This window comes from Carex rostrata, chromosome 17, assembly GCF_964058835.1.
Source record: "Carex rostrata chromosome 17, lpCarRost1.2, whole genome shotgun sequence".
Lineage (NCBI taxonomy): Eukaryota > Viridiplantae > Streptophyta > Magnoliopsida > Poales > Cyperaceae > Carex > Carex rostrata.
This window is the reverse complement of record NC_135934.1, coordinates 10,109,728-10,252,448: the sequence shown is the minus strand read 5'-3', so window position 1 is coordinate 10,252,448 and position 142,721 is coordinate 10,109,728. Positions and strand designations below refer to the sequence as shown.

Here is a 142,721-nt window from a genome sequence, read left to right as displayed (position 1 = left end):
CGATCTTGTTGGGCCGTGTTTGTTCCAAAATGGGTCATGAATGATATGACCCATTTTTGTTCTAAGCATGCCTTTTTCATTTTTAACTAGTATCGTACCCGTGCGTTGCGACGGGGACATATTATAAAATTGAATAAAATATGAAAAAGTTTTCTTATTGATATTCATATAGAATTAAGAAAAAAAAATAAGGCAAATAATAAATAACAGTAAAACAAACAATGAAACAACAATAAATGAAAAAAAGGGTCAAATATAACATGAAAAACTTCTTAAAGCATTATTGTCATTGATCCTCTTTGATGTAGTCCAACATTTCCGAAAATGAACAAATAAAATATGAAAAATAGATTATAATTGTTCAAATTGAAAAACTATATTTTTTGCTGCTAGAAATGTAATTGTTTAAATCTTAGAAATGTCAAATTGTTCAAATGTAATTGTTTAAATCTTAGAAATGTTCAATCTTAGAAATGTCAAATTGTTCAAATATAATTGTTTAAATCTTAGAAATGTTAAATTAATATGGTTCATATCTTATTCCTCGCTCAAGACCTGATAAACTATATTTTTTGCTGCTTGATAGGTATAATTATGTATGCTTAGCCTACAAAATAGTATCTTAATCCTAATTATTGAAAGCATACAAAAGACTTCAATTTTAAAATGCCACAGTAAAAGCATGATTCAAAAGATTTACTGCACCAATGTAGTGCGGTGCCTGCTGGTACTGAGAGTTTGATCTTGCTGCTGATCATGTGGTGCATTATACCTGTATGCAGGCCTGCCATGAACTGGATTCGGGTTCCATACCCAAACTGGTTATAACCACCACTGAATCCATAATCAGCACCTGGAAACCCGTTAACTTGAAAACTCAACATAGGAAACAACCCGAATGTCCCAAACCCAAAACTGTAACCCCCTCCCCAATTCACATTGTGGAACGGATTTAGGTTTGGGTTCTGGTTCGGTTCAAGTTGTGCTACAGTTGGCAGTCTCTGACCAGTTGACCTATGTGGGATCTCGACTCCAGGTATGGGTTTCGACCATGGATCAGTAGGGTTCTTACCACGCCCATATAGAGGAACAAGTTTTTCTTCTTCCACCAAAGCCTTGCAAACTGGGCATTCAGGCTATTGGGTATGGACTTGTAACCACTTGATTTATTAAAAAGACTAATCTCAAAATTTATCAGTTCTCTAATCTCAAAATTTGAAGAAGAATTATCCTTTCTATCCCACCTATATTACCTACCTTGATTTGCCAAACTATGCACAGTTTGAAGAGTGACATCTAATCTTGGACAAGTCTGAGTTGAACTGAATACCAATTTGAATGCAATTTGCATGAGCTCAAAGGTTTGCAGAGACAAAGAAACCTTGGCTTTATCAACTACAATTCCACAATTAGGACATAGATAATCTAGGATAATCTGATGTAACTCAATAAAAATCTAACCATCAATTGATACTAACATTTTCTGACCCAAGATACATATCCAACTGGATTGACTTGAACTTCAAAAGACTTAAAACAACCTAAAAACACACAGACACACAAGAGCACACCAAGAGAGAAGGACCTGAGCAGCAGCCTCTTCATAGCCGGTGGTCCCGTTGATCTGGCCAGAGAAGAACAAGCCCTCAATTTTCTTGGTCATGAGAGATCTGGAGGACTGGTATGCTAGTAAATAATCATATTCCACGGCATATGCCGGTCGCAACATCCACCAGAAATAATGCAGGGTGATTGTAATCATCTGAAATTTAATAAATCAACATAATTACTAAATTGATCGGAATACACCCAGCAGGCCAAGTGCCCGGTACCACAATAGCAGTTGCAATTTCATTTTAAATTAATTTTAATTAGTAATTATGTTGATTTATTTTAATTTTATTTTAAAAGAAAGGGTAAAATTGCCATGTTGTGCATGATCCGCTTGTGAAACTTGGTTTTTGCTTGCATGAAGAACTAAGGATATTTCGAGGTCAAATGCAATATATTGGAAAATGGATGCATAATCACACAACCAAGTATTCATTTAGGCAAAATTGGGTTAATTGAAGCCTACATGCATTTGCAGCAGTGGGATTAATTGCAAAAGGACAATGTTTTAGCAGCAAAATTACACCAAAAAACTACTCTATTAACTCCAAATATCTCCCTTAGGTACAACTTTTTTATAGTTTCTTTAAATATGGTCATTAGCAGTCCTTGTAGCAAACTAAATCATGTGGAACTCTACCACACTAATGAAAAACCAGCGGCGATTGTACTCCCATGGCAGTACAACTGAAATCCCCCGACATATATGGCCCCGGTAAAAGGTGAGAATAGTAAAGAGAGAGATAGAGAGAGAGGGTACCTTCTTTGCGGCTTCAATCACAGCATCCTTATTCATCAAGCGCTGAGCCTTCAAACCAGTGTCATCCTTATTCGCTACATCCACCTGTTTTTATCGAAAGAAGTGTACATTGTTGTACTTCCCTGAAATTCTGAGCAGCCCTGTGCACTTGTGCCTGAGACAACTCATTTATACCGATCTCAAACTTGACATTGAAATTAAGGCTAATCATTTTGGTCCCTGAACTTGACAATTATAGCATTTTTCATCCTAAATTTAACAAATTATTATTCCATCCTTGTGTCAACTTTTCTTAAGAAAGAGCTTGTAAAACTGGTGTATTAGCTTTGTGTAATCCACTGCTTGGAGCAAAGACGCTTCAACACAAGTGACTTCCTTTTTTCTAATTATAGATCAAATTGAAGAGACTTTCCTAGTAAATTACTCTAGAAAATGGATATTTATTACACAAATGCAACTAAATTACTTCAAGGTACAGTGAATAAAGATAAAGTAGCTCGATACTTCAAGGATCAGTGGTGAACTACATCAGTCGATCATCACTGAAGAGAGTAAAAGGAGAGATTTTTCAAAAAAAAAAAAATGCAAATTGATAGCTAGTAAATATACCCCGTGGAAAAGGAGATCTAAAACAGGGGAGTCGTAGAACGCCGAAACCGCTCCTCATTGATCGTCCGCTCCGCCTCCACGGCTGCGGCAGAGGTCGAGAACGCCGAAACCGCTGCTCCAGCGCCAGCGGACGACGACCGTAGCCGAGAGCGGAGCGACCTTACGAGAATCATTTTCTTCTCTGTTGCGAGACGAAAGCTAGGGTTGGGAGAGAGAGATATAGTTGGGCGGCGCGGGTCTGAGGCGATGAGGGCTTTTTTCTTTTCTTTGAGAAGAAGGGATCGGGGAGGAAGACGAGCAACAAAAATAATTCGCTAGGAGAAGCGCCTCCAGCGAAATTTTTTTTGCATCTTAGATTCAATTTGCACGATTTTTGATTCAGATCCAACGGTGCATAACAAAAATATTTGTGACAAGATGTGTGGCTGTACATGTAGCGGGTCCAATTTGAACTAAATTTGGACTTCTACGCAGAGAAAGGGTGTATTTAATCAAAAGAAGGCAGATTATTTGTTTAGATGGCTCAGATTCAATCCAAATTTAGATCAATAAATCCCAACCACACAACTTTCTGTCATTCAATTCAAGTTAAGGTGCATAATATAGAGGAGAGATATGTGAATTATCAAACAGATGCAAATATAGATATAATTCAAATTGACAAATTAAATATGGTTGAGTATGCATATCCGCAATTTGATAAAAGTACGGATATTCAATTAGGAGTAGAACTACGGTGTTCTTAAGTTCACCAAATCTCTTGGTGAACTCAAGTCTAAAATTTGTTAAATTAGTTTCAAATTTTGAATTCGAAACATTGAAATCCGTGTAACTTACAAGTGATGCATTCGAATTAAATTAGTATAAAGTTAAACGGTCAAAATTAAAAGGTTAATAAATTAATTTTAATGCATTTATTTTTTGAATGTTTTTTGACTGCTTGACTTTATATTAAATTAATTCGAACGTTTAAAATTTTCATATGTAGTAGACACATCATTCGTAAGATAAGCGGGTTTCAATAGTTCAAATTTACCATTTGAAACACATTTGATGAATTTTAGACTTGATAAAATTTTGTGTTGTTCAATGGCATACAAGATAAAAAATATGTAATTTAATATAATTATTATTTTTACTATTATTTATCGATATTTGTATTGGAAGTTAGTTTTCATATCGTAATATTTGTATTTCTCACCAATTCATTTCTGTATTCGCCGATTTTTCTGTCAATGTTCTAAAAAATAACAAATATGTCCTCAGTTTTTTCAAAAGTTCAAACTATGTCCTGCCCACTCACTATGGTGCAGTTGGCTATATATATATATATTTTTAAGATGTTTAATGTGTATAGAATGAAAGTCTTGTATATAGACATTAACAACAATTTGATTTCACTGCTTTTATGATTTTTTTCTTTTCTTTTATTTTTTTATTCTTTGATATTGTAAAGACACTAAATATCTTTTATGATTCTTTGATATTCTAAAATAGTAAAAGTTGGTATTTTCAAGATTAATTATATAACAAATTTATTGAATTACTTAGATCGAAGTTTGAAGTTTATACAATAGGTTTTGACTTATTGTTATTTTTCAAAAACTTCAATTGCAGTTTTGAGGCTCTAAACGGTGTTTTTTCTTAATTCTGAGTGCGCGGGACATTCAGTTTTACCTCCAAAATTCATATCTCCTCCTCCCAATCTTTCCAAAAAGTGGTTGAATGCACAAAACAAAGTTTCCTGCTAAAGTTATGGTCGGTCAAAGTTCGGTGAAAGCTAGTCTCTCTCAGTTTGAGCTATTTTAGACGAAAACATTCGGATTTCCAATTGAATATACGTGATAAATTTAGCTTTGAAATAACTCAAATAATATTTATCTTTTTACTTTTTCTTAATGGATTTTGGATTCAAATTGTATCAGATTTATTTGTTATTTTTTAGAACATTAATAAAAAAAAATCTACTGTATTTGTATTTGAAATTATCAAAACAAACATACGGTTTGACCAAATTGGCTCTTTGTTGTTGCAATACTTGCTACTACATCGGTGTCAATTGGTACGATAAGAGTCAGGTGAAAGTATTTTTGTATCCATACTTTTTATAAATTGTCCTTATTCTTACTTTATTTTTATCTGCTACGAATTATCTTACCCATACACTACTTTTATCCGTTATGATTGTCAGATAACTACACAGTAACAGATAAATAACAAGTAATGCTAATATAATAATCATATTTATTATTTACTAAATAATAAATTAAAACATGTATATTGAATTTCACACATATATATGTGTTTCAAAGTTCTAAATTTTATTGAGTCTGTTGAAATTTATTTATGTATTTGAATGATAATTAAGTGTAATATAACTACTAAGAGTAGTTGTAGAATGAATATTATTACTAATTAAAATATATAATTTTTTTTATAATTACTCGAATGGGTAACGAGTACAAAATAAAATTTACCTCTTTAGATAACAAAGAAAACTCTTTATTCATACCCGATAAGTTTACGAAAAAAAAAATCTATCCATCTCGTCGAATACATTACGGATCGAGTAAATGAATAAAAGAGTGTCATTGACACCCCTAGGCAGGGGTCCAGATCTCCTAAAGTAATTCAATTTTTGAGTTTAGATCCGAACTGTCCGATTCGGATTCGGGTCAATCCAGCCTCATGAGGTGGAGCGCACATGGCTCATTTAATGTGACGGACCGATTCGAATCTGACGGTCCAAATCTAAACTAAAAATTGAATTACTTTAGGACATCCGAACTCAATCGTGATTCGTGAGTCAGTTTTTATTTTTATTTTTTGATAAGTGTATTTGATTAAACGAAAAGTCCCAATCACATCCAATCCTAAATTGCGGAAATAAGAAAAATTTCTACATCCTAGCCCAACTGTTACATAAAAGTGAAATTTGAAACTCCATTCACCTTTAATTTTTAGTAGTCCAACTGCTGATTCTGATTTATACGCACGGCACGAGAGAGCCGGAGTTACTAAGTGGAGAACTGCTACTGAAGAAGCAAAGGGGAAGGGCAGTTCGGGCAATATTCTCGGGCAAATGATTAAAATAAGTTAGTGGTTTGCTTTTACCCGAACGGGTATGACCCGTTTTACCCGACCCGTACCCGTTACCCGAGGTACCCGTACCCGTGCCCGGGTATAGGCGGGTAAACGGGTACACGGGTACGGGTTTGAGACGGACCGGACTCAATGATTCGGGAAAAAACCCGCCCAACCCGTACCCGTTTTACCCGTACCCGAAACCCGTCTACCCGCACCCGTTTTACCCGTACCCGCACCCGTTTACCCGACCTACTTTACCCTTTTACCCGTGTACTTTTACCCGTTTACCCATTACCCGTTTACCCGTTTTTTTTAAATTCAAAATTCAAAATTATTTTGCCGCCGAAAAAAATAATATTAAAAACAGAAAAAAAAACTAAAAAACAGTATTAAAAAAAAAAAAAAAATACCCGTACCCTACCCGCCCTACCCGACTACCCGTACCCGAGGTACCCGTTACCCGGGACGGGCACGGGTTTGAAACGGATAGGGTACACTTTTTTAAAACCCTACCCGACCTACCCGTACCCGCCTACCCGACTACCCGCCCTACCCGTACCCGCCCTACCCGACTACCCGCCCTACCCGTACCCGAGGTACCCGTACCCTACCCGAATTCAATCCACTAAAATAAGTACATACTTTGGTTGAGTCCGTGTCCCCCGCCCCCGGTATCTGGGGTACAATTTAAAGAAAAATAGACGGCCCAGATTAATTCCAGCTGGGTCAAATTTAATCTGGAACCACTTGGGAGTTGGGACTGTAGGGGGTCAGCTTTAAACATAAGAAGAGGAACCACTACTAAGTGGTCCCCATTGTGCAGAACTGGCCAAATGCCGATTTAATCAGGGCCAGGGGCCGATTTAAATGTGGTGTAGGACTGTAGGGATCATTAATATACTCTCATAATTTTATTTTATTTTATCATGTGTATAGAAACTTAACTCAAATTTCGTATTTTCCTTTTAATTTTTATATAGTTCAGTCTCATAAAATTTTAAAGGTGAACTTATAGTCTAGAAATTAGAGTTTTCCTTTGTGATTGCGGACTTGACTTAAAATTTAAAGAACATATTATGTAATTATTATATATTTATAAGTTATAGTTCTAATATATTTTTATTTTTCTTTCGCCCTTGAATTTAACTAGAGGGCAAATAGCATATGTATACGCAGTGTTTTAAAAATCAGTCTATTCGGCTCAATATTCGTATTCTGTTGGAATCCGAATAGGAAATAAGTATTCGATCCAATATACGGTTTCGAATATTCGGCCGCATATATTTTTTTGCATATTATCTATTCGGCCGATTTTTTCGACACAGCCGAATAAGAATCCGCATATAAGTTATAATTTAATATTTCAATTACCCAATCCGCATATTATCTATTGCCGATTTATTTATGTTTATTATAGTTAATGTCTATGTATTAAACTGATGATGAATTAATAGATTAAATTTGCTCTTTAATTATTATTTTGCTGGCCTCTTGAATTGAGATCAATATATAAATATTTAAACATTTCATTTAGTATGAGATGAGAATCAATATTTTAACATTTAATCACCAGTTTAACATGTACCGTCAATTACAAATACTTTCTTTGTATACAAATTAATATGAATTTTCATTTTAAAATCAGCATATATAAATACGAATAAAAATCTGTATATGCGGCCGCATACCGTATATGCAATATGCGGTGGCTTTCCGAATAAGAACCGATTTTTAAAACACTTTGTATACGTATGCCTTTATGAATTAGTCATGATCTGATTGAGCACAAATTAAGCTCGTTGAGCTGTGTGCTAATTAAGTTCTCCGCATCCCGTTAATTAGCTAATTATACTCGATACATTTAATCAGAATCACTTGTTGCAATTAGATCGCCGGTATGTAGGCTAGAGTTGTATCAAAAGGATTTTATAATAAATTAGTATTTTTTTTTTTGTGATTTTATCATTTTGCTTCCATACTGTCGCTATATCTTCTCTTCTAAATTCTCCCAATTCTTTCGATTAATTCTCAAATTGTTAATTACCCAACGGTCATTCAAGTCTGTAACACAATAATTGACCTGAATTTTAGAGTGTGCTCCACACGAGAGTACATCAGGAGAGGGGAGGGTGAAGGATTTCATGATGAGTTTGTAACACCAATAATTTTCTACTTATTCATCAATTATAAATCTATTTATTAAATACGATTTGGTTATATCTGTACAAATTTTTTGTTTTTTTTTTTTTGAGTAAAGGTTGAAGGTCAAGTCACCCAACTATTTAATATTATTGTTATTATAACAAATGATTTCTCCCATCCGGATTTCGAACCCATGATCTCTCACATAGAGACCATGTGCCTTTACCACTAGACCAAAGGCTGATTATTATATATGTACAAAATGTCAATTTAGCAAGTAGAGAGAAGTCATATTCTCTTCTAGATTTCTTGAATATCTTCGTTTGTCCAAACGGTATTCTAAAACACCTTTGCAACAAGTTGAGACTTCAAAGTAGAAGTCCTTTATTGTATTCATCAAGAAATTAATTAGAGTAGTAATTCAATCGCTCTTTAATTCCTACCTCCAAAAATTTAGATCTTAATTTTAGAGTTTTTAGATTCTCAATACATGAAAGATCAAATAGAAGAGATATGAAAATTCAACTCTCCAAACAATAATGGTGAAAATAAATAACCCTAGATATTAGGAACCTCTTTAAATAGCCTTGGTACTGTTTACAAGCAATCCATACATACGTTCTAGAAGTTATTCACCCATAATCAATTATTTCTGAAAACTGTAAATTATGGAAATTGTGGGAATAATTAAGGAACTGCTTCCTAGAAGTTTACAAGCAACTGCTCCCTCTAATTTTAAAATGCTCTGGAGAATTTAAGGGTCTGGAGTCTGGACCAATTTTGCCCCTTAAAATTTTATTTTGTCCCCTCTGCAAAGTCCTAAAACTGTTTACTAAAACTGAGATATTAAAAAATTAACGGACCTGCTTTATTTCTATGGCTCTCACTCTCTTCGAATATGTTTACAAAAATTATAACCGGCGACTCTTGAGAATCTCTCTCTCTCTCTCTCTTTGACTCTCCGCTCTCAAAACAAAGCTGAACTCTTTGATCGCCTAAACAAACAAAAAAAAAAAAAATCGCTCTCGTGCTCTCTAAATGGATAAAATTCTTTATGCTTCGCTCCTGGTTCTGAAAGGTTAAAGTTTTTTATGCTCCGCTCTCTAACTATATAATTTCAAATATAATTTATTTGAATTCCGCTCCTGGTTCGAGGTAGTATTAAGAAAGAAGCTTTTGAATAGCGAGATCAATTAATAACTTTGCTAAGTACCCCACGACAAATGCTCCAACTTTGCAATTGTATGAATTAGGTAATTTATTCATCAGATTTTTATTTATGTTGGTATTTAATTGGTACCAATTTATGGTGTATTCAATTTAGAAATCTAATTTACTTGAATTCTTTGAATTAGGATAAATTTAGGGAAGTAAATTATAATATCTCTCCTCCTTATTAAGGAGCTTAATGTCTAGATCCTGCAAGGGTTCTGATTTACTTTTTTTTTTTCGGAATTATGCTCAGACGTTGAATTTCCAGATCGCACATAGATGAATTTTCCAAATTATGAGCTTCAACACTTAAGTATGCATTGGTCGCGCCGCATATGATCCCAGTGTTGCGTCGCATATGATCTCAGTGCCCGTAGACCGCGCGCCGCACCCGTGGACCGTGCTTCTGAACCACGCACGGCACCTGCGGACCGAGCCTGTGCACCGCGCACCCTTTTTCTTTTCTTTTTTCTGCTGAAGGCGGGATTCGAACCCAGTTGGGTTCTGTTGGTGCCAAAATTCTTACCACTACACTAGAGTTCACATGTGTTATCTTATAGATAAATATAGTATTTAACTATTTTTCTTTACAAATTTGATTTAAATTATCTCTCCTCCTTATTAAGGAGCTTAATGTTTTCTACTACATAATTTGCTCCCGTTGCTGTGCACGAACACGATTACTAGTATTTTTTTAAGTACCCAATTAGTAATGGATTTGAACCCGATAAGCTATTTGAACCCGATTCTTGTCCCTTCGGACATAAATCCTGCATCTACCATGTATACAAACTCCCAATGGAAGCGCTCGTACTCTTAGCTCAGTCGTACAAACAAACCGGGGGGTTTTCATCTATACTATCTAACATGTATGAAATGCGAATGATTGCTCCAAATATATCATCAACCAAGGCCCTGTTCGGTTGCACCAGTGGGAATAGGAATGGATACGGGAATGAAAAATTTTGAACTGAAAATTACTGTTCACGTGGGAAAAAAAAATTCAGTCTGAGTGAATTTTCATTTTCCCACGTGAACAGTGATTTTCACAATGCAGCCGAACAGGCCCCAAATGTGTTTGCATTTTAATCACTGCATTATGTAATAATTGGAAGCTAGGAAGTAATTCTTATGAATTTGAGACAAGACATCTCACATTAAGGTCCTTAGTACTTTTATTATTCATAGAATCCTTGAGTTCTTGTTATAAATTAATGGAGAAGAATAAAAAAGACAATATATATACAAACTAGACATAATATATAAAGAAGAGATATGAATACTTTTTTCCATATTTTTTTTTTTGGATCTTATATTCTCATATATGTGCTTAGCAAATCTCTATTTGTAGGCTAAAATAAGGAACGACTAATGTTGTGTTATTTAATGAAGATCTTGATAGGAACTGATGAACTTATATAAAAGTTGTAAATGGATAACATTCATCAATTGTTCCTACTAGTAATTGAAGACAGAGAGCTAGCACGGCAAGGATCAAATTAATAATGAAGAACTGATTATCAAAATTGAAAACCCAATTAATAAGGACAAACAAAAACACTTGCAATATTTAAAAAGTAGAAATAATATGTCATATAGAAGAATAGATTTGCATGTTATGTGAGCTCCAAAGAAGGAAACGAGTTCCTAGCTATTTCCCAGTGCATAACAACTTTTCTGTAGATAATGATAATAAATAGTTGTTAACCTGGTACACATCAAAAGCTGAAATCACAGCGCTAGCTAGCACATGTACTTCATTACACAGGTTATGTTTGCACGGTACACAAATCTACTATACTTGCTGTCTATACCGTAGATTCTATAGGCCATGGCCATGTTAATGTCCATATAGTACTAAGTACTAACTATTATAACCCTAGTTAGCCTTTCCTTCCTAGGTTTTCCTACTGTCATGCACTATCAAATTCAATATATGAACCAAAACCAACTCATGAAATCAAAGCACGCCCACTCTCCTTTCCTCATTGGTTCAAAAGTGAAAGAAAATTTGCCTTTATAAGCAAGCACCCCCCCACCAATCCTGGCCAGTCCTTCCTATTCCTATCCTCCAAAGGGCAATGATGCTTTCATTTGTTGCATCTAAAGGGAAAGGAAATGGGATGCCTTCTCTTCCTGTTTCATTATACTATATATCAATATAGTTTCTAGAGTTTAGTTGTAGCAAAAGAAAGAAGCTAGAGAATTCAATCCATGTTTGCGTAAATATAGTAATTCATCATTCATCATCTTAGGTCTTGCATGTGGAAGTGAGGTTAGTTTTATTGTGCAGCCAAGGATGACTTGCCGGTGCATGCATGCATATTTGTTTACTTAAATTGTATGTTGTGTTTTGAATCGGCAAGGCATTTTTTGGCTACATGATTGCCTCCTTTTCTCATGCAAAAGCTCAGATGATATAACAAAGGAGGAGAATAATTAGTAGCTTCCTTTTTATGGTGATACTATACTATATTATAAGGGAAAGGTAATTGCATATATATATATATATATATATATCCAGGCTTCTTAGAGTACATACAAGTCGGGCTCCATTTTGTGTACCATGCACAAGGACCAAGTTCTACGATACAATTATTCTAGTAATACCAAAATATAGCCTTCATATATTTCTTTTCATTTTTTCCATGAACAATTACAGCACTTGATATATCTGTAAATAAGATTTTAACATCACAAAATTTGAAGAACAGAGGGTGGAGCATACCAAGCATTTGCTATATATGTCACGATGAGGAAGAGACGGTGAAGCATCTCTTTAACGAGTGCTTACAGACGAGAACGTTATATATTTGAAGTGATATTCCAACGGTTTTTCTCTCATATGGAGAGATGATCGATATTTCCAAGATGCTTATCACTTATTTCTACGGGGAGCTTTTGCAACAAAATTAATGAAGGAGATTCTTCTCATCTCACAGTTTGTCATTTGAAGAGAACGACGATGTGCACGAATCTTTCAAGAAAAATCCAAAGATGCATGTCTTGGTAGAAGAAGTTAATTTACACCCAAGCCAATGGAAGAACATCAATTAAAAAGACTACATTGATTATTTTTATTTTTCTTTCTGTCCTTTTGCACTCTTTATTGGCTCAATTCTTTTGAGTCGCTTTCTTATCTTCTTTGTTTTATTTTTGTTTTAATGGATATTTTCTTTTCATTTGTTTAGTCAATTATTTAGTTTCTTCTTATTTGCCCTTCTATATGTTGGGGAATCATAAATACTAAACAATTACGTTTTATCTAGAAATCAAATACTTACATCTCATCTAAGAGTCAAACACTTACATTCCACGAAAGAAAAAAATAATTCTTACCTTAACCAAAGAACCGTCATATGCCAAAGACACTCAAAACATAATCTTAAGTGCGAAATACAATACTTGATTCCATGCCGTTTGTCGAATATCCAAAGCCTTTGTTAGAGCAGCAACTGTCTCTGTGAGCACGAGACTATACTCTATAAGGCAAGAAGTCATTCTCGCATTTTGTCGTTGGGTCGTCAAATAGGTCTTCCAAGACAACAAGATACGGCCCTTGAGAAATTCTCTCATAATTTCCTAATGTATTTCTCTTCTCAGTTCTTTAATGGTGGAAGAAGGGAGAAGACACTCAGATTCCGTCTAAAATAACTTTTGTTAAGAAATCTAAGTTATGTGTATTATCTTATGCCTTGGGGACCCATCATTATATAGAGTGACACATCTGACACTGAACGTGCGGCCGCACAAACGTCGAGACGCGTCTAATAACCGCCTTTCTTTCAACCTATATTCCCAACTCTAAAAACTACATGCAGAAATTTTGTGCGGCCAGGCATGGCCGCACGGTTGGCCACGCGTAATTTATGTAAGGCTAAACATAAAAAACTCTGGGATTTTGTGCGGCCATGCCTGGTTACACGGAATTTCGTAGCACTTATGGCCGCACGGGGTCTCTGTTTCCAGTCCAACTCAATGTGTATCTCTGCACATTTACTCTGGTTTTGTGTGGCCTCATAGGGCCGCACGGGCTCTCTGCATAGGCAATTTTCTGAATTGCAAATCTCAGAATTAGTCCATCAATGATTTGATCTTTGCCTAAATTGTTGTACACATTTATGGACAACACCCTATTGAATACATAGATTGTCTAATATCTTAATTTCATATTATATCATTTTAATTGTGACAGCCATATATGACAGTATAAATTCATAATTATATTACATATATGCTCAACGTTGGATTATGATCCAACACTATAAATTAAGAAATTTAATTAATTAATCAATTTTTTTTTTGTGAAAAAGTGGATTCCCACTGATTTCATTAGAAATCAAAAATTAGTTTAGCTTCCAACTCCAAACAACCGGAGTAAGAAACATATTAAAAATAACTGGAATATACCAGTAACATGCCAATATCAACTAAACAGAAACAAAAAGCCATCAAGGTTGATTACGCGTGGGTTAAACTACCTAGAAATGCATAAACACAAAAACTCCATCAAAACTACTCATCAATCTATTCATCAAGGAATTCTAACCCAAGAATATGGGTTAAACCTTCTTGAGCCAGATCCCCTTCCTCTAACCCATCCACTTGTTCTTCCACTTGAGTACCTATTTGAATTATAACCTGACAAAGCATACTATTAGTGTTCAATGGTAAAATTAAAGACAAATTAAGTAATGAACCGTTATTGAGAGTTTTACACCAAAATGAGGATATACAACAAGAATGAGACACTTTTCGCGAGGATAAAAATATGACTTTTTGCAACGAACTACTTTCATTGTTCAGTTTTTTCTTTTTGCGACGGACGACCGTCTTAAATGCACTTTTTCTCTCGCAAAAGGTGTCTACTTTGTTGTAGTATATATAAAGAAATAATTCTTAAGTCCACAACCCGCAAAGAAGGAATATTAGATTGTTGAAAACACATTTTGTTCCTCTTAAGTCATATACACCATAGGACAGTACCACGAACAAGTTCAACAAGAGGTTTATCCTTAAGGGGTATTTGAGCATTGAAAAATCAAATATCATCCATAGAGTGGCCTTGAAATACAAAGTTATTATGGTTGAATTAATTAATCAATTAATAAGATCTTCTCAAGCTTGGCATGCATGCACCTCTCATGCACAGTTATGGTTGGTTGGTTGCACTTGATTAATTAATTTGCCTTGGACATATATAATTCAGTATAAACTGTCTATTATTGTTGGTTACTTTGATTCGAATACTTAATTATTTATTAAGATATTAATCGTTGATCATGCGTGTACGTACGTGCAATTTATGCTGTGCACCTTTTGCGAGTTTATATCCATCTACTTAATTATACTGATAGTTTGATACTGATGATATTCTCTGTAACACTAACTAATTCATCCCATCATCACGGGCCTCCCGCTGATACCACAAGATCTATCCCAATTACAATTCATTCGACAACCTCAAATCAATGATCACTTCAAATTTATACTCTTAAAATTTTATTTTCTTATTAAAAACACTACTTCCACACTATAAATGATATTTTTTTAATCTTTTTTAGTATCTTACCAATTCAACTAATTAATTATAAAATACCGTTTGCCGTGTCATCAACAAGCGCCGTGATGGTTTTAGTTCAGAAAGTTCGGTATAATTTATAAAACCTTGTTGCATTTCTAAAATAGAAATATATCCTACCACAAAAATAACATTGCAATTTATAAGCTAATTGCATCTGAGGTATTAACCGTTTGTAATAATATATGAGATTGTTATGAAATTTCTTGAGAATAAACGGTACGTTCCTTATCTATTATATATTCTTAAAATTTTAGATATTGCCTTATATTGGGACCGTTCGGCACCATAATTTGGATTACATTTTAGTTATTTTAATTCATAGGTAAATGCTAAAGAGGATTGATTTATGAGTAGGCATATGTCTTAATTAAGGTTTTGGAGAATCAAAAAAGGGATAAAACTAGGGTGTTCTTAAGCTCGCCAAGGTGTTTGGTGAGCTTAACTTAATTCAAAATATATTATACCGGTTTCAAACGACAAATTCAAGCCGTTGAAATTCATCTACTTCACAAGTGATGAATCTATATGCAAAGATTTTAAGTTTTCAAATTATTTTAATATAAAGTCTAGCAGTCAAAATTAGAAGGTTTATAAATTAATTTTAGTGCATTCATTTTTTGACAAGTTGACTTCATACAAAACTAATTCATAATTCTTAAAACTTTACATGTAAATTCATCACTCATGAAGTAAATCGGTTTCAACGGCTTGGATTTATTGTTTGAAGCCAATTTAATAGATTTTGGAGTTAAGCTCACTAAACACCTTAGTGTGCTTAAAAACTCCATATATAGTTCTACCCTTAAAAATATATTTAGACAAAAAAATTAGCCAGTTTTAAACGGCTAATAAAACTAAAAAAAAAAAACAATTATTGTGTTCAATTATCGTCTTGGCCAAATCAACACATATAGATGTACGTGAATAATGATTCTAACACATATAGATGATATTTATGAATTTTTTAACTAATTTACAATATTAAAATTTCTTATGCTCAATTAGAGTTAGTAAAATCCAACCTTAAAAATTGAAAACTCGTATACTTTTTTTGTTTTTGTTTTTGTTTTGAAAATCCTTGGGCTCTACGCACTCCATTAATTCCTGCACATGCATGATTCGAATTCCCTATCCTCCCATTCCCATAAGAGGAGTAATGCCTATACCAATTACCAGCTATGCAATGCAGCATTAATTGCAGCGGTGGCAGAAGGAACCAAATCTCTTGCCCTCCGGTCCTGTTGGCAGGAAAATCCAATCCTAACCACAGGTCCATCCATGATCCATCCATTCATTTCATACTTGTTTTAATTAATCTGAACGGTAATAATTATTAATTACAACATGATAAAAAATATTCTCAAAAAAATTCTATCTATCTACTTGGATCATAATTTTAAGTCTGATATCCTGTAATTGTAATTCTATCTAGCTACTTGGATGTTAATTTTACGTCTAATCAAGTCGACAGTGCAGAGCTGTCAAAACGATTGATGTCATATATATCCTGGAATAGATCGGAATAGATCGGTGGAAGTATTAGTAACTAGTACGAGCCTCGTACACTGTTACATTGCATAATGATACATTGTATGGTCCTGTTCATGTGGGATCCATTATACAGCGCAATTTCTTTTAAATATAAATTAATAAAAAGGAAGAGAGAGAAACATAAAAGAGTATATCAGGTTTTTTATCGGTAGAAAAATTAGTAAATTTTTTTAACCAATTCTAAAAGTAAAAAGTTTGAATCGGTTGAAACTTTTTTTTTTAGAAATTAATAAAAAGAAAGAGAGAGAAATATAAAGAATACATTAGATTTTTTATTGGTAGAAATTTCAGTGGAATTTCTACTTATCATAATTAAAAAAAAAAAAAATTCAAAAAAAAATGGAATATTTCTATTATATCTAAATTTTAAGATACTCCATCTATTTTTGTAAAATCTTTTCATATTTTACTAGAGAAAATTAAAAGGAAAAACAAAAAACTGATCCAAACTTTTTAATTTTTAGGATAGTTAGAAATCCTACCGATCTTTCTATCAATTAAAAATCTAAATTTTAGAATTGTTAGAAATTCTATCGATCTTTCTGTTTCTCTCTCTTCCTTATTAATTTTTTTTAAAAAAAAAGTTCTTTTATACAGCTCATAATTCTCTTTCTCTGTTTTTTTTTTATTTGAGAATTTTTACAAAGACTGCAAAAACATGAAGAAAAATCGAACTCTGGATCTGTGTAAAGAACAGTCCTAAGACTTTTTTTTTTTTTTTTTAGCCAACTTCCCCTTTCCCCCCTCTCTCTCTCTCTCTCTCTCTCTCGCCATGTGATCTTTCTCAGTCCCACACATGGTGTACAGTACCAGTAGTCGATCTCAACAGTACTACATGAATAGACATAGTCACATAGACATTACAACTACTAATTAACAATTTCTTTTCCCAGTTCCAGTCCTTTTTAGGGGCCTTTTGATTCTTCTAGGCACAGAGTTACAATACATGACTCATCAGACATCTTCCCAGTACCGTAAATAACAAAACAGTAAATATTTCACAGTTTCAGAGCTATTTTATCCAATTTGGTATTAAATCAAGTAAACAAATACTTCATGCATCCAAGCGCTCTACATTTTAAATGCATGCAGTTAGTGTATAAATAATGATGATTTTCACTTGACAAGTTGTTCTTCCTTGCCGATGGCTTCCTCGATTTCTCTCAATGCACCGACCTTTTGCTCGATTTCTTCAATCAACTCCTCCCTATAGAGCTCGGCTCTATTAGCTTGTTCTATATCTTCTTGCTATATATATACAACATTCAAAAGCAATTCAACGGTTAATTACCTCTGGATTAATGTGCAATTTACTAACACAAACGAAGAATGAATATATATAGAATGTAAACAGGTGCAAGTCTATCGATCAACACCTTCAATGATATGATTTTACAATTATTAAAAGTTCATTATTGTTGCTATTTTTCAATCACGGGCATTCACGGCTGGTGATTCTTGACTCAACCCAACTTCAATTGAAGGATAAACAGTATTTTTCTTGTAAGAAACAAGAAAATGAAAATCTAAGTTTCTTCCAACAGGGATTCAAACCTAGTACAAAACTATTTAATATTTGTCTAGCAATGTCATCAGTAGACCACTTGTTCAGTGAAAAACTGAAAATAAAGGCATTGGTTAGGATTGGAAACTTTTGACCCAAAACAAATCTGATAAATGTTAAAATTATAACAACGTCCTAAGTCCTAATGAATGTTGCATTATTCTTCATTTTCCAAATATAATTCAATTGAAGGATAAATAGTTCACTCCAAGCCTATGCTTCTTAATTAATTACCTCAATTTGTCAATAAATAAGAAAAAACAAAGGAAAATACCTTGTCATACCACCAGTGTGCAGTTCCATCTCCGCCTTGTGAACGGTAATCGTCCCTATCATACGGATCCTACTCAACATTTTTCACATACAAGTTTCAGTTCAGCAATACACAACAAACAAGTAAATTAAATAAAAAAAATTATGCTGACAATTTGCAATTATGCCCAATATTTATCAATTAAATAATTAGAAGGGACGGTTTCTGGATTATTACATTCATTGATGCAAAGAAGCAGCAACCCCAAACCGTGAACATGAAGTAAAAGATGTCTGTAAAAAGAGCCAGACAAGTGCAGTGAGCATAGTAATCCCAATTATATCTAAGAGTTAAAAAGAAAACCATAATAATAAGTAATAATTATATCTTTTAAGTAAAATATTCTACTCACAAACATTTTTGATGGAAGCATCACTGAGATGCCAGATGGATTTGTGGACAATCCAGTCACGCGTACCCTCGACGTGCTGTACCATAACCGCCATCAGAGGAAAATCAGGCAATGCATTCAAATGCCGTGCCAAACTTCCTCTCACTCTTTTCTCTAGATCCTAACATCAGTGTAATTAAAACAAGAAAAATCTCTTTCAGTTTTTCTGAATAACAATTTATTGTTTTATAATTACCAGAGAATGACAGATTTTTTAACAGCAAATTAAATTACCAGAGAATGACTGCTCCATCTGCACTGACCAAGATGTCCAAGCTGCCAGGTCAATATAATTAAATTATTCAGAATTAATACCTGGAATAATTATGAAATTAATCAATATATAATGAAAACTAACTGCTCTAGGAAGCGGGTTATGATTGATCTTAGAATTAGACGGCTGGAAAGCTGAACACAGAGCATGTGGCTTCATAACTGGAAGCGCCATTGCTGATACCTCCAGTGTGGGCCAGGATAGCAGTTGTACGAGATGAGTCTTATTTATGTACAATTTAATATTTTAATTAATAAAGATAGAGGTGTAGGGTGCTGCTGAGTAGATAAGAAACCTTTCTGTCCAATCCTTTTTCTTTCTTTTTTTCTTTTTTTCTTTTCTTTTATGAAATTATTTCTTTCTTTTGGAAAGGGCTGGCCCATATCATAGCCCAGTATACGTATAAATTAAGAGGTAGCGTCTTTTAGAAAGGCCTGGCCCATATCCCATTCTTTGTAGCGTCTTTTTTGAATAAAAATATATTTTCTTGATGTCTTTTAGATGTTGAGGACATTATTAATAGTTATTGTTAATTTCAGTCAAGACTTAACCATATTTTATTGAATATTAACTAATTTTAACCTGATAAAACTAACAGCTTTACAAATATGAGATACTTTTGAACTTTTCAGGAGAAAATGATCGCATTTCAAAATTCTAATAGGCAAAAAAAGAATCTAACTGGTAGTCTGACTTTAAGTAGTATTGAATTTATGTTCTTCATCACTAAAAAAAAAAAATCTGATGGCCAAGTTTTCAAAATAAAAAATAATGATGGGCACACACATAATCGGCTATTAAATTAAGTGAAGAAATGATGGTCAAATAGGGTTACGAAAGATATCAAGCAGTGTAATCTGATAAACTAGGTCTAATTGCTACCATATATAAAATTGGAAAGCAAAATTTAATTAGTACATATATGACAGCACCTCATTTGACCATGGCGTGTCATGTGCAAAGAAGTTGCGTTTTATATTATTTGCACTAAATAAATTAAAGAGGGAAAGAATAAATGAGCATGATTATATGGCCCAACACTTTAATTTTCTCAATTTGTTATTGGAGTTGGAAGGGAGCTTTAGCCTTTAGGTCACAAAATATTAGTTGAGATATATTACTCTCAATTAAATGATTGGTTGATGGTTATTTGAGTAAGTAGGAGCAGGTGTACATATATAATCAGACCGTGTAGATTTCTTTCATTAACACATTGATGACTCTGTTTTTTCTGTGGTTTCAACTAGTGCTGCGATTGATGTGGCTGGCTATACAATCAATTAAGGGACCGCTAGTGCTCAATTGTACAGCCTTTGTTAATATATAGTTGATTGGGTATATATTAGAATAATTTTTTCAGGTTTGTACAAAGAAAATTTCAATCCATTTCTTACCGATCGAGTCGTGAGGTGGTCGGGATTAATTAATTGATATGAATTTTAACTTTAGCTAGAGGATTAACTTGTGAATTTATCTTTACAACTCGTAGGATTCACGTACTACGTACTAATCGGCTTCTTCACCCTTGTCTAACTGAAGAACTTAATTAATCCAATATGCCCGTATCCAACATTTAATCTTACATTTTTAAAATTAAATACTTATAACTTCAATTAGTAGATATGATGTAGAGAGTTACTTATATAATTCGATCAAGTGAGACTTATTTTTTTTTCTCAAGTGTTATGCCAATTGTTCTCTATATTTCTAAACATTTTTTTTTTTTCTGTTTTAGCCAAGTAAAATTAAATGCTTTATGACTTGTAGTATATATTTATTGATGAATTGTAATCTTTTATTTATGATTATTTGTTAATATTTAATTATCTGTATGCCATTTATTTGCAATTATCTTATTATGTTGTAAATATGTTAAAAGAAAGTTGTAAATATGTTAAATATAAAGCTAAAATAATAAAAAAAATGTATATCCTAGAGAATTCAATTAAAATTACAATAACTCAAGATCGATGTATCTATAAGAGAGAGCACAAATCTGGCCATATATAGTATTGCCACTGAAGAACGGCAGCGGAACCTTAATTATATATCCATAAGCACACAAATGATTCACAATAGTCAATAGTTTCCTAATTAAGTTAAAGGAACAGATCTATAAATAGGCTTGTCGAATGCATCTTAGATAACAACATCCACAATTCAAATAATACATACTTTTGGATCTCCTAAGCACTGCACTAGCTGTAATTAATTAACAGCATACCTGAATTCAAAAATGAAGGAGGAAGTTGTAGTGACTGGAGAGACCTCTAAAGCTGCCATGCAAGGAGGAGCGATCAACAAAGGATACTCAATAATGGATCTCATATTTCGCGTTGTCGCTATAATCGGCACACTCGGTAGCGCCATTTCCATGGGAACCACCAACGAAACGCTCCCATTCTTTACCCAGTTCATTCGTTTCAAGGCGCAGTATGATGATCTTCCTACTTTCACGTAAGCAATAGATCGATATAGCATGCTATTATGCTAATTTTATGTTAATATGTTGTCCTAGGTACAATGATCTTCCTACTTGAAATGCTTGGCAGGTTTTTCGTGGTGGCTAACTCGGTTGTGTGTGCTTACCTCGTGTTGTCTATACCAGTGTCGATTGTGCATATCATCAACAGCAGGGCGAGATATTCCCGGCTAATCCTTATATTTTTTGATGCGGTTTGGCATGATTTTTTATTTTCTCAAGATACACATATATATCATTTGAAATGATATTACTAATATTTGGTTTTCTAAAATCTAAATAACTACTCTGCTGTTTGTGAAGGCAATGATGGCTCTTCTGACGGCGGGGGCCTCAGCAGCAGCGGCGATTGTGTACCTAGCACACAAAGGGAATGCAAGAGCAAACTGGTTCGCCATATGTCAACAGTTCAACTCCTTTTGCGAGCGCACGTCGGGCTCCCTTATTGGATCCTTTGCTTCTATGGTTGTGTTTATCTTGCTAATCCTCTTATCTGCCTCGGCTCTTGCAAGGCGCTAAATGCTTCTGTTGCTATATGGTTTGCGTATGGTTTTGTTCAGCTTGTTAATTTAAATGTGCATGTTTTTGTGTTATGATTGCATGTATGTATGTATTTTATGTTTACAGTTTCAATTGTGGGATTGTCATGTTTTAAATGCTTTTCTTGATCGAAATCGAAATACAGGGGCATTCAAAGAAAAAATGTTTTATAACTAATTTCCCGAGACGCGCTTGTTGGTGATTTTTTTTTTTTTTTAATTTAGAGAAAAGTAAAATATAAATTAAATAATTCTTATAATTAATGGGGGAAATGAATAAATGAAAATACTGTAGTTTGAGCCAGGCTCTTATTTCCGGCTCGGATTTAAAAAGTCCGACCCATACCATAATTAATTCGAGCAGAACTAGAAAGTTGAGATTGAGGGACTGAATAAAAGTATTATTTGATTTTATTTCATGAGGGTGGCAGGTGGCTGATTGTGTATAATTTATTGTAATTTTTTTTTTTAAAGAATAAAATTTTCAATTTTCAATTTATAGATAGGGTGTAGTTAGCACCCCTCTCCTTCCATCTACTTAAACTTCTGCCTCTGCTCCTGACAATAAGACCAATACTGCAATACAGACATCAAGATGTGATATGTCACGTGGTGTATTGTGAAGGATAAACAACGCGGTTAAGGCAAGATGCATGTCATGGAAAACATGCTAGTATGGGTTTATCGTGTCGCATCAGACATGTAACTATTTATTATTTTTTAAATTACCTTTTCAAAATGTAGGGAAATATAGGACAGGAAAAAAAAAATGTCAAAAGGGCTTGGGAATTCGTTGAAGAACAGTTGTCAGAGAAAGACTTTTAAAGAAATCGGAAAAAATGTTCGGCCCGGCCCGGCCCGGAAGAATATTAACCCAAAGGAAAAGGCAACAAAAGTTTACATTCTAACGCTATCCAGTCTTCCCTCAGAACCTCACCATCCAGTCCGATTTGTTACAAACCCTATCCATTAAAGCGAGCGCGAGACACACAGAGAGTGAGAGAGGGAGAGATGGGAGTGGTATCAATTGCGAGCCATGGGCTCTCGGTCGCAGTCGGACCGGGGTTGCTTCAAAGAAAACGCAGCAATTCAATGGTAGGAGTAGGTATTATTGCTCCTAGTATGCTTCAAATGGGGAGTAGCAGAAGCAGAAAAGGTGGAATGAGAGGTATAGAGGTGGTTGCGATGGCGTCGTTCGAGGCAGGGATTGGTGTCATGGGCACCAAGCTGGGCATGATGACCTACATCGAGCCTGAAGGGAAGGTTGTCCCTGTCACTGTCGTCGGCTTTCGCGAGGGAAATATCGTCACTCAGGTCAAAACATCTGCCACTGACGGGTACTCTTAACCCCTATATAACTCTGCATTACTATTTTCAATCTGTTATGTTCAAATTCTCTACATATATTATTTGATTATGTTGATTCTTTGGTAAATGTAATTGTTTTAGGAACTTAGAACTGCAATTGCAATACATAACTCAGCTTTGTGTTATTACCAAGCATTACCAGTAAGCCTTGGTGTTTTAAAGAGTGTGTTCACTGAAGCTCAGCGTCTTTCCATGTTTGGACTGCATGTAGTTTGTTTTTCTGCGGTATATTTTGTTTCCATTGGCGTTTGACTTTTGGGGGCCAGCCTATGCTGAGCTGCAAGTTGCTCTACCTTTTTTTACCAGCTTTATGAAAATTTTGAGGTGTCTTGTTTGTATAGGATTAGAGAACTTTTAGACTCCCATTTCATATGCCAGTCTTTGGAATGGTGCAGAGATTGTTTGGTCCGTATTGAGAGGAAAAGAACTATTTTTTTTGGGTTATAATCAGACTTCGTAATTGCGAAAATTATTCAAATTGAAGCTAAGAAACCGAGTTGACAGTAAATCTATGATCTCCTGCCTTTTTCATTGCTTTTGCTTTTTTTTTTCTTCTGTAGATACTAGATAGAGTTCATTTTTTAAGTTGGGGAAATATGGGAATTGCGGTTGATATAAATTTGAATGGCAGGTACGATGCGGTGCAGGTGGGGTACAGAAGAGTGCGGGACACGAAGCTGACAAAGCCGGAGCTGGGACACCTGCAAAAGACGGGATCCATCCCCATGCGTCATTTGCAGGAGTTTCGGCTCCAGTCCGTTGACGGCTTTGAACCCGGCCAGAGGCTCGCAATTGAGGAGATTTTTAAGGAGGGCGACCTTGTCGACGTCTGTGGAAACTCCATCGGCAAAGGCTTCCAAGGTGCTTTATTAATTTACTTTAGTATGATTGCTGTAGATGAGTTAATTTTCCTTTTTCACAGTACAAATGCCCCCTAACGATTGTACTACCACCCAATGAAAGATTGAGAGAATTGAATTATCATGTGCATTGATACTAAATTAACTTTGCATGGAAATGGGGCTTGAATTCTTATTTTTATATTGCCTTAATACTGTTAACTTATTGTTTTTTAGATTCTAAAACCCACTGACAGCCTATATTTGTTGCTGTTATCGTCATAACTCAATTAGGGAAACTTCGTGACATTGGATTGGAGATCCTATTAAATTAAATAGGTTCTGACAAGTATCATCATGACACTGCCATTATCCAATAATAGCTGTTTATGTGAGCATATAGTATGAAAATTGCATTTAAGACATGATTATTATTCATTTTTTTCTGACATAATTTTCACAGGTGGAATCAAGAGGCACAATTTTGCACGAGGGCCGATGTCGCACGGGTCAAAGAGTCACCGACAGTTGGGTTCGATCGGTGCAGGTACCACTCCAGGTCGTGTGTATAAAGGAAAAAAAATGCCCGGGAGAATGGGGGGAGTGAAAACCAAGATCAGAAAGCTCCCAGTAGTCAAGATCGACACTGATCTCCGGGCAATACTGATTAAGGGGGCGTTACCAGGAAAGCCTGGCAACCTTCTTCGAATTACACCGGCTAAAATTGTTGGAAAAAACATTCCCAAAAATTAGTTTTTCTCTCTGTTTTTTTTTTTGTTCGCATTTTCCTCTTTTTGTTTGTGTAGAGAGACTGGGGAATATATATTAAAGCAGATTTTGATGCTTGTTCGTTCGATACCATGCCTTACAGCCCTTAGCCCGCCAAGTTATAAATTTTAAAGCATTATTCGTAATCTGCCAATTTTTAAACCAGGCCGGACATGTGAAATTATTTTATTAGAATTTACAAAGTAACAACACGTATCACGAAAGCGCCTTGTCGGTTGTTCATGTAATTATTGGAAGATATATTAAACATGTCGGATTTATTAATTGGTACGCCTAGGAGAAATTCGAATTCAAAATCTGACCCGTTCTAAAGAAATGCTGACCCGTTATGAAAAGGTGCAGATCCTTTCTGAAGAGGTGCAGACCTTTTATGAATAGGTGCATTGGTTTTTTATAAACCATCCATATTTCTCTCTCGATCCATCAGACGAAAAACATGAATAGTGACAGCCAAATAAAGAGAGAAAAAATAGAGAGCACCAAGAAACACTCTGTTAATACTTGAAGGTCTTAGGTCGTGGAAAATGCAAGGCTTCCAGCTTCGGCTTGTGATTCCTTGCAGAACCAGTAATACTGTTACGCTCGCAAGATCCGCTTCTACACAAAGATTAACAGAGTAATTTGTAAGTTATATCTGTTAATTAACATTGGTATCAGAGCCAAATTTTTTTAATGAATTTTTTTTTGGAAGTTAATAGTGATTTTTTTAAATTAATAAAATATATTTTTTTAGTTCGGTTTAGATAACTGATGTTATATATGAAATTAGCGCCACTGGAATTTTTTTTTGTACGGGTTTTTTTTTTTTGAAAATCTGTTTTACAATTTTTTTTTTGTTAAAATTATATATTAAATGTATAATTTTAGTGGGAGTTTTGTAAAGTGAAATAATTAATGGTAATAAAATTTATAGAATTAAAAGATGATTGTAAAATTTAATGATCCTTTAATTTTAATCTATAAATATTATTATTATTAAATTATTTCACAGTTGTTGTAAAACTAAAAGTGTTATGCTAGGTATTAAATAATTTATATTAAGCTATCAGAATTGTGATATGTCCTAACTTAGTTTAATTGTAATTTTTTAGTGAAATGACATCTGCATCTAGGAATATTGTGGCAGAACTCAATAAGGGTGAAAAACTGAATGACGATAATTATGAAATTTGGGCCATGAAAATTCAATATGTCCTGGAAGAACAAGAGGTTCTTTCGGTCTTGAATCATATTCTAACCGAACCAGAAAAATGTACAACTGACAAGCACATTGCTGATAGTGCTGCATGTGAGTCCTGGAAAAAAGAAGAACTCCATTGCTCGCATTACATTGCTGAGCAGTATGGACAATGATGTGATGCATGAGTTTAGGCAATATGAGATTACAAAAGAGATGTGGCTTACTTTGAAGCAAAAGTTCGGTGAAACTTCTGTTACAAAATTGAGACAACTCACCATCAAGTTTGACACTTACAAGAAGCGTCCTAATCATAGCATGCGGCAACATCTCAGGGAGATGTCAAATATGATTAGTGAGTTGAAGGACGTTAGCCATGTTTTGACTGATGAGTAACAACTTCAAGCGGTGATTCGTTCACTTCCTCATACATGGGAACACATGAAGGTGAATCTGACCCACAACGAGAGTATTACAACTCTCAACGGTTTTATTTTTTATGAGCACATAGAGAAAATAACATAGATCACATCTAAACGGTTTTATTTTGACTTTTGAATTATTAAAGTTTAAAAAAATAGAGGTATGATGGAGGCACAAAAAATGAAGGCATTTGAACCCTCCTCATTCTTGGTCGGCAATTTCAGCTTTCATTACAGGATAAGAATTAGGTTAATGGATCTTATTTATAAAATTAAATCTCAGCCTCTGAAAATTTTGAGAGGATATTGAAATTAGGACTTCTAAAACAGAGCACATTGTGGGATATGGGGGTCAACAAATTTTGGTTGTCGAACTCTCGTATAAGAACAAAACCATTTAGCAATGTTTTGGATTAAATTTGTTGCTTGGTGGTGAGACATGGCTTGAATTTGATAGAGATGAATCGAGAGAAGATGATGTAATTAATGGGAACGTGGAGTGTCAATTGTCACTTTGCAAACATTTGGAGGAATCAATCCATTTTTCACTACTGCCATCTGGGGTTCCTTTCTGATTTGGTTCCCATATAGTTACAACGGAGCCCTCTAAGGGTCCCTTGAATGTGGCTTCTTATTTTTAGTACAAGGAAACAATGTTTTTGCCATTTTTGAGACAATTTTACAATGCTTATAACATTTTACTTTAAACTATATAGAAAATTATGTATAAGCACAAAAAATTAAAAATAAATGAGTATCAATTGACCACCATTCGATATACATGGATCCACCCTTAAATATGGTACTAGAGCTATGTATTTTTTATTTATTTAATGTGAGGCACGGTTAATGGAGCAAATATAATATTGCTTCTGATGACCTACCGTTATGGTAAATATAGCAAATTTGTTGGTATAAGCTTTGTTACAACTTACAAATGATGCTTCATTTGTTTCAGTTTCTTTTTTAAGTTATATTTATAATTCTTAATTTCGAATTTATTGTGATGGTGCTCTTATAATATTCGTGCCAGAGCAAATCAAACAGTCCGGAACTCCGGATCCAAACTCAAAATTTCGTTACTTGAGGGTATTTGAATTAAAAGAAAGGGACTCCCTCGATAGTCGATACCAAACCGCAACACCAATTTCATGTGATGGCCCACGCTTTTATTCCTATACCAGCAACAATTACAGCAAAAACTCAGCAGAACACATTAAATAGTTCTGGATCAGTCTGCATCTTTACATAACAACCCTCCATTTTCAAATAAAAATTTAACAACCTCGTGTTTTTATCCTTAATAAAAAGTATGATTAAAATTTGGTACAAAAAGCCATCTTTTTTAAACAAATTAAAGTTGTACAAGTAGCCTGCCCCAGCCTTGGGCCGCTGGCTTTGTGATTGTGAGAGAGGCAGTATTTCCTCAATTGATCAATTTACATTTCAGATCATTCTCCTCATAACACGATGGTATATTTACGGGTGCTGATATTAACGCCAAAGCTTTTGTTACCGACACAACATCTCTGATTTTTCAAGTATTTCGGACAGATTTGCGTGTTTTTTCTCGGAGTGGCAAAAAAGCTCGTAGCTCGTGGACCGTTCGTGACTCGCATCCAACTCGCTCGCTAACAACTCGTTCATTAGTGGACCGAGCTATTAACGAGACAGCTCATTACTAACTCAATTCAAAATTAACAAGTTTGAGCTGGGGCCTAGCTCGCTCGCGAGCTGGCGAGCCAACTCGGTCCAAATATGAATTTGTCAACAGATATGAATTTATGTGAATTTAGTATGCATAAATTTATTTTGTGAATTATATTTGTATAAATTTGAAGATTTAGTATTTTAGTATGTATGAATTTAATTACAAACGTAGTTTATGGTAGTTCACTTTATATTACATTATCTAATACATTTGGACTTTTGGCCCACGAGCTTTGACGAGCTGACTCGGCTCGCTTGTTTTTAAAACAAGCGAGCCATGAGCTTGGTCTAGCTCAAACCGAGCTCACTCATTGCCAGCCTTACTCACAATATTGCTTTTTAATATTTTTTTCTGATATAGTAAGAATGTTTCTCAATTTTTTTTAACAGCAAATTGTATCGGAGATTATTTTACAGTATAATGTTTCTCAATTTTCTTATAGTGAAAGTATATTTACTATTCTTAGTTTGAAAAGCAAATGGTATAATATAGATAACTCTTCCTTTTTTACTCCAAATTTATATAACTAGTTCTGAAAGGAACAAAGGCTCTTGTAAGAATGATCCTATGAATATGAATATGTATTTGTTTGAGTCTAAATTATGATTTGCTTCTACAAGACTACACTGCAATCAGGGCGGATCTATTGTACAACAAGGGGGGGGGGGGGGGGGCAGTCGTCCTTTCCTGGATTTTAAGTTTTAGTGGTGATCTATTGGTACCGATTGACTTTGCTTTTTTCTGAAAAAAATTTTGTTCCTCCTCTAGATGTTTGATTTGTAATTCTGATTAAATTAGTGTTAAAATCAAAATAAATTTTTTAAATTATAATTGATAATACTAATTATAAGTTATAGGATCATAAATTATATGTCAGGATATTGAAAACTATAAGTCAAAACATTTTTTTTTATCGAATACTCAATTAGTTAATGAGTTTAAATCCAATAAGCTATTTAAACCTGATTTGATATTTTTTTACCCCAAGACAAAAATACTGGGTCCGCTACTAACTGCAATTAATATTGCATCGACAGCTAATAACAATCACTCTTTTTGTTGTGCACTTTAAGAAAGCAAAGCGTCCCAACAAATCAAACCCGGTATGCAATCGTTATTCCAACAAAAGTAATCACTTTGTTGTAACAGAATATCGACTCATAATAGGAACGATAGCAAGGGTTTTAAAGTAGTCAACGTCATTTTTTTCCCCACTTTTTGCAAAGAAATTAGTACCTTATTTCAGATCTGAAATATTGATTGGCTACGGTCCTCCTGATTATATTTCTCTCATTAGGTAGCGATGCTTTTTAGTTGTTATTTTGTCTTGCCTCCTTTTAATGGCGAATCCAGCGTAGCCAATCTTGTTTGGAATCAGATTAATTCTATCCTCGACCCAACTTGAGAGCCATCTCATTTCGGCTTCCAGAAAAGATTTCAGTAAGCTTACCGGAACGGTAGTAAGGTCTAACACCTTGTTTGGATGGAGAGTAGAGGAAGGGAAAACGGAAAGAAAAGAAATTTTTTCGTTGAATTGTATTTGGTTGACAAAATTATATTTGAGATAAAGGATACATGATGTGAAATATTTAACCTTGTATTATTGTAATCAATAGAATCAGTTTTTCTTTCAATTTGAAGTATAACGAAAGAAAATTTGTTGCAAATATTTTTAGAAAAAATAACACAAATGTTCAATCATATATCTTACCTATATAATTATTATATAAGTTTTTATTACAATCTTACAATAGCCATTAAATTTTTCATTAACCTTCTAAATTTTATCAATCAAACAAGAAATAAGACGGGAAGAACAATTAAATTTATTTTCCCTCATTAATCATCCAGACATAAAGAGATAAAATACGTTTATCTTCCTTTCTATTCCATTCTATTCTTCACCTCCTCTTCTTTTCTGTACTCTCCATCGAAACAGACAGGATGTAAGCGTCTAAGATATACTTTTTGGCTGAAATCTTTTTATCTAACACCCCAATAAATAAGAACTAAATCATTATCACTTCTTTATTCGGATATAAGATTCTACTACGAATGCATACTCAGTATGCAGACGGATCCCCATCAAAACGCATACCCAGTACACAAACAGATCGGTGCGCGCACGGACTGGATATGTGTACCGAAATTGATTTTTTTAATATTTTTTTTGAATTTTTTATTAATCCGTCCACATACCCAGTTCGAGCACGGATTTTTTTTTTTATTTCTGTTATGAATTGTTTGAAATTTTTTGACTAATTTTTTTTTTTTTCTGTTATGCGTATATAATTTGTAGTATAAAACATTTATCAAATTGTGCATGTAATTTGTAGTGATTTGTGCACCAACTTAGTACAAAATGCTGTTAAGTTTGTGTGTATAATTTGTTCTAGTAATTTTTAGTTCGAATTTAGTCAAAAAAATTATTTGTTAAATAAGTGCGTTTTATTTTCTATAATTTTACCATCAAATTTTATGTGTACATATAATTCTAAATACCATAGAACGAAATAATAGAACAAAAAATAATTTTGGTCAAAAAATTTCAAACAATTCATAACAGAACTAAAAAAAAAATCGTGCTCAGACTGGGTATGCGGACGGATTAATAAAAAAAATCAATTTTGGTACGCATACTCAGTCCACGCACCGATCCGCCCGCGTACTGGGTATGCGTTTTGATTGGGATCCGTTCGTGTACTGAGTATGCGTTCCGATTGGGATCCGTCTGTATGCGTTTGTGATGGAATCTTAAATCCGATTAATCGGATGGTAATGATTTAATTTTAATTTATTAGAGTGGTAAGAAAAAAAATTTGGACTTTTTGATTGAAACACCGCACGGCACGGCATGGCACCTCAGAAATGTCAAAATTCAAAAATAGGAGAAAACAAAGAAAGATTAAAAAATAAAAATAAAAAGTAAATAGCAAACGCGAAAAAAGACGACCAACAAGGCAACAACCCACTGGTCCAAATAAATATTAAGTTCGTTCCCATTTCTTTCAAAATCACGCCTTCCAAATCGTGCCAATTCGTTGATCGTTCTCTTCCGATCAGACGGTCAATTATTCTATTTCTGTTTCTCGCTTACGCTAGAAAAGCTCCTTTCCGATCAGACCCTTACTCAACTCAAAACTTGCCTCTTTTGACTACCTCCGCCATGGCGAAAGGCCTATTCGATCTAGAAAACCACTTCGCTTTCTACGGCGCCTACCACAGAAACCCGATAAACATCCTGATTCACACCATCTTCGTGTGGCCGATTCTCTACACCGCGCTTGTTCTCTTTCAATTTACGCCCACCCTTTTCAGCTTCGCTTTGGCGGATGATAAAGTCGTCGCCTTGAATTTTTCTTTTGTGTTTGCGCTTATTTATGCGGTATTCTATGTGTTGATGGATCGCAAGGCGGGTTCTTTGGCTGCGATTTTGTGTTTCCTTTGCTGGATTGGGAGCGAATATCTGGCCACCCGTCTTGGATTCTCTCTTGGCTGGAAGGTGTGCCTACTAATCCTTCTTTACTAAACTATTCCCTAATTGGCTAATTTCTGTTTTTGCTCTTCTCAATTGTGCTGCTTTGTTGTACCTAATTGTCTTCCAATTAAATCTATTGATTTTACTATATACATATTGCTCATTATCCACGTTATTGGAACTAATCAAGATTTTGCTGTCCCCACCTGATAACTCCCTCAAACCTTTATTTGCATCGATCTGGATAATAAGTGAATTCTATCTTTGGTGTTACTGAACTGAATTGGATGATCCAGTGTTCTTTGCTGGCAATTTCAGCTTTATTTACAAAATTGAATCTCAGCAGCTGAAAAAATTGAGAGGATGTTGAAATCAAAAACTTCAAAACAGAGCATATTGTGGGGTATGGCCGTATGGGGGTCAACAAATTTATGCTTGTCGGATTATGGTATAAGCACATAACCATTTAGTAATGATTTGGATAACATTTGCTGCCAAGTGGGAAGCCATGGCTTGAATTTGATAGATGAATTAAATTGAGTGAGAAAGATGATGCAATTATTGGGAAGGTGGAGTGTCAGTTGTCACAGTGCAAAATTTTGGAGGAATCAAGCCATTTTTCACTACTGACATGTGGGTTTGCTTTCTGATTTGGTTTGCATATAGTTACTAACTTACTATGGAGCCCTCTAAGGGTCCCTTGAATGTGACTTTTTATTTTTAGTACAAGGAAGAAGACCATGCTTTTGCATTTTTTTAGAAACATTCATAACTGTTGGCCCAGAATAAACAGGCCGGCTCCATGCCCCCTTTTCTTGAACCCTTCCTAATATGGTGCCAGTATGCTTTTGCATTAATTTAGGTTTTTTTATTTTTATGGACAAATTTTCATAAATTTTAGATAATAGCTCGTACCTTTTCCTTTACGGAAAATATTTTATTTAAGGTTGACTATGGACAGGGCAGGGTGGAGCTGCACTTTCAAGTTATGGGGGTCAATTATATAAAATTTTCATGTTGTGTATGGATGTCAATTTTACAGGACTCATAGCATTTTACTCTTAAATTATATAGAAAATCATGTACAAGCATAGAAATTTTTGAAAATGAATGGGGATTAATTGACCCCCATTCGATATATATGGATCCGCTCCTGACTATGGTACTAGAGCTTTGTATTATTTTTATTTAAGGTTATGCATGGTTAATGGATCAAATATATTGATTCTTTGACTTACCGTTATGCAATATAGCAACTTCAGTGATAAAAGCATTGTTAATTATGATGCTTTATTTGTTCCAGTTTCTTTTTTTAATTACATTTATAATTCTTTTCGAATTTACTGTGACGGTGCTCTTATATCTATTCCAGGTAGTTTTGGCATCTCAGTTGTTCTGCTGGATTGGACAATTCCTTGGCCATGGGCTGTTTGAGGTAAATTAATGCTATTTTTAAATAAAATATTTTATATTTCAAAGCTGCTAAAATAATTTCATTTTTTATTTGACCTTAACAGAAGAGAGCTCCAGCTCTGCTTGACAACCTCGTGCAAGCTTTTCTGATGGCCCCATTATTTGTGCTTATGGAGGTAATCTTATTTTCTAATTATGGTTTTGTGGGATAATACCTGAAATTTCTATTGTGAATCTTTATTTGGCTGTTATAAAATCTGTTGGCACAACTGCACAAGTGCACGACTAGCATGCAATTAATAAAATTAAAAAAATTTCAATTTGTCCTGATCAGGTTCTGCAAGTGTTGATTGGATATGAACCTTATCCTGGATTCCATGCGCGTGTCAGTAAGAAAATAGAGGCTGACCGTAAGGAATGGCAAGAGAAAAAACAGAAGAAACATACCTGAGCTAATACTGAAGAATGCAGTGAATTCTTCTGACTAAAGCAATACATGCATTATGCTAAATAAAAATACATCGTAGATACAGTACTTAATTTACTCAAATTTTCATAGTGTTGTTTCTACATAACAAAAAACTTTGTAATTGGCATAAATTTATAGACCTTTGAGCCTTATTGTCAGTGTTCTGTTTTGACATATAGAGGCTGTTCCAGCTACAGATTGTTGCTTTGCAGCTGTTTGTTTTGGACGCAGTGTCACTGTGTACAAGCAAATGCCTGATATACAAGAGCTGCGGTATTATCAAGTGCATGTCAAACTGTAATATTGTTATTTTAATTTCATTTCATCAAGTTATCGGTGTAAACAACCAAGGTGGTTTGAGCCTCTAATTGGTTGTACCAGTTTACAATTTGGGTACAAACTACAGATGTATAGTTTCAATTATTATTGGTTGTACTCGATTACAATTACTTTTGTTGAAAAAATGGTGGTACATTATACTGTTCATTAAAAAAGGAAAAGAAAGTAGCAACCTGTATCTCGATTGGTACAAATGCAGGACCCTATGAATAAATAACAAATAATACTAATCAGCACAAAACAAACAAAAAAATTGCCCGGTACACATCCAGGCCCGCAAGGAAAACACCCTCCGTTGCTGGAACACCTATTTCATGTCCCACACTTGTATTATTCCTATACTGGTAACAATTACAGCAAAAACTTAGCAGAACACTTTAGCAAGTTCTGGATCAGTCTACATCTTTACAATAACAACTAGTTGTACAGTTGTAATGGAACAGTTAGTTTGGAGAGTACATTAATTACATATTGAGCGAACCAAGCCCAGTCTAATATTATGGTGAAGGATTGGTTTACTAGGCCACACATATAAGTTATAACCCAAAAAAAGTAAAAGAAATTGCCGCACTAGCTATATAGGTTAAAAGAATCTATGACCAAATCGAGGCCTCAGGGCTCAGGACCCATTAATTTTCTTGCTAGGTCTAGTGCATGGACATAAGTCAGAGAAAGGGTAAATAGGCCGATCGAGATTTACTGATGTTGAAATGTTAACTGAGTCTCCTAAAACAAAACTAGAAATGAATTGGATGAATAAAATCGAACTTTGCAGTTCTTTTATTTTTAGAAAGAAATAAATATTTTTAATGAACTGAAAAATAAGACAACTTTTACTATGCTAAAAATTATATCATTTTGTATGGAATTTTTTATATTATCTTATAATATATTTTCATTAACGCACGGCCACAATATACTAGTATATTACAAATTTACAATAGCGGATGTTTATTCGTATTCGAAAGTTGGATATAATTAATGGATAGATAGCTGGTTTGGAAGCTTGTAGTGGTCCCCAAGGACATGGTTTCGATCCTCCCTGTCGATTGGCGTATCTAACACTAACATGCATGATTGGTTACGTGGGATCAATTTGTCAGTGCTACACTACTACCCTGCACCTGGGACTGGTTTAATTGTATACCGATCGATATTGCTCAACTTGATCGCTCACAGGATATATACAATAGTAACAGTCTAACAGAAGAGATCCGTTGAGTTGTCCGACTACAAGTAGGCAGTCAAAATTAGTCTTGACTCTTGACCAATGAATTATTATCACACGTAGCAATCTAGTATCTAGGGTAGGTATACAGAACTTACCTAGCTTGGTCAATGTCAAATTAAAAGCATCTAATGGATGTCTCTTTTAGCTTTTCCTTTTATTTTTCTTATTTTTCTTATTTTTTACACATATTATATTAATATAATAAAATAGGTTTAATTCTCAGAAAATGCAACAATGAAATAGCTCAAGTGGGACTAGTGTTTGGTAAATGCCCCCGGGGGCTCAATCCGAACTGGTCCGCCCGTGCCCGGACCGGACCGTGCCCGTGTCACGGGTATTAAATGGGCCGGACCCGATTTTTTGAAAAAAAAAAAACCCGTGAGTACCCGGACCCCCATACCCTTGAACCCATATCCGTGAGTCCGTGCCCGTGAACCCGTGCGCCTGTGCCCGTGCCCGTGTACCCGTACTCGTTTTTTTTCAAATTTCAAATTTTTTGAAAATTCCCTCCAAACCAATACATTTTCACATAAAAAATAATATTTTAAACTAATTATATTAGACATGCATAAATTTATTTTATATAAAGTGACTAAAATATATAATTTAAATGACAATTTCATTTGCAATTTAATAGATATATGATAATTTCATATATTTTAATGAAATTACTTTCAAAACGTCATATTGACAAGAATATCAATTTTTATTTGATCCATCTCATAAATTAATTTCATATATATTTTTATTTTTATTTTTAAACACTAAAAGCAATAAAAAAAATTAAACGTCATATTGGTTTTCAAAGAAAAAAAACAGAAAAAAATAGAAAAAAAATAGGAAAAAAAAATAGGAAAAAAAAAACGGACCGGATCGGACCGCCCGGCCCCCCATACTCGGACCGGCATGCCCTCGAACCCGTGACGGGCACGGGTATTAAACGGACAGGGCAGGATTTTTGAAAAAGAAACCCGTGATGCCCGGTCCGTTGTACCTGTGTGTCCGTGACGCCCGTGACCGTGGCTACCCGTGCCCGTGCCCGGGTTTTGCCCAGACCGCCCGGCCCGGCCTGTTTACCAAACACTAAGTGGGACTGGGGGAACATAAAGAAAAAGAACGAGGACATATGATAATTGTTTCTACACTTTTATTCTTTTGTTTATCTCTACACTTAACTTTCATAACTATTTTGGAACAACAAAAGCTCTAACACTGTTTTTTTCTTCTAAAGTATTAATCTCTATGCACAAAAATATTTATATCTAAAAATTGAAGTATTTATACCTATAAATTGAATAATTTTTACATAAATAATTATTTTTCCAATCAAATCACAAATTACATTGGGGTGGCATACACGTTTTTAGAGGTAGATTTGTTTTTTTCATTCAATCTCGTCCACATTTCTGACGATCTATTATGAATTTTGCAAATCTAAAACTACGAATGTCTTCTACACAAATTTATCTTTCAAATGAGATTCATGAAGACATACTTTCGGGCTCGTCGTCACACAAATATTTATATCTCGTCGTGCAAGTATTTATACCTACACTTGCAAATATTTTTTATATATGGCACTGGCTAACATATGAAAGTATTAATATCAAGTATTTATATATATGCACTGGAGTATTTATACCTATATGGTCAACTATTATTGTTAGATAAATGTTAACGTATTGACGATTGTGGAAGATTGATGCGGGGATGCGGAGTCTCCACTACTTTATTTGATGAAGGTTGATGCGGGGACCATTGAGCACTGAAAAATGGGTGGTCATATCAAGTTACACTTACAAGTATTAATATCTTATTTTGCAAGTATTAATTTCGTATACTTATGAATTTTAACAAGAATGAGTGTGGCAACTGAAAAAAGAAACCATATAAATAGTGAGGATTATATTACAATTTCTCTTTAATAAAAGTGCAGGGATAAATGAAAAGATAGATGTGTGGGGATAATTATAATTATTCCTTTTTTATATCTAACATCAATGAATTTGCGTCAAAGTGCATTGAACACAAACATTATCATTTTGGGGGTCAATTTAGATTAATCGTGTATTGAATTTGATAAAATCGTTTAAACAATTGTCATCTGTCTCCATTATAAAATTTTTAAGATGTTCAATTGTCTTCATTTTGATGACCACTTTATACAAACCATAAAACATACATGTAACTTTTACATATTTTTATTTTTGACAAGTTGTGCGATAATTGTCATTGTTATCAAATAAGTTATTTATCGATATAATACAAATTACGCCGTATATCCAATTATTGTTGTATTTCTAATTGATATCTTATAATACTATTAAAAATAAAAATATTAAATATAGACGTGTTCTTCATTTTATAATAACGTGTGTTTCATATTGTGTCAATTTAAAATTAATTTCGTCTTACTTCAAATAATATGAAAATTTTAATGGCTGAGCTTTAATTGATTTTTTATAATTGTCAATTATCAAAACTTTACATTTATTTAAAATTTAATACACGTTATGTTTAAAAAAATAATAATAATTTAAAAAATTATAAAGATGTGTCATAAAAATTGAAGAGTGAGGCTATGTTACTACGCATAGTGTGAATTGGTTCGTTTTATAAATTAATATTTTTATTTTCAAAATTGAAATAAAAAATTCGAACCGGTCAATATAATTAATCTTCAACAAAAAAAAATGTAACTGTAGATGAAATTTTACATTGATTTTCTACTAATCTAAAAAGCAAAATAGGGAACCCGGAGGCGGAGGCACAAGATGTGTCGTTCTTATCCTAAAGACCTAAAGGCTGTAGCTACTAGCTAAGCGTGATGGAGATATTTGATTTGGTTTGGGTCGGTGCAGTCCCCACGGCTCTAACCGTGACTCAGACTCAGACTCAGTCAATCATAAATTCATAATTCATACACCGCGCGTCCGTTTACTACTTACTAGTTTTGGTTTTATTTTATTTTATTTTATCTTTTCACGTTTATTATTGGTCAACGGTCAATCCTACTCTTAGGATTCAAGTATTCAACGAGTATCCCTAATTTAGGCATGGAAGGTATTCTACGACGTGTCTCTAAGAAACCATATATTGATATATGATCAGAAGTCTCAAATATAGAGTTCAAAATATTTAATATCTGAATATTTGTGTGGATAAAGATATTGATATAAAATTTTACGTTTTAATTATATGTATTCAAATAGTAGATATATACCATATATTTTAATAATTTCATTATACTTCTTATTTAAAAAATTAAAATATTTATGTTTCTAAAAATTAAAATAAAACGGTTCTCTTTTGACCAAAGGAGATATTTCAATGAAGTGGTGAGCTAATGCAACAAACAACTATCTAAAAGGGAAACGAATTGCACTTTAAGGGTCAAAAGCATGATTGCTTCATATAATTAATACGTGTCTACATAAGGTATAAAGAGTAGATTTGTGAGAAGAAAAAAAAACAAACTTATCAGTAATCACTAGTGTAGGTAGTTACTCACTAATGGCAATTCGGCGATTATTATTTTTGGATAAATACAATGTACCTAAAAAGTAATTCATGATGTTTTGTTCGATTCTAAAAAACATAAAATAAACAAATACAAAGAATATCAAATTGTACAATTCATTGTGGAACATACCGTACATTCATTTAAACTAGTATCATACCCGTCCGTTGCAACGGGAATATATTATAAGAAAAAAAATATCAATGAAAATAATAATTATCTACAATTAAGACACATGTTAATATAAAATTTATATGATTATGTATTTTTAATAAATCGTAAACTCTGATAACAATTTGATGATGTGATGATTCTTTATTTTTAAGTACCAATGATATCAAATAATAGCTCGATTCAAATCTAATATCAAATATCATACAACAATTCAATATCGACATATAATGATATAAAAAAAACATAAATAAAAAATATTATCGTGTGTATGTATAGGATATATATATACACACACATGTTATAAGAGAAATATATATTCACACACACGTTCCAATTTATATTCTTCTTCTTCTTTGTTTCTAATTTAGAATATACACATACACACACACATTGATATATTATATATTGGAAATATATTCTAAATTGCCCACAGCAATATGTATAGAAACAAAGAAAGAGAAAGAAGAAAAAAAAAATAGTTTTCATTGTGATACATATAGAAACGAATAAGAAGTAAGGAAACAAAGAAATAAAAAAAAATGGAAGGTAGAGTCTTCTTAATTGAAGATGAGGAATATGAAAACAAATAAATAAGGAAACATATAAATATATCGCTAAATTTCAGATTTGTTCAATTTTAATTGTAACGTATTGTGTGGCAGCACATGTGGTGAGTATGTTTTTAACTAAATTTAGACTTTTATACATAAATCAGATGTATTTAATCAAAATAAGATAAATTATGTAATTGGAGGGCTGAGATCAAATCCGAAGTTTCATCTTTCAATCGTAGCCATTGGTGGATCGGACACCCAACGTGCTTAATAATAGAATGGAGATATATTATGTTGTTGAATATCAAATTGTACAATATCGCTGTTTTTTATGGTCCAGATTTGTCTGAAAAACAACGATTTTCAATAAATCTAAAAAAATAGTAAAAAATTTCCAAAAAATGTAAAATTTGGTCTCCAAATACATATTAATATGAAGAACAAGATGAACAGTTCGGACCGACCGTTAGGATTTTAAAAACTCGAATATTGAGCCGTAGCACGGGAGGCCTTTATGCAACCCATAGCACCGTAGCCCAGTCCTGTTGGTAGGATTTGGCTAATATGCTATGGGTTGCATAGAGGCCTCCCGTGCTACGGCTCAATATTCGAGTTTTCAAAATCCTAATGGTCGATCCGAACCATTCATCTTGTTCTCCATATTAATATGTATTTGGAGACCAAATTTTACATTTTTTTGAGGGTTTATAACAGTGTTGGATTCTTGGAGGGTTTATAACAGTGTTGGAATAGACTAATTTCTAACTATTGAGTTGAAAGAAATTATAGTTGTGAAAAAAATACAGAATAATATCATAATTAGCCATCGTTGTCATAATAATAATAATATCATAAGAGTGAGTACGAAGCTATATATGGTCCTATGCATAATTGCATTGTACACTACATATTAATATTTTTTTTTTGAAGTTTATATAATCGATCCGAATCATTCAATATGATTTTTATATAAAAATTTATTTGCAAATTAAACTTTATATTATTTTTTTTTAACTCTTTTTTACTAACTTTAGATAGGTAAAAGTTTTCTCAATCTGGAGAATTTTGAACCATTAAAAAAAAAGTGATTTTCTATCTATTTAAAAATAAAAATAAATTCGATTTTTTTTTTGTAAATTTGGTATCTAAGTACATTTTTGTATGGATATCGTGTGTAGCAGTTTAGGTTAATTGTTTGGACTTTAAAAACAGTGATATAGATCCATAATACGGACTGATCTGCGTTTTACAAAGTAACGTAGCCTCACTCATATTATTATTATATCATATCATATCATATCATAACAATAATTATTATTTTACTAGTCATGTTGTGTGTATTATATCATCATCACTGTTGTGATCAACGTCGTCTTTATTGTCATCAGCGCCATCATTTATTCATTGATGTCATCATCATTATCTTTAATGTTATTGTTGGTTGTTACTTAGGGGTGTAAATAGAGCGGATTCGGAGCGTATAATGCTAATACCATATCTGTATCCGTCTTTTAATGAGTGGATATGAATACAAACAGTAAACATATATCAAAATTTGAAACCAAATTCACCTTAAACAGATACATATACGAAGCGAATAATCTACGAATATGAATTTGAATATAGATACGAAACGAATAATTATCGGATAATTGAGTTATACACTTTAAGATATTTGAAACAATGACTAAAATCAATTTAACAAAGACTAAAAGTATATTACGTACATTTACGGACTAAAGTATTGGATGGAAAAAAAAAATGAAGAAATGGAGGTAAAAAAGAAAGAAAATAACGCTATTGTAGTACCATCACCAGTAAAAAGAGATTAAATTGAAAACCATATCATATTATCATTTATCCAACAACCAAGACTGAAATGAATATGAGATAATTATATAATAACTTCTATCCGGATTAGTAAAGTCGGAGCCGGTTGTAAGCAATTTTGGATCCGGATAATTGCAGATACAGATATTCACCTTCATAAAATTATCCGTATCCATCACTATTTCACCATATGCAGAAATTATATGTATCTGTATCCGTTTAATCTGAATTCGAATAATCTCAGAATACGGAGTGAATTATCCGTATCCGTTTACACCCATGTTACTGCATTCCCTTTCACTATTACATCTAATAATTTGTTAAATAATATTTTCACTCTTACAAACAAAACAGTTGTATGTACGTGTTAATTTTTTAATTCTTTTTTAATCCACGTAGCAACTTCAATTAATTTGTGCAATTTTATTATTTAAATATCATTAGTCAATCCTATGAGAGACCGTTGTCACAAAATCAAACGGCAGTTATGATGAGATGCAAATAGTTGCTTCACAATTAATTATGAGCTGTAATTTATTCGACACGACGTGTACCAGTGTTTAAAAAACAGTTTTAATGACTGTTTAATCAGCCATTTAATCGTTATGAATACACTTAATAGATGTCTGTTTATGAATGAAAACGATTAATTGGCCATTTTTCGATTAATTGACTGTTTTACCGTTTAATCGTCCGTTTATTCCAATTTATTCCAGCGAATATTTATTTTTACATTGATTTTTTTCTATAATAGTATGTGATAATAAGTTCTATAAATCATGTATTGTAGTTTTATTTGTATTTATACATACATCCAATATTGTTTATATATGTTTTTTCTTCTTATTTTGAAATTGATTAATTCTTCTGTTATTTATATACCATATATTTTTCTTACTTACTAATGTAATTTTTTTAATTAGTACGACATGTTCATTTATGAAACTAAGTTGTCATCATAAATTAAATTTAGTGATATTATGTTGGAATGTTTGATTTCTTTGAAATAACATGTTATTAGTATTTGAAAAAACTTAATTCTTAAATTTATTTTTTCATTAAATAAATGTAGTGTCATGTTATAATAATAAAACTAAGTTCAATTAAATTTATTTAATAAATTTAATAAGTTAAATAAATTATAATATATATAAAAATTTAATAAAAATATTAAATTATTTATATAATTTCAATTAATCAACTGTATACTAATTAATTGCTTATCTGTCGTCGACCACATACATACTGTTATTTTCAACTCAACACTGATGTGTACGGAGAGAGATGAGACAGAGCAATAAAGCAACCCTCGTAGCGTTGCAACGCACTGTAGCAGCGATGCTTACCGAGTTACTTTCAAACCACGTCTCTTTACATTTGCAAAGATTAAACTATTATTATTATTATTATTATATAAAGCGCCTGCTCTTTCTCTCCCCAATTCTTTATTCTACTATCCAAACATAGTACTTCTTCTTTTAAACCCCTCTCTTCATTACAATCAGGTGGTGATCAATGGATATTGGTGAAACCATAGATTTGCCTCCTGGATTTCGTTTCCATCCAACCGATGAAGAACTCATAACGCATTATCTCACCAACAAGGTCTTGGATCATAGCTTCAACGCAATTGCCATTGGAGAGGCTGATTTGAACAAGTGCGAGCCTTGGGACTTGCCATGTAACTAACTAAACCCTCCTCCTCTTTCTTTTCTAATGATCATATTTCTCTTTCTTAGTAATTAATTTGAATTGGTGTTTTTAAAAATAATACAGGCAAGGCTAAGATGGGAGAGAAATCATGGTACTTCTTTTGTGTGAAGGATCGAAAGTACCCAACTGGATCAAGGACGAACAGAGCAACTATATCTGGTTATTGGAAGGCGACAGGGAAAGATAAAGATATTCACAGAGGTAAAACCCTAGTTGGCATGAAGAAAACCCTGGTTTTTTACACGGGAAGAGCACCTAAAGGAGAGAAAACAAATTGGGTTATGCATGAGTACCGAATGGAAGGGAAGCTTTCGCCGTACAACCTTCCAAAAGCACCAAAGGTACCATCTTTTTTTCTCTTTATTCCTTCGCTGTTTGCTGAAACTTTTACAAATTTTGGGTAAAAATTTCTCTCCTTTTGTATGTGTAGAACGAATGGGTGATTTGTAGAGTGCTTAAGAAAACATCCGAGTTGAAGAAACAAATGGAGATAGAAAACAGCAACTCGTCTATGATCCCTCCATTAATGGAGGTTTCCTCTGCTTCTAGCGGAAACAGAGCACTTGCTACAGAGTCACAGTTAGCGCACGTAACCTGCTTCTCCACTGCAACAAAAACAGAGCACTTGCATGAGGAGCTCTTCGCAACAGACTACTACTTGCCCAATTCGACCTTTCTCCCTCAATTGAATCAACAAATTGATCCGAGTTTTGCCGATTTGCTCTGTCCTGGCGCTAGTTTTGCGCAATTGCTTGGTAACAGCAATAATGGGTTAAACTTAAAACAAAGGATTGAAACAGAGAGGGATGCAATTGCAGTTGCAAGCGCTGTCAACCCAGAGACTTCTTCAATTCTTAGCTGGGCATGTTCACATTGATTAGGTCCTTGATTGTGGGATTATTATATTTTTGTCATGTGATATAGGTGTAATTAATTAAATAGAGAGTTGGAATTTGGAAGGGATGTGAAATGATAATATTATTATTGCCCCCCCACTACTCCCGATTATTTATTATTGGGTCCCTCTTTTGGTTTGTTTTGAGTGAATAGTCATGAGAAAATGATTTCTTTTTTGTTTTATTCTTATGCAAGAAAAATAATACTAGTATCATGTGAAAACGGACTGCATCCTATTGGTTGTTATATTTATGATTTTTTTTTACTATTCAAATAATATAAAAAAAATTATTTTTATTGGATATGTCCTACTTTTCAAAATACCCATTGATACTTTGTTAGCGACATATATACAGTAAATAAAGATTGATTGGTATCTTTTTCGTTTTCTGTATCGCATCATACCTACATAACATGAGAATTTTATAAGACTATGGGTCTGTGAATAATAATCTACATAAATCATAAAAGAGATCAAATGAAAAGTACACTGGTATTAGATAGAAAAATTTCCTAATCCATCATGCATACACATGAATATTATTGTGATCATCCCATTTTTCAGAAATATCATCACATGTTTGTTGCCAACTCAAACAAGGGAAAAAAAAGTTGAACAGTCAACTTTTTGTTTTCATTCAGACGACTTTTTCTTTCTTTCTTTTTTTCGATTCAGACGAGTTTTAGTTTCGGAGTGGTTTAAATAATTTTGAAGTTTAAAAAATAATCAATATTTATTTTAATGACAAGTGTGTATTGTTTAGACGAGTGTACAGTTTAACAAAGGGTCTAAGAATACATCTATTAATCAATGGCAAAATGTATTTTGACAGTTGTCAACAATTATTTTAAATTGAATAACTTAACTAATGTTTATTTTTTTCAGATGGATGTGCATTTTATAATATATCAAGAACACTTAGAGCCTGTTCGGCAGCTCTATTTTTTTTTTCTCAAAATATACATTTTAACAATTGTCAACAATTCTCTGATTTTTTATAATATCCTAAAAAAATAAAAAAAAATAATGAAAATACTCCGAGATTTTAAATATTTTAAAATCTATCCTGATTGCCTCACAGTGGGGTGGTCAGCTTCAAAACCTTATTGTCCCACAGTGGGGAGGTCTGCTCTGGAAATTGGTCACCCCACAGTGGGACGATCATCTATAAATGCCCTATAAAATATAATTTTCTCTCTCCTGCTGACTCACAATTCATTCTAGTAGCTGGGGAGAGAGAAAAAAGGGCAATTTTTAGGCAATTTTAGGTTATTTTTTAATTAGTAGATTACTGATAAAAGTTTATTGGCAAATATAGTTTGTTAAAGAAAAATGCTAATTGCACTATCTGCGGGCGAAAAAATTACAAAAGGTATGGAAGGAGTCACAATACACAAAGGATTCAAGTTATGCCTTGTAGGTTAATGAAAATACCATATTTGAGGAACTTAAGAGAATGATATACGAAAAACTGGTGTAAACTCCAACTAGTATGACTTGACTTGTGCACCCGAATTGACACACAAAGGGAAGCTAATAGACGTTACTTCGTCAGGTATCCAATACCAGATGAGGGCATATGGAGAGGGTTTACAATATATTTGACTCCGGAAATATCCCAGTATTTTACATATATTCAAGGAGAGTTTCGGTTCAACTCGAGGTCTGAAATTCTAGTGAAAATATAGGTTATGACAGCTCGGGGTATGACAACTCGAGTTATGTACAACTTTATATACCACCGGTTTATGACAATTATGTAGCAAACAATATTATACCTCTAATTATACCTTTGATTTTACGCCCGAGCTACCACCACTTATTACCGATGTAATTGAGAGTAGCATTAAGGAGGATCCATCAATAAGCATCCAGGAGGTCGCTAGGAGTGCCAAACAAATTTAAAAACATGCAACCCTAAATACAATAGGTTATGGAGAGGTCGTGAGCTTGCGATTTTAATAAGGCTAAATTTATATAGCGAAAATCACTACTTTTTAGTATGAAAAATGATGAAAAAACGTATGCAAAGTATTCATTTTTCTTAATTATTCACCGCAAATATTTTTTTAGGTAATTTTGGCAGGTTTTGGAGAAAATTATGAATTTAGACCGAAAACAGAGCAAAAATGTCATATTTAGACAAATTCTGAAGGAAGCGTCAAAATAAGACATCACATTAAGTATGAAAACACCTCACACAAAGTGCACAACATGTAACATGGTGAAATCACTCAAATTCGACTAAGTCACAGTGCCTTGCAGTATTGGGTATACCGTATGCGAGTGTTAGCCTAGGCCGCAAGGGCACACAGATCTAATCCGTGGACTGTCTAGTTTGGATTAAATCTCAGCTATTGAGCAGCAACCTTCTAGAAGGACAAACCTACAGATGTGGCAGGCCTTGTTATGATTGGAAATCTATAATTAGAGCTCCAAATATGGCATGAGCTCCAAAACCGATCCTAAAAAGAATCAGGATCGGTTATTTCGAAATAACAGATCCTAATAGTATTAGTATCAGTTAAATAAACAACCGATCCTAATACTATCAGGATCGGTTAATATAAATAACCGATCCTAATGGTGCATACATTAGGATCAGTTCACCAAAAATGCCAATCTGAATAGTTTTTAGGATCAGTTTTTTCAAAAAAACTGATCCATATAGGTATTAGTATCGGTGGTTTAATATAATCGATCCAGATCGGCCAATCCTAATACCAATTTTTCCACTAGTGGAAGAAGGGTCTGCAATCTTCAAGGGTTGTGGTTATGTCTTTCTTATTTTGTTCCTTTTATTTTGTCATGGCTTTGAGTAGCTAATTTTCTCTTCTCTAGGGTTTGGATGTATTTAATTCTATATTATCTATTTATATATTTATTTTTCTTTTATGTCTATTTGAGATTTCGTTACTCTTTGGATGCTATTGAAATATATCCTTGCATACATAATTCTGTCTACTATATGCCAATGTCCTCCACATACCAATAGGTGTAAAACCATTGTATATGATAACAGACGTATACGAGTAAGTATTGAGCACTTCAGCTAACGAGGCTTAGCAGCGGTTCAAAGACTAGGGTTGGAACCCAGTGGGCTCCCTTGGCAGGATATAGATTAGATCTCATCTCAAATTATAATTAGGAATTTATTTATTACTTGTAATAAGTAGGGTTTAGGGTTATTACTTAGCGAGTAATAGGGAAATGTGATTAATTAGATTAGTGTGAGTGATTTAATTACATTACATCCTGTAACAATCTGAATTGTTCTCCACAAGCCGGCCTTAAAGTTGAAGAACCTTTCAAATACGCATAAGACTGAACAAAGGAATCCGTAGATAATAATTGTACCGGTGTGCGGCTCTGTCTGCGGGGTGGTCTATATCGTATGAGGGTCAGTGACAGTACCACATACAAGTAGACATGAGTGCCATAAATATATTTTGAGATAATTACAAGGATTTCATTTAAAACCCTAGAGGCTCCCTATTCTTTGGCTTACAGCAATTAGCATCTCCACTTATAAATTAGACAGAGTAAATTGTAAAATCACCCTAAACTTATTTTATTATTATAATTATTAAAAGTTACACACACGCAAACAAACCGAAGAACCTAGACTAGTATCACGCTGTTAAATATTCATAGATATAGATCGACACTCGGCACTACTACACGGTAGGATTATGCGCTTGTAATCTGACGGAGTAGAATTAGTGTAACTAAGTATATATTTATATACAAAAAGTTAGTAGTCTCATTTTTTAGTCCATCATATTTGTTGAATGTTCGTTAGTTGGGAGGGTTCATACTCATTGCTTGCACCATTGCTCTAGGTCATAGCCAGTACAAATCCCGACACAAGGTATGAACAGTGAAATATAGACGTAGTGGTCACATGAGCTAAACATTTCAAGGTTATAGCATGGGCTTTTGGTCCATGTATTCAAGTTGTGTCATACATTATACCACTGATCAGTGTCGATGCATGCTTCATGTCTGGCCATTACGAGGGAAGACTGTTGATAGCATGTTCATATGATGCTGAAAATCAGTTGCTGAGAAAAAACCTAATTAACCCAAAATGCATCCTACAAGATGCCTTCCGGCTTCGGGGGCTCATGATAGGGCCATGTGCCCAAGGCCCTTATAAAACCAATGTTGGGTCATAAAAAATGACTTGAGTTGAAAGCTACTTTGATGAAATCAACCCAAGGGCAAATAAAAGGCCCAGGATGGAATATATAAGCGGCCCAATCATATGGCCCGACCCGAGGTGAGAACACTTTGATCCGAGGCCCGGTCCAGAATCGGCTTAAGATCACCTCAAGTAACCGTCTGTACAGGGCGGGTGCGACTTAATCATCGTTTTTTATGCGGAAGTTACCACCCATTATGCGACCCCCGCATTATGTGTATGCAGATGTCGCCGCGTTCCACGTAAGCTTGGTCGCCCCGGTGCGATCCCCTCTGACAGTTCTGACAACACGGGATGTCAGGACTGAAAAATGCTATTTAAGGTGAACAGTTCCATTGAATAGGGGCTGACACTTTTACTACTCGAGACACGACATAGGATAGAGTTATAGTCTCACAACTTTCCTCGGGTTCTCGATCCCGACATTATATCTCGGACCGTCTTCATGAAACGGGACGCCACACACACGTACACATCCAGTCATAAAATCTATTATGGACCTCGAGTTTTGTCTAGACTTAGGCGGTATCAACATTGATAATACGAGATGTGAAAAGAAAAGAAAAAATGTAGAGTAAAAAGATAAAAAGTGACCCTTCTTGTTTACTTATCAATTATGATGTTAAGTTTGTATTCGACATTGTAAGTGACTTGCAATTATTTCTACATGTAGGTTTTGTAAATTATCTTCTTCTTTTTTTAATACAATTGTTGTTGGTCTTTGTCGCCAACTTTAAAAACAAACAAAACACTTTACAATTATACTCAGGTCAAAAAAGCCTTCTATTATTTATTATTGTTGTTGTTTTTTCTTTTTTTTAGAGAAAGATGGAAGCTTAGTTTTCTAAATTTTAATATTAAAGTTGTAATTGTTGTGACATTAAATTCCACAAGACATTAACATTTGATCAAAGACTGAATTTTATTAACTATACTAATAACAAAAACATTAGTATAGTTGTTATTACTGTTGTTTTATTTTACTGATGTCTATTTGCATTAGCAGATTATGATGCCAACGTGGCACATGTTGGCATGGCCACGATATAATAGCTAGTGTTGTAAATAACGGTATGCGGTCGTTGGACTGATAGGGTATCGCCAAGTGATTAATCAGGAATAATCAGAAATAATCAGCTATAATCAAGAATAATCGGTCGATTAGTTGAAAAAATCTATGACGGCTTGATCACTGTCAATAACTAATCGGAAGATTAATCAGTCTAAACGAATATTTTTTACAACACTGATAATAGTCTACATGGACCACTTATAAAATAGTATACACACCACAATAAAACTCTAGAGATCTCGAAACAATTGATACCAATTGTTTTGTTGTTATGATTTCTGCAACAGACTGTTCATTATTCTTTGGCTGAAGAGGCATGATCAAACATGGGACCTTACCTCACAATCAACAAAAAAAACTCCAAAGAGCATCGTTATATTCAAACTTTTGTCCTTTCTGGCGCGTGTGGCTGCTCAGGATGCATATATAGTTGATTTGTAACTCGTATTATATCATTAATAAGAGAGTGACTAATTTGCATTCGAATGTATATGAGCTGAAATATATACACTTTAAAATTAATTTTTTAAAATTTAAACGGTCGATCCGAACCGTTCATCTTGTTGTCCATATTAATATGTGCTTGGAGACCAAATTTTACATTTTTCTGAATTTTTTTTTACTATTTATTAAGTATTTTACAAAATTGTTTATTCAACAGTGACTTAAAAAATAGTAAAATCAGCAGCCACCGTTAGATCAACAATTTTGTAAAATACTTAATAAATAGTAAAAAAATTCAGAAAAATGTAAAATTTAGTCTCCAAGATCATATTAATATGGAGAATAAGATAAACGGCTCGGATCGACCGTTTAGATTTTGAAAAGTCAAATTTAAACCGTATGTATTTCGACATATACATTCGAATGCACATTAGTCACTCTCCATTAATAAATATATGATGGTATCTACATCTTTATCTTCTTCTATGACATAATAGATTACCTTCCAAAATAATACAAAAATAATCTAATATAAATGAATTCAAAGGTAGATTGCTAGAGTCTTCACCTAATTAAATAGATACATATGTTTGTCATAATTAGTTAGTTCACCTACTTATATACACTTTTGTTGACGGATCCAATTAAAGCTAAAAGTGCTCAAAATATGTTTTTTGTTTGGGTTCTTCTCTCCTCTTGATGCGTGCGTGTGTGTGAACTGTGTATCAATAAACATGTCACACCAGATCAGTGGCGAAGTTTGAGCAATTAAAATATTCTATGATCAATCATTGTACATAGGCAAGTAAGATCTCTTAATGGCATGCAACTCCTTTAATTTTTTTTTCTTTGAATGAAATTTAGAGGTAATGTGTCTTTTATTGAGTGTAATAAAAAAAATATAAGTCAACATATATGTTTTTTTTTTTCTGTTGTGACAAGCCATAGGCACACAAAAAAAAATTAGCATCTAATTTGCACTATAGTTTGTCTCTTTTAAAATGCAATAGTACTATTTTTTTTTTTTTTTTTTTAGAGTGAATTGGCAACTGCCATATATCTCACATTTTCCATTGATAAAAAAAAAGTATTTACAAAATATAGTACTAAATTAGATCCTAATAAATAATAATAACAATCTTTTTGTAACATCTGGAGTAAATTAGTAAGGCATGAAACAGTCTCTCAATGGACTAATAGAGCTGATTTTTTTTCTAATAAACTAGTTAGGGCCCTATTATAATAGTTAGTTCAAAGGAATTAATTAACAAAACTATATAATTAAGCTCATGCATGAAGCATGATGCGGTTATGCAATGTGTAAAGTGGGATTAAATATCCACGTCAGGTGATTAGTTGACATTTCATACTAATTAAGGTCACATCATTAGGCGAGCAAAAACAGCAAATGAAGGAAACTTGCACGACATGACCATCCCCTCATCCACAGACACCTATCACATAATAGCATCCTAGGTCTGGAAAACCCCCCCCCCACGCGTATCCTCCGTATTAACTCAAAAAGGAATCTTTTGAGTTAATGAATGTTTGATTTGAAACGGAGCTAATCCGACCACTAATGATATAGAGAGTCCTTTAATATTAGTGTAGATCTAATCTGCACGAATCATAAAACAGATCTGATAGTTAAGATTCACTAACTCAATATTCTCTTTTGAGTTAATGCAGAGGATACGAATCCCCCCTCCCACCCACCAATTTTAATTCCAATTTCATTCCTGCTATTTTTTTTAAAAGTAAAATGGGATTCTGACCAGTGTTGTAAAAAATGTTTGTTTAATTAGTTGATTAGTCGTTGACAGTGATCAAACAGTTATGGATTTTTTCGACTAATTCAACAATTATTTCCGACTATGGCCAGTTATTCTTGATTATTTCCAATTAATCACTTGGCAGTACCTTATCCGTCTGACAACTGCATACCGTTATTTACAACACTGGATCTGACAAACTGAAAGTCCATTTGATATCCGATATAAGTTATTTGATTTGTATTGAGATTCATACAAACAGTTTTAGATTTACATAATGATTGATATTAATGCATATTTAAATATATTTGCACAAGGAGGGCTACAATTAATGCTGTACGTAAGAGCTGCATGTGAGAAGGAATTAATCTTGGTATTGAAATAGTTTGATACCATTTCCATTGAAGAGGGAAAAAAGAATGAAGAGCTCTTTTCCAAAGGCGACAAGGGAGGCGATTTCAGGCGACGTCCAGGCAGAAGGCGAGTGGCAAGAAGTGAGAAGAAGACGTCCCTTCCCTGCAAACTGGCGAATCATCGGTGGTCCTCCTCCTGCAACCGTTCAGCACTACACCCCCTACTCCAAACCCACCTACACTCAAGTTGTGCGCAACCCTACTCCACATCATTCCAGAACCTCACCACCCATGTCCACTGCCACCAACTCCCAACCACCATCTCCGGCCTCCAACACTTCCTCCAACTTCTACATCTCCCCTCATAGCCCCTCCCGCCTCCGCTTTCCCCCATCTCACACCTTCCCTGAATGGAAAGGGCGCTGCTTCAGGTGTTGTCGCACAGGGCACTCGGCGGCCAAATGCAGGAACCCTAAGCGTTGTGGGCGCTGCTGGGCCTACGGCCACATCGGGTCCAAATGCACTCAAGAAATTGTCCTCCCTCCCCTGCCTCACCCGATAAAAACAAAGGTCCCACCAACCAGAAGATGTGAGCCGGCTTTTGAGGAATTACTCACCGGCTCTTATCCTTACCGTGCACCAGAGATGCCTTCAGAAAGGCCCATCAGTCTCCATTGTTTCTTGGAGAAGGATCCGGAGTATTATGCAGAGGTTGAGAAACTCCAACAAGCAGTGCTGCTGCATGCTAAGGGGTTTGAATGGGACCTGAGTGTTGAAAACGTCGCTCAGATGGCCTGTCGCACCATGCTAGTGCAAAGAGAAGAGATACAAATCTCAGAACTCAGTGGCTCAAGATTTCTGATTGTCTTGCCAGAAGGTCTGCATCCAGAAACCTTCATCAACGCGACACCTCAAGATTTGTGGGATGAAGGCTTTTCATTTCAACAATGGAGTCCCTTAGAAGGTGCATCAATTAGCATTCCATCCTACAAGGTGCTATTGAGATTGGTAGGCCTACCACCACACCTTCATAGAGAAAAACATGTCCGCACTGCAGTGGCCATATTTGGGGTGTTTCTGGGATCAGTTGAACCAGAAAACCCGGCCTCACTTGCATCCTGGCTTGTGGCGGTTGGAGTCGATGACCTGACATTAGTCCCTCCTCAGCTGGTACTACACATTGGCGGAGCGATGCACTATGTCCAGGTCTACGCCGAAGCTTGGCACCGAGCTCCGATCTACTCGGCGGAGGACATGCCAAAACACCCAACGATTTACAAACGCCCACAACCACCACCATCATCTTCTTCTTCATCTGAGGCGGACACCATGAAGGAAGACTCAGAACTGATCCCTATGAGTGCTCAGGTACTCCGGGAGATGTGCCGTGGACGCACAGTGGACTCCTTGCCGCCGGAGCTCCGACAGTTCGCCAGTTTGGAGGAAATCGACATGCAAGATCCATACAATGCTACATCGTTGGGGGCCGCATTGGATCCGATAGAGGACAATCAGGCCGCTCTGATCACTATGAAGAATCAACCGCAGTCTTTACAGAGGCCAGTAGATCCAATAATATCACCACCTCGTGTAAACAGCCGTGTGGCGCCTATTTCCATGCCAACACACACAACTACTGAAAGTAGTCGCCACATCAAATCCACTGAGGAAGCTGCCATCACTGCGATTCCCCAGAGAACAGCTGGAGGGCCACAATTAATCCAGCAGAATGGTGTAACGAATGAGGGAAGACGCACAACGGTCCTCACACAGCAGACACAAAAAAGAATCAAGCCGTTGTGGATCCTACAACGAGGGGAGTCATCAGCGCCTCCAGCTAATCAAATCGGCATGGCGCAGAATTCCAGGCAGATTCTTCCATGTCAGACAAATAATGCCAAAGACGACGGTATGACAAATCAGGGTACGTCCTTGATTGAGACTCCAATTAATTTGGACCATACCCTATCTCAACACGTGGAGATTGCGCACAACCCAAGGAAGATACAACAGGTCAGGAACAGGAGCCTCGGTCTAGGCCCAACAAAAGGCCTGTTATCCTCTAAATATGTGTGGAGGAAGCCCAATGCTAAGAGAAATCCAGCAATCTAGACTCAAAGAAAGGGGAAAGAAACAGCCCAGCCAAAGAGGAAAGGCTACTTACATATTGCGGCAGGCCCAGCAAAACGCCCACCGGAAAAGGAAAAGAAAAAGAGCAAGCCCAGGTCTCTTTTAATCCTGAAGGCTTCTACGAAGTCAAGGTCAGTTATGAGCATGTCTCCAGATTAGCAGAAGGATGTGGTTTCAAAGCAAGTGAGGTAGAAGCGGCCATTCAGTTAGACAATGAGCAGAGGCGCAGCAGCTCCAAAGAACACACCAACAACCAGACTCTCAACACAGAAGAGGAACCAGAATTGGACATGGGAAGGTTTTGTTGGGGTTTACGGGGTGCTATAACCGGAAACCCGTTTAGGCTTAAGTTGCGGAATGACCGTAGAACAAAAATTTCTACAGCCAACTTAAGCTCAGGATTAAACGGGGTATGTCAGGAAACTTTCCAAGGCGGTCCACCTTCAGTATTCCTTTGGCATCAAAACCCAATTTAATCCTTTTACAGATCTACTCCATAATTGATTTCTAAAACTTTAATTTACTTACCAATTAAATAGATTAATATAACATATTTATACCTTGTTTCCAAATCACAGTTGGAATGCAGATCGAGCGAGTAGAGCCTCACCAGGGAAGGAATCGACTCGGAGTATCACACGTGTGATACCTCTATCGGTTATCCACCAGGACTAACCAGAGAGCGGTTTGTTTCTTCTGCCAGAAATACCGTAAACCGCGGAATTATGCAAAAACACTATTCACGGGGAAAAGACGAAAACCCGTAAACACGAATTTTCGGTTGCTCAGTTTCATCAATATGCAAAACTGACATACCGCTAAATTCGATAAAACACTATTCATCGATCCCATAAATATACTCCACAACAACCCGCAAGATTATACGTCAACTACGTATAACCTTCTTTTCTCAACCGAAACACTATTTGGGAGAGAAACCGAGAAAGAGAGAAAATACCGATCCGTTTCGACACGAAACCGGTACGAATGAATTAGTTATTTTTCTCTCTACATGCACCCCTCTATTTATAGGCTTTTGAGGAGGTTCGCAAAAGACTGAAATACCCCTCAACTTATGCCTATTTACAAGATATGCCATTGAATGGATAAAGATGACATGTCATGTGGATAAGATCGATGACGTGTCATCTGGATAGAATCGATGACATGTCATGCGGATAAGCACGAATCTGAAAAGACCCGAATGCCCTCGGCCCGAACACAAATAATGTTTGTATAATTATTCTGAACAATTATATATATTTTTCTGCGGTTGTTTGTTTCGGTATCGATGACGTGTCATCTGGATAGGATCGATGACATGTCATGTGGATAAGACGAATCTGAAAAGACCCGAATGCCCTCGGTCCGAATACAAATAATATTCGTATAATTATTCTGAACAATTATATATATTTTTCTTACGGTTGTTGTTTCGGTAATTTATACAACGTGTCCTGCACATTTATAAATTAACCGGTTAACTTTTATACAACGTGTCACACACGTTTATAAATTAACCAATGTTTTTGCTTGTTATTTTTACATAACATTTATAATTTAATTATAACACGTATAATTAATTATAACCATCTTACTATTGATCATAACCAATTTATAATCAATCACAATAAGATTCTCCGATTAACTCTTATATGGTGTGACCCAATAGGATCTGTGTTATGTTGGTAAATAGAGTTAAAACTATTTTAACTTCTATAATCATGGGTGGCATCTGGCAACACATCATGACCATCCAATTACACAGATGATGCTGTACAGTACAATATCACGATCCAGTAAACAATTTACTTGTGTCTGTTCTTCTGTCTCATAGCTATCAGATCAGTTTCAATGTAGATGTGTGTCATCCTTGCTAACTGAATCTTTTCTTGATCTTGAGCAGATTATCAAATATAATTACTCTTGTAATTATACCGCTAGCAGATAATCTTACTCTATCAAGGGGCCCAGTGATGCTATAGCTCGTATAGAGATACGAGGGACAAATAGTATTCTTGGTAAACTATCACTTCCTCAGCTAAGCTATACATATGGAAAAGCTACCGTTATGACTGCTTTTTACGGACAGCGGTAGATAACAATCACACATACATATTTCTCAGTGGGAACGATAAATACCTCATACTGTAGAACCTGACACTGAATGAAAACATAAATGACACGAACACAATTCTATTTAATGTTTCATTCGGGGTCTGTCAAATACCATGTTCCTAGAACATGTATCTATGTGATTAAAATGACATCTCGTGTCAGGTGGTTTGTAAAACTTAACCATCTTTTAATCCACATACTAACCTTATCGCGGTAATTAGTGTTCCTGCTAATTACCTTGGTCAGTGACCTTTTAAGAGTATATATCATCTATATTATGGAGTTTCACAATTTCAGTCATGAACTCGAAATGATCCATAAATTCAATAATACTCAAGGCAACAAAATGATATATAAATAAACATTCAATTCATGAACAAAGCTTTATGATAATTTATCGTATTATTGACTTCTAGATTATTACAAACTAACAGGTTTGACCCTGACTCCAATGATGAGTTGACCTCCGAGGAGGAAGCCTAAAGGCAGTCTGATGCCTAATTTGTGGGAGGTTTTTTGTTTTTCAAATGTTACAAAAGCTTAAGAAATTTAAGGTAGTTTCGTGGAATTGTAGAGGATTGGGCAATCTAAATAAATGTGATGTAGTGCGGAGTGTTCTAAGGCAGGCCCGTTGTGATGTATGCTTGTTGCAAGAGACCAAATTAAATGAAATTACGTTAAATTATTACTCGAGGCTTTCTTCCTTCTTTCTTTGACAAAAATGCTGTTGTACTTCATGCAAAAAACACTGCTGGGGGTCTAATTATTGCATGGAAAAAGTCTTACCTTTTACTCAACTCTTGGGCGACAAAGCATTCTTGCTCTGCTTTGCTAAGATAGGTGTGCACAGGAGCAACTCTTCTTGTAACTAATGTGTACGGCCCATCAACAGATGTGCACAAGCCCAATTTCATAAAAGAACTCTATACCATTGCATCTATGGTTAACAGTCCGTGGGTTATTGGAGGTGATTTTAATCTCGTTAGATGGATGATTGACAGATCTGGCCAAAATGTCAATTTTACGCTCATGTCCCTATTCAATGATTTAATTAGGGATGCAGCATTGATAGATGTGCATTTGGAGAACAGACGTTTTACTTGGTCAAATGGCAGGCCTCAACCTTCTCATTCGAAAATTGATAGAGTTCTCGTTAACCCTTCTCTTTCGCTGCAATTCCCAATTATTACTCTTAAAGCATTACCAAGTTCGGTATCGGATCATGCCCCGCTCCTGTTAACATGTACAAATGACCCCTCCCCTAGAAGAAACCTTAAAATGGAGCTTTTCTGGTTATCACATCCAGAGGCAACCAAAATCATACAGGAAACCTTCCTCTCAAATCAGACGTCACTGATAGGTATAAGGAATTTCCAGTTATGCTGCAATCAAGTACACATCAAGCTGCGGGCATGGCATTGTCAGAATTTCAGTGAAATTGAAAAGCAACTACAATTCTGCAACAACACAATCCTATTTTTTGACCGGATTGAAGAGAGAAGGGTCCTATACATATATGAGCGACAATTCAGGATCATCGTCAGAGAGAGGGCCTACCTACTGGCATGCATTGTTGAATCTCGATGGCATCACAGATCGAGATGTAAATGGCTGCAAGCGGGGGACAAAAATACCCGCTACTTTCACGCCATTGCTTCGGCACGACACAGACGAAACATGATTACTTCAATTGAGCATCAACAGCAGTTAATAACAGATGCAACTCAAATAAGAGATGTTTTCAAAGAACAGATGGTCAAATTGTTAGGTGAAGATAACACGGTTACTGAGTTCGACCCTACTGTTCTATACCCTCAAAACACAAACCTGATTACCCTTCAGGAGCCATTCACAGAAATTGAAATTGAAGTAGCAGTTCGACAACTGGCCAAGCAAAAAGCATCGGGCCCTGATGGGGTTCCAAATGAATTCATTCAATTACATTGGCAACTCATCAAAGGTGACATAATTGCAACCATTCAGGGTTTCTACAATCATGAGGTAGACCTATCTGCCATTAATCAAGCGAACATCACCATGATCCCCAAGAAGGAGGAACCAAAGCAAGTTTCAGATTTCCAGCCAATTAGCGTGATGAATGCTGTACCAAAATTACTGGCGAAGATACTGGCAAATAGGCTGAGGGGCTTTCTGCCTGAATTGATAGCCCACACTCAAACGACCTTCATCAAGGGCCGGCAAATATATGAAAACTTCAATTCAACCCGAGAACTGTTGCACCATATCTCCAATTCGGGCAAGCCGGCATGCTTTATTAAATTGGATTTTGCTAAGGCTTTTGATTCGGTCAATTGGTCGTATCTCAAGCTAATTATGCAATCAAGGGGTTTTCCAGATCGTTGGATAAGATGGATTGATGATCTTCTACACACAGCCTCCTCGAGAGTCATCATGAATGGGGGCCACACTGATTTCTTCATTCATAAAAAAGGATTGCGCCAAGGCGATCCTTTATCTCCAATGATGTTTGATCTGGTGGTGGATGTGCTTCAAAGAATGGTGCAGGTTCTCAACACTCTGATTAATGCCCGATTAACTTCCAAACTGAGAGATGCTATCCTCATACACCAATATGCAGATGATACAGTTTTGATTGCAAATACTGGGATCACATCCATAGCTTCCCTCAAGGTCCTTCTATGCCTTTTCACCTCTGTTTTTGGACTGCACATCAATTTTGAGAAGAGTTCTTGGGTGCCTATTAATGTGGCTGACGAACAGATACCAATTATCTCAACAATCCTTGGCTGCACCTTAACTAATTTTCCAATCACCTACTTGGGTCTTCCACTAACAATTAAGAGGCCAAACAACTCGGTTTATATGCCTCTCATTGAAAAACTAGAGTCAACTCTGGCGGGTTGGAAGTTCAAATTGATCTCAAGGGGAGGCAGGCTCTTGCTGATGAACTCTGTACTTAGTGCCATACCGATCTACTTCATGAGCTCTTTCTTGTTACCTAAATGGGTCTTAAAGAGAATAGACAGAGTAAGAAGGGGTTTTCTGTGGGGACAAGTGATGGGTAAAAGAGCAATTTCATTGATCAATTGGCAAACAGTGTGTACTCCAAAGATACATGGTGGTATGGGAGGGGCAGATTTGGAAAAAAGGAATTGAACCCTCCTCTTGAGGTGGTGGTGGAAGTTGTATAGGCAGCACGAGTCCTTGTGGGCTCGAACAATCATCCCAATAAGATCTATCACAGACTATAATCATGCACATCGGGTCTGGATGGTACATGGCTCCTTCTTTTGGAACCAATTACTGCAGCTCAAACACTTATTCGACTGGAGCACTAACTGGACAGTCAATAATAGAGCCCTCATCTCGTACTGGTTTGATAATTGGATAAATCCATTAATGTCTTCGCTGATGGCACCACTGGCTGCAAATCGCACTTGGTCATTACAACAAGCAATCCAGAACGACCTCTCTCATTTTCAAGTTACACGGGGTTTACCAGAAGAGAGATTATGGTGGAATTGGACCTCAAACAAAGCATACTCTGCTAACTCATTCTACACAGTAATTACATCAGGTGGACGCACCAAATGGGCATTCAACTTCACTTGGGGTTTGAAAATCCCTCCAACGGTGAAATTTTTTGCATATTTATGCCTAAAAGGCAGACTCTTAACCCATGAGGAAATGGCCAGACGCGGAATTCATGGGGACATGGCCTGCGTCCTATGCCAAACGGGAGTGGTTGAAACAGATACACATCTGTTTTTTGAATGTGAGTATGCCAAGAAGTTTTGGAGAGTTTTTGCTCTACACCTCGGTATTGTTATAATGATTAATGGTACCTCGGTTCATGATACAATAACCAAATCATACAAATCATGCGTTTCAAGGTTAGCCAGAAGGAAGTGGGGGGTGTATTTTTTTTGCTGCCTGTTGGACTATCTGGAAGGAGAGAAACTGCAAGATTTTCCAAAGCAAATGCGTAGATGCAGTGGTGGCAGCAAGGAAAGCACTGAAGGAAGCTTTATTGTGGTTTAAACATTGTTGAATACTGAAGTTGTTGTTTTTTCTATTTTGTTTGTTTTAACGTGCCTCTAATGGCATAGTGTATCACCTGATAGCTTCTATCCGGTTCTCAAAAAAAAAAAATATTTGCACAAATATTGACTTGAATCAGACGGATTTCGGCCTGATGTTCATTAAAAATTCTTGCTCTCTTTTAAAATAATTTCATTTATCATCCGTTTTCATTTCTTTCCAAAAACCAATAAAAAGAAGATATCTTAATTTTTTAATCTAATAATAAAAACAATGCTCTTCATATGAAAGACCACAAATACAAAATTTAAATGAGATAATTTTTTGTAAATATTAAATACTTTAATAACTTAATTTCCCACATTTATTATTCTCTCATTTCTTCTCCCAACTAGCTAACTTTTTTTTTCTAACTATAATTACTAATTCTAACTGCCTTTATTTCTTTTATCTTTTTTCCATTCCCTCCCACCTCACCTCCCCTCTACCTCCATCTCCCACCTCCGCCTCCACCTTCATTTTTCCATTGATAAGCTCACTCTCTCTTCCACCTCTCACCCTCTCTCACTTTGAAATGGTAAATATGATAAACTCCCTCTCTCTCCCACCTCCGCCTCCACCTCTTCTTTTCCATCCATGCCTTCTACTCCCGCTCTAACGGACGTTCTGTCGGAGATCATCTGCCACTCCATCCCATTCAAGCACGCATCCGCCAAGTATGAATACTTCAACGTGTATGAATGAATACTTGTACAACGAACAACTCGAAAGTATGTCATCATGGATCTCATTTGAAAAATAAAATTGTGTACAAGATGTTCATGGTTTTAGATTTGCAAAATTCTTCACATATCATCAGAAACATTGGTTAGATTGAACAGAGAAAAAAAACACATCTAAAAACCTGTAAAAGATAAGTGATGTGTGTGTTTTTTTTTTAAATACTTGATGTGTTATGCTTCCTCACTTAAAAGAACCAATCAAAAGATTACAATAACTTTACTGGTAAAAAAGAGATAAAAGTCTCTCTTTTTTCTCTTCTAATTAATCGAAGTTTGAGCAAAATAAAATTAAGAAAATACTAAATTCAGAATTTTTTTTTCTTTGAAAAACATGGTAGTAACTGCCAAACTTCTCTTAAATAAAGAGAAATGTTCTGGTACTCCGAACTATCATATCCGAGCGTGTTCCCCAAGTAGTTTAACAGACAAAACTTTCAATGTTGTCTAACTTCCATTTCCAGCGCTAATATCAAAACATTTAAAGCTATGTTTATAATATTTTATAATGCTACTCGCAAGCATGTAAACTTTTGTCTGAAAGCATTAAAATTCTAAATCTGCATAATTTTAACTCCTAACTACTTTTGACTTCAATCCAAAAACAGAAAGATTCATTTCACTCACTTTTTTTTAATTTTTCTCTGATTATTATAATTTATTTTTTCGATGACCTGTGATGAATTTTACGAATCTAAAAATACGAACGTTTTCTATTCGATTTTATCTTCTAAATAAGATCCATGAAAAAAATACTTTTGAGTAATTTTAAAGTCATTTATTTTTTTTAAAGTAAAACTCATGAGCACTTTAAATTTTTAAGTTTTTAAATCTCAGTCTGCAACCATTAAAATTTTCAAGGCTTTGTACATGAGGTATATATGCTTTGTAAATGGTGTTATTGTTGAGATTTATATGCTTTGAAATGTTATTGTTGAGGTTTTAATTCTTTGTACATGAGGTTTATATGCTTTGTAAATGAGCTTTGTAAATGCAGTGTTATTGTTGTGGTTTATGTGCTTTGAAATGTTATTGTTGAGGTTTTAATTCTTTATACATAAGGTTTATATGCTTTGTAAATGCAGTGTTATTGTTGAGGTTTATATGCTTTGAAATGTTATTGTTAAGGTTTTAATTCTTTGTACATGAGGTTTATATGTTTTATTTTAGAGATTTAAAGTGTTATTAATGAGGTTTATGTGCTTGTACATGAGGTTTATATGCTTGTAAACAGAGGTTAAAATTATTTTGAAGCAAAATAAAAAAAAACTGAAAGTCACAAAGATTTAAAGTGGTAAAAAAAATTACGACACAAATATAACTCGAAAGTTATTCTTTATGGTACTCATTTGAAAGAGAAAATTGGATAAAAAACGTTCATATTTTTAGATTCGCAAAATTCATCACGGATCATCGAGAAAATTGATGAGAATGATCAGAGAAAAAATTAAAAAAAGTGGTTGAAAGGAATCATTTCATTTTTGGCTTGAAAACAAAAGTAGTTAGGAGTTAAAACTATACAAATTTAGAATTTTAATGCTTGCAGACAGAGGTTTAAATGCTTGTGAGTAGCATTGTAAAATGTTATAAACAGAGCTTTAAATGTTTGGATATTAGCGCTGAAAATGGAAGTTATATAACATTAGAAGTTTTTTTCTATTAAACTACTTGGAGGACACGCTTGGAAATTTAATTTGTTTGGAGTACAATTATCAGGCTCCATTAAATAAATTTATTCACAACCACGCAACACTAAAGTTTACACATAATGCCTTATTTTTTTTATTTTTTTTTATTTTTTAAAACCTGGCAGAAGTTGCCATGTGTAATCGTACCGTATAAATTTAGGGAATTACAACATACAAAGCTGGAGAATCAAGCTTATAGAATTTAGGAAATAAATCTGCTGTGATTCTAAAGGGATCGCAGACCCTGTTATTCTAAATCCATCCATTTATTTGTCTAATGATTTGTGTATAAAAAATAAGTGTTGTTGAGATTTGTGCATTCCAAAAAGTGAAATGTTAGATTTGGAATCACAGGGTTCTGCGATCCCTTTAGAATCACAGCAGATTTATTTCCTACAAGGAAATTAATCTGCTGTGATTCTAAAGGGATCGCAGGACTCTGTTATTCTAAATCCATCCATTTATCTGTCTAATTATTCGTGTATAAAAAATAAGTGTTGTTGAGATTTGTGCATTCCAAAAAGTGAAAGGTTAGATTTGGAATCACGGAAATAAATCTGCTGTAATTCTAAAGGGATCGTAGGACCTGTGATTCCAAATCTAACGGCATACGTAATGTATTTAATTCACGGAATATTATATGTGCATATTTTTCAATTCTGATCATTATGTTAACATTTTATTATGATTCCTTGTACATATTGAACTAATATAATGTTATGTTGGCAATTGTTATATAGGTGTGCGGAATTTAATGCTAATCAGATTTAAAAAAGTTTAATGAATATAAACATCTTTCGAATTTGAATTTGGTACACACGTTTAACAAACATGTCTGAAATTCACTATACACAACTCCTAAAACGCAAGTCTTTTAGTGGTGGATGCAAAAGAGACGATTAATTGGTTAATAAAAAGGGAAACACAATCAACAATCAGCCATTGCTGTCATAAAATCTTCAGAGAGACTTTACAGGCAAAAAAAAAATGCATATATATCTGTCAAATTGGTTCCAGAGATATTTAGAACTTGGACATGCTCATTGGGTGCATGCATGGTAAAATATGTCACGGGATGATATATTTTAAGTGTTATGCAAATCAGGGATTCTCTTGCAAATCTCTCTTCTGTCCCGTTATAAACAACTTGGAGTCTAATCAAACGGTTCCATGACAATAATAGCTTTTAATTTTAAATTATCCCAAAAAAGGAGTTTTGCATTCAATCTCCGATAAAAACAAAAATAAAATTGACGACACAAACTTACAAATGAAAATGTTGAATTACAAAACATATATCTAGTACCTTGACCATGTTATGTTGCGTACAAGTTTATTTATTTATTTAATTTTTGGATAATTATGACACAAATATTGAGCACTTATCAGACGCAGTAATAATTGATTAATTTAGGTATGAATACATTACCTTGATCATTAGACCCAGGTGTCCAATTACAATGAGACTTTCTTTTTATATAATATATAATTTAATCACAGCTGGCATGAATGTTCTAATAGACGTGGCAGGATCAAGTCTTTTTCAGTTGTTGTCTTCATCAGCATTCCATTTTTATACCTTATCTTTGAACCTGTCAAGTTTGAGTTGATGCTGTCAAGGTTGAAATTTAGGTAATGTATTTGCATTAGCATGAGCCTTGTCAGTAAATATTTCTTCGCCTAACTTTGGGGTAAAGATATTGACAGAGCAGCTTTTACTTCATACAATTAGGAATTTAACACTGTATGCGACTCCTACGCTGCATAAAGAAAAAACTGCTATGTCAATTTCTTTATCCTTAATTTGTAGCATGTTGATGTGCCTGGGCTGTTCATCGGTTCGGTTCGAGTGAAACCAAATCGAACTAGGCAAACCAAAGTTATAATTCAGTTTCATAAATAAAACCAAACCGAACCGATTTAGCATTGCAACCGAACCGAACTAAAGTTTTATTTCGGTTTGTTCAGTTCAAACTAAAATATATTAATTTTTTTTGTTTAAAGCAATTGATTTATAATAAACCGAAGTATTTAAAGCAATTGATTAAGAAATAAACTGAGGCAATCCGCACCAAATTCATAATATATAAAAGTTCAATCGATTCGGTTCTTTCAGTTTTGAAAATTTTCAAACCGAACCAAACCATTAAACCGAAAAAACTGAACCGTTTGATTTAAACTAATTCAGTTCGATTCAAAACTGACTAAACCAGACCAACGAACACACCTAGACCCTAGATGTGTCTAGCACCACTGAAAACACTACTGGGCCTGAAATTATTAAACATTTTCAGAGCTCCATTAGCGGCCCAAAATTAATTATCAGAGTTCATTATGGAATATTTTAGAGGTGTAAATCAACTTGACTGATCCGATCTGAAAAGTTGCTAATTTGAAATCTTACATATAGTAATATACGGATCATATTTATTGAAAATAAAAGGTATGATTTGAGAAAGGGGAGGTAGCATAATTAGCTAGGAAAAAGTCTTCAATGAACACCCCTCAGTCTGTGCAATGAAAACGTGATTTTGGGCTGGGTCTGAATCCAGGCAAAATAAGTCCGAAAATAAAGCCCAATAAGAGGATGACAGTAAATTAAAGATCGTGGCATCTGAAAAATGTACACAACAACTGACATCTCAATGTTCAGAATGTATTTTTTTTATCATAAAGAAATTTTGTTAAATTTAACGAGAACTTATCTTAATGATAAAAACACATTAATGATATCAAATTATGGACCACAAGTCCAGAACCTTAAAAAATCATAAAGAACCATTTACATTGTCGTACAATTTCATACCTTTTATTTTCTTTTTGAAAACCTTTGTAGAAGGTGCAAAGTCGTGAGGGGAAATCGAACTCTCGACCTTTGGGTATTACAACATTTCCTGAAATGAGTCATTCTCATGTTTGGTTCGTGCATAACTATTTCAATGACTATAGACATAACTTCACTATTTATTAATTATTATCTAAATAATGTTACGTTACCAAATTTTTTATACATTGTTTAAAGATAAATTATAAATTAGATAAAATATATTTGAGATGTCATGCCTGTCACATTAACTATGTCTATGTCTTTTCAGACTACCTATTGTATGTTTTATATTTCTACAGCATTATAATGGTTTGACAATTATTTAACAAACTTTTCTAGCACCTCTCTTTTCAAGTTTACATGAGCCTGTTATATTGGTACTTTTTCTGACAAGCTGTGAGATCAATATCTGACAAAACCTGAATTTTTTTTTTTTTTGCGTTTCCCGACTGAATAAGAAGTGAACTAAGATATTCATATACAAGGAACAATATAAAATCCTCTAGTACGGCCGTACCAGTAACAAAGATGATGGTGGTCCGTTGATATGTATAAAAAATGAAAAACTGCATGTTATTAGTTACAAAAATAATTATGACTTTTTGAAGTCCCTCAAATGAAGCAATGAACTATGAACAAGACAACAATATTAACACACATAAAGAATAGCCTGTACCAGTATCAGGCTGTCAGAGAAAATACAGAAAACTCATGTACTCCATCCATTGCATAATTCATAGCATGGCAAACAACTTCTGCTTCTGCATGGAATGCGTCCCCAGCCTCCACCTTACCATAGTGAGTGTACACCAAGTCCCCTCTTTTGTTGTACACAGCCATACCAATACTTGTTCCGTGTATCGCGTCCCATGAAGCGTCTACCAAAATTACCCTTGCCATGGGCTGTATCGGTACCGATTTTGTCTGTACCTTTTTCTTCTTACTTGTTTGTAGGGATTGTGTCACTTCATCTATGCATGTAATGTCCACTATCTGAATTTTAAACCGGTATATCAGTATGACAGTAGCCAAAACAAGCATGCTTGTTTCATACACTGTACCCACTCTGATTTTCTAATTTTGAGGAGAGATAGAAAGCAGACCTGTTTGGAGTTCTAATTTATTCAATTTCTGGACTGGAATTTGAGAAGGGTAGTGCAGTACAAGCTGGCCTTCACTTTTGGTGTTTTTAAAGATAATTACTGAATTTGTCGGTACACAAGGGATGAGAAATTAAGCCCAGCATCTCTGAAAGCTTTTTGTACTTCCAATAAGCCATTCCTTATCTTAGGGGTATCTCCACTCTAAGAACTCAATCACATTACATAAAATATAATTAAGCTATGAAAGTTTTCTCAGATGCAACAAAAAATAATAACAAAAAGATACCATGTGAAAGCATGTTACTAACTTTTGAGATAACAATTACAAGGGTTGAGGCAAACTCAGGACCAGGTTGGCATGTTATGCAAGATACAAGCAGAGAGAAACAAAAGCATGTCAGGTTTGTCTGACTGCGTAACCCGTCAGGTTGGAGCTTAAATGAGCTGGGTTCTTGCTTGCCAGTATCAATTTACATTGTGCATTAGACGTAACTTACTTATACCAGTAAAAATGTAAAATTCCTTACTATTTCTTTGGTTCAAGAATTATTGGATCATTTTGGTTAATAGTAGATTACTTTTGTGCAGATAAAGACTGTATTCCAGCTACTAGGCTCTACTGCAATTATCCAGTTTGCTTCCAAAAAGCTCCTCTCTGCTGAGGTTTCCACATGATTTATTTGAAAACATGTTTCGTTTCGTCTTCTTTAATAAAATAATTTTGAGTAAATTATGCTATCTTACTTAACTCTGAAACCACTTCACATTAAGTTTCTAGTTCCCGTACCATTTAAATAATTTCAAAAAACCAACAGGTGTCATATTTGTGAATCTGTCTATCATCATCTTATATTGCATATGGACTAGAAAAATGATTCAGTATACATCAAATCTTTATTTCAAAAATGCAATATGCACCTTCAAAGGAGGATTATCAGGAGCAAGTGCCTCTGCAACAAATTGAGGCCCCAGGGCCGAACCTCTAATTCCCACAAAGAGTATTTGAGTAAAACGACCGGCAGGAGAAGACGGTGGTTTAATCTGCTCAAAATAAACAAATGATGGTCAAATCCAACATTACAAGCTTTGATTCGCTCAATACAAGTCCCAATTTGAGAAAATTCTTACTGAAAGAGGAGAGGAGAAATTAGGCAGATCAGCGATGGATTGAGGCGGACAAAAGCGGTGAAGAGGAAAGGCGGAGATGACGTCGGACTGGTGGCGGCGTGGCCGAAATAGAGTGGAGAAAGGAGAGAAGGCGCCGGAGATCGACACCATTGATGAGCTTGAGATGCCATCAGGTCTCGGAGAGAGACTGAAAAGGAGAAGAGGAAAAGAGTTTCACCGAAGGGAAGGAAAATAAAAAATCGCGCGCTGGGTTGTATGTCCATCGAGCGGGCATCGAAAAATTCCGCCTTTTTTTTTTGGCTATCGCGATAGCCACAAATCAGGTCATCGGCATAGCCAGGAATCACCGATTCCCATGGTTATTTCCTCGTTGATTTTGCCAAACGCGGACACCACTTTCCAGGGAATCACAATGCTAAGGAATCACCGTCTAAAAGTACGAACCAAACGCCCCCTCACCCGTTTAGTCGGTTTTGAACCGAACAAATTAGTTTGGACCAAATGGTTTGATTTTTTGATTTTTTGATTTAATGATTCAGTTCAGTTTGCTTTTTAAAATCAAATTATAACTTCAATTCAATTTGGTTTGAAAATTTTCAAAACTGAAATAACCGAACCGACCGAACTTTTATATATTATGAATTTGGTCCAGAACGTCTCGGTTTATTTCTTAATACTCTGATTTATTTCGTAATCAATTGTTTAAAATATTTCATATTATTTGTTAATATCCCAGTTTATTTCTTAATATCTCTATTTATTTCTTACTATACTTCGATTTATTATAAATCAATTGTTTTAAATAAAATAATTAATATATTTCGGTTTGAAACGAACAAACATAAACAAAACTTTGGTTCAGTTCGGTTTGATTCGGTTCGGTTGCAATACTAAATCGGTTCAATTTAATTCTATTTTTAAAACCGAATTATAACTTTGGTTTGCTAAACTGAACCGATTAACACCCCACAGAGAGAGACCGGAGCACTTTGTCGTGTCAACTTACACGCATAAAGGAATAGAGCTCGACTCTGTAGTCTGTACTGTAAAGTGCAAGCTCTTGTGATAGTTGTGTGTGTGTGCGGGAAAATTTGGCGCGAGGAGAGGGAGTAGGTTATGATTTTGAAGAGTACAATATATATCAATTCTTTATGCTTGAAACAGGGCTCTGTGGTCTGATTAGACCTTGCTAAAAGATCTGATGACCATCTTACCATCTTGGCATTCTTCATATATCACTTGCAATGGATTGATACAGTGCGCGCACGTGGGTGGGTGTGTGTGTGGTGGGGGGGGGGGGGGGGGGGGGGGGGGGGGGGGGTTGTGTGAGCAATAGAGAGATTGTTTGGTGATCTTTGCGATTGTGTGTATATGAAATGCAAATGCAGTATGAGGGACACATTGCAACCTCTCAGGTTTGTAGAAACAGCTTTTATGTATGACAAATGACAATTTTGTGCACTTTTATGTTTATCCCACATGGTGTATTTTTTTTCCCCTTAAACAACGTTGTGCACGATACTATTTGATAATAGATATCTTAAGGTATCTTAATTTGTGCATATGAGGTGCTTGATTAAATGTCACAGTGAAAATTTTGTTAATCATTTGGACCTCAAACCGGTTTGGGTAGCTTCAATTAGGCTCAGAAAAGACATACGATAATTGAAAGGCCAAAATAAATGTTCAATTTATACATGGAACAGGAAGCTAGCATAGTTGGCATATATCTAAAATATTGGTACTTTCATATTATCATTGTATGTAGACTTAAAAATTTTGTTTATTTAAGTCGGTTCATTTTGAATCAAACAAACTAATTGAACACTCTAGGTTAGTTTCTACTTTGGGTGAGATCGTGCAAGCACCACCGTATCATAGAAAATCTTGATACGCCTTGTCGAATTGTCAACGACTAATTTGGACATAAAATACATGCTAGATGATGCTTCTCAATCAACTGTGATCAGAGGAGGTTTGGCACATACCCTGAATGTAAGATTGGTGTTGATGTTGACTGTTTCAGAATTTTGATCAAATTTCTATATTAATTTTAAGGAGGCTGATAATTGTACCTCAAACAAAATCTCCGAGTGTGTCCCCCAAGTAGTTTAATAAAAAAACCTTTCAATGTTATCTAACTTCCATTTTCAGCGCTAATATCCAAACATTCAAAACTCTGTTTATAACATTTTACAATGCTACTCGCAATCATTTAAACCTCTGTCTGCAAGCATTAAAATTTTAAATATGTATAGTTTTAACTTCTAACTACTTTTGTTTTCAAGCCAAAAATGGAATGATTCTTTTTACCCACTTTTTTTAATTTTTTCTCTGATCATTCTCATCAATTTTCTCGACGATCCGTGATAAATTTTGCGAATCTAAAAATATGAACGTTTTTTTATCCAATTTTCTCTTTCAAAAGAGATCCATGAAGAATAACATTCGAGTTATATTTGTGTCGTAATTTTTTTACCACTTTAAATCTTTGTGACTTTCAATTTTTTTTTTTTTTGCTTCAAAATAATTTAAACCTCTTTTTATAAGCATATAAACCTCATGTAGAAGCACATAAACCTCATTAATAACACTTTAAATCTCTAGAATAAAATATATAAACCTCATGTAAAAGAATTAAAACCTCAACAATAACATTTCAAAACATATAAACCACAACAATAACACTGCATTTACAAAGCATATAAACCTCATGTAGAAAGAATTAAAACCTTAACAATAACATTTCAAAGCATATAAACCTCATGTAGAAAGAATTAAAACCTTAACAATAACATTTCAAAGCATATAAACCTCAACAATAACACTGCATTTACAAAGCTCATTTATAAAGCATATAAACCTCATGTACAAAGAATTAAAATCTCAACAATAACATTGCATTTACAAAGCTCATTTACAAAGCATATAAACCTCACGTACAAAGAATTAAAACCTCAACAATAACATTTCAAAGCACATAAACCTCAACAATAACACTGCATTTACAAAGCATATAAACCTCATGTACAAAGAATTAAAACCTCAACAATAACATTTCAAAGCATATAAATCTCACCAATAACACTTCATTTACAAAGCATATAAACCTCATGTACAAAGCCTTGAAAATTTTAATGGTTGCAAACTGAGATTTCAAAACTTGAAAATTTAAAGTGCTCATGAGTTTTACTTTAAAAAAAAACAAATGACTTTAAAATTACTCAAAAGTATTTTTTTCATGGATCTTATTTGAAAGATAAAATCAAATAGAAAACGTTCATATTTTTAGATTCGTAAAATTCATCACGGATCATCGGGAAAATAAATTATAATGATCAGAGAAAAAATAAAAAAGAGTGAGTGAAAGGAATTTTTTTGTTTTTGGCTTGAAGACAAAAGTAGTTAGGAGTTAAAATTATGCAGATTTAGAATTTTAATGCTTTCAGATAGAGGTTTACATACTTGTGAGTAGCATTATAAAATGTTATAAACATAGCTTTAAATGTTTTGATATTAGCGCAGAAAATAGAAGTTAGACAACATTGGAAGTTTTTTCTATTAAACTACTTGGGGGACGCGCTCGGGTATGATGGCTCAGGGTACCAGAACATTTCTCTAATTTTAAATATGCTATGAGGAGGTGTTTTGTTATCAGTCACTCTATAACCACTCGGTGCTAGGTAGGCTTCGAGGTCCTTCAGTGCTGACTCAACTGACACGAAATCCATGCGACACATCTCGTCCAGCGACAAATCGTTCGAGTAGTTTATCAACAGTACCGCATGGAATCGCTCTGTCTTTCTGTTCTTGAAGTATTGATGCTCCACGATATGCCTGAATTGGGTTCCGGGCCTGGGAAATGCAGCGGCGGGGTGTGCTCAACTGTGAGATCTGGCGAGCTAAGTCGATCGGCAATCAGGGAGAGGATGTGACCGTGGCGGAGGTCAGATGGCTGATGATCTGATGAGGAGACAGCGGCGGTCTGGTCAGATGCTTTCGATCTCGTTTAATGCTTGGCGCAACTATACTGAGAATTGATTTGGTCACCGATCTTTTTTTTTGTTTTTTGTTTCGTTTTCTCGAACTGATCTGGTTGTTTGATAGAGGAGGAGAGTAGAATAAGAAGAATAAAGGGTTGAATAGAGAGAATAGAAAGGATTTAGGCTAGAATAGAGAGGAATAGAAACTTATTTCTGAAATAAAGGTTTTTTTTTATAAACTAGAGTAGGGTAAGATTAGAGACATAATTCCTGGAATAAGTGCTTACCGGAGCTCTGATATCATAAAAGATTTTATAAAAGAGAGTATTAATCTTGTGTATTTGAGTACAATGACATGAGATCTATTTATAGATTTGATTGAGATGCAATTATAAACAACTCCACTAAGCATCTCCTACCTATCACCATTACAATGCTAATCAACTTCTATAATTCGCACCCACTATATATTATGCATGCGGATGATGGCATCCGCACACCTGTGACATTGTCTCCAGAATGTTGTGTTTTCTGTTTTTTTAGCCTCAATAACACTAAAAATCTGCAATTCTCCAAAATCAAGTAAAATAACAAAAGAAATCTGATTCTATATAAAATAAGCATTTGTAATTCGATAAATGGTAATATTTTAGGTTAAGTAATAGAGAAAAAAAATGAGGCCACAAGAGCATTTGCTCGACTGATGGTAACAGGTTTTAAGGATCTCACGAAAATCCTCGGAGAGTATGACAATGGTCGTGTGCAAGATTGACAGCAACAGCTGCATGGTAAAGAGGCGGTGCGGCAACAAAATGTATGTAACAGCTCTGATGGAGAAACAGAGAGAAACTTTTATTCTTTGGAGACACATTCTTATGCAATATACCTTTTTTTGCTCTTGCCCTTTCTAATGGCTCCGTCTACGCTGTCCACAACCTAAGTCTCCGACCAACCGCTACCCTACTGCTCTATCTCTCTGTCCCTCTCTTCCCCGCTCTTCCCCTCTCTTCCCCGCTCTGTCCCTTTCTTCCCCGCTCTTCCTCCCTCTCCTGCCAATCTAGACAAGTAAGCTCATGGCCAACCCCTTCCCAATTCCACAGCAACAAGATGCTATTTATTGCTTCCTTTCCCCTCTTGAGGAACATGAACGAATCATGATTGACCTGAACAGCACGGTTCTCCTCACAGCCACCTCCGGCCTCCCCCCACCGGCAAGAGATGTACTCTGCCATGCTCTCGTATCCAGATATGGAGGCTCTCGGCAAAACTGGCCCCTGTCTGAGGTTCAAGGGGGATACCTAGTTAAATCCCCTGATTGGCTTCCCCAGGATGCTATCGAAGGGGACGAGAATTTTTGGGTCACCCATTTTAATCTTCTACCTTTGCCTTGGCAGACTCAAAACAGAGCTGACCCGCTACTTACTTGTGAGCCCGTTACCATCACAATTCATAGATTCCCAATTGATTTTTGGCATCCGTTCTACTTTCGGCAAGCGGTTGCATCCATGGGGGTCCTAACTGGCATTTCAGAGCAGATCTTAAGAGGAGAGGTAAAATCGACACTATGCTTGCGCATCCTATGTACTGATAGATCTCTCGTCCCTTACTTTCTCTACATCGGACACAATGGCGAATGGTCGAAGTGTCGGATTGACATGGATGGAAGGGCGCCGCCTTTGTTAAATGACCCCCCACACCTCCCTCCGCCTGACCCAGATCAACATTCCCCTAACAGGTCCAGTCAATGAGGTTCTCACTCCCCCCTCCCCTCCCTACATCCCCCCTTGTCGACGCCGTCATCGAACAGGACCAACCCCAGTAATAGACCCATTTCGACGAGGAGTGTCGGCAGCCCAAATGGAAACAAAATTGACCCGGCTCATCAACCAAACGTCTACACCGGGTTCACCTATCCTGACTGATTCTCTGCCCGTTATGATACCAAATGGGGGACAAGGGCATCAGGACCCTGCTCTATGGCAGTGGCCCCACACATACCAGTCCAAACTTTTGGATTTTCCCCCCCATAAACAGACAAACCTGGGATCTCCTACAGACACGTGTCACCCATACAGCTGCTCCCTAGTCACGTATCATCCAGAAGAACTTTCTAATCTGTCAAATGCCAATCACTCTAACCACACGTGTCTTCAGATCCCTAACTCCAAGTCGACCCACACCATGCATCCAATCGACACGCGTCCCTGCAACCCTGGTGGTAACCTTACACCTCTAAGTATGGTCACCATAAACAAATCCCCTCCCAAGAGTAACATATATAAACCACCTTCTGTTAGAAACCCAAACCCTAATTCTCATCACAACTCTCCAAACACAACCTACCTACCATCTCAACTCTCTATCTCTCTCCCTCAAAGAAACGCCATGTATGACCTAACCTTGGAGGACGAAGCTCTCATCCAACACTTTGTAGGCCTCCAAACAGATGATCTCTCACGTGATGCAATCATTCTACCTCCCTCAGCAGCCACTAGCACTGATTGGGACAACTGTCTTTTACTCAAGGTGGTGACAGATCGTCTGGTTATAGATAACCAGTTTATCTCCAACATGCTCATAGCATGGAGGATTGATTCAAACACGGTTATTAGGCCGGTTATGAGGAATACCTATCTGGTTGAGTTTGGGGACAAGGAAGACTACTATAAAGTGTCTTTAGGGGGCCCGTGGACCTACAGAGGGGATCTGGTGGCATCACGAAAGGTCAGTTCTCACCTCGACCTTCATCCAGGTCATATAGGTTTCTCGAATATCTGGGTCCAGTTCTATAACTTGCCTTTTAACTCCCTAACCGAAGAGGGCCTGGATCTGCTAGGCCAGAAAGTTGGTACTAATGTCTCCCTCCCTGTGGAAGGGTTTGTGAATGGCACTAGATTCATTAAAATGAAGATCCTGGTCAAGTTGGATGAGCTCCTTAAGGATAGAGTCTTCTTAGAGCACCCTACTTTGGGGACCTTGAAGGCTCTTTGTCACCATGAAAAGGTGTCCAGGATTTGCCTATTCTGTGGCCACTTAGGTCATGAAATGTGGGGCTGTGCACAGCATAAGAGGGTGGCTGAAATCCTACAAGACCCTTCAAATGTGGGTAAGTTCAATGCTGCAGAGGTTCTTGCACCAAAGTTTGGTAAGTGGATGTTGGACTATGCGTTCATTCCCAAAACAGAGCCCGACCAAGACTCACAATGGCATGCTCCACAGTTCCCCCAGGTTTTTCGTCGTTCCCCGTCCCCTGCGGGTTTAGTGGGGCGGGATCAACTTCTCAGGCACAGGGAAACCTCACCACTGTCCGAAAGACCCACCTCTTCTTTCTCTCAACCACCTCTACCAAAAAGGCCAAGGCCGGCGGGCTTGAATGCGCCGGCACAAGAGTTATGAGTCTCTTTTCGTGGAACTGTCGAGGGAGCGGAGGCTCGACAGTATCCACGCTAAACCGATACCTTCGGTGTACTAGGGTGTCCATTGCTTTTATCTCAGAGACTCGTTGTGGTGCTAGTGTGGCAAGGAATAGAATAGATCAATTGCCACTCTCAAACTCGTTTATTGTTCCATCGGAGGGTAGTTCAGGGGGGCTCTGGTTGCTATGGAATGACGAAATTTCTCTAAAGGTGCTCAGTTCTAACAAGTACTTTATCATGGCTGAAGCAAGTTTTAGAGATGGCAAGGAATCATGGGGTTTGGTGGGCATTTATGGGGACCCGAACAGAGTCTTAAACTGGGCTATTTGGGATGAAATTGAGACTTTTGTGAATCAGTGTGGAGGTCATGCGTGTATCCTGGGGGATTTCAACGCCATCAAGGCCCAACAAGAGAAGTTTGGGGGCTCCAGCCAGTTTAGCCCAAATAATAGAGGCTTCAGGAATTGGATCAACAGATTGGGCCTTGTTGACCTAGGGCATAATGACCCGTGTTACACCTGGTCAAATGGACAACATGGGGGATCCTTCATAGCGCAGAGGTTAGATAGAGGACTTGCCACGGGTTCATGGATGCTACAGTACCCTAACTCGGCTGTTTTTCACCTGCCGCGTTTTGGGAGCGACCATCTACCTATTCTATTGCGTACAGAACCCAAACCAATTAAAGGAAGGCGTAAGTTTAGGTATGAAAACTGGTGGGGGCTCCAAGAGGATTTCAAAACAGTGTGTGAACAAGCTGCTGCACAAGGTAACTCTGATTGGGGGAGCACCAGAAAGGCACTCAAAAGGGGGGTCAGGAAGTGGCTGGGGGACCTAAGTACACCTAATAAAATGCTCAAGAAAGTGGAAGATGAGATGGCTCTGGTTAACTCAAATCTCCCAGACCAGAGCTCTAGATTGAGAGAAAAGGAACTGCAGAAAGAGCACATTAAAATCTTTAAGCTTCAAGAACTGTTTTGGCATCAGCGTTCGCGTATAAACTGGGCTGTTTTGGGGGATTGTAACACCAAATTCTACCATGCTACGCAATACAATTAGAACCATTCAAAAACCAGATGGCTCGTGGGAGGCTGATGAGAAAAATATCCAAAGGCTTTTCATTAACCACTTTAAACAGATCTACCAAAAGGGAGCAACGGTGCCTATCAGTCAAATTTATGATGAGACTCTGCTACAGCAAATCCCAGGTATTCCGGATTCAGCCCATGACCATTTGTCAGCCATCCCGTCGGAAATAGAAGTCCATCGGGCCCTCATGTCCCTCGGCCCAAATAAGGCAGCTGGGCCTGATGGGATCAACGCATCTCTTCTTCAGCAGCACTGGACCTCCTTCAAGCCAGCGGTTATGGCCCAAGTCCTACAGTTCTTCACAATGGGCCGTATGCCTCCAAAAATCGCAAGATCAAACCTGGTGTTAATACCAAAAAAGGAGGAGCCCAGCACTGTTAGCGATTTCAGACCCATATCCGTTTGTAATATCATCTACAAATTGATATAAAAAATCCTTACCCTCCGCCTTAAACCGTATATTAGCCTCTGCATATCCCGCTCCCAGTGTGCCTTTTTGCCCGGCAGAGAAATCTCTGAAAACGTTATACTTTTCAGGAAAATTTTGCATTCCTTCAACCAGTCTGGATATCGCAACAGGGAATTTTGTTTAAAAGTGGATCTCACAAAGGGTTTCGATAAGATGGACTGGGAGTACATTGAGCAACTGCTTCGGATATACAATTTCCCACCTGTCTTCTCAAACTGGCTCATGGAATGTATTAGATCGGCTGAGTTCTCAATAATACTCAATGGAAAGGGGGATGGGTTTCTAAAACCAAAAAGCGGACTTAGACAAGGGTGCTCTTTATCCCCCTATGTTTTCATCTTGGGCATGGATCTGTTGTCCAGAAAATTGGATTATTTGGTGACTACTGGTGCGTTGAAGGGCGTAAGGATCGCTCAAACAGCTCCCCAATTAACGGACTGCATGTACGCAGATGATCTTCTGCTGTTTGGATCAGCCACTGCACAGGAAGCACGGTTGGTCGTTAAAACCCTGGAGGAATTTTCAGCTGTCTCGGGTCAGAGGATAGGGCCCAGTAAAAGCTCCATTTGGTTCAGTAAACCAACACCTATGGATGTCAGAGAGGAGATCTCCCGTATCTTACAAGTACCCCCTGAGAATACATGCACCTCTTACCTAGGGGCCCCTGTTCAATCTGACCGAGATGCCTATAATTTCCTAATTGAAAAGGTCTCCTCCAAACTACAATAGTGGAAATGCAGGCTCTTGACTCCGGCAGGCAGGGTGGTCCTTATTAAGTCGGTGCTGATGGCTATACCTGTCTACTACATGGCGACCTCAAAAATCCCTACCAAGGTAACTGACGAAATTACTTCACTGGTACATCGCTTTTTTTGGGGCAAGATGGATCAGCCAAGGTACATGGCCTATCTGTCTTGGGATAAAATTAAACTGCCGATTAGCCATGGGGGTTTGGGCATCAGGGATCTCTCCTCCATCAATGATTCGCTTGTTCTGAAATTCCTGTGGCGCTTGGCAAATGACTCACAAGCTTTGTGGGTGGCTGTGGTCAAGGCAAAATATCTCCCGCGCAGTGAACTGTGGCAGTCGGCAAGAATATACAAGTGCACAACCTTTTGGAAGGCAATTATGAATATGAGGAATGAACTGCTACCGTGGATCACATGGAGACTAGGAGATGGGAGTCTTTGCAGAGCTTTGGCTCAGCCATGGACAGAAGGAATTATGGGGGTCAAACCGATTGGGGAGGTGCAAAGAAATATGAGAGTTAAAGACCTAATTGACCAGGACTCTGGCAATTGGGATGTGGGTAAATTGGTCCCACTATTTGGTTACTCAACAACTATGCACATCGTTCAACATGTTCAGAAACCAAACCCAGGGGCAGGTTCTGACACTCTCATTTTCAAGCATAACACCAATGGGTCTTTCACTGTTAAAAGGGCATATCAGTTGCTGCAAGGAGTGCAGCCTCAACAGGACCCAGATGAAAAGAAGCTGTGGGCAATGGTATGGAAGAAAGGTTCAGTGGTCCCCCGGGTGAGATTGTACATCTGGAAATTGTTAAATGCAGCAATCCCTTTGGGCGCAGTGTTGCATAGAAGGATCAGTTCATCAGACCCAATGTGCCATGTCTGTGCTATAGAGGAGGAGACAACGGCGCATCATGCCATTTTCTGTCAATTTGCAAGGCAGTGTCATTTCCTAGGGCCATTAGCTCTCAAAACTGAAGGTTTGTCAGGTAATCTAAAACAAATGGTTTTGCTTATCGGATCACAATTGGAGGATGAACAGTGGACCTCCTTTGCAAACTCTCTCTGGGCTCTATGGAGGCAGGAACGATACAATCTACAATGGGAAAAAGCCCGATTTCGCAAAGTTCCTATCATATTTTAACTCTATCTCATGGGAATCAGACATGAGAGAAAGACCAATGATGGAAGGGGAGGCTAGTAGGGGAAACACTGTGCAAGTACTGCCCCCAAGACATGACCATGTTTGCTTCCTAGATGGTGCTTGGATCGATAGGTGGAATGGAGGGATTGGGTTTCTACTTTTTCACAGAGGGGAGCTGCTATTGTTTAAATCATCAAAGGCCGAGGGGTGCTCATCTCTCACTCTGGAGGCATTGGCTCTAAAGGATGCTCTCCTCCAAGTCCAGAACCTGGGGATACCTCACTGTTCATTTCTCTCTGACTGCCTAACTTTGGTAAATGCTGTGTAACATAGTGAAATTTTAAATTTTTGAAATTTCTAAATTGAATTAAAAATCTGAATTGTCAAATTGAAATTGGTATAAATATATATAAATGTGTATATATATGAAGAGGAAAATGTAATATATTTGATTTCACCCATTTGTTGAATACTGAAAGATTGGAGGGGTTTATGTGCAAATGTTCCATTAAATGACAAAGGGGACCCAACATTTTCTTCTCCTCCTTCTTCCTTCTCATTTCACGTCCCCTCCCTTCCTTTCTTTCTTTGAGCCGCCCCCCAACAGAAGAGAACGAGAGAGATAGAGAGTGAGAGAGAGAGTTCCATTTCCCGCGAAATTGCTAGAAAATTGAGAAAATCGAAGAGGAGCCCAAATCTCGCGTTTCTATCTACTTTATTTGGTAATCCCTCTTCTTCTTCTCTCTATATTTGCTCCCCTTGATTTCTAGGGTTTCGGTGAAACTCGAAAGAATTGAACCAAACTTGAGTAATTCATGTCTTTGTTGTTTCTTGAGTGTTAAATTGTTGATTTTCCGTTTCAATTGCAACAAAAACCCGACTTGCGGATTCTTCCCAAAATTGATTAGAGTTGGAAAGATTTGATGATTAAATTTATATCTCTTAGCACCGGTATCGTTCCGTACCAGTGTCTATACTAATTTATGGTATATTTCAAGGTTTAAGGGTTGATAAATAAACTTGATTGTTATGAAATTCGGGACTGCACAGTGGGCAGATTTTAGGGCTGAGTAATGAGTTAAATTAAAAGGGCAATTCAAAATCATTTTGGACAAATGAAAAGTCTATTTGATGCGTCTTGGAGTCTAGTTTCTAATGGTTCCAGTTTCAAGTCGTTTGGAGTTTCCTATAACAAGGTTCTAGTAGCTTTTGTAACCAATGGTCAGAAATTGGGGCTGCTGTCCCAAAATTCTGTTTTTCATTTAATTTGGGTACGAATTTTTAAGGGTTTAAATTAAGGAAAGTGTAAAGACAATAATATTACTCAAGTAATCATATTAATCGTCGAACAAAAACTAAGTTAAGTATGTATATTGGTATAGGTGTAGGCTCGGTTGAGCAAGATCTTGCAGGACCGTTCGAGACGTCCGAACCATAGGAGCGCGATACGCTTTTCATAATCAGGTGCGGGGGTTCACGGGATCTGTTTTGAATTCTATTACTTAGAATTAAATAACGGTACTTGTATATATATATATATATATATATATATATGTGCTTATATATATATATATACACCTGTTGAATTGCAAACTGACTTATTGTGCATGACCTCATGTTGGATCTCTATTTGTTAGCATTATTTGCCGCATTGCATAAGTAAATGGAAATAGTACAATTGAATTGATATGTTTGTATTGATCTGGCATGTTGGTATGGTTTTATCGCTTGTTGTTCTATCGTTTGATAGCTGAATGGAACCACAGTATTGGATTGGATTGAATGGAACTATATTTGTTATGTGTGGATGAGGAATCATATTGGAAGGGTACAAAGTCTAGCTCGCGACTAAACTTTGTTTTCAGGACCCATATGCGCATACGGTGAATGACCCTTATTGTGTACTATATTTGTTATGGAAGAGCACTATATTTGTTATTGGAGAGCACTATATTTGTGATTGTAGGAATATCGAGACTGTGGATAGTTGATTGTTATTGGTCTCTCTTTTAGAAAGAGTGACACTCCGTTGCATGATGATGAGAGATGCAACCCTCATTGGAATTTGTTAAACTTGATGTGAATGTTTGAATATAAACCGGAATATAGAAATGTTAAGCCAAACGAGATGGATAGTTGATATCCATTACTTATAACCGGACTTGATAATTTCATTGGTTATGCCAAACAATCCTATGAATTCTTCGATTTTATTTGAAGGAAATATGTGTTGGATTTCATTTGTTCCTATTATTGCATATGCATTTATCTTTTAATGAATTACCGAATTGACACTCATTTGCGGTTTATTTAGTTCCGGTAATGGATTTCTTACAAATCCAGTAGCCCTGACTAAATTCCGCACTGAGAAAACGGATGACAAGTTTTCTCACCCCCCATCCCCCTTGGGGAATTTTATTTTATTGCATGTGTTTCAGGTAGGCGCGAATAAAAGGGATTCGAGTGCTCGACAATTGAGGTGTAAGCCAATTAAAGATAGGGTATGCCATCTCAATGTGTCCCTTTTGGTGTCCGATTAACTATTGTATGGTGTTTTTGTTGTATGACCCTTTTCTCGGACCATTTCGTATGATTGTAACCCTAATTATAATTTAAATGTATAATTTGTGTTAATGTTGATTTTATGCTTTAAATGTCTTTATAACGGTATTGGAAATGGGGTGATATTTGTTGCTTCGTAAGCCTTATGAAATATTGTTAAATGTTATTATAATAATATGTAGGATGTGTATGTAGGAGGTGTAAATATTATTGTTCATATAATGGTTTATTTTGAGATTATGGTATTATAAACATATTGCACTATTTGTATTTAAATGGTAAATTTTGGCGAAATGAAAGTCTTGTTTGGAAATTATATATCGTACTTGCCTTGTGAGTATATAGGCAACTATATATTCACGGCGAAAACTGCACGACCCCATGTTTCGGGGTGTGACATGCTGTAAACAGCGAGTCCCCCCCTTCTGAGGTGGACTGGAGGGCGTTCCCTGTTGTTCTACAGGTCTGGGAATTTTTCAAAAGAAACCCTACTTTTCAGTGCATTCACATTGACCGCAGCCTAAATGAACTGGCTGATAGGTTAGCAAAGAAGGGTAGGTTTGAGGGCTGGGATTACACGGGGTACACATTTCCCCTTTTCAAGTTTTGATAGAGCATAGTTTCAATGTATTAGGAAAGGAGAACGGAAAATTTCATCTTCTCAGTTTTGTCCTTGAAGTTTTTGTTAAGATGTAATGCCTACGGGCAGTTATGAATACAAAAAAAAAAAAAAAAAAAAAAAAAAAAAAAAAAAAAAAAAAAAAAAAAGCTCTGATGGAGTAGATCATTCAAGGCGTAAAAGGCTGAGAGGCGGTTAAATTCTTAGAATCTTCATCATATCAGTCACAAACTATCAGCTGCATTCAAGATCTACTGTCTATTTTTTAATAATTTGGCAAGAATCTAGATCTCATAACATTAAATTATTAAGCTAAATTATTGTTTCTTATTTTAAAATAAGTGCTTTTGTTAATCTTTGCATCTATTTCTTTTTAGATGTCTTTGCAAAATTAAATGTACATCTATATATGTGTTAAACTAAATTATATATTCTTATATCTCTCTCCCTCTAAAAAGCCCTACTCTTTTTTCTCAGTGTCTGGTCATGCAATCACGGAGTTGCTTCTTGTATCCAACAAATCATTTTCTAAACTTGCAAGAGAACATTTCTCTATAAATAAATATTAAGAAATTAGTGACTCGTGTAAAAATTTATACTATACAAAGCAAATTATCCACACTATTGTACCCACCTTTTTTTTTTTTCTAACCTCAATTTTCTATTTGAACTCAAAACAATTCACCTATAAATATATAGAACTTTTATTGATATATAACAGTATACAATATAATTAGGTTGATAAATAGGCCGTTATATTCATGTAAGATTTTATTGAATCATGACACTTTGAAATTTTAGTTTTGGACAAAAAAAAATCAAATATAACTAGAAATAAAAAGGTAAATTTATAAGTATATATGTTGTTGGCCATATAGATAGTCAAACAATCAAATTTCATGTAATTCAAGTATTGATTGATTGCATCAAGGACTGTTGAAAATTTAAATCACTTGATATAAGTTGAAATATATACCAAATCTCATTATATATTATAAACATGATACATGAATAATATAGAACGTTAAATTTAAATCAAAACTTTATTTAATAATTGTTAAAATTACCAAGTGATCCTCTCAATAATAATTCTTGAAGCCGAAGTAATTAAAAAAAAATTCATTCTTTTTATCAGAAGCAATTTTGTAGCTGGTGATTTCAATGGATATATATCTTGACAGGATAGTAGAGTGGACCAGGTCTAGTCATTTTCTGTTTGGCGACAATGCCAGAAATCCAGAACAGGCTCCTTTAGTTTACTGTTGTTACCTGTTACCAGGACCACCCTCCCGATTTTTTTATTTATATCAAAAAAAAATATAAATTTAAAAAACTAACCAAACCTCACGTCAATTTCGAAAACTACCCAAATCGTTCAAAAACAGTGATTTTGTACCTATCTTAAAAAATAGCAAAAAAATTTCAAAAAAATATAAAATTTCATCTCCATGCATATTTTAGTATAAATATCATGTTGAATGGTTCGGATCGACAATTTAGACTTTGAATATGAAGACAATGAAGATATAAAATATGAGGTATGATGAGGTATAAAAAAAATGAGGCATTGGAACCCTCGTTTAGTGCCTCAAAAATTCAGTTTAAGTTTTCGTTCAACGGTATGCATTCAACGATCGGTATTTTCAAAGTTTTCAAAGTCCAAACAGTCGATCCAAACCGTTCAACATGATGGGTATTTTAAAATGTGCTTGCAGATCAAATTTTATATTTTTCTAAAATTTTTTACTATTTATTAAGATGGGTACAAAATTAAATTCAATGGTCTGAATATAGCGATTTTGTTAAATACTTAATAAATAGTAAAAAAATTTAAAAAAATATAAAATTTGATATGCAAGCACATTTTAACATATATATTATATTATATATACATATACATATATTGGAATATGCTAGCATGCTATGCATAGCATAGAGCCCCTCTGTGCAACGGCTTGGATTTCAACTTTTCAAAATCTTAACGGTCGATCCGAACCGTTCATCTTGGTCTCCATATTAATATGTGTTTGGGGACCAAATTTTACATTTTTTTGGAATTTTTTTACTATTTCTTTAGATTTATTGAAAATCGCTGTTTTCAGGAAATCTGGACCATAAAAAAACAGTGATTTTCAATAAATCTAAAGAAATAGTAAAAAAATTCCAAAAAATGTAAAATTTGGTCTCCAAATACATATTAATATGGAGAACAAGATGAACGGTTCAGATCGACCGTTAGGATTTTGAAAAGTTGAAATCCAAGGCGTTACATGGAGGGGCTCTATGCTATGCATAGCATGCTAGCATATTCCTACATATATTATATTATATTATATTATATTATATTATATATATATATATATATATATATATATATATATATATATATATATAGATAGATAGATAGAGTAAGGCTTGGGTGCTATGGATAGCATAGAGGACTACGGTGCTACGGCTCAATATTCGACTTTTTAAAATTCTAATGGTCAATCCGAACCGTTCATCTTATTCTCCAAATTAAAATTTGTTTGGAGACCAAATTTTATATTTTTTTGAAAATTTTTTACTATTTTTTTAGCTAGGTAGAAAATTACTTGATCTAAAAAATTCTGCACCATTCAGATATTTGATTTTCTACCTATCTAAAAAAATAGTAAAAAATTTTCAAAAAATATAAAATTTGGTCTCCAAACACATATTAATATGAAAAATAAGATGAACGGTTCGGATCAACCGTTAGGATTTTGAAAACTCGAATATTGAGCCGTAGCACCGTAGCCCTCTATGCTATCCATAGCACCCAAGCCTTAGTCATATATATATATATATATACACACACACACACACATATACCTATACATATACAGTGTACGGCTAACGCGCTTCCTCTAGCATATGGACCGAAATGCTTCCGGTGAAAAATTGAAATTTCAAAATCCAAAAAGTCGATCTGAACCGTTCATCTTCTTCTCCATATTAATATCTGCTTGGAGACCAAATTTTACATTTTTCTGAACTTTTTTACTATTTATTAAGCCATTTTGAAAATCGCTGATCCAACGGTAGCTTCTGATTTTTACTGTTTGGTAAGCCACCGTTGGATCAGCAATTTTCAAAGTGGCTTAATAAATAGTAAAAAATTTCAGAAAAATGTAAAATTTGGTCTCCAAGCAGATATTAATATGGAGAAGAAGATGAACGGTTCAGATCGACTTTTTGGATTTTGAAATTTCAACTTTCCACCGGAAGCATTTCGGCCCATATGCTAGAGGAAGCGCGTTAGCCGTACTCTACATATACATATACATATATTATATTATATTATATTAATTTTTCTTACGGCCGTAAAAAATCCGGCATAAAAAATGTTGATCCGGATTATTTGTAGCAGTCTTTCGAATAAATCAAATTATATAGTATTCCATCTATTTTTAAAAAATATATATTAAATATTTGTAATACTTCAATATAAAAAATAAATAAATTATAAAAACTGAAAAATGAACAAAAAAGAATCCGAAAAAAAAAATTTCCTAAAAAAAAAAAATCCTAAAACCGGAAAAAAATTATTCCGGTTTTAATATCCATTTATTGGAAAAAAAAATTTCAGAAATTGGTGTTGAAACCGGAAATTTTTTTTTCTGGTTTGGATAGTTTTCGAAATTGACATGAGGTTTGATTAGTTTTTAAAATTTATATTTTTTTTGGATATAAATAAAAAAATCGGACCGGTTTCTGATTTACCTTATTTTTGTTTCTTTTTTAAATGAACACACACAAGATTCTGGTATAGCAATTGACGACTACTATTATATACACTTGTATAATTTACATGTGAACTTAATTATATAGATATTCAAAAGTTCTTTGTTTTGGCATTTATTGCACCGACATTTTTATTTTTACCCATTTTCTAATATATTTTAATAAAAATAACCAAAATTTTGAAATTTTTTAAAAAATACCCAAGTCGCAGGAATCGATGTTTTGATGTCAATGATGTTTTGGCAATAATAAAGTTATGACCGTTTAGAGAGCATGAGTACGTCATTGATGTTTTGGCAATGAAACATCGATGCACTTCAATCATCGTTGAGTTGAGCATAAAACATCAATGTTTTGACTCCAATTCAGAATTGCAAAAAAACATCATTTAGTGCCTCAAAAATTCAGTTTAAGTTTTATATCAACGGTAGACATACAACGATCAGTATTAGTTTTTTCAAAAGCCTAAGAGATTATTCAAGAATTAGCCATATAATTATTTTTAATTACATTTACTATTTATTGTGCGTGTTTGCTTATTTTTTTAATGGATTAAGGTTTCATTTATTATTCAATGATCGAAATTATCTATGATTTTTTAATATATGTCTTTTACACGATAATTATTTTTTTCAAAATTCAAAGAGATATATCAAGAATTATGTATGCAAATCTTCTAAAATGTAGTTATAAAGTATTTTTGTGTTTTTGTTGATGTTTTCAATAAATTATGGTTACATTTATGATTCAAAAGTTATCGAAAGCATAAATTTATGATTCAAAAATTCAACACTCTCAAACTACATAATTTCATAATCTTTAAAAAAAAAAAAAAAGTGGGGGGGGTGGGGGGGCAGATTGTCTTTGCGGCCCCATATGGGACCGCAGAATGACTTTGTGGTCCCCCTAAAATAGAGCCGCAGAGACAATTTGCGGCCTGGGTAGATCCCGAATTCCCCCGTATCGTGAGTGTTTTGGTTTATTTTTATTTATTTTTTGTTATGGTATAAAAAAAAGTTTCAGTAAAGATGTGTTTGAGTTGTGACGGAAAAAAAGAAGCAATTTTGATGTTTCAATGAGAACATAAAAAGATTGAGAAGTTTTTGAATTCACACTTCTAATACATCAAAATCAGTGCATTTTTTTCCCTTACAATAAAGGTCATTTCCCAAATTCATATTACATAAAAGAGCTAACTTTGTTAGTTCATTAATAAAACTTAGTAGCAGCTAGCAAGATCAATAAAACTTTGTTAGTTCATTAATGATTTCAGTAAAATGACAAAAGGGGCTAAAAGTCATTACACAATGCAAACGAACAATCGTTTAAAATTCGTAATTTACTATTAAAGCTCAGACAATTTACCTTTCACACCTTTTCTCTCAAAACAATTGCAGTTTTGTCTTACTATAAAATTCATCTTTTGCTGATAAGAAAAATGATTTCTTTCATTTTTTTTTCTATGAAAATATTAGGGACCAAAAAGAACACGTCGTATTTCTGAAGCACTTCCGGTTCAGATCCTGTAAGAACAGACACAGCAACTGCAGATACAGATTTTGGGACCAAGGAGACAGATCCATTGTCTCTGCTTTTCTGGGCCAATGCATGCAACCCACAGGTGCTGTCCTCATGGCTCTTACTGTCTTAAAAAAATATATATATATCTTATATTGTTATATATTTCATGAAAAATCCTTCAAATGAATCGAGGCATCACTTGTTTTCTTCAGATACAACAAAGGTGAACACTGCCATAAGTTATATATTTCTCTCAATTCTAAGATATGCAAAATATTTCAAGATATCAAATAAGTTGTGCTTCCATTTTGGGGCAATTCATAAGGGAATCTAAGCTATATCCGTATTCAGGTATAATTTTGTATAATTCAATATATGAAGGTAAAATTCTCTGAAGAAGATTTTACACTTCAGACTAAACATGGCTTTTAAGGGTTATTGGTAGTACAAGTACAGCTTTGAGCTTTCATTCTATCGGAGTCAAGCTGAGAGGAAAGGATATTTATTCCAAGACTTATCATATAGTAACTGACTTAAATATTGTACATTTCGCCGTAAGAATTTAAAATTGGAGTTTTGAGTTTTAAGATATTGGTTTCAGCATGTACATGCTTGTGGGAAAAGATATCAAATTCCATGGAATAACCCCAGAACATGTCTTGAAAAAGTTGAAAACACAAATAATCATTTACATGTGGATATTAAATTAGAAAAATAGCTGGTATGGGCTAGCATTGGGTATTGGCCCATGAGCATTAACTATTCCCATTTAATGTTACTTCCTTTTTGCTCATTTTTTTTTTTTCCTCCAGAGAAGAGCCAGATCTGATTTATATTCTCCAATCAATCAATCTACAAATCTAAATCTCACAAGGTTGTGTAACGCATAAAGTGAACAGTAACTTGCCCAGTGACAAAAATAATTGAACGGATCATTAAATAATTAGATCTAGTGATATTAATTGTATCATGATTACAGGATCATCATTAGTTCCACCGATAATTTTGTTGAAACGTGCCAGTAATCACGGAATCATACTTCATAAGAATCATAACACATAAGGTTTTCTTTAATTTATGAGTGTATATGATGATTTGATGAAGTTCTTTTAGTAATTAATTTGACCTTCTTTCATCAAGGACAAATACATTTTGGCAACATAATATGCAGAACATATATGACCTATTTGCTAGCTAGTGCTGGCTGGTGTAGTATATATATTCCAAGGCAGATGGACATTCAACACGTGGAGGTCAATTGACTCTCCTTCATCTTCAAAAAATTGTACTCATACATGATTTTCTATATAATTTAGAGTATTTTTACATGATGGACTCTCATTCATGTTCAATCCCCATAGCTTGAAAATCCGACTCCGTCCCATAATATATTAACATAGACTTGCAACTACCATAGAACATGAATATCTCTCTCTCTCTCTCTCCCTCCTCTCTCCCCCACACACACACCCATCAATGACTGCACAGAAGAGGAGAAAATAAATCACTGTTTCTTTGCAAAAGAGATTCTTGACAATATATTAATAGTCATTCTACTATGCCATGCCAGAAAGATTGCAATGCTACTTCTGATGTTCATGGAAAGCTCTTGAAACCGTAGAGAGTGAGCCTTAATTTCTCTCCTCAATCACTACTGATTTTTTTACTGCAGCACAAGGTCCTCTTCAATCTGCAGACTGCAATCCATGGGACGATCGTCATGCTGTGACAATACAGGCCTGAAGAAAGGCCCGTGGACACCGGAGGAAGATAAAAAGCTTCTTTCATATATCAAGGAGCACGGCCACGGCAGTTGGCATTCATTGCCGGCTAAAGCCGGTTAGTACATCTTAATTTTTATCAACCTACATACATTTGCGCCTCCTGTGCCTGTGTGTGATTTATCTGCTCCTTTTTTGTTGATGCAATTGTGTTTGTATTTGATTGTAGGGTTGCGGAGGTGCGGAAAGAGCTGTAGACTGAGGTGGATCAACTATCTGAGACCTGATATAAAGCGGGGCAAATTTAGCCCTGATGAGGAGCACACTATCATCCAACTTCACGCTCTTCTTGGTAACAGGTGTTAGTTATTTCCCAAGTCTTTCTCCAATAGTGCCTTAATATTTCACATTTTTATTATGTTTTGAAACTTTTGACGAATTAATTTGGTTTGTGCAAAGTATCTTTTACAGTTCTAAATTTATTCCAGGTGGTCAGCTATAGCAGGTCATCTACCGGGAAGAACTGATAATGAGATAAAGAATTATTGGAACACGCATGTAAAGAAGAAACTGGCCAAAGCAGGTGTTGATCCGATCACCCACAAACCTGTAAACCTCGCTTTCGGCTCGAGCGGAACTCACCACATAAAAAGCAACACCAACCTGGATCACATGGCTCAGTGGGAGAGTGCCAGGATGGAAGCCGAGGCCCGTCTTGGCAGAGAATCAAAATTAAGCACCTTCTCAGCATCTGCCCCGCCTCAATTCTTGATGCCATGCCTTGATGCTGTGTCAGATAGCATGTTCTCTGGTAATACCACTGGGTTTGTTGAGGTTAGTGATTCTACTGAAATTGCATCAGAGTTGTTCGGCGATCCTGTTGAAACATTGATGAGTTCAGCATCATGGGTACCAGTTGTACAGGATTTTGATGATTTGAGGGAAGAGGGTTCAATCAGAAGCAGCACCAAGTCAGAGAGTTGTGTCGATGCAGGGGAGCACACAGATGAGTACAGTAATTGCTGGGATCAGGTCCTTGACCTGGTTAGCTCGCCTTCTGTTTCGCTACCATTGTATTAGAACACAGGAGTATATTAATTCAAGAATATATTTTTAGGTTTAAATTCCTTTCATAGGCAATATATTACGCTTTTTGTTAAGAAAGTTTGTCCAAATTTTTGTTCGACTGGTTATCACTTACCAGTACTAAATATTGATAAAGCGCATTTGATATCACTCTTCACTGCATGTGCACTACACTATTAATTCTTTATTAGATGTCAAGCAGTTGCTATATGCTTCTTAAGGCAATAGCAGCTGAAATAATTGCAAAAAAAAAAAAAAAAAAAAAAAATTGAAGGATTGTGAAGAAGAAACTATACAGTGCAGGAAATGACTGATAATATATAAGACCATACACTAGTATGCTACGGCTTCAAATCCTTAAAATACAAGCCTCTGGAATCAGTATCATTTACATGTGAGGCCCGAACAGCGAACTGTGGAAATCACCATAAAAACGCATTGGCGAACTGTGGAAATCACCATAAAATCACATTGACGAGAAACCATGGGTAGTATGCTTAATTTCTGTTCTTTTTTCCATTTGATAGACTCAAGCACATCTATCATGAAATTAATTTCACCTAATTAACATAAGTATTACCGACTAAACAAACAAAGTGGTTACTTGCACCATGTGCTTCACACTGGATAAACAAAGGTTCTTAAACAACATAAAGTATCCCTAATACACAAGTCATACAATACTAAAGTTCATTTCACATGAAAGAGCTTGCTTATTCATCATGGAAAACAAAACCTTTCCTTCTGAAACAATGGGATCAAAATTTGCACTTGATTGATCCTCAATTCTTCCTCCCCTCAGCAAGGATAATATGGTACCCATGCCTGCATCAATACCGAAATTTTTCATTGAAGTCTGGAGTTTTTCATATTAATATACTGCACAAATGACCCTAAAAAGTATCACCAATTCTCAGCTTTGCTTTCTAACTTCCAAAAGATCTAAATTTGGTCCTAAACAATGCTGGGTGAGTTCATAATCTCTTCCCGTCGGTGCATACTGTCATTTTACTCGAATAATTAATGATGGAAGCCCTAACATACGAGTCAGTTTTGCAAAAATATATAGGAAATCAACTTATTTTAATTGTAAGGACAAAAGTGTGAGCTTCAAAAATTCAGGGACCAAACAGTAATTTCAAACTTCTAGGACCAAACAGGAAACAACAGCACAATGCAAGGAACATTGAACATTGCTACAATCTAGTCTTGTTCTTTTTAAAAATGAAGAGTTGGAGAGAGGAAGGCTTACGTGGATTTGAAAGGAGCACTAGTGACTCCAACTGGAGTATTAAAAGCTACCTCCTGGAAAGGCCCTGCCATTTTGCCTCGAGGGAACCAACCCAGGTCTCCTCCCTTCTTGCCAGATGGACATTCCGAGTACTCGGCTGCTATCTACAGTACCAAAAATCGTGCACAATATGAGTACACTTTACTTAAATTAGAAGAAATGCCATCATCCGAATATGTGAATAACAGATACCTAAATAACATTAGCTTATAATTAGTTTGATTGACCAGAACTTAGCTCAAGCAATGAAATTTCCAAGCAATAGCAAGAGCGAACCCGAAACAAATTTAACTCGCTAAACACAATCTCCAGCACCAAAGGCACAATAATACAAGTCCTCAATATTTTATAACTTTTCTCTGTGAATTGTGGAAACTGCACACCAGATTTCTCCATTTTTCACACATGCCCTGTTTATTTACATGTAGCTTACTTTATATTTAGCACACTAATTTATCAATCTTCTCCACCAAACTAATCTAAAATAGAGTTACTCGTGAAAGTCTAAAAAGGGTTGGAGCCAAATGCAAATTTGAGTGATATTTAGTTTTATCAACAAAAGATCCCTTTTCATAGATTTCACCTTCTGCTCTAAACTTAGCTTGATGGTATTGAAAAATGTGACGACTAAAAAGCATTTCCATGCAAGCATTTCAAAGCGTATATAGACTATATCTCCAATGTATCAATTGACTACCTTAGCAAACTCAGCAGGCGGAACTTTGTCTCCATTGTTAAGCCACCCGTCTTGTAGCTTTTTGTATGCTTCATTAATCTTGCCTTGCTTTTCACACAGCACATGTCTTGCTACACAACCAAAAAGGCCACACTTTATTTTAACTCAAGCACCAATAAACTAAACATGATTATTTTTTTCTAACTGGCAGCCTGTTTTTGTTAAGTAAATGCAAGTCTTAGAAGTAAGAATTATACAAACTGTGAAATCAACCCAAGATTTAAAATAACCCTAAAAGTTTCCAACCATAGCAGCGATGCGTGCAATTTTGTGGTGTGTATCTAAAATATATATATATAGAGAGAGAGAGTGACTAATGTGCATTCGAATGTATATGGGCCGAAATACATACGGTCCAAATTCGACTTTTCAAAATCCAAACGGTCGATTCGAACCGTTCATCTTATTCTCCATATTAATATGTGCTTGGAGACCAAATTTTATATTTTTCTAAATTTTTTTACTATTTATTAAGTATTTTACAAAATTGTTGATCCAACGATGACTGTTGATATTACTGTTTTGTTAAGCCACCGTTGGATCAACAATTTTGTAAAATACTTAATAAATAGTAAAAAAAATTCAGAAAAATGTAAAATTTGGTCTCCAAGCACATATTAATATGGAGAACAAGATGAACGGTTCGAATCGACCGTTTGGATTTTGAAAAGTCGAATTTGGACCGTATGTATTTCGGCCCATATACATTCGAATGCACATTAGTTTCTCTCTCTCTCTCTCTCTCTCTCTCTCTCTCTCTCTTTATATATATATATATATAAGAAATGAGGAGGGATCGGATGACACCCTTTTTTGGTGACATCGATTGACGTGTATTTTCGAAGTCCAAACAGTTGATCCAAACCGTTCAACTTGATGGATACATTAAAATGTGCTTGCAGATCAAATTTTACATTTTTCTGAATTTTTTTGCTATTTATTAAGATGGGTACAAAAATTCAACAGTCTGAATATAGCGATTTTGTTAAATACTTAATAAATAGTAAAAAAATTTCAAAAAATGTAAAATTTGATCTGCAAGCACATTTTAACATATCTATTATGTTGAACGGTTTGAATCAACTGTTTGAACTTTGAAAACTTTGAAAATGAACCATGTTATTCGATGTCACTAAAAAAGAGTGTCATCCGATCCCTCCTAATATAAAATTGGCGAGTATAACTTCATGTTTTGTTATCATAAAGCTACACGACTTAAAAAACTTTGCCAAAGCACCAACTAGTCATCATAATATTTGAATAATTAGGTAGCTAACAAAACATGTTCACTGAATAGGATTCGTGATTTATAATTTCCAATTATTTTCAATTTACCAAGATCATACAGATAACATTAAGAAAGCAAGAAAATTGGAAGGAAAAAAAGAAGGTATTAAGTATTAACCAACCTTTGACATAAGTACAGGTGCCGAGGCCGTCGGCTGACTTGCCTCCCTTGCCTTTCCCCTTGGAGCTGCTCTCATCGCTTCCAGACGCCGCCTGCTTTCCCTTCCCTTTGCCCGATGCCTCCTTTGATTTCGAGTCCTTCCCCATCACCGTCGATTAAAATAACTAATTACCAGGGGACACAATCGAGATTCCAACTGGGATCAAAACGAATAAAGCGGAGAGAGATCAATTTCACGAGATAGTTGATCCGATTAGAGAAGAGGCTAACCTCAGCAATTGTACAGAGGGTTTTGAGAAGAGAAGCAAAGTGCGCGCAGATTTATTCTTCCTCTCTTGTTTTCCTTCGGTTGGAACCGGAAAATAAAGGGCGTATGCTCTAAGCATTTTACTATTTAGATATTTTTGACCGTGTGATTTCATCGAACAGTTCTGCTTGGTAAAGATCCAATGGCTGGGACCTGAGTAGCATGACTGTTTTATTATTTATAGCGTGGATCCACGGACCCCGTCGGGCGGATGATATTTTGAGCAATGAGGGCCGATAAAAGAAATGAGCCATTCAATCCGTGTAGAGACCGGCCTCTAGTTACAGACTACTCTTAAGCAACCTTCTTTGGGTCGGGAGAGGGGGGCGTCCGACACTCATCGGATCACTTTTGTGTTTGATGAGTTCTTTTCACCGTCGGATCTGCTTTAAGATTTGCATCCATAATTTTGCCTCTGGTTTAAAATCCATACGCACGAATCCTAAAGCAGATCTGACGGTGAGAGAACCCATCAAACACAAAAGTGGTCCGATGGCCATCGTACAGCCCCCCTCTTCCTTTTGGGTCCAAAAACTCTATACATAGCATATCGCATATTTATCATTGTTGCGGGCTTGCGGCCAATACTGCATTTTTTTTATTTAAATTCTTTGTTAAGCTCTTGTACTGCCTATTTGCTGTTTAATAGATTGTTCTTCTTAAGTTACGCAACTATTTAATATCGATAAATAATTTTTTTATCTAAATTTCGAGCATGCGATTTCTAATACAAAAAAGTATTATATTTGTCACTAAATCAAATATTAATTCTCAATTTAAAGTTTTTTTAATAAATTTTAGAGTTCTATTTATCAAGCTTTTTTAACGAACACAACAAGCTAACTTTATTCGGTGAACAACATATCTTAATGCTTTGCAGGCGGTAAGGCATCTAATGTTCCTCGATAGTCGATATCAAACTGCATCAGGAGATCGAGCTCTTTTTTATGTGTACTCTATATTACGTATAATATATTTCATGATTAATAGTTGTTGTTTCAAAGTACGGCTCGCCCGTTAGTGCTGGTTTTATTGGAAATAGAGAAATAAGTGCGCCTAAAAATCCGAATAGTTATCATCCGAGATTTTTATTTTTACTCAATATTTTAAATAATTTAATAAAAATAACCAGGGCCTGATCAGAATTTTAAAAATAGCCAAATCATGGAAAAAATCCACGGCCTTTTTTTTTTCCCACCCGTGGATTTTTTCCACGGTACTATTAAAAAATGGGAACCGTGGAAAAAATCCACGGTCCGGTCATTTTTTTTTATAAACTCATTTTTTTATAATATATGTATATGTATATGTATATGTATATGTATATGTAATATAAGGAGGGATCAAGTTACAACAAGTTACAACAAGCATTTTCTACATTTTGAAAGTCCAAATCGTCAATCCAAACTGTTAGATATGATCTCTACAATAAAATGTGCTTGGAGACCAAATTTTATATTTTTTGGAATTTTTTTACTATTTATTAAGATGGGTACAAAAACTAGTCAAATTCAGACCATTGAATTTTGTACCCATCTTAATAAATAGTAAAAAAATTCTAAAAAATGTAAAATTTGGTCTCCAAGCATATTTTATTGTAGAGATCACATCTAACGGTTTGGATCAACGATTTGGACTTTCAAAATGTAGAAAATGCTTGTTGTAACTTGTTGTAACTTGTTGTAACTTGTTGTAACTCCAAAAATGTTGTAACTTAATCCCTCCTCATGTAATATATGTATATGTATATATGTATATATAATATACGCCACAATTGATACAGGGACCTCTACTGGTAAATCAGCAAGTATGGATTGATATATATTTCAAACTGCAAAAGCGATACACCAGCATGTAGAGCATTCAAAAATACATAATTGACACAAATTTCAATTTATTTGGATTTTTCTACAGTTAGTTATAAATTTTCAAAGTTTAGCTTTTGAAAAGACTTTAACCCCGGGTATTCGAAGCATCAGAATTTCAAAAAAACGTTGTTTGGTGCCTCAAAAATGCAGTTTAAGTTTTCGGTAGATATACAACGATCGGTATTTTGTTTATAAACGTCGTTTGGGTTTTTTTTATAAACTCATTCTTTTTATAATATATATATATATAGAGAGAGAGAGAGAGAGAGATATATGGGCTATGGTGCATTGCAATGCATAGGCATTTTTGTGCATTGGACCATAAATCACCGATTCAAATTCCAAATGACCAATCCAAACTGTGTTAGTGTAATAATCTAGAAGTCAATAATACGATAATTGATTATATATAAAGCTTTGTTCATGAATTGGATGATTAATATCATTTTGTTGCCTTGAGTATTATTGCATTTATGGATCATTTCGAGTTCATGACTGAAATTGTGAAACTCCATAATATAGATGATATATACTGTCACACCCCAAACCAGGAATTATGGATTAAGGTGTGATCAACCTCGCCTCGTGCTTAATTAATCATTAAGCACGCAAGGCTAATCATAAATAATAAATCAACAGCAGCGGAAGCAAAATAATATAAATGTCAAGCATCAGTCACATAGCAAATAAATAAACATACACATACATAACATATAATGCGATCCATCTCGAATCCAAATAACACCATCTATAGAAGGGGATACATGATCTATCAAGCCCGTATATATAACACAGGAAATACGGGACTCGTAAACCTATTCAAAAGCCCAACCCTAACTAGGTCAAGTGGTATGGCCCTCGGGGACAGCTCCTGACATCTCCTGCTGCGGACCGCCAGAACCTGTACCTAAAACCCACGAAACAACTTGTGGGTGAGCGACGAATCGCCCAGTATGTGACCCAGAATTATCCCCTCAGGGATCCTCTACGGTCAAAGCACTTTTATTTATAAAATGAATACAATTAAAATATGCACATGTGTGAACCTATATTAATAGCTAATAGAATTTATAATACTTTTGAATGATGCCATGATGCGATTATTCTATTATGCCAACATGCGAAATAAACCCAAAATAAAATCAAGGTGTAATATCGGATATAAATCAAGTCGAAATCCAGTACTCCTTGCACTGTGTGCCCAAATACAATAATAATAATAATAATAATATGGATAAAGTAATCACCCCGTGCCGTGCCAATATGATCAAAAAGATCCAAACAATATAATCCAAGGACTGTGATCAGACTGCAATGATACACGTTGCCTAGTGACATCGAGCATTGCTCCACAAGATAATAGCACACTAGCCGATGGTTATATCAAATCCAATGTGTCATCTCGCCTAACGATTCATCACCCAAACATATCCAATAGGAGAAATCATACAATGCAAGTCGTAAAAAGTTAATCTCTTCCCTCATGAGCAGGAGAGAACTCTACCGTCCGGCCAGACCAATAGGACACAACACATGGATTCTACCCAAACCGGTGCTGGAACCTCGTACAAGATTCTACCCAACACTACCCGGCTTGGAATCCCGTTTTGGATTCTACCCAAACCGGTGCTGGAACCCCGTACAAGATTCTACCCAACACTACCCGGCTTGGAATCCCGTTCTAGGCAAAGTAGCTCCTAATGTAGGGAAGGAATAAATCCCGAATCGTATCGTGCCACAGAACTCGAGTCCGGAACTGCTCACGTCAAATAGTAAAATGATCGAAAATGATACATAATCAAGTTTATACATATAATATAAATCCTAAAGCCATCCAAGGATCAAGTGACCCTCAGCTCAGTGGCTGTCGGGCCGTCCCATGCCAAGTGACACCAAGACGGAACGAAGTCACTCGGCTCTGCTCAGCTCTCACCAATGCATGCGTATGCACGTAATATAATAATAATATATTGTCTCCACGAGAAGAAGACAAACTAGTATCCTAATATTCTAATAATATAAATATAGTATTATTTAATTACTCTACTCCTACAATACAGTAAATTCAGGTTTTTCGGGGCTTATGCAATTCTACCTATAGTGCAGAAAAGGATAAACATGCTCTACAGTTTTAATGCAACTACTTAAAATAAAGTGCGAATGTCAGGTCAGATGGATCGACTGGTAAGAGTACGCCCACGAAAGAAAATAATTCAGATATCCCACACCTAAGGGGGCTGGAGTCTCTGTCGCTAAAAATCAGCATGCTCCGCGTATGCTCCGAAATGCGGGTCAGTCAGATTAGTCCAATGATCAGACTCGTACGGGATCGGCTGATCTGAAATTACGTAATTATAACTAATTAAAATCTACGCTAAATTATACTAACCCTTGCCCCATTTAATATGTTTAAGTTGAATCTTCAATTATTTCGATTTTATAAAATTTACCGATTTATTCAGTCAAATTGAATCGGTTAGTCAGGTATTGATTGTTTACTTTCATGCCATCGAGCTTAGCATTAATCTTAATTTATAATTTCGTCAGACATTGATCATTCACTTTGATCTTAATTAATCAATTTTTTTTATCTAATCTAATTTATAGTTTTAGTAATTTAATTTGAAGATATATTGTTTATAAATTTTCTAAAGTTGAAATATTCGCAAAATAATTATTCATGAGTTACGGTAATTTTAAACGTGTCCTACTTAATTAATATAACCTAATTACTTATCTAATTTGGTTTATTTTAAATTAACTATAATTATTTCAATCCATCTTAATTAATATAACCTAATTACTTATCTAATTTGGTTTATTTTAAATTAACTATAATTATTTCAATCCATCGAATACGGTTCGAAAGTTAATTTATTACTAAAAAATCCTAATGCTACCATTTTAATAAAATGTGTAACTTTTGTAGTTATTATTAAACTAATATTTAGTTTAATATATATTGTCATTTTATAATTTAGATATGGCATTTGTTTATAAGATTTTAAAAACAAAATTATTTATCTATTTTACGCGTTTATAATTATTTCTAACTAAGTTGTACAATTCGTTATTTTATAACTAATCTAATATTACATTTAATTCGTCGTTTCGAATCTAAGCATAACTTAATATTTCTCGTTTATGTTTCAAAAATACCTAAATTCTATAAAACATTTAAAACTTGTTTTGTTAAACTTTTATTTCACTTAAATGTGTTGGGGTGATTTATTTTGAATTTCTTTCTTAAATAAAATAAGTCCTAATGAAATCCGACTATTCCGATTGCGATTTATAATTATTTATTATAATAATTCTACAATAAGAGTATGTTACTTAATTTATTACTCTAACTATAATAATTAAATCTATTTTTAATATGTAATAGATAGAAATACATTCGTTAGTTAATCATTCCTATTAATTAAACTTTTTCACGTCATTAAATTATATGCCAACTTGCCATTTTAGATTATAATACTCAACTATATTAAATATACATAATTGTAATATTACTTTCAAAATTATGTATATTACTAACTTCCTTAAGTAAATTAATATATTGGCTAATTATAAACTAATGTTTAATAACTATTATGTTATTTTATTGGATTGCGGGTTGGTATTTTAATACGTTCACATTTATTTAATAATTTTAGTTATTATATCATAATAAAATTTAATTTCAACTATTGTAATTCTATCAACTTTACACTTCTCTCGCAGGTGAATCAGATTAGTCAATCTAATATCATAAGTGTCTTGGCATTTCCAAGCCCATTTAATTAATTGCACCCTCTACTAAACTATTTGATTAGTTCATTAATATTTTAATTAGGATTATATTTTAAATTGTATAACGCTGCCTAGTGCAATCTGCACCCAATAAATTCGGCGATTTTTATTAATATCCCTAAAACAAATCAAAATTTTAAAAATGCCCCTGCTCCCAATTTTTTTTTAAAAATGTCCTGACCGCCTGGGCTTCGGGCGGCCCAAAAAAGCCTGTGAGGCGCCGGCCCAAATGGCGGCCCACAACACCAGTGAGGCGCCCCCCCATCTGGCGCCCCATAAGCCAAGTGAGGCGCCCCCCCATCTGGCGCCCCACTGCCCATCTATAACCCCCCATCTGAGCCGCCCCTCCTCTCTCTCCCCCATTGTTTCTGCCGAAAAAAAGAGGAAAAAAAGAGAAAAAAAGAGAAGAAAGAAGAAGAAAGAAGCCGTTCCGAGCCGACCCCTCTCTGCCTCGCGCCTCGATTCGCTTCTCTCTCGATCGAACAAGTGAGTTTTCTTTTTTTCGATTTGATTAGGGTTTAGGGTTTCGGTTAAATGTGATTAAATGATGTAATGTGATTCGGTTTTGTTTGATTCGATGTTTAGGGTGAAATGTTAGTAATTAGTTGAATTGATTGAATTGGTCGAATTGGTTCGATTGGATGGTTGAATTAGATGATTGAATTGCTTGATTGCTTGAATTAGATGGTTGAATTGCTTGATTGCTTGAATTAGATGGTTGAATTGCTTGATTGCTTGAATTGGATGCTTGAATTGCTTGAATTGGTGCAATTGCTCGAATTTAGGATTATGATTTATGGTAAAATTGCTTGAATGACATATGGTTGAATTTAGGGTTTGTAGTTGTGAATTGTGAATTTTTTTTTAAATTTAGGGTTTATAGTTAAATTTAGGGTTTATGGTTGTCAATTGTGAATTACTTACAAATTTAGGGTTTACACTTCAATTTAGGGTTTATGATTTAAAAATATGCATATTTATTTTCTGAAAATTATTTTTGTGATAGTTTATAAAAAACATGTATATATGAATATAAAAGATTTGAAGTAAAACTAATTATTTTGAAGTATATCAATATTTGTTTAAAAATGATATATATATATTTTTATTGTAAGTAAATTGCATCTATATCTCATTTTTTTTATTGTAAGTAAATTGCATGCATTTGTTTACCAAAAAAAAAATGCATGTACATGCAAAATTAATTTTGTAAACAAATTGCATATACACCCAAAAAATAAACCCAGAATTGTATATGCATTTTTTTTTGTAAAGTTTATTTATTTTCAACAAAATTAATTTTTGTAAAAAAAAAATGCGTATGCATGCAATTTACTTACATGCAAAGTGTAAATTAATTGTATATACATGCAAATGCATATGCATGCAACAAAATTAATTGTATATTTTTGAACATCATATAAATGCAATTTATTTACATACAATTATTTTTGGATTATATACATGCAATTCTTATTAAAAAAGTAAACCCAGAATTGTATATGCTTCTTATTAAAAAAAATTTATATAAATTGTATGTTTTGATTAATATTTTTTGGCAAATGTAGTATGCCTAGAGTTAGACGGTGGGGAGTACGAGCTGAGCCTGCAGAGGGTGCAGATCCTGTGGATCCGAGTGGAGCTGGCACGTCCTCGGTGGATCCGACTGGAGAGGGCCCGTCGTCGTATGATGATACGACTGGCAGGGGTTTTGAGGATCCGACTGGAGCGGATCCGTCGTCTCAGGCCGATTTTCCAGATGGTGTGCATGATCCTGACACATTTAGTCCTCTTCTATGGACCCATCATGTTAAGCACCGCGTCTCATTGGCATCTCGTGAGGTACGTGAATTTTATACTTTAAAAAATGACATTCTGTTGAGTTATTAAAAAAAATGCACGATTTGAGTCTGACAAATTGATAATAAATACAGGACGATGTCATGCTTACGGTGAGGCACCGCAGGTCTGAGATTCCGTACGTCCCCCATAAAGAAATGCAGCGATACATCTTGAACCTCGGCTTGTATCAGCTTGCCACCATGCCGCAGAGTAGGATCGATGTGTCTCTGATGCAGGGTCTAGCGGAGAGATGGCGACCTGAGACTCATACATTTCATCTCCCAGTCGGGGAGATGACAGTCACCCTTGGTGATGTGAGCGCCTTATGGGGTTTACGTATCGATGGCGACCCCATAGGCGGCATCTCAGACCATCCAGAGCTGCAGAGGATGATACCGGAGTTGTTAGGGTGTGATCCGAAGACTCTGCAGAAGAAATATAAGAAGAAGAAGGGGGAGGAGGAGGAGGAGTTTCGTTATTCCGGGTACTGCATTTCTCTAAAGGCACTCCGGTCTCACTTCTTCCATAATCAGATAGATGTTGATACTGATGACATTGAGGCGGTCAGGAGGTACTATTACACTCTTTAAATTAACTTAGTAGTTGCTCAACCGTCTCAATTATTTACATTGATTATTTTATATTGCAAGTATACTAGAGCATATGTGCTGGATTTGTGCGGTGCTGTCATGTTCGAGGATTCCAGCGGTGACGCGGTTCTGATGATGTACCTCTCCCTGCTGAGGGACCTGGAGAAAGAATCGAGATGGAACTGGGGTGGAGCTGTCCTCGCCCACTTATACAGAGGCCTCTGTCATGCTTGTCTGGTAAGTCTGTATTAATATACGTTGTTATTGAAGGATGGATAAGAAGCACCCAGATTGAATTGTAAGTTAAATTTTCAGGTCAAGAATAAACAGCTCTTTGGACCACTGCTTCTGCTTCAGCATTGGTCGTGGTCACATCTGCCCATAAACCGGCCAGTCATACCATTGCCGCATCCCGATTGGGGAGGCCCTGAGCCAGCCAGATGCCCCGCATACGCCGCCATATGGGGCAGTCATCACGATCATGAAGAGAGGGGCAGGGGGATTTCTTATGTCCGGGGTCAGCTCCAGATGCTCTGAGATGGGAATATCGATTGGTTTCCGTATCGTGCATGGTATCAGCGCAGATGGCTGAGCCCGCTGACATTAGAGCAGACACATCTATGGTATTATCGGGGACCGGTCGTCTGTTTCTGGATCGTGGAGTACCATTACCCCGATCGGGTATCCCGGCAGTTTGGCTTGGATGCTTTCATCCCGGAGCACCCGTTGATGGGCAAGGATGCTACCGACAAGTTCCACAAGTAAGTTCTCTCTACTTAATTAATTTTTAACTTTAATATATCCACTGTTTCTCTACTTTCTAATTAATTGCACTTGCAGAACGGCGCACACTAAGGCTAAAGTCGACTGGAGCCAGCATTTCGTCATGCAGTACAACTGGGCTCGACATCCGGAGCAGCACTTATGGAGCCCGCCAGATACTACATCGTTGGGTGCTGGTCCCGGGGATCTGAGATATGCCGTATGGTACCAGAGATGGGGCATGCCATCAGTCTACCTGACAGGCCATTATGGCGAGACCCTACGACGTAGGCTGATGGATTCATCCAGCAATTATATGCCCTGGGGTCCGATCAATGCTCGCGCGGTAAGTAAAACTGAAACATACTTTAATTTTAAAGTGCAAATCCAGATTACTTACTGTAGGCATAATCATGTTGTGTGCAGCTGTTGACCGCTATGAGAGGAGTTGGACACAGCTTGGCGTGCATGGCGAAGGATGCTTGGCGATATATAGGATGCCAGATGCTCGAGCACACTGCACCAATCGTGGAGACAGGCGGTTTTGAAGGCCGCCTCGTTGGCATGCTGCGCGATGCTGGGGAGAACATCAATTGGCGGGAGATACAGTCTGCACCGCGAAATCCAGATTATCAACGAGTCCCTGTCTATGGCGATGAGATGCCGCAAGCTCCTGCAGGTAATTACAAGTTAATATTAAAAGTACGACACACACAATATTCTTATTTCCGTTGAATTGTTCGTTCTAACTCAGTTAACTTCCAATTATGCAGCTGATGACTCAGGTTGGGCGTTCCACGACTGGGTGCTGAATACCCAAGGATGGGATGCTTATAAAAATAAATACGGAGTTGCAGTAGAGCTTGGCACGGTCAGTCGCCAATTATACCATTATTTGTTGCAGAGTTCTTTGTATGTAGCAAAACTAACATTATTTTAATCTAGGATGGAGCACCTCGTTGGAATGCCGATCCCATATTTAGTATAAATGAGCTGGACCCGGCAGATACAGATGCAGAGGCGTATGGCTCCCACAGACCACCTCGTGGAGTGGAGATGGAGCATGACTTTGAGGCTGGTGGGAGTTCATCTCAGACTGCAGATGGCTTTGTCTCTGCATTATTTGGCGCACCGCCTCCTTCCACGTATTCTGCAAGCTGGGAGCAAGATCCATGGGAGCTGCGTACACAGCCCGCCAATGCAGAGTCAGCTGCTGGATTTGATCCACGGGCAGCCAGGACAGGTACGCAGCACATGTATACGGGGGACGAGGATGAGGATATGGGGGACGATGAGGAGGATTTGGGAGAGGATGCACTCCGAGATGTGAGTCCGCAGAGGCGCGTGCAGCCGCACAGGCATGGCAAGGGCGTAGCGGCTCCTAGGTTGTCTCTATCCGGAAGGAGACGAAGATGATGATTGTAGAGTTTTTGTTTATTGTGATATATTTCTGACTGTAGTATTTTGACTATGGGACTGCTGTATTATGTTGACATTACGTTTTTTTATTTTATGTTCATGTTGGTATTATGTTGTTTGCACTTTACATTTCATTATTATAACACAGTTCAACAATACAATTAAAGTTCAACAATACAATTAAAGTTCAACAATACAATTAAAGTTCAACAATACAATTAAAGTTCAACAATACAATTAAAGTTCAACAATATAATTAAAAGCAGCACATGTATACTTCAAGTAATTACATTCAAACTAAGAAATTATATTCAAGTAATTACAATTTCTTCACTATTTGCGACCCACACTCCCAGCAGACCGCCTGTGACAGGGGCGGTTTGCTAGGGTCCTGACCGCCTGGGCCACGGGCGGTCCACTAGGGATGCCTATTTATTCGTTTTTTCTCTCTCTCTCTTCTCACTCCAACATCAGTCTACCTTCCACCTCAAAGGCAGAAAGAAGGGAGAAAGCGCTCAAGGCGATTTCGGGCGATTTTCTGGGCGACTACAGCTACAGGTAATTTAAATAATTTTTTAATAATTTTTTAAATATTTTTTGTAATTATTTTTTAAATATTTCTTTTAATTATTTTTAAAATATTTATTTCAATTATTTTTTATATATTTTCTAATTATTTTCTAATTAGCCGTTGATTACTGTACAGTTAGTATTTAATTACGCACATAATTAGCCTTCCTAATCAATTGCTGTCACTTGAAACCCTAGTTATAATGGCACCCAAAGTTGGAAAAAATAGAGGAAGAACTGAAACCGAACGCGAAGCAAAAAGAGCACTCATTAATAATTTTTGGACGGCTGAAGCCTACGCGATGAGGAATTTGGAAAGATTGTTTTCACCCAAAAATAATGAAGAATTTCTGAGCACTCTTGATCCATCAATTAGAAAAATGCTGATGGAAGGCTGGGTGGACAGGGTCCCTCCACCTGGATGGGGACAGTGCTGCTTATGTGAGCTGAACGGAGATATGGTGGATATGTTCTTCTGTTATAAATGTGGCAAAGCTGTTCATCCCAATTGCATGGACCCGCATGCAGATCTGCTGAACGACGCTCGTCTCACTACGTGGGAGTGTCCTGCGTGCGTCCGTCGGGCTGAGGAAAAAAAGGGAGCAAGCTCCTCGTCTCGTAAGGCTTAGACCCCAATTGTATGTTGTTGTAGTATTTTATGTTTTAACTGTAACGGTTTGTATAATTGATATTTGAACTGGTTGTTGCTGTATGAATTTTATGTTACCTTATTCTATGGACTCGACGGTACTGTATTATTTAGTAATGTATTTGAATTTTAAATTCCTGGATTTATTATGAATTTTAATCCGTTTTTCTTCACAAAATTATTCAAATCAAAATACTAACATTTCTCTAAAAAAAAAAAAAAAAAAAAAAAAAAACACACACACATGAGGCGCCCTGCTGTGTGGCGCCTCACTTGTGCTTTGGGCCGCCCTAGGGGGTGGCGCCTCACAGGCTTTTTTGGGCCGCCCAAAGCCCAGGCGGTCAGGGCATTTTAAAAAAAAATTGGGAGCAGGGGCATTTTTAAAATTTTGATTTGTTTTAGGGATATTAATAAAAATCGCCGCAATAAATTCATTCATTTTCTTTGGTTGATTCCAAAAGCCAATCCTATTCGGCCCAATAAAAAGGAAATTTATTCCAGCCGAAAGATTCGAGCCAATTATTTCAAAAATCACATTCTTTTATTTCTACATATAGGTCCCTATGACAAGGGAAAATACCATGGACCTAAACTTTACACAAGAAGCCCTCAATTTAACTTATTTACGTTTTGGTCCCTTCACTTACATTATTTACACTATTTAGGGGTAATTAGCATAACAACCCCTAATTCTGACAAATTAACAACAAGGCCCCTTGTAAACCATATACTGGTAAACCAGTATCCAAGCACACACACGCATATACCAGACAGAGACAAAAGAAACAGAGACAAAAGGAAGGGACAACACAAATAATGCCAGGGGTACGCAGGTCAGCAAAACACACAAGCACACAAACACACAAACACACATGTACATATACCAGGCAGAGGCAACACACCAGGAAGGGCAGCACAAGGCGAAAATTCACCGCATAACGACACAATTCAATCAAACCTCAATTTCTCTAAAAAGGCCGGTACCAATTCAATATAGAAGCACAAACGTCACAACAACAATTCAAGGGTGTACCGGCCTCAATCATTCCACGGGTCGGCCGGGAAAATCAACAACCCGAGCCGACTAGCAATTCAATCACACAACCAAGAGAGGGAATTAAGAGGTGCTAGACTAACCGGGAGAGAGCAATCGGGCAAGAGGTAGTTACGAGAAAGCCAGTTCCAAGAGTTGGTCTCACGTCACGGCTTTGCAAGTCCGATGAATTAACGAGAATCCAGCACCTCTAGAGACCAGCAAAACAGCACCACGAGTAACAGGAACCACTCAAATCAATCAATGGAAAACCCTCAATTTCTTTAGGGTTTTCAGATTCTCAAGAAAATTAGAGGGAAAGGCGAAATTAGAGGGAAAGGCGAAATAGGGGGAGCAAGGCAGAAATCTCAACACATGAGGGAAAGAGAAAAGGCAAACCACAGGAGAGAGAGAGACAGAGGGACTTATACCCAAGCAAGGCAGCAATAGAGGAGTACGGCCAAGCCCTCTGACGGGGTAGGCACGCCAAGGCACGAAAGTCACCAAGAGCAGGTGAACGGAGTGTCGCCCGTACAAGGCCTCTGACAAGCGAAACGACACAGCAACCAACTCAAAATAGGAGGGATTTCTCGCCGCTGCCTTCTCCACGAAGGAGAATCAAAGTCGTAGGTAGGGTCGGGCTGTCAGCGGAAGGAGAGGGAGAGTGGGCTAGGGCTGCAGCGAGAGAAGAGAGACAGGGAGGGTTTCTCCCTTCTTGCGCGAAACAGAGAAGAAGGAGACGGGGAGAAAATCTCCCAGGCGGACCCGACAATTTTATCAAATGAGTTTAAATCTCATTTTCAAATGATTCCAAGGATCAAGGCATGAGGTTGCTTCAAGATTCGTGTAAGATGAACAACGAACGGTTGAGATTTTTCAAAAGAAACAAATATTCATATATGGTTGCATATGGTGTGAATTCATTCCGACGGGAAGCAAAATAAAAATAAAATTTGTTTATTAACATTAAGTCTCATTTAAATATCAAGTTTGTTTTATAAATTTGAATTGAATAGGATATATATATATGTATATAAATATTCATTTAGTCATACTTCTAGAATTTTTAATAAATCGAAATTTATCAATTTTATAATATTATGTTTTCAAATATTTCTCGTGTTTAATCTCAACTATAATCTCGAATGATTCGATATTAATCATGCATGTCGTTATATAAATATTTATCTATTCAATTCTTATATTTTATTTATTTATACGAATCGCATCATTTCATTTTGTTTTTATTCTTCTTTTCTAATCTTACGTCTGGTAACGAATTTCCGCGGGTAGTTATAAAATTATTTTAGGTCTATAATAATAATATTTTTAATATACATAATATCATATTTCGTTTATATTTCAAAATTTTAGATTCGTTTCAGATTAATCAGATATTTCTGATCAGTCATTAATTTAGTTAGAAACTTTTATTTAGTGTAAAGATCAGTTTAGCAATAAATCACATTTTAAAATTTTGAAATATAACATATACTCTTAAAAGGTCACTGACCAAGGTAATTAGCAGGAACACTAATTACCGTTGTAAGGTTAGTATGTGGATTAAATGATGGTCAAGTTTTACAGACCATAAATAAGGAGTTGTCATTTTAATCACATAGATATATGTTCCAGGAACATGATATCTGACAGACCCCGAATGAAACATTATACGGAATTGTGTTCGTGTCATTAATGCTTTCATTCAATGTTAAGTTCTAAAGTATGAGGTATTCATCTTTCCTACTAAGAAATGTATATGTGTGATTGTTATCAAACGCTGTCGGTAAAATGCAGTTATAACGGTAGCTCTTCGGTATACATGGCTTAGCTAAGGTAGTGATGGTTTACCAAAAGTACTATTGTCTCTCGTATCTCTATACGAGCTATAGCATCACTGGGCCCCTTGATAGAATAAGATTATCAGCGCGCGGTATGATTACAAGAGTAATCATATTTGATAATCTGCTCAAGATCAAGAAAAGATTAAGTTTACAAGGATGACACACACCTACCTTGAAATTAATCTGATAGCTATGAGACAGAAGAACAGACACAAGTAAATTGTTTACTGGATCGTGATATTGTACTGTACAGCATCATCTGTGTAATTGGATGGTCATGATGTGTTGCCAGATGCCGCTCATGATTATAGAAGTTAAAACAGTTTTAACTCTATTTACCAACATAACACAGATCCTTTCGGGTCACACCATATAGGAGTTAATCGGAGAATCTTATTGTGATTGATTATAAATTGGTTATGATCAATAGTAAGATGGTTATAATTAATTATACGTGTTATAATTAAATTATAAATGTTATGTAAAAATAACAAGCAAAAACATTGGTTAATTTATAAACGTGTGTGACACGTTGTATAAAAGTTAACCGGTTAATTTATAAATGTGCAGGACACGTTGTATAAATTACCGAAACAACAACCGCAAGAAATAAAATATAAATATATATATAATTATTCAGAATAATTATACGAATATTATTTGTATTCGGGCCGAGGGCATTCGGGCCGAGGGCATTCGGGTCTTTTCAGATTCGTCCTTATCCGCATGACACGTCATCGATCCTATTCAGATGACACGTCATCAATCCTATCCACATGACATGTCATCCTTATCCATTCAATGTCATATCTTGTAAATAGGCATATGTTGAGGGGTATTTCGGTCTTTTGCGAACCTCCTCAAAAGCCTATAAATAGAGGGGTGCATGTAGAGAGAAAAACCACTAATTCACACGTATCGTTTCGTGCAGAATCGAATTGGTATTTTCTCTCTTTCTCGGTTTCTCTCCCAAATAGTGTTTCGGTTGAGAAAAAAAAGTTATACGTAGTTGACGTATAATCTTGCGGGTTGTTGTGGAGTATATTTACGGGATCGATGAATAGTATTTTACCTAATTTCGCGGTATGTCAGTTTTGCTCATTGATGAAACTGAGTAATCGAAAATTCGTGTTTACGGGTTTTCGTCTTTTTCCCCATGAATAGTGATTTTGCATAATTCTGCGGTTTATAGTATTTCTGGCAAAAGAAATAAACCGCTCTCTGGTTAGTCCTAGTGGATAACCTATAGAGGCATCAGACGTCTGATGCTCCGAGTAGAATCATTCCCGTGATGTAGCTCTACTCGCTCGGTCTGCATTCCAACTGTGATTTGGAAACAAGGTATAAATATGTTATATTAATCTATTTAATTGGTAAGTATATTAAAGTTTTAGAAATCAATCATGGAGTAGATCTGTAAAAGGATTAAATTGGGTTTTGATGCCAAAGGAATACTGAAGGTGGACCGCCTTGGAAAGTTTCCTGACATGCCCCGTTTAATCCTTGCCTTAAGTTAGAAGTAAAAATTTTTGTTTTACGTTCTTTTCGCAGCTTAAGCCTAAACGGGTTTTGGTTACCCCGAAACCCAACAAACTGTTCATCTTGTTCTCCATATTAATATGTGCTTGGAGACCAAATTTTACATTTTTTGGAATTTTTTTACTATTTATTAAGCCACTTTGAAAATTGCTGATCCAATGGTACCTTTTGATTTTACTATTATTGTTGGATCAACGATTTTCAAAGTAGCTTAATAAATAGTAAAAAAATTCCAAAAAATGTAAAATTTGGTCTCCAAGCACATATTAATATGGAGAACAAGATGAATGGTTTGGATCAGTCATTTGGACTTTGAATCCGGTGATTTATGGTCCAATGCACAAACATGCATATGCATTGCAATGTACCATAGCTCGTCTCTCTCTCTCTCTATATATATATAGAGAGAGAGAGAGAGAGAGAGCAAGGTTGGCTAAGATCAAACTGGTAGTTCCTGAGCTTTGGTGCTACCAATTCGTTTTTAAATTTTCAAAGTTCAAAACGTCGATCTGAACCGTTTAAGTTGATCTCTATATTAAAATGTGCTTGGAGACCAAATTTTAGAATTTTTTGATTTTTTTTTTTACTATTTATTAAGCCACTTTGAAAATCGTTGATCCAATGGTGGCTTAACAAAATATTAAAATCAGATGTCACCGTTGGATCAACGATTTTCAAAGTGGCTTAATAAATAGTAAAAAAGTTTAGAAAAATGTAAAATTTGGTCTCCAAGCACATTTTAATATAGAGATCAACTTGAACGGTTCGGATCGACATTTTGAACTTTGAAAATTAAAAAACGAATTGGTAGCACCAAAACTCAGGAACTACCACTTTGATCTTAGCCAACCTCTATATATGAGGAGGGTTCAAATGCCTCCATTTTTTGTGCCTCCACCATGCCTCCATTTCTTAAAACTTTAATAACTCAAAATTTAAAACTTAAAAGTCAAAATAAAATCGTTAGATGTGATCTATCTTATTTTCTCTATGTGCACATAAAAAATTATCACATTTCAATTTCATTTTTTATGTGAATTAATGAGTTCAAAAATCAACGTCTAGAGATCATCTAAATTAGTATGTTTTTTACAAGATCTTGATGAAAACCAAAATAAAATTGAAATGTCATAATTTTTTACAAGTGCATAGATAAAATGATATAGATAATATCCAATGATTTTATTTTGACTTTTAAATTTTAAATTTTGAATTATTAAAGTTTTTAAAAATTGAGGCATGACGGAGGCACAAAAAATGGAGACATTTGAACCCTATTTTTTTATTTTTATCCAAAATTTAAATTAAATTTCAAAAATTAACCGGTTTGACACTGAAATTTTAAATCTATCCAAACCGGTTAACCGTTAACCGGACCAAATTTCCGGTTAACGGTTAACCGGACCCTTGGTTCGGTTAACGGTTTAGCGGATCGGTGGGTTCGGTTAACCGTTTAGCGGACCAATGGTATGGGTTCGGTTAACGGCTTAGCGGAAATATGGTTTTGGTCCGGTTATCCAATAACCGGTTTTTTTTTTTTTTTTTTTTTTTTTTTTTTTAACTCGTTTTTTTATAACCATATTTATATGCATATGTATATGTGTATGTATATTTTTCTATAATTTTAAATTTCAGATTTGATTTACAAATTTTTTTTGTGTAAATTTGATAAATCTAAATACGAATTTTATTTTATATGTATATGTAGATTATATAGAATATATAGTGTTTAGGGTTTAGGTAATAAAATAAATATTCCGACAGAATATATATAGTTTACATTAAAAAAAAAAATTATTCACTATACAAGAAACATTGAAACTATATAGACTAGAAAATTTATAAAAGTCGTATATATAATAAACAAGAATCAAGATGGTAACAAGAAAGTTAATCTAGTATAGTGGTTAGGGTACTTGGCTCCCACCCAAGTGACATGGGTTCAAGCCCCGGTGGGAGCAAAAAAAGTTCTCTTTTTTCGCAGTTCATGAGTAAGGTATGGACCAAGTCTATTTAGGTTGAACCGGTTCATAGACCCCTCCATTCCTAAAGTAATGGACATGTCCATTGCCTCCATTTGAACCAGAAATGGATTATGTACAATCCAGAAGTATAAAAATGGTGCACATTGATCATGAACCATGAAATCCGAAAAACACTAATCATGAACCATCAAATTCGAAAAAAATAAAATTCAGCAAGTTCTGAGAATTCTTGAGAAAAAATGGTTCTTTGAATAGTTGTGATTAATTTGGAGCAAATAAATGTCCAACTCAGTTGTATAAGATCCGTAAACAACTAAAGATGCATGGTTTTGCTTTGCATCTCCCATTTCCACTATACAAGATTATTGTTTTGCAATGCATCTCCAAAAGATACATTTAAAAAATCTCCAAAACAATGAATCTCAATTAAATACGATTGACAAAAATAAACATCGTATTGATATCTATCAAATTTACGAATAAAATTTGTAAATTAAATCTGAAAATTAACCATGATACAGAATAAATAATTTTATAATTTCAAAAAAAGTAAAAAAAAAGTAAAAAAAATTGGTAACTGTATATTATTTATGTATATGTATATGTGTATGTGTATGTGTATTTTTCTATAATTTTAAATTTCATATTTGATTTATAAAAATATTTGGTGTAAATTTGATAAATCTAAATACGAATTTTCATGTATATTTTCAATAGAAAAAAAAAATTGAAAATTTTCTGTTTTAAAAAAAACTATAAAAAAAAAAAAAAAAAAAAAAATTGGGTTCGGTTAACGGTTCAGCGAACCAACGAATCCGGTTAACCGTTAACCGGACCCATGGTTTGGGTCCGGTTAACGGTTAACCGAACCATTTCAAAAGGTCCGGTTAACCGTTAACCGGAAATTTGGTCCGGTTAACGGTTAACCGGTTTGGGTAGATTTAAAATTTGACATCCGGTTCGGTTAGTTTTTGAAATTTAATTTAATTTTTGGATATAAATAAAAAAATCGGCATTTGAACCCTCCTCATTATATATACATATATATACATAAATATACATATATTATATTATATATATACATATACATATATTGCATATATATATATAGAGTACGGCTAACGCGCTTCCTCTAGCATATGGGCCGAAATGCTTCCGGTGGAAAGTTGAAATTTCAAAATCCAAAAAGTCGATCTGAACCGTTCATCTTCTTCTCCATATTAATATCTGCTTGGAGACCAAATTTTACATTTTTCTGAATTTTTTTACTATTTATTAAGCCATTTTGAAAATTGCTGATCCAACGGTAGCTTCTGATTTTTACTGTTTGGTAAGCCACCGTTGGATCAGCAATTTTCAAAGTGGCTTAATAAATAGTAAAAAATTTCAGAAAAATGTAAAATTTGGTCTCCAAGCAGATATTAATATGGAGAAGAAGATGAACGGTTCAGATCGACTTTTTGGATTTTGAAATTTCAACTTTCCACCGGAAGCATTTCGGCCCATATGCTAGAGGAAGCGCGTTAGCCGTACTCTATATATATATATATATATATATATATATTATATACATATACCATATATTATAAAAAATGAGTTTATAAAGAAAATGAGTTTATATATAAAAAAAAAAAAAAACGGCTGGACCGTGGATTTTTTCCACAGTTCCAATTTTTTAATGGGACTGTGGAAAAAATTGATGGGTGGAAAAAAAAACGGGACTGTGAATTTTTTTCATTGGACATTTTTTAAATTTTGATCAAACTCTAGTTATTTTTATTAAATTATTTAAAATATTGAGTAAAAATAAAAATCTCGGAGTTATCGTTGTGACAAGGTTACCCGACAATATTTGTATTATTTTTTCAGCGGTTTCCAAAAAGGATGGACAAATTAAACAGAAGTTTGCGAATAATACGCTATTTCACCACCAAGCTATTCATAGAATTTACAAACTTTATTGCTTGCTTTATAAAAATATATTTATATTTAATCCTCTATAAATATTATTTATATATAAAATATTTTTTCAATATATTCATATATTATATTGAGTAGGACTAGGAAGAATCCGAACCGTTGAAACCCGCCTACCTTACGTGTGATGCGTCTACATGTGAAATTTTTAAATATTTGAATTAGTTTAGTATAAAGTCAATCGGTCAAAATTAGAAGGTTAATAAATTAATTTTAGTGCATTCATTTTTTGAACGTTTTTTGACCGCTTGACTTTATACTAAATTAATTCGAATGTTTAAAAATTTCACATGCAGACGCATCACACGTAAGGTAGACAGGTTTCAACGGTTCGGATTCATCATTTGAAATCGATTTGATGGGTTTTAGAGTCAAGCTCACCAAACACTTTGGTGAGCTTAAGAGCACCCTAGTTCTACTCTATTATATTCATATTACTAATTTGAGTAGAACTAGGGTGCTCTTAAGCTCACCAAAGTGTTTGGTGAGCTTGACTCTAAAACCCATCAAATCGATTTCAAATGATGAATCCGAACCGTTGAAACCTGTCTACCTTACGTGTGATGCGTCTGCATGTGAAATTTTTAAACATTCGAATTAATTTAGTATAAAGTCAAGCGGTCAAAAAACGTTCAAAAAATGAATGCACTAAAATTAATTTATTAACCTTCTAATTTTGACCGATTGACTTTATACTAAACTAATTCAAATATTTAAAAATTTCACATGTAGACGCATCACACGTAAGGTAGGCGGGTTTCAACGGTTCAGATTCGTCATTTGAAATCGATTTGATGGATTTTAGAGTCAAGCTCACCAAACACTTTGGTGAGCTTAAGAGCACCCTAGTTCTACTCTACTAATTTTATATTTTGTAACTATTTATTGAATTCGCTATTTCTCCAGCAGACGCATCTAAGGAGGAAGCGTATTCTCTGCGGAGTTTTTTGTGCGAAGTTTTTAATCTGGTCTGTTCATTTCAAATCGGATGGACCAGATTAGATCTTGTCCGAATTGAAAAAAAAATCAAAATTTATGAAACTTTTAATCGGGTCCGTCTAATTCTAAACAAACAGATCAGATTAAAATCTCCGCACAGCTCCGCACGGAAAATCTCCGCAGAGGATACGCTTCCCATCCAAGGAACCCAAGCTCTGTAAATCTGAACCCTTGGAACGAATCCGCTCCGCTACACCGGGAAGTCTCTGGAAGAAATCAGTCGTCGCTTCTTACGCTCTCAATTCTAAACCCTTCTCAAACTCTCTAATCCCTCGCAATGGCGATTATCTCTGATTTACCAGACGAGCCCGAAAACTCAAATGCGTCTTCCAACAATGGCGAAGAGGATTTTCTCTCCTCTCTTCTCGCCAAGAAGGGACCTTTGTCGCTTCTAGAGACGGTGTTCGATTTGATCAGGAGGCGATCCGATCTGTTCAAGGATCCGACGGCGGTGAGCAAGATCACCGCACTTGCATCCGCCGCCAAGGCCAAGGTCGATGCCGAGTTGGCGGCCGAGAGGAAGAAGAAGGAGGCGATGGAGAAGGCAAAGGAGGCCAAGGTAGAGAAGAAATCGGCGGAGAAGCCTGTGGAGGTTAATACGGAGAAGAAGGATGAACCAGAGAGTTCGAGCAAGAAGGCCAAGATCGAGGAGCCAGAGGACGATGGAAAGAATGGAATGAGTTAGTTCTCTCTCTCTCTCTCTCTTTTTTTTTTTTTTTTTTTTTATAATTACTTGGTGGTGGCTACCAAGTTCTCTCTCTCTGCTGTCTTTGATGTATGCATTGCACGAAATTTGAATGGGTAACACTGTAACCTTTTACCAGTAACCGTTCGCTTAAAGGTGATTTGGTTCAATTTAATTGTAGAATAGACAGACCGAATCAACACTGCCTTTTTTTTCTCCCTGGGTAGAAAAAGAAATACAATGACATGTAATTGTGGTAATTAAATTGTATAGCCGTGTTGTAATTGTGGTAATCTAATTGTATAATTGTGGTAACCAATGATGGCACATATTTTGCAGTCCACATGTTTTGATCTTTCTATAAGCTAGATTTTAATTTCAAAGAAGACAATTTTTTGGTCTACATAACATATTAACATGTCCAATCAGGTTACATAAGATAGCATAAATTTTGCTTCCAAGTAACTTTGTGCTGTCCAGAAAACCTATTTCTACTTCCTTTGGGGTGTCCAAAAGACTGATATTTCCATGATGCATCAATTAATTACAGAGCCAAATGCCGGAAACGGGCTTGATTTGGAGAAATACTCTTGGACACAAACTCTCCAAGAGGTCACCGTGACAATACCAGTTCCTCCGGGTACCAAGTCTAGATTTGTCACCTGTGAGATTAAGAGAAATCACCTCAAAGTTGGTCTTAAGGGTCAACCTTCTGTTCTTGAAGTAAGTACTGTGGAATTTATATCTTATGATTTGTATTTTTCTTTGATTGTTTACCATTATTTAATTATTTTTAAATTTCTTCCAGGGAGAGCTTTATAACTCAGTAAAAGTTGACGATTGCTTCTGGAGCATAGGTATGTGAATGTAATTGAGCAATTTCTATCTTTTGTTTATAACATTATAAATTGCTTTTAATGGATTTGTAATTTGTTTTTCCTATTTTTGCAGAGGATGGCAAGTCAATATCTATCCTGTTGACGAAACATAATCAGATGGAGTGGTGGAGAACTGTGGTGAAAGGTGAACCAGAAGTAGATACCCAAAAGGTAGAACCAGAGAACAGCAAATTGACTGATTTGGATCCCGAGACCCGTCAAACTGTGGAGAAAATGATGGTAAGATCCTGTATATTATTATCACAATGCAAGGCTATTTGTGTATATTGCATATGAAGAACTATGTCTAACATATCTCTGGTAAATAGTTTCTGATTCTTTTGATTGTTTTGTCAGTTTGATCAGCGTCAGAAGCAAATGGGACTTCCTACGAGTGACGAGATGCAAAAGGAAGAACTCCTCAAGAAATTTATGGCCCAGGTAAGAGAACTTTACTATTAATTTTAGTTCAGAATGCTTCTATCAGTTCATTTGGTCTTATATCTGTTTTGTTTAACCTGTGTAGCATCCTGAAATGGATTTCTCAAAGGCCAAGATAGGGTAATAAATCTCTCATGAAAATTGCGGTGAAAGGTGAATTTTTGTAATGCTAGAAGGGACAATATGCTTTAATGCTAGCACGGTTACTGTCGGGACTTCTTAGTTATCTGGAGCTTCGAGCTTTCTTAGTGCTTTGTGAACTAGCTTCTCATTTTGTTCATTATACGTGCTATGGTTTTGTCATATGATTTTTTTTTCTTTTAAGAGCACTTTGTATGGTAACATTTTTCTATTTTTGAGGTTGTGCTATCTGTGGAATTATTGCTTTTTAATTAGCCACCCTTTTGTTATTTTTTACTTAGCTTGATATATAAGCAAGCAGTATTGAGTCATTGACTAAGAATAGTATTTGGTCAGATAGATTCTGAAAATAGATGAGATACGCGAACTAAGTACCAAGTGGAAGTAATTTAAAAAGCTGTACATATTTTTTAGCAGCCGTCTTCTACGTTCTCCTTGGTTTTTCATTTATTTTTAGCAGCGGCCTTTTACGTTCACTTCTATTTTATCTTAGGAATTGTGTAAAAAAATATACAACAGAGGCCGATGTGTGAGTCGGTGTTGTAAAAAAAAATCTGTTCCTTTTTCTGACTAATTAACTGATTATTTTTGAGTAATTACTTAGTTGTATCATGTCGGTTTAATAAGTGCATACCGTTGTTTACAACACTTGTAACTTGTAAGTATAGATTTGATTTTTGTTCATATTGACTTGGGTCCTTAACTTTTGCAGTATCAATAACAAGATCTTGGATGGCCCATTATGCAAAATTCACATTACAGTTTATTTGTTTTATATTTGACCACATGTAAAAGGAACATGTGCAGTTTCATTTGACCATTCGATGTATATTTAATTTTCCAATTTGCATACAATAAATCTATTTCAAACCTTAACCTTACCGCATGCAGTTATTTATGCATACTTATAACGCATTTTAACTTATTTAAAGAAAATAAAATTCGAAGAAATCAGTAAAATGGATAGAAGCAACGAGAAGCTTTGCAACTAATTATGCATCATATTCTCAATATAAATTGCATGAGTGTACAACTTGCTGTCCTAATTCCATAAATTTAAGTAATTTTGCTTTCTCTAATCCTTTTAATTTCTGAAGTCATACGAAGTTCCTGTTTGTTCGCTAAACTCTGACAATCAAGAAAAGAATAGACAGGTCGTATACTTGAGGATATTCGTGTAATTTACTAGTTCTTTTTTTTATTTTAAAAAAAAAAAAGAATGGCACAGCTGTTTTCTTAATTTCTTAACAAACTTCATACTCGAGAGTCGAGAGGCATGCACAATGTACAAGCTCTGAGTTAGCAAAACCAGATTAATCACCAATAATCTTTGCAAGAGCACTCCCCGTTCCTGAAATGATGAAATCGGTTTCGATCCCTGACAATGATCTCACGGTTAAAGACCCTCGATACAAACTTGCTCACCTCGTGACAGTCTCTACAGACCCTCAAGTTTTTTGCTATCCGTATTGTCTGCCCGGCCTCTGTGTGAATCAAACCAAAAGCTATGGCAAGCTTCTCGCTATGGTAGTACAATGCTTCTTCCTTTTCCTCCTCAGCTATGTCATGCGGGACCACACCCGCATCGGCTACATAACCCTCTGCTTTTATCCTCTCCAGCATTTCACTGAGCATGGAGTAAATATCCTTAGCTTGAGGATGGGACCCACTTCCGCATATGAATTCGTTTACAACTCCGTTCATCTCGATTAACGAATGGCCCGCTTCTTTATGTACCCCGTTGTCACTCATCATTTTACGTACTTGTGCCACATCATCCCATCTGCCGGCGCCAGCAAACAAATTAGCCAACAGTACATACCGGCCACTATTCAAAGGATCTAGTTCTATGACCCTCTTACCAATCTCCCGACCCAAATTGACCACACCATGTATCTTACACGCACCGAGCAGCGCACCTAATATGTCGGCATCTGGTTCCATTGGCATCTCCTCTATGAGCTGTTTAGCCTCCTTTAAAAACCCGGCTCGACCAAGCATACCGACCATGCAACCATAGTGCTCCATTTTGGGCTCTATATTGTATTTTTGCACCATATAGTCAAAATAGTGCTTCCCCTCAGTGACCAAACCAGAGTGTGCACATGCACTTAGCAAATTTAAAAATGTGATGTCATCAGGAACCCCTCCGTCCATTTCCATCTGTTTGAAAACTTGAATTGCATCCGTGCCTCGTCCATGAATCGCAAATCCACCGACCATGCAATTCCAAGTTGAGAGCCCCTTTCTTTTCAAACTGTTAAATACCTCAAATGCCTTCTCCAAGCAACCGCATTTGCAATACATGTCGATAATCGCTGTAGCCAGTTTTGAATCTACTTCAATTCCACTTGACTCAATTTGTCTATGAATCAACTTACCTTTTTCCAACAAACCTAAGCCAGTGCAAGCTGCTAATATACTAGCCCCAACATATTTATTCATCTCAATCCCCTCGGCTTGCATCTGATCAAACAGCTCTAACGCCTCCCTAAATAGCCCACTTTTCACATACCCTGTAATCATTGCATTCCAAGAGACCAAATTCCTCTCAGGCATGTCATCGAACAATGCACGTGCATCATCTATCAGCCCTGCTTTTGACAAACCACTTACCATAGTAGTCCACGTGACGATAGTACGATTATTCGATACATCAAACACCTTCCATGCATCATAGGGGTAACCACATTCAAGATACATACACAACAAGTTATTTCTGGCAAAGGGATCAGAACTGAACCCGAACTTGTACATGAGAGTGTGCAGCTGTAGGCCGAAGGAGAGAGAAGTCGGGTGAGATACAAATCGCAAGAGTGGAGGAAAAGTGAATTGATTGGGTAATACATACTGCTCTAGCATGTGCGAGAGGAGAAGACAAGGAGAGACAGGGGGGTTGTGATGGGAAGAGAGTGCGAGAAAGAGAGTGTTGTAAATGAAGGCGTCGGGGTGTGGGAGGTGGTGGAAGAGGCGGAGGGCGTAGGAGATGTCTCCGGAGGTGGAGAGTCCAGCGAACTTGATAAGGCGACCCATGGCGTGGTTGTCAGAGGAGAGGCCGAGACGGACGAGCTGCGAGTGATGCTGCCGGAGCTCCGACATGGTTGAGATGGTGGGGACATAATATGAGGTGGCGCGGCGATGGTCGGAGGAGGAGGGAGGGAGGGAGACGGGTGAGAGGAGAGCCATGGAGGCTCCGCAGTTCGGATATTTTGCAGAGCTGGTAAAGTGTAAATGTCAATCAGTCAATATCGAGTAGTCCGGACCGAATTAACTCAAATTTGGGTTTGGATCCGGATCCGGATCGTCCGATAAAATTCGACCCAATTCGGTCCGAATTTGAAATTAATTTGAGTTAGGTGATATGACTTCGTCAATATCACGTTCAACAACATTTTTAAAGTGAGAATCCGTTTTTCGTCTGGTGTCAAAAACTCAAAACAATACTTTTCCACATATCACAGGATACAAATTTGATATAAAAAAAAAAAAAAAAAAAAAAAGTTCGTAGATATTAACTCCAGATCCGACCTTCTCAAAAAGAAAAATATTATATGTGACTTTTTTCATATATTTTAAAGTAAAATATTATAGTTATTGTAAAATTGAACTCCATACTAAATATAAAAAAATTATATAATTGTCTTTCAATACGTGTTAATCATGAAGGACCAACATGTAAATAAGGTAGAACAATTACCTTACTCTAAATATTTTTTTAAAAAGATTCAGCATACACTATTGGGCTCTTACCCAATCAAAAAATAATTTACCCTACCTAGTTGAGTTCAAAATCTCCTTTTTAAGTATATAATAAAAGAAAATCTTGTGTAGCCGACAAAAATATCTGATAAGATAATAGATTTAATCTAATTAGCTATTTAAATTCAATTATTTTTGATCTCTTATCCTATCCCATAACTCTCATTCTAAACTTTCTAGTTCTACCCTGAGGGTAGCAGCTTTAATTACCTTCGACCTTACAAAAATTATGGCAAATAAACTACAAGGGCACCTTCCGAACCTGGTAGCCCCCCAACTAAACGGCTTTTGTCAAAGGTAGATCACTCATGGAATCCTTCCTCACCGCAAGAGAATTCTTGACTTTCTGCTCGAAAAAAAAACTACCGACAATACTTTACAAAGTTGACTTTGAGAAGACTTTTGACACGGTCAATCTCATATATATATATATATATATATATAGAGTTAGGCTGGGGTGCTATGGATAGCATAGTGGCCTCTATGCTACGGCTCAATATTCGAGTTTTCAAAATCCAAACGGTCGATCCGAACCATTCATCTTATTCTCCATATTAATATCTGCTTGGAGACCAAATTTTACATTTTTCTGAATTTTTTTTACTATTTATTAAGTATTTTACAAAATTGTTGATCCAACGGTGGCTGCACAAAACAGTAAAACCGTTGGATTAGCGATTTTCAAAGTGGCTTAATAAATAGTAAAAAAATTCAGAAAATTATAAAATTTGGTCTCCAAGCAGATATTAATATAGAAAATAAGATGAACGGTTCGGATCGACCGTTTGGATTTTGGAAACTCGAATATTGAGCCGTAGCATAGAGGCCACTATGCTATCCATAGCACCCCAGCCTAACTCTATATATATATATATAGAGGAGGGTTCAAATGCCTCCATGTTTTTGTGCCTCCATCATGCCTCCACCTCTCTCTATCATTTTCAAAGTTCAAACAGTCGATCCGAACCGCTCAACCTAACCTCGATACTAAAATATGTTTGGAGACCAAATTTTATATTTTTAGGAATTTGTTTACTATTTTTTTAGATAGGTACAAAATCAGTAAATCTGAACCATCTAAAAATATTATTTTTGTACCTATCTAAAAAAATAGTAAAAAAATTCCTAAAAATATAAAATTTGGTCTCCAAACATATTTTAGTATTGAGGTTAGGTTGAGCGGTTCGGATCGACTGCTTGAACTTTGAAAATGATAGAGAGAGATGGAGGCATGATGGAGGCACAAAAACATGGAGGCATTTGAACCCTCCTCATATATATATATATATATATGAGATTGACTTGGGTGAGCCATGGAGCACCAAGCGTTTGTACTCCACGCCATATTTTCATTTGAAAAGTCCAAACAACCGATCCAAACCGTTAGATGTGATCTCTATATTGAAATGTGCTTGGAGACTAAATTTTACATTTTTTTACTATTTATTAAGCCACTTTGAAAATGATTGTTTTACTGTGAACAGTAAAAAACAGTAAAAATTTCTGGACCACCGGATCAGTGATTTTCAAAGTGGCTTAATAAATAGTAAAAAAATTCCAAAAAATGTAAAATTTGGTCTCCAAGCACATTTCAATATGGAGATCGTGTTGAGCGGTTCGGATCGGTTGTTTGGATTTTTAAAAATTTTAAAATGAGCCATGGAGCACCAACATGATATAGGCCATGGCTCATTTTAGCCATCTCCTATCTCCATTCTTATATTATGCATGTAGTTGTCCTGATCCCCCAATGGCTGAGATTGAAAGATGAATTTTTGAATTGAATATTAACCCTCTAATTACATAATCTGTTTTCTTTTGATTAAATACATCTATTTTATGTGTAGAAGTTTAAATTTAGTTAAAAGCATGCTTGCCACACAGACTGCTACATGCATTATCACATTAAAACTGAATAAATTCTTAGCAATTCATTTCCTTATTTCTCCTTATAACTATCTTCTATTCTTGCAATTAAATTATTTCCTTATTTCTCTGTTTCCTCCATTTCATTTTCCTGTCATCTATAAAAACTAATTAATCTACGCATGCCATGTTTTGTTAACTCTCAATGAAGGTTTTTACAATAATCAATTGTCATTAATATGTGTAGACTAACTTATATAGAAAGTTTTTTAAATACCGAAAAATTAACTCACATAATGAACAAAGATAGAAAAATAGAATCCAATGTATTTTATGAAATAATTAATAATACCACAAGTTATCTAGAGAATAATCATTATAATGAATATAAAAAAAATATAAAAAAATTAATAATAAGAATATCACAAGGTATTCTTTATACGAAGTTATTCAGATGAGAGTTTCACCATAACAAATTTAAAATGTGCAATTTGGATTATAAATTTTCAAATATAAACAAAAAAATAATTTTTGCTACAAAATGTCGTAGCATTATAGAGAATTTTTTATTTTTATAATTTATTAATAATATAAGAATATAGATTCAGTACGTTAATTTTTTTATGGCTTAGAAGGCGCTGAGTAGGTAACTCGGATTTAAATTTTGGAATTGAGTTAATAGTCTCGGTCCAAAGTTTAAGTCTGAACCACTAATTCGACTTGAAAGTTTGAATCTGAACTACTAACTTGGTTCAAAAGTTTTAATTCAAACCACTATCTCAGAGCCTTCTAGACCATTGAAAATCTAATGTACTCAATCTATTTTTCTATATTATTTAATAATAACTTTTAAAATTCAAAATTCTCTGGCAAATTTTTTGTGCTATAAAATGTTCAAAGTTTACTTTTTCATTTATATTTGAAAATTTATAACTCAAATTGCACATAAAATTTATTGTATTGGAACTCTCCTCTATACAACTTACTTTTTTTTTCATAAAAAAAATATTTTGTGATAATTTGTTATAAATTTATTTTACTTGTGGTATCATAATATAAGAATGGAGATTTCATAAAGACAAACTGTATTTTTGTTGACCACGTGAGTCAATATTTCTATGCTTAGAAATATTAATGACGGATCAAGTATTTAATTATTGTGAAAACCATCATTGAGAGGTCCAAAACGAGACAGACCAGGATTGGTTAGTTTTCATAGATGGTAGAAAAATTCTGTCCACCTGTCCACCGGTGGACAGAGGATTTGATTCCTTCATTTCTTCTCTTCCTTTATAGTTTCTACAATGAAAATGGAAACAATCATATCTTTCTATGTTTTGTTTAGGCTTATTGTTTTTTTGTAAATAGATGAATAGCATATCTTGTGCTGACAAAAGCAATAAATCTTTCTAATCTGAAGAGAAAATGAAGAATATCTAGAACTTTCACGTAGAGAAATTTCTATTGTTAAAATAATTTCATCAATAATGTATATGTAAAGACAATCCTTATTTGAATTATTTAATTATATATTTTTCAATTTTTTTTTTACATATCATCTCCTCTAAATCGTTTAATGACATGTCTCGCTTCTGGAGAAAATTAGATATTGAATTGCAGTGATATTTCAAAAAAGAATTCATGTTATATTTGATCCTTTTTTTTCATTTGTTGTTGTTTCTTTTATTGTTATTTTTTATTTGGATTTCCTTTTTTTCAATTTGTCTTTTATTTTCATTTTTTTATTTTGTGTGAATTTCAAATAAAAAAGTCCTTCATATTCTATTCAATCTTATAATATGTCTCCGTTGCAATGCACGGACACGATACTAGTATATATATATATATAGTATGGCTAAATTGCTACCGGTAGCACTTCGACCTAAGTGCTTACGGGGTCATATCTTCATATTTGATGTTCAAACAATAAATCCAAACCGTTAGATGTTCAATCTATATTAAAATGTGCTTCGAGATCAAATTTTATATTTTTTAGAATTTTTTTACTATTTATTAAGATGGTTTGAAATTGCTTTTTTTTAATGGTGCAAAATTTTAATAAAAACAGCGATTTTCAAACCATCTTAATAAATAGTAAAAAATTTCAAAAAATATAAAATTTGGTCTCCAAGCACATTTTAATATAGATTGAACATCTAACGGTTTGAATTTGTTATTTGAACATCAAATACTAAGATATGACCCCATAAGCACTGAGGTCGAAGTGCTACCGGTAGCAATTTAGCCATACTCTATATATATAGAGAGAGATGGGCTATGGTACATTGTAATGTATAGGCAATTTTGTGCACTGGACCATAAATCACCGATTCAAAGTCCAAATGACCGATCCAAACCGTTCATTTTATTCTCCATATTAATTTGTGCTTGAAGACCAAATTTTACATTTTTTGAAATTTTTTTACTATTTATTAAGCCATTTTGAAAATCGCTGATCCAACGGTAACAGTAAAATCAAAAGACACCATTGGATCAGCAATTTTCAAAGTGGCTTAATAAATAGTAAAAAAATTCTAAAAAATGTAAAATTTGGTCTCAAAATACATATTAATATGGAGAACAAGATGAACGGTTTGGATTGGTCATTTGGACTTTGAATCCGGTAATTTATGGTCAAATGCATAAAAATGCCTATGCATTGCAATGTACCATAGCCCATCTCTCTCTCTCTCTCTATATATATATATAGACTATGGTGAGTAGCGAAGTAAGGATCTTGTTGTACTTCACGCTCGTATCTCCGTTTTCAAAGGCCAAATAGTCGATCTGAACCGCTCAACATGATATCCATATTGAAATGTGCTTGGAGACTAAATTTTATATTTTGAAATATTCTAAAAAATTAGTAAACAATTTTGAAAAAATGTAAAATTTGGTCTCCTAGCACATTTCAATATGGAGATCATGTTGAGTGGTTCGGATAAACGACTTGATTTTTTAATTTTTATAGTCCAAACAGTCGATCCAAACCGTTAGATGTTTTAACTATATTAAAATGTGCTTGGAGACCAAATTTTACATTTTTTTGAAATTTTTACTACTTATTAAGATGGTTTGAAAATCGTTGTTTTTATTAAAATTCTGCTGCACTATTAAAAAACATTGATTTTTCAAACCATCTTAATAAATAATAAAAAAATTCAAAAAAAATGTAAAATTTGGTCTCCAAACATATTTTAATATAGATTTAATATCTAATGGTTTGGATCGACTGTTTGGACTTTAAAAATCGAAAATTCAAATCATTTGTTTCGGAGGCTATGAAAAAACGTTTTGAACTTAGCCCCTCTCTCTTTATATATACACAAGTCAACTAAAACAGGAACACTTACAACAAGCACTGGTGCCCATTTCTTATATAGTCCGGCTTATAAATGAATCGCTGTACATGTCATTAATTATAAAGGAAAAACAGCTTCACAAATGCTGCACAGCAAGAGAGACTGAACATCTTTAATTTGGGACATGAACAAGCATGAAAGAAGAATTCATATCACCTAAGCATGAAAGAAGCATTATTCTCAAAGTCGATAAGGACAGATTTAGTATTTTCATCATAGGAGAGCAGAAAATAGTGAATCAAGTTCAAATTCATTAACTAATTAAATACTAAATAAAAAATAATGTTTTAACTTTTAATTTTCAATATTCTAAATTGTAATTTTCAGTGCTCTAACTTTTAATTCTAATTAACTTGACGAATTCAAAGAATTTATTCTATTTTAAACTCTTAATTTAACTTAAATTACAGATGAGAATTTCAGAGGAGGAGCAAAAAGATATTTAGAAAAAACAAAATTAATCCGAACTTATAAATTTCCACAAAATTTTAAAATTAAAAAAAAGTTAACTCTCCAACTCAATCTGGATCCACTGTTATACGTCGAACCAAATTGATCTAGATTCTGATCGGACGGTCCGATATAAACACAAATATTATGTTAGGTCGTGGGATATAGATTCCACGGAAGAATGCACAAGGCCAAAGAGCGGGTAAGTCGTACGGTGGTACAAAATTCCAGCACCCGTACACGTGTTGCTGGCGAGACGCGACAATCTATTTATTATCCTATTCGCACGTACCCGCACAAACCACACAGACTATTACTAGTCACAAAAAGACAAATAAAAGAACACATACTGGTGGAAATTGAAGCAATGCTTTGCTACCCCGGTAATCAATTCAATTCAAGTAAAATCATTGTTTGGTACGATTATATATTTCCAATTTTCATGCTTTCATTGAACTTGATAATATATTGATAAATAGATTTGTGTGACAATATGACAATTGAGAAAATTTTATCCAATTAGAAAAAAAATATATAAAGCTATATGTTATTTATATTTTGGATAGCTTGTATGTTTCATGTAATTTGAAAATCTTTTCTATACTAATTAAGTATTGATAAATATATAGTGTTAATTTTTCATACGGTTTGATTAATGAATTATCAACTATGAAATTAAATTAAAATTTTATATACAAGTATTTAAACTTTTGATGATAGTATCATGTCAAATAAAATTGATGTTAATATAACTTATTTCCTTCTTTACTATTATATTTTTAAATTATGTAAACTCATTTATTATCGTAATTATACAATATAATATTTTTTTTCATTAAAGTATTTGATTGCTATTTTCAACTACTTTTCTTATCTTTTTAATTAGTTAGTTAAGATTAGAATGCTGACGAATATTATTTTAAGAACATAATATAAACTAGTCTACATCAATTTGACTCAATAATAGTACAACGGATCAATTCCATCCAATTCGTATAAATATAAATAGTAACAAAAGGTTGTCTAAAATGTTGACATTCAATGTCTTTTGTACCATCAAACAATATTTCTTCTTCATATATATTTTTCGAGTAATTTTCTTTACATAAATTTAACTGATGCAAAATTTCAAAAGTACAATATCTCATACAAAAATTATTGCCTTAGTCAACTGTACAAAAAATAATAAAAATAATTCCCTCCTTAATCTTCCTATTTTAATTATTTTTCAAAATACATAGATCTTTAATTTTTAAAAAGAATGAACAACTAAAATGTACTGAAAAGGAAAGGCGCAAGTATAGAAAGCTAAAGCATCGATCAGTGTTGTTGTGTGATCTTTTCAGCTACCCGTAGCAGCAAAGCAAACCAAAACAAAAGCATCACCCAACAAAAGGGGGTCCATGCCAATTCAATTGCCCACGCACGCTTAATTCCCTCAATTGCTCATGCTCTGCTCTTTCTTTCACTAGCGAATAGCGATACCCTCTCTCTTTTCTTTCACTAGCGATACCTTTTTTTTTTTTTTTTTTTTTTTTTGAAATATTGGCAGTAGCTGCCAGCCAATAAAGCTCTAGCGCTACCTTCTCTCTCTCTTCAGCTCTCGTATAATATATATATATATATTTATAAATGGCTGCAGTGGATGTCGGAAGTTGGTGTACCTGTAATAATTCCTTCGACGGCGTACGACGCACGTGCGTCGCATGTGGGAGGCTCGCTGGTTCTGGGATAACCGACGGAGATGTCGACGGGCTGGATGAAACCGGTGCATCGGTGTTATTGCCTAGACTTATTGCTGGCTTTATTTCCGGTGCTCTTACTGCTGTTTTTGCTATCGGTACCTGAAAATTGTTGCCTTATCTTTTTCATTTTCTTGTAATTAAATTAGGTGTATCGAAATTAAGGCGTTTAATTATAACAAAATTTTAGCTATAAATTAATCTTTACTATGTGTCGATTATGTTTGTGTTGTATCTCTCAATTAGTGCATGTCCCTCTACTCTGTTAATTTGCAGCCGGGGCATTTACCGGAGCGGTAACGGGTGCCTTAGCAGGTAGGGCCTCTGACAGTGGCATTCTACGCAGAGCCGGACTGGGAGCAGTTGCTGGAGCGGTGCTCTCCATAGAAGTTCTAGAAGCTTCTCGAGCCTATTGGTGCTCCGAACGAACCACCGATGCTAGTATTTCCATGGTTAGTTGATTTCTTGATTGATCAGTATTCTAATACTATTGGGTTATTGTAATGCAATTAAAGGCTTTGCACAGTGTGCGCGCGCTAAAACATCGCCGCCAGCTGCCAGTATATTACTGTTCTTCATTATAATGATAGATACTTAAATTCATGTCTAAATATTTTGTACTTGATGAAAAAGTATAACCTGAAAAACCATCAAGAAATAATGGCACCTGTAGCACCTGCTGGCTGTTTGGTGCATACTGGTAATAAATGTCGATGAATGATATGAATTTTTGTGAACCCAAGGTATTGAAATATTTTAACTAAACACCTTAGCTCTTTAATTTCCTCTTTCTTAGCATTATTTGGTAAAGGTATTTGGTACGTAATCAAAATCAAGACTGAATTAATTTCAAATGTCAACATTCAAGCAATGAAAAGGTCTGGTGGTTAAATGTAAGAAAAATAATGGAGAAACGAGTTGCTAGTTGTTTTACCATCATTATCTTTCTTTTTAGGCGGATTTTATAGAGGAACTACTTCATGCTCGTATTGTTCAAGAGCATTTTAATCCCACCATTTCCCGCTTTCAGGTTAGTTGTACCAGCACCAGCTTCTACTCAATATTATTCCATTTTTAACATTCATTTCATCAGTTTTTTCTTTTTTTTTTTGGAGTTAAAATTTAAGTATTGTGAGGCAACTATATTGTTAGGTTTGGACAAATTTTTTTTTTAAAACAGGCTTAGCTGATTTGAATTTAATTCAATAATGCATTATGAGGAGGTTTGGTATGATAATTCGTGGTTTGTTAAGCCAATTAGGCCACTGTCCCACTGATGAAAGATCCTCCATTTGGTAGGAATGGTAGTCCTTTCTTTATTGTTGTAAACTTGTAATCAATTGCTTTAATTGGTAGGAAGATACATTTAATTGTAGTACCTTCATATATGTCCTGACATGATATATTTTTCCGATGGCACAACATTTATTAGACCATAATTAATTCCTGAAATTATCTGGTAACATTATTTGACACGTGCACTTCTATTAAAATGAATGACCACCTAAGGTTGCACTCCAAATCGATTTTTGATTGTTCTATGGGATGCCTGTTCATTAAGGATATATAATATTGAAGATTAATATCTAGTATATAATTTGAATTGTGGATCCAAAGATTACATTTGTGCATACCAGTTCCTGTCTGGATTGGTATAAATCAGGATGAGTCCCAATAATTGATGGTTGTAAAATCAATCCCAATTTAATCTAGCAGCAAACGAAGCTGACAATACCTGGTAATGAAAGTCTTTCACTTCTTGCATGTTATAAAGAGCTCTTGTTTTCTTATTTGGCAGGTGAACATCCCTGTACTAGAAATAGGAGATGAGAACATGTATGATATTTTTGGCGATATGTCATGGAAGGGGCTCTCAGACGAATCACTAAAAAAGTTGCCTCGCCATGAAATTACTAAAGAAAGACTGGGCATTCATGAAGAGGATTTATCCTGCACTGTTTGTTTGCAGGTAAGTAAATTAATGCTGCATTTTGTGATAACTCTTTTATGTTTGTATGTAATCATTTTAACCTAATTCTGATTAAAAAAAATGTGTAGGATTTTGTGACGGGTGAAACAGTGAGAAGTTTACCTCTGTGTTCTCACACGTTCCATTTGACATGCATAGACAAATGGCTTGTAGCCAACGGGTCATGTCCCGTGTGCAGGCAGTATGTCTAGTCTAGAGATTGCAAGATTGGCATACATCTCTTTTAACATTTGTAAAGAGAAAACTTTTCTTTTGTTTGTACACAGGATACGCATGTAGAAGAGTTGATTTGCTCTTCTTGTGATGCTTTTAGTTCCAAGAGAAACTGCATCCGGCAGTATTTGTATTATAAAGCACAAACAAAAGATTTCAAATCTTGCGTTTCACATGGAAGCACAAATTTTATCCTCCAAAAATACTCCAGCATTGATTTCGTTAGTTGGAAGAGTTACTGTTGACGACTGTAAATTCCAAGTGAGATATTTAGTTTTTAATTAATCACTAAATAATATATATATATATATATATATATCGGTAAGTATTAAATAACAGATTACACAGTATACCACCAAGGCAAAATATCGAATCAAAATAGCAAGTTCATTATAAGCAAGCGCACACTCTTAAGCAACCAGGACAAACTCAAACCAACTGGCAAAGCAGATGCATGCACAAACACAAATTACCGTCTTTATTTAACTGGTACAACTTATTGACGGGTACACCAAAGGACATTGGCGGAGGAAACAGTTCATTCGTCATCAGAGTCATTGCGGCGGCGGTGATGATGCTTCTGGTGGCGGTGCTTCTTTTCCTCATCAGAGTCGTCATCATCCTGTCATTAATTCATAGCATCAATTATTAGCTTTAAACCCCCAACAATATCATAACAATATGCATGAATCCAGAAATTTATCTACGTGCTTTTTTATAAGTCTGTATAAGAACATCTCTGAAATTAAAGGTATGCGGTAATACGTTCCAATCTGTTGTTTGACCTCAAATGTCACTAACTCTAATTAAGATATTAAGCAAATTTAGTTCATTTTAGCTTACGTCCATTCACAGTAAATATAGAATAGTCCCACCGGAGTGGAGTAATGATATGCCCATTTCCTGACTAGACTCACTATAGTACCACTAAAATTTGAATGAAAATAGGAACATTGCTGGTAAATTGAAATAGCTATCAGCAGGTATGTACACAAATTTGCAAACCCACTCAACTCGACCTGCATTTTGCTAGGTTTACATGTTATCAAGTTGCATGGATTGCCATTACTTGTGAACAAATGCCACCAAATTTTCTCCAAAAACTGCCATGAACAAATGCCACTACATTCACATGCAAGGGAATATCTCCTGCACTCTAACAACCATTTACTACTCAAGCACAACAAATTCCAACACCAAATAAAACTACAAGTTATGAGTTTAATAAGGTCAGCCAATCTGCATTTAACATTGTAGCACAAGGTTCACCTTGAAAGTATTTTATAATTTTTTCTTACTTTTGTATAATATAACTCCAAAATACATTTTTATCTTATATATCTTTCGGGTACTAAAACTACTGAAATGCAAGGGACGATGGCATAAATATATCTTTTGCTGGTGCAAATTTTCCAAAAGTTGCACCAATGAAGTGTTCATATGAGAATAGCTTTCTTTAATCTCATTTGCTCTTCATGGATCATGACTTAAATTGTTGTTTGATCTTTCATATCACTAAATTTCAGCATGATCCCGCTCTTTACTCGAACCGGCTGCTAATTCCCCCCCCCCCCCCCCCCCCCACATATGCTTTGTCATGCTTATCTACATATTTCTTGCATAGTATGTACTATAAACCTCCAAGCACATTGTCATGATCCATAACTACCCCCTACAGAAACTAGTACAATCCCATGCCAGTATAGTAGAAAAATCTAAAGCAGGAAATTATAACAAAGAAAAAATAAAAATATATAATACTTACATGTTTCTTGCGGCCATATACTTCCTCATCTCCTCCACCATAGTAGCTTGGCTTTGGCTTCTCATAGCTCTTATGTTCACCTCCACCGTAGCCCGGGTTCACACCGTAACCCGGACCACCACCATACCCGCTTGCACCATAACCTTCTTCACTTGCACCATATCCATATGGTTTCGGTTTTGGTTTCTCCTCTTCATAACCACTGTACCCATAGGAAGGCTGATCCTCTCTTTTGGGCTTTTCGTATCCGGATTCATACTCAGACCCGCCATATCCAGACCCATATGAAGGCTGATCATCTGTTTTGGGCTTCCCGTATCCGGATCCATATCCTTCACCTTCAGTTCTTCCATACCCAGAACCATACTCAGACTTCTCCTCTCTTTCGGGCTTCCCATAACCGGATCCGTATTCTGACCCGTGCTGGTCGGTTCTTCCATACTCTGAACCGTACGAGGGCTGATCCACGTCAGGCCTTTGTGGTTTTCCATATCCGGATCCGTACCCTTCTTCAGTGGGTCTTCCGTATCCACCGGACCCGTACGAAGTGGGATCGGGCTTCCCGTACCCGGATCCGTACGGATCGGCCTGAGGTCTCCCGCCACCGTACCCTTGGGTTTCCTCCTGAGGGTGGAAACCGTAAGCGGGTTGCGGTTTTGGGCGGGGACGGGTGTGCTGAGAACCATACCTGTCTCCGAAGTCAGAGTCAGTTGTGGTAGGATTATAGGCGGAAGCAACGGATCCGGAGGAGAAGTGGGGGCGGTTGTAGTCAAATCCTTCGCCGGAAGAGGTGGAGACGGCGTAGCAGGTCTCATCAGAGGGGGGGAGGGGACGGCCGTAAGTGAGCGCCAGATCGTACCCGCCACCGTATGGGGTGGGGTCGTACGCGTCGAAGTCGTCGACATCCTCGTCGCAGCGGTCAACGTCACGATTGCTCCCAAACCACGACATTGTTGCTATGCAAAGATGGAGAGAAATTGAGAATTTGATTTGGGGTTTTGACTTGTGAAAACTGAAATGACGGATCTCTTTTGCTTTGAGAGTTTTGAGGTGAGGAGGGAAGGGATATGTAACATATGTTTATAGGGCCACGTCGCATATGAGAGAAGTCACGTGACCGTACGTGATTTCGCTTTTCACGGAGACATGGACCGATGGACAACAACAGTCTCCATTTGCAAAGCACTGAATCGCGGTCAGGAATTTTGGGCCCAGTCTATGGGTTGCATTGTGGCCTTGTGGGTTGAAAAGTGAAAACTAGCATGCCTCTGCTAAAAATAGTCCTGTTAATTTTCTCTCATTAGGCTTAGACTGTTAACACTTGACAGTTTCTTCAATCCATTCCCTTTTCGATTGCATGGCAGTATCCATGTCTACGTGTCTACTTTATCAGATAAGCTGACGACACTAGATCAACATGCTCTCTCTCTATTATTTATTTAAAGGTTTCAGGGTCGGAACGTGATGTCTAAATTGAAAGAGACACCATCCATCCAAGCCATTAATTCTGAGACAATCTTGGCATTGGATTACTTCACACATATTCTTACAAGTTTAACAAAAAGTAGTACCTGTACAGTGAAATTAAAATATGCTAGACATAGTAGCAGCCAATTGATGTGCTACATAAAACAACATACAACGTTGATGCAGTAATTAAGCCCAAGTCTCAATCAAAAACAATGGAGTTATAAACAATGGCAATGTTACACTTGAACAAACACCCTTTGGGCAACCGTTCAGCTTACAAAAATAAAAAAGAGATTAAGAACAAGGCGTAACAAAGAAAAACTTTTTTTTGTCTTCACAGAAACTAATTATTCTGTGCATTTCCATATCGAATCGAACATCCCTATGGCTGTCCTTAATAGTATGAAACTCTTTTTTTCTTTTACCAACTTACGCACGCATACCTCAAATTCATGCACCCTTCCTTGCACAGGTCACATGAGAATCAATAAGCCTATACAAAAATAAATTGTACAGATGAAGTATACAATCAGAACTGTCCTGTGCTATTGGTCATTCTGAGAAACTCTCTGCCTTGGAGCTTGTGCATTTGGCATTGACTTTAGTAACGGCTTCAACGATCCCATGATCTCAGAAAATGATGGCCGCAATTTTGGATCTCTGAACCATCGGAGAGTCAAAAATTAAGTAAACTCATCTTGTAAAATAAACTCGTTACATATTGACAAAAGATTTAAAAACAAAAACTCTTCAGCACCAAAAAGTGATATTAATGATTTTCTTTAAACATTTTCAAGATACAAATCTTTAGTATTAAAATAATTTTTTGAACATCTTAGTTGCATCTTCAACCCTCCGACAAAAAATATTGGTATTTTATAGGTATTTATCTGGCTCAATCCCTTTACCTGACATCTGAAATTCTGACTTGTACTGGTACATAGCTCAATCAACTCTGACTTGTACTGGTACTGGTACATAGCTTAAACAATTCTGACTTGTACTTGTACTGGTACATAGTTCAAACAATGCATACAAGTAATGAGCCAGTATACCATTTACTTGGCTATACCAGTAGCATACCTAATAGAATTATTATATTTCTATTTTAGGTTTGTTCCTATGTCACTGTTCTTTCGTTTGTATTTAAACACGGACTATTATTCATTTGCAATTAACATAATAATATGTATGTTAATAGTCCTATGAAACTAAGTTCAGACTGGTTTATGAAGTTTCAAATATAAGCAAAAGACCAAACAACACTAAAAAAAGATGTAAACAAGCACAGAAACTAACGTTTGCCAACAGTCTTGAATGATTTTAGAAACGACTGGATCCATGTTATTAGGGACGTCGAGGCGGCGATGCTGGAACCCAACTGCTCCAACCACTTGCATGGGGTTCATTCCTTCCCATGGTTGTTGCAGAGTACACAGCTCCCACAATATTACCCCAAAACTAAACACGTCACATCTGCACGTGATTAAAACAAACATTCAGATAAACACGTTTGTTGCTATTTTTCATTTAAAAAGGGTATATACACTTTTGAGTGATAAAGCTTACTTCTCATCTGATGGTTCGTTTCGAAGCACCTCAGGTGCCATCCACTCAGCCTATAAAAGCATTGGGTCATTCAAAAATGTACTTCTAAACCAATTTACTAAAGCAAAAGCTGAAAGGAATATGAAGTGATCTTATATAGTTGAGGCCAACAAGTACCACTTACTGTTCCTGCTGTCGATCTTGAGGAGAGAAATGTGTTGTGTTTCATCCGTGACAGGCCAAAGTCACAAACCTGCATTATATATGGAGGTGCAAAATTTTCATACTTTGAGAAGGAAAGAGAAAAAAAAAAGGTTTTATTAAAAGTAAAACCAGATCATTACCTTTACGACCCAGTTCTTATCGACAAGAAGGTTTGGAGACTTCAAATCACGATGGACTACCATTGGTGTACAGTTATGCAAGTAATTCATTCCACGAGCCTGTAACGCAATAAACACAATTATATTTAAAAAAAATTATAAGAAGTTAAGTCATAGCCAAATGTATAGAAGCATTCAAGTATAGATATAAAACATACAACGTCAAGTGCCATCCGCAGTCTCCTTTTCTCATCCAATTGGTTATTGGGCCGGTGAATCAATCTAAACAAACTTCCTCTGCAATATATATATATATATAATCAAATAAAACTAACAGTTGATTCAAACAATGCAGATGTCAAGACGAGAGAATATAGAAAAGGCACCTGGGGAGAAACTCAGTAACAATTGAAAGATGAGGCACTCGAGTTACAGCACCCATCAAGAGCACCACATTTGGATGTCTTAATCTTTTCATGATCCTCACCTTGTAAACAGAAAAAGGGTAAATCATAAATGTAACTTCCTTTCGAACAAAAAAAAATCTACTTTAGAATCAAGTGAAATGCATAGAAGTAATGAACTTCTTAATTTAGCAGAATATGTACCTCGCTCCTGAATTCTTCAAGAGCATCGCTTGATATATCTTGGTGCAAGAACTTCTTTACTGCAACTTCCTGACAACAAAATGAAAATGACAAATAAGAAAAAGGGATCACGAAGCATACAGCAAAAAAAAAAAAACTGGATTGCCCGAGGAACTCACCGTTCCATGCCAATCGCCCTTGTAAACCTCACCAAACGAACCTAAATATAAGCATATTAAAGGAGTCAATAAATCATAGCTAAATTTCTAGGAGAAGCCAAAGCAAGATTTCTCATTGATATAATACCAAGCCCAATCCTTTCACCAATGATAATTTCTTCCCACTGTATCTCAAGCTCTGCCACATCATCCAGTGGCACGTCAGACCTGGTACTCTCAGTCCCAGTTGACTTATCTGAACTCCTTTCTGGTGGAGCTTCACTTACGCCCATGTTCTTCTCATGATCCACATCACCATCATCATGTTGCTCCTCATGTGGATCATCTCTGCTTCCCTTTGAACTCGAGTCTGCCTTCGAAATCGACTCTGCCAAACCTGGCAAGAGTAGATTTGAAATAGGATTATTTCCGCTTACTGCAGCAGTAGTTGCAACAACTGCAGCTGCGGTAACTGTAGCCGCAGCTGCCGCTACAGGCACCTCAAATTTGACCTCACTGTTGGATTTAGCTGCAGCAACAACCATTGAAGAAGCTACCACAGCAGCTGTTGCAACTGCAGCTGCCGCAACTGGCATGTTCGACAAGGCTGTCCCTGTCCCTGCTCCGTCGACTGACTTGATAGGGCTCAGATTTGGTAAAAATGGGCCATGGGGCCCACTTCTCTTCTTCGTCTCATAAGTAACAATTGAAGTCGTCTCTTGATCATCCAATGGTTCTGCGGAGAGTTCAGAGAAGAGGTCAGGCGGGGCTTCAACCCCACTTTCAACCAATACATCATGAAGCTTCTGTGCTAATTTCGGGTTTTCTTTAGCCGCGTTGATCATGTATTTTGATACATCTTTGACTTTCTTTTTTCTTCTAGCAGCCGGCGACGTCTGACTCATGTTGATTTTTGTGTCAAGCTTTGATTCGGCTTCGCTGTCACGTGATCCAGGATTTTCTCTTGAATTTGGTTCTGTTTCCATGGCCCCACTAATTTGTGAGGAACAACCAACTGAGCTTGAAGGAGCACTGAAGGAAGACACATTCATAGACGATTTATCGTTGCCTATGTTGAAATGATTGGATGGGAATAAGCTCTGCTGCTCATATTCTCTTGACACTGTCACACCACCGTCAGAGGGAATGAGGGTGCCGGGATCCGTCATCAGATCAACAATGAACTCCCTGAAAATGGGGATTACTGGAATTGTTGTTCATTATTTCAGTTTATAGTTTATTAATGCCTAATGATTTCTGTCGGTCTAACTGGTGACCATTGCACAAGAAATATGCAACACGAGACACTATGTATTTTACCTAGGATCCCGATCAGCCACATTATACCAATACTAATCACCGTTTAGCTGGCAGTGCATCTATATTGCAATGCACCGATTTCATCAATCTGCTCTGAATGGCTTTATGGTCAACAATTATATATTTAATCTTCCTTCAAATCTTGAGTGAGTCTATGGTACTATGCATATTACGATTTGTTACCGTGCTACGGCTTTATATTTGAGTTTTCAAATTCTAACGGTCGATCTGAACCGTTCATCTTGTTCTGCATATTAATATGTGTTTGGAGACCAAATTTTACATTTTTTGAAATTTTTTTACTATTTTTTTAAATTTATTGAAAATCACTGTTTTTGGATGGTCCAGAATTTTCAGATCAAGTGATTTTCTAAATATCTAAAAAAATAGTAAATTTTTTTCAAAAAATGTAAAATTTGGTCTCCAAACACATATTAATATGGAGAACAAGATGAACGGTTTGGATCGACCGTTAGGATTTGAAAACTCAAATATAGAGCCGTAGCACGGTAACAACCCGTGATATGCATAGTACCATAGACTCACTCAAAATGAATTGTTGAACCAAAATTTAACAGCATACAACTAGACATAAGAACTAGCAGATACAACACGAGGGGAACGGTATACAGTACAGAATCAAAATCTGTGAAATTAGTCTCAACTTTTTTAGATAATTGATTTTCTACATCAAACCAAACAGATAAAAGGAAGGATTTAATTTTAAATTTCAACGTCTCCCTAAAAGCTACGCAATCTATAAATGGTGTGATGAAGAATATTGGGTTTGTACCGTACCTTCCATCATCAAACTTAACAATGTTCAGTGCACCATCTCCTGATCCAGTGTAATGCTTCCCTTTCACTATCCGGCAAGGAATTTCCAAACTATCAGCTAGAACCTACAATAAATTCATGCAAAAACAATACTATTATATATCAAGAGTAATTTTCCAAAAAAACATGTTACAGTTGAATCATACAAAAAGCCAGTACCAGAACCGACCAACACCAAAATGAGTTATTTTAGCATCTTTGCAATCATGCCCGAGTTTCCTTCCGTTTTCATTACAGCATTTTAGGTACAATTGAGTGAAGCTCATTGACCAAAACTAAGGTAGCAACATTCATTGCCGGGTACATTCCGACGCACACAAAAGACATTCTGGCATCGAGTTATTTTTCCGCAGGACTTCCAGATTGTTTCATTTATAAAAATGCTACATATTTGTAAACCTATAATTATCCCTTTCTACTTTTTTTGTCTTATAGCCTACTGATTGTCTTGCTTATCTTTTAAAGAGCACACACAAACTTCAAGAAAACCAAAAAAAATTGGATTGAATAAACAAACCTTGAACATTAATGCACGATGACGAGCTAGACCAATAGTGATTCGACCAAGTAGGAGTACTACACTTCCCCCAATTTCCCTCAAATAATTACGCAAACTGTGATAATTCAACAACATGCGCTCAGGTTCCAAAATTTTTCCTCCCATGTAATCAGCCACAAGCGAGGCCAGTCTCTGCACCAGAACCCCTCCAACAAAAGGAGAGTCACTGGATCGCGATTCAGCAGCCACGATCAATGCCTTCTGTTCCAGTCTTACTAAATCTGCGTCTTCTGCTCTATTGACTAACACGGCTTCCCAACTATAGTTCCCTGAGGAGAGTTTCTCTTGTAAGTCGAGGAGAGATGGCATTTTTGGTGATCTGGGGTCATCCCAGATGCCGTAAAAATCGTAGAAACCATCCAATATTTTGTCGTCATAGCTTAGAGCATTGTAACTCTGTAAATATTGTGGAGAAATTTATATAATGAGACACAACTCAGAACAGGAAAAATTTCCATTTAGGTAAGATTTAAAAAGTCATTGCACTATTGACAACTCTTAGCAAACTAAATTACTAAACCTAACTATGTCTCATATTTGCATCCGCAGCACAGTTTTTTTTTTTTTCTTTTTTTTTTTGTGAAAACCTTCGCAGAGGCTGCGAAGTCGTGGAGGGGAATCAAAATCTCAACCTTTGGGTAACCAACAATCGTAGGACTTTTTCCTAGCCAACAGTGCTATCTCCCCTTTCTCATCAGCAGCACAAGTTTATCTCATTTTGACACAAGTTATTTGAATGTCACTATAAATGAGACAGCTGAACATATATTATTCAAAAAAAAAAAATCACAAGCAAGAGAGGGCATCTAGTTCCTCAAATACCTAAAATGTTTAAAACATATATTTGCACTTTACAAGAATGACTAATGTAATTAAACATCAAGGGCGGACTTGTGAAAAGAATGGCCTGAGTTAGTAGGTTGACTTGCTACCAAATGGCATCACTTGATGAGATTGATGCAATTGGTTAAAGATTATTATTAGATCGAGATCTTAATCACAAGCAGTTGAATCACGGCACAAGATTAGAACTAGCACTGACCCAGTATCTATAAGCGATCACTTCAGCTGGTGTACTCTCGACTGGACACGATCCCAAGCTGATCTGTTTCGCGACCTCGATCTGTACTGCCTCCGGATCCTCTCTCGCACTAAGCTCCAGCGCTAGTTGTAACTGGTAATCCTCCAGATCATCCTCCTCTGTCACCACAGGCGCTGAAGCAGCCGTCGTACCCACCTCAGCCGACGGAAGTTCCCGTACCGGCGGCGGCGCCGCTCCGGATCCTGATTCCCTCCTCATCCTCTCCGAGCCAACTGTCTCTGAAGAAGAACTCGCCGAAGACGCAGCCGCCTCAGGTCCGGGGCTCGCAGTTGACAAGCTTACTCTCCTCATCCTCCCTAGGCTAACTGTCTCCGAAGAGCCGCCCGCCTCTGGTCCGTTCGGTGGAGTCCGGGTCGGCGAGGGATGTTTGCTAGTTACGGAGTTAAGCCAATTGGAGATACTGGTGAGCGGCGGTTTGTGCTGTTCGTGCGCCGGCTCCACGTCGTCAGTCGCGTGACTGGGGACTATGTGAAGCTTCTTGAGGAAGTTTTTCATTGGAGGCTAGGCTATAGATTAATGAGAGAAGGGGGAGGAGGAGGTTGAGGAGAAGGGAAAGGGAAAGGGAAAGGGAAGAGAAGGATCGGTCGGTGGAGCGAGGGATCGGACATAGGCTGCCTGAGTGGGTGGGGCAGAGCAGAGGGAAAGGGAGAAACGTTCGCTTGCTTGGGTAAGTATTGACTAGTATGTATTGATGTGATGATGATGATGAGTATTAATTTAATGGTGAGTTATCGGATATATACATGTTTGTCTTTCTTTTCCTCTTTCTTTCCTCTTGGTTACAAAGTGGGGACTTCGTTTGGGGAGAGAGAGAAGAGGTGGAGGGAGAGGAGCCAACACTGCCGCTTCTCTCCAGTTCTTACATCTGGATATGCGCTGTGTTGTTTGCCGATAGGCGATGGTACAAAGAAAATATTTATAAATTCGCTAATGCAACTTGGGCTAGATCATGCACTATTGCACTCACTTCCAAGTCCTAAGCATCTTCCGATTAATGTTTTCATACATGATTAATGGTAATGGATGCATCCAGTTTGTAAGAACTGGTGGATGTAGGTAGTGACTACTCGCTGAACTGAGCCCGTTTGACGTTTGGCAGCGTGTTCTAGGAAGCCAAGATTAGGTGCACCAGGTTCATCACGTGTTAAAACACCTATATTCCAACCAAATAGTAACCGAATTACAAGTCATCGTTGGACCCAGCTTTCAGTGAGCAAGGGATTCACGAGTGCTGTGCGCCGTGGTCAAGTAATAGTTTCTGTGAGAGGGACAGGAATTGGAGATGTGAGGCAAGTTGCGAGGTGGACTGAAACAAAAAAAAAAAAAAAAAAAAAAAGGAGGAAAGAAAAGAAGTTGGGAGGTGGACTGGGTAGTGGTTGGCCAGGGTTGGTGGGGCCGAGGGAGCAGCCACTTGCGCAGCTGGACCAAGTGGGACCTAGGCTAGCGCGCTGGGTCGAATTTTTTGTGCTTTCAATTAAATGCTCTCCTTCTCTTGCATTTCAGCATTTACTATGCGTGCTTCGTGGTTCGTGGTCCGTGGATTTGGAGGTATACAAGTTGGTAATTTGATCCTGTAGCCAAAGTGGGAGAGAATTATTTATTAGCGCTGCTCCACGCCACCATAATAAGTATCCCAAATTCTTATTTCTTTTTCTAATAAATTTATCCTCCGTTACTGGAAGACCAAAAAAAAAAAAAAAAATGGAGTCCGGATCATCTAAAGCAACTCAAATTTTGAGTTTGAATCCAAATCGTTTGAGCAGAATTCTAAGTCAATCCGATCTAAATTAGAAATTTAACGAGACTCTTTAATACTTACGTCCAAACTGAATCAAAATTTAAGTTACTTTACGAAATTCAAATACAATAGAATGTGTTGTTATAATCTGTACAATTTTAGATAATGTATAATTGGAATCTACAACTTTATAGTTCAGATTTGTTTTTCCAACGAGATTAAACTCAATCTAGTTAAATTAAAAAAAAAAAAATAGTCCGAATTTAATAATTAAACATGCAGTATCCGGACCTTGCTAGTTGGCGTGTGCGACTGTGCGTGTTGCACAAGAGAAGAATTTATTTATTTACCTCCTGATTCAATTTCTTTGCAATTTAAAAATGTTTTACGACACAACGGCTCCAGGCTTCCAGTTCATTCTGCGCTTCCCAAATTTCTCTTGGCTGGTTGCAAACTTGCAATATAAAATGGATGCATAAAAAGCCGATTCTTTTATTAATATTCAAAAAATAAATAAAATTTTAAAAAATATCCAAATCCCGATTGGATTTCGAAAACTACCAAAACCGGTTATCCAATAACCGGATTTGGGACAAATTTCCAGTCAACAGTTGTCCGGACTCAAAAACAACAAATCCGGTTAATGGTTAACCGGATTTGTGCATTTTGCTTCTTTTTTTTTTTGAAAACATAATTTTTTTTTATTTTTTGTATTAAAATATTAGAAATGTTGAATATATTACTTTGAAAATAGATTGAATGCAATATAATTTGATTTATTAGAAATACTGCAACAAATAACCCGGATCAATATTTTTCAGGCCGGATTTTTCGCGGCTGTAAGAAAAATTAATATATTTCTTTATGTACTATTGGAAAAAAAATAAAAAAAAATAGATTTTGAGTTATTGATCCCGGTTCAAAAGTCACTTCTAGGTAATCCAGAAAATATTGTGACATTTCTAGTAAATTTAATTTATAAAAAGATGTATCTATTTTGAGAATTCTTTTTGAAAAACAATAATTAAATAAATTAAAGTTTTTGATTTTTTTCAAAAATAGATACAACTTTTTTTAAATTAAATGTACTAGAAGGATCACAGTATTTTCTGGATTACCTAGAAATGACTTTTGAACCGGGATCAATAACTCAAAATCTAATTCTTTTTATTTTTTTTCCAATAGCACATAAAGAAATATATTAATTTTTCTTACAGCCGCGAAAAATCCGGCCTGAAAAATATTGATCCGGGTTATTTGTTGCAGTCTTTCTAATAAATTAAATTATATTGTATTCCATCTATTTTCAAAGAAACATATTCAACATTTCTAATATTTTAATACAAAAAAAGCAAAATGCA

The 142,721-nt window shown here is 35.6% G+C and overlaps 12 protein-coding genes, 1 long non-coding RNA gene and 1 pseudogene across 21 annotated transcripts; 8 read left to right on the top strand and 6 right to left on the bottom strand.

The window, feature by feature from the left end:
• Positions 1–17,552: 17,552 nt before the first annotated feature.
• On the bottom strand, positions 17,553–19,361 carry PNSB4 (NDH dependent flow 6). The gene is made up of 6 exons (XM_078318535.1): positions 19,183–19,361; positions 19,059–19,100; positions 18,786–18,945; positions 18,611–18,666; positions 18,395–18,463; positions 17,553–17,804 (listed from the first exon to the last, which is right to left on the bottom strand). The coding sequence occupies exons 1-6, from the start codon at positions 19,270–19,272 to the stop codon at positions 17,673–17,675; spliced, it is 549 nt and encodes a 182-aa protein (XP_078174661.1). The 5' UTR covers positions 19,273–19,361; the 3' UTR covers positions 17,553–17,672.
• A 1,879-nt stretch (positions 19,362–21,240) lies between these two features.
• Positions 21,241–22,260, top strand: LOC144568486 (casparian strip membrane protein 3-like). The gene is made up of 3 exons (XM_078318850.1): positions 21,241–21,555; positions 21,651–21,774; positions 21,884–22,260. The coding sequence occupies exons 1-3, from the start codon at positions 21,335–21,337 to the stop codon at positions 22,097–22,099; spliced, it is 561 nt and encodes a 186-aa protein (XP_078174976.1). The 5' UTR covers positions 21,241–21,334; the 3' UTR covers positions 22,100–22,260.
• A 770-nt stretch (positions 22,261–23,030) lies between these two features.
• Positions 23,031–25,242, top strand: LOC144568194 (Ribosomal protein L3 family protein). Its single transcript, XM_078318467.1, has 3 exons — positions 23,031–23,456; positions 24,119–24,348; positions 24,790–25,242. The coding sequence occupies exons 1-3, from the start codon at positions 23,131–23,133 to the stop codon at positions 25,077–25,079; spliced, it is 846 nt and encodes a 281-aa protein (XP_078174593.1). The 5' UTR covers positions 23,031–23,130; the 3' UTR covers positions 25,080–25,242.
• A 6,306-nt stretch (positions 25,243–31,548) lies between these two features.
• Positions 31,549–33,943, top strand: LOC144568390 (ER membrane protein, putative (DUF962)). The gene is made up of 4 exons (XM_078318734.1): positions 31,549–31,927; positions 33,276–33,338; positions 33,421–33,492; positions 33,651–33,943. Exons 1-4 carry the CDS (start codon positions 31,592–31,594, stop codon positions 33,765–33,767), a joined length of 588 nt encoding a protein of 195 aa, XP_078174860.1. The 5' UTR covers positions 31,549–31,591; the 3' UTR covers positions 33,768–33,943.
• Positions 33,944–42,863: 8,920 nt separating this feature from the next.
• LOC144568117 (NAC domain-containing protein 92-like) lies at positions 42,864–44,274 on the top strand. The gene is made up of 3 exons (XM_078318349.1): positions 42,864–43,114; positions 43,210–43,487; positions 43,577–44,274. The coding sequence occupies exons 1-3, from the start codon at positions 42,949–42,951 to the stop codon at positions 44,021–44,023; spliced, it is 891 nt and encodes a 296-aa protein (XP_078174475.1). The 5' UTR covers positions 42,864–42,948; the 3' UTR covers positions 44,024–44,274.
• A 21,734-nt stretch (positions 44,275–66,008) lies between these two features.
• Positions 66,009–68,128, bottom strand: LOC144568118 (glucose-6-phosphate isomerase 1, chloroplastic-like). Of its 3 annotated transcripts, XR_013515595.1 has the most exons (4): positions 67,686–68,128; positions 67,476–67,598; positions 66,558–66,758; positions 66,009–66,447 (listed from the first exon to the last, which is right to left on the bottom strand). XR_013515595.1 is itself a non-coding variant. In XM_078318350.1 (3 exons), exons 1-3 carry the CDS (start codon positions 67,833–67,835, stop codon positions 66,654–66,656), a joined length of 378 nt encoding a protein of 125 aa, XP_078174476.1. In that variant the 5' UTR covers positions 67,836–68,128; the 3' UTR covers positions 66,009–66,653. The 3 variants fall into 3 exon arrangements, 1 of the variants encoding a protein (XP_078174476.1); XR_013515596.1 differs by having other exon boundaries at positions 66,009–66,765; XM_078318350.1 differs by having other exon boundaries at positions 66,009–66,758.
• A 20,293-nt stretch (positions 68,129–88,421) lies between these two features.
• LOC144568268 (transcription factor MYB106-like) lies at positions 88,422–89,964 on the top strand. The gene is made up of 3 exons (XM_078318558.1): positions 88,422–88,844; positions 88,956–89,085; positions 89,215–89,964. Exons 1-3 carry the CDS (start codon positions 88,712–88,714, stop codon positions 89,804–89,806), a joined length of 855 nt encoding a protein of 284 aa, XP_078174684.1. The 5' UTR covers positions 88,422–88,711; the 3' UTR covers positions 89,807–89,964.
• A 335-nt stretch (positions 89,965–90,299) lies between these two features.
• Positions 90,300–93,607, bottom strand: LOC144568269 (FKBP-like peptidyl-prolyl cis-trans isomerase family protein). The gene is made up of 4 exons (XM_078318559.1): positions 93,249–93,607; positions 91,801–91,910; positions 91,065–91,207; positions 90,300–90,637 (listed from the first exon to the last, which is right to left on the bottom strand). The coding sequence occupies exons 1-4, from the start codon at positions 93,391–93,393 to the stop codon at positions 90,595–90,597; spliced, it is 441 nt and encodes a 146-aa protein (XP_078174685.1). The 5' UTR covers positions 93,394–93,607; the 3' UTR covers positions 90,300–90,594.
• A 20,999-nt stretch (positions 93,608–114,606) lies between these two features.
• On the top strand, positions 114,607–116,808 carry LOC144568300 (protein BOBBER 1-like). Its single transcript, XM_078318601.1, has 6 exons — positions 114,607–115,106; positions 115,662–115,834; positions 115,920–115,968; positions 116,063–116,229; positions 116,347–116,430; positions 116,516–116,808. Exons 1-6 carry the CDS (start codon positions 114,704–114,706, stop codon positions 116,552–116,554), a joined length of 915 nt encoding a protein of 304 aa, XP_078174727.1. The 5' UTR covers positions 114,607–114,703; the 3' UTR covers positions 116,555–116,808.
• A 946-nt stretch (positions 116,809–117,754) lies between these two features.
• LOC144568784 (pentatricopeptide repeat-containing protein At3g62890 pseudogene) lies at positions 117,755–119,797 on the bottom strand (annotated as a pseudogene). Its single transcript, XR_013515726.1, has one exon. The product of XR_013515726.1 is annotated as a pentatricopeptide repeat-containing protein At3g62890 pseudogene (transcript).
• A 7,764-nt stretch (positions 119,798–127,561) lies between these two features.
• On the top strand, positions 127,562–130,156 carry LOC144568261 (NEP1-interacting protein-like 2). The gene is made up of 5 exons (XM_078318548.1): positions 127,562–127,848; positions 128,027–128,202; positions 128,706–128,780; positions 129,549–129,719; positions 129,809–130,156. The coding sequence occupies exons 1-5, from the start codon at positions 127,641–127,643 to the stop codon at positions 129,929–129,931; spliced, it is 753 nt and encodes a 250-aa protein (XP_078174674.1). The 5' UTR covers positions 127,562–127,640; the 3' UTR covers positions 129,932–130,156.
• Positions 130,157–130,309: 153 nt separating this feature from the next.
• Positions 130,310–132,760, bottom strand: LOC144568260 (uncharacterized). Of its 2 annotated transcripts, XM_078318547.1 has the most exons (3): positions 131,835–132,760; positions 131,719–131,798; positions 130,310–130,575 (listed from the first exon to the last, which is right to left on the bottom strand). In XM_078318547.1, exons 1-3 carry the CDS (start codon positions 132,667–132,669, stop codon positions 130,492–130,494), a joined length of 999 nt encoding a protein of 332 aa, XP_078174673.1. In that variant the 5' UTR covers positions 132,670–132,760; the 3' UTR covers positions 130,310–130,491. The 2 variants fall into 2 exon arrangements, with proteins under 2 accessions (XP_078174673.1, XP_078174672.1); XM_078318546.1 differs by having other exon boundaries at positions 131,719–132,760.
• A 606-nt stretch (positions 132,761–133,366) lies between these two features.
• On the bottom strand, positions 133,367–140,500 carry LOC144568115 (putative serine/threonine-protein kinase SIS8). Of its 5 annotated transcripts, none has more exons than XM_078318346.1 (14): positions 139,563–140,500; positions 138,479–138,916; positions 137,923–138,026; positions 135,971–136,992; positions 135,826–135,866; positions 135,668–135,736; positions 135,446–135,546; positions 135,278–135,356; positions 135,081–135,179; positions 134,921–134,989; positions 134,758–134,807; positions 134,488–134,664; positions 134,015–134,041; positions 133,827–133,968 (listed from the first exon to the last, which is right to left on the bottom strand). In XM_078318346.1, exons 1-14 carry the CDS (start codon positions 140,115–140,117, stop codon positions 133,872–133,874), a joined length of 2,928 nt encoding a protein of 975 aa, XP_078174472.1. In that variant the 5' UTR covers positions 140,118–140,500; the 3' UTR covers positions 133,827–133,871. The 5 variants fall into 5 exon arrangements, 4 of the variants coding, with proteins under 4 accessions (XP_078174473.1, XP_078174471.1, XP_078174472.1 ...); XM_078318344.1 differs by having other exon boundaries at positions 135,953–136,992; positions 139,563–140,499; XR_013515593.1 differs by lacking the exon at positions 134,015–134,041 and having other exon boundaries at positions 133,367–133,848; positions 134,914–134,989; positions 135,953–136,992; positions 139,563–140,499.
• LOC144568116 (uncharacterized) lies at positions 133,830–134,573 on the top strand. Its single transcript, XR_013515594.1, has 2 exons — positions 133,830–133,951; positions 134,000–134,573. It is a non-coding gene; the product is annotated as an uncharacterized LOC144568116 (long non-coding RNA).
• Positions 140,501–142,721: the final 2,221 nt, after the last annotated feature.

Excerpts from the sequence above, each read along its gene's own strand:
- PNSB4 (XM_078318535.1), bottom strand. The coding sequence starts at position 19,272 with ATGGCGCTTCCAGTTATGAAGCCACATGCTCTGTGTTCAGCTTTCCAG. Across the intron at positions 19,101-19,182 it reads ATAACCCGCTTCCTAGAGCA|CTTGGACATCTTGGTCAGTG; the intron begins GTTAGTTTTCAT and ends TTGACCTGGCAG. Across the intron at positions 18,946-19,058 it reads GATGGAGCAGTCATTCTCTG|GATCTAGAGAAAAGAGTGAG; the intron begins GTAATTTAATTT and ends CACTGATGTTAG.
- LOC144568486 (XM_078318850.1), top strand. The coding sequence starts at position 21,335 with ATGAAGGAGGAAGTTGTAGTGACTGGAGAGACCTCTAAAGCTGCCATG. Across the intron at positions 21,556-21,650 it reads GATGATCTTCCTACTTTCAC|GTTTTTCGTGGTGGCTAACT; the intron begins GTAAGCAATAGA and ends AATGCTTGGCAG. Across the intron at positions 21,775-21,883 it reads TCCTTATATTTTTTGATGCG|GCAATGATGGCTCTTCTGAC; the intron begins GTTTGGCATGAT and ends CTGTTTGTGAAG.
- LOC144568194 (XM_078318467.1), top strand. The coding sequence starts at position 23,131 with ATGGGAGTGGTATCAATTGCGAGCCATGGGCTCTCGGTCGCAGTCGGA. Across the intron at positions 23,457-24,118 it reads AAAACATCTGCCACTGACGG|GTACGATGCGGTGCAGGTGG; the intron begins GTACTCTTAACC and ends TTTGAATGGCAG. Across the intron at positions 24,349-24,789 it reads CATCGGCAAAGGCTTCCAAG|GTGGAATCAAGAGGCACAAT; the intron begins GTGCTTTATTAA and ends TAATTTTCACAG.
- LOC144568390 (XM_078318734.1), top strand. The coding sequence starts at position 31,592 with ATGGCGAAAGGCCTATTCGATCTAGAAAACCACTTCGCTTTCTACGGC. Across the intron at positions 31,928-33,275 it reads GATTCTCTCTTGGCTGGAAG|GTAGTTTTGGCATCTCAGTT; the intron begins GTGTGCCTACTA and ends TATCTATTCCAG. Across the intron at positions 33,339-33,420 it reads TTGGCCATGGGCTGTTTGAG|AAGAGAGCTCCAGCTCTGCT; the intron begins GTAAATTAATGC and ends TGACCTTAACAG.
- LOC144568117 (XM_078318349.1), top strand. The coding sequence starts at position 42,949 with ATGGATATTGGTGAAACCATAGATTTGCCTCCTGGATTTCGTTTCCAT. Across the intron at positions 43,115-43,209 it reads CGAGCCTTGGGACTTGCCAT|GCAAGGCTAAGATGGGAGAG; the intron begins GTAACTAACTAA and ends AAAATAATACAG. Across the intron at positions 43,488-43,576 it reads ACCTTCCAAAAGCACCAAAG|AACGAATGGGTGATTTGTAG; the intron begins GTACCATCTTTT and ends TTGTATGTGTAG.
- LOC144568118 (XM_078318350.1), bottom strand. The coding sequence starts at position 67,835 with ATGGTGTCGATCTCCGGCGCCTTCTCTCCTTTCTCCACTCTATTTCGG. Across the intron at positions 67,599-67,685 it reads ATTTCTCCTCTCCTCTTTCA|ATTAAACCACCGTCTTCTCC; the intron begins GTAAGAATTTTC and ends TATTTTGAGCAG. Across the intron at positions 66,759-67,475 it reads CTGATAATCCTCCTTTGAAG|AGTGGAGATACCCCTAAGAT; the intron begins GTGCATATTGCA and ends TTGAGTTCTTAG.
- LOC144568268 (XM_078318558.1), top strand. The coding sequence starts at position 88,712 with ATGGGACGATCGTCATGCTGTGACAATACAGGCCTGAAGAAAGGCCCG. Across the intron at positions 88,845-88,955 it reads TTCATTGCCGGCTAAAGCCG|GGTTGCGGAGGTGCGGAAAG; the intron begins GTTAGTACATCT and ends ATTTGATTGTAG. Across the intron at positions 89,086-89,214 it reads CACGCTCTTCTTGGTAACAG|GTGGTCAGCTATAGCAGGTC; the intron begins GTGTTAGTTATT and ends AATTTATTCCAG.
- LOC144568269 (XM_078318559.1), bottom strand. The coding sequence starts at position 93,393 with ATGGGGAAGGACTCGAAATCAAAGGAGGCATCGGGCAAAGGGAAGGGA. Across the intron at positions 91,911-93,248 it reads CACCTGTACTTATGTCAAAG|CAAGACATGTGCTGTGTGAA; the intron begins GTTGGTTAATAC and ends TTGGTTGTGTAG. Across the intron at positions 90,638-91,064 it reads AGTGCTCCTTTCAAATCCAC|GCATGGGTACCATATTATCC; the intron begins GTAAGCCTTCCT and ends GTATTGATGCAG.
- LOC144568300 (XM_078318601.1), top strand. The coding sequence starts at position 114,704 with ATGGCGATTATCTCTGATTTACCAGACGAGCCCGAAAACTCAAATGCG. Across the intron at positions 115,835-115,919 it reads GTCAACCTTCTGTTCTTGAA|GGAGAGCTTTATAACTCAGT; the intron begins GTAAGTACTGTG and ends AATTTCTTCCAG. Across the intron at positions 116,431-116,515 it reads TCAAGAAATTTATGGCCCAG|CATCCTGAAATGGATTTCTC; the intron begins GTAAGAGAACTT and ends TAACCTGTGTAG.
- LOC144568261 (XM_078318548.1), top strand. The coding sequence starts at position 127,641 with ATGGCTGCAGTGGATGTCGGAAGTTGGTGTACCTGTAATAATTCCTTC. Across the intron at positions 127,849-128,026 it reads TACTGCTGTTTTTGCTATCG|CCGGGGCATTTACCGGAGCG; the intron begins GTACCTGAAAAT and ends GTTAATTTGCAG. Across the intron at positions 129,720-129,808 it reads CCTGCACTGTTTGTTTGCAG|GATTTTGTGACGGGTGAAAC; the intron begins GTAAGTAAATTA and ends AAAAATGTGTAG.
- LOC144568260 (XM_078318546.1), bottom strand. The coding sequence starts at position 132,669 with ATGTCGTGGTTTGGGAGCAATCGTGACGTTGACCGCTGCGACGAGGAT. Across the intron at positions 130,576-131,718 it reads TATATGGCCGCAAGAAACAT|GATGATGACGACTCTGATGA; the intron begins GTAAGTATTATA and ends AATTAATGACAG.
- LOC144568115 (XM_078318344.1), bottom strand. The coding sequence starts at position 140,117 with ATGAAAAACTTCCTCAAGAAGCTTCACATAGTCCCCAGTCACGCGACT. Across the intron at positions 135,357-135,445 it reads GTTACTGAGTTTCTCCCCAG|AGGAAGTTTGTTTAGATTGA; the intron begins GTGCCTTTTCTA and ends TATATATTGCAG. Across the intron at positions 134,990-135,080 it reads ATAAGAACTGGGTCGTAAAG|GTTTGTGACTTTGGCCTGTC; the intron begins GTAATGATCTGG and ends TATATAATGCAG.